The sequence below is a fragment of the Oncorhynchus clarkii genome, chromosome 27 (assembly GCF_045791955.1).
Source record: "Oncorhynchus clarkii lewisi isolate Uvic-CL-2024 chromosome 27, UVic_Ocla_1.0, whole genome shotgun sequence".
NCBI classification, from domain to species: Eukaryota; Metazoa; Chordata; class Actinopteri; order Salmoniformes; family Salmonidae; genus Oncorhynchus; species Oncorhynchus clarkii.
The window spans coordinates 36,592,745-36,736,923 of record NC_092173.1 but is presented as its reverse complement, the minus strand read 5'-3'; the positions used below and the strand labels follow the sequence as shown (position 1 = coordinate 36,736,923).

The 144,179-nt window shown below is 44.1% G+C and overlaps 2 protein-coding genes across 4 annotated transcripts; both read left to right on the top strand.

The window, feature by feature from the left end:
- The first annotated feature begins 65,830 nt into the window (after positions 1 to 65,830).
- Positions 65,831 to 113,148, top strand: LOC139385849 (protein FAM168A-like). Of its 3 annotated transcripts, XM_071131111.1 has the most exons (9): positions 65,831 to 65,971; positions 90,247 to 90,354; positions 91,433 to 91,524; positions 99,617 to 99,697; positions 111,369 to 111,559; positions 111,780 to 111,824; positions 111,920 to 112,100; positions 112,361 to 112,494; positions 112,590 to 113,148. In XM_071131111.1, the coding sequence occupies exons 2-8, from the start codon at positions 90,293 to 90,295 to the stop codon at positions 112,474 to 112,476; spliced, it is 768 nt and encodes a 255-aa protein (XP_070987212.1). In that variant the 5' UTR covers positions 65,831 to 65,971; positions 90,247 to 90,292; the 3' UTR covers positions 112,477 to 112,494; positions 112,590 to 113,148. The 3 variants fall into 3 exon arrangements, with proteins under 3 accessions (XP_070987212.1, XP_070987213.1, XP_070987214.1); XM_071131112.1 differs by lacking the exon at positions 111,780 to 111,824 and having other exon boundaries at positions 112,590 to 112,729; XM_071131113.1 differs by lacking the exon at positions 90,247 to 90,354 and having other exon boundaries at positions 65,849 to 65,971; positions 112,590 to 112,729.
- A 16,242-nt stretch (positions 113,149 to 129,390) lies between these two features.
- On the top strand, positions 129,391 to 143,087 carry LOC139385903 (P2Y purinoceptor 3-like). The gene is made up of 3 exons (XM_071131196.1): positions 129,391 to 129,628; positions 141,377 to 141,815; positions 142,006 to 143,087. The coding sequence occupies exons 2-3, from the start codon at positions 141,394 to 141,396 to the stop codon at positions 142,718 to 142,720; spliced, it is 1,137 nt and encodes a 378-aa protein (XP_070987297.1). The 5' UTR covers positions 129,391 to 129,628; positions 141,377 to 141,393; the 3' UTR covers positions 142,721 to 143,087.
- Positions 143,088 to 144,179: the final 1,092 nt, after the last annotated feature.

The following is a 144,179-nucleotide window of genomic DNA, read 5'->3' as shown; positions in this document are numbered from 1 at the left end:
AAACACACCAACCAGCTGGTCTGCGCATGCTCTGAGGACACGGCTAGGGATGCAATCTGGCCCAGCCAGGCGAGGGTTAACATGTTTAAATGTGAAATGTTATTCACGACAGCCACGGAGAAGGGGGGGAGGGGCGCGGGTCGCGGGTCGAGATGGTGGCACTGTGTTATCCTCAAAGTGTGCAAAGGCTTGTCTGGAAGCAAGACGTCGGTGTCCGTGACATGGCTGGATTTTCTTTTGTAGTTCGTGATTGTCTGTAGTCCCTGCCACGTACGTCTCGTGTCTGATCTGTTGAATTGCAACTTCACTTTGTCTCAAACATTTTGCTTGTTTGATTGCCTTGCGGAGGGAATAACTATACTGTTAGTATTCGGCCATATTCCCAGTCACCTTTCCATGGTTAAATGTGGTGTTTGGCACTTTCAGTTTTGTGCAAATTCCACCATCTTTCCATGGTTTCTGGTTAGGGTAGGTTTTAATAGTCACAGTGGGTACAACAGCTCCGCAACACTTCCTTATAAACTCACTCACCGAAACAGCATATACGTCGATATTATGCTCTGAGGCTACCCGGAACATGTCCCAGTCCGCGTGATCAAGACAGTCTTTTTTTTTTTTTTTTTTTTTACCAATTGTTGTACTATCTTGTCTCATCGCTACAACTCCTGTACGGGCTCGGGAGAGACGAAGGTTGAAAGTCATGCGTCCTCCGATACACAACCCAGCCAGCCGTACTGCTTCTTAACACAGCACGCATCAAACCCGGAAGCCAGCCGCACCAATGTGTCGGAGGCTACACCGTGCACCTGGCAACCTTGGTTAGCGCGCACTGCGCCCGGCCCGCCACAGGAGTTGCGATGAGACAAGGACATCCCTACCGACCAAGCCCTCCCTAACCCAGACGACGCTAGGCCAATTGTGCGTCGCCCCATGGACCTCCCGGTCGCGGCCGGTTACGACAGAGCCTGGGCGCGAACCCAGGGACTCTGATGGCACAGCTGGCGCTGCAGTACAGCGCCCTTACCACTGCGCCACCCGGGAGGCCTGATCAAGACAATCTTGATTTGTGGATTTCAATTGTTGAATCCAGCGTTGAATAGACCTTATCAAGTGTACTTCCTGTTTTAGTTTCTGCCTATAGGAAGGGAGGAGCAAAATGGAGTCATGGTCAGATTTGCCGAAAGGAGGGTGGGGGAGGGCCTTGTATGCATCGCGGAAGTTAGAGTAACAGTGGTCCAGTGTTTTTCCAGCACGAGTGCTACAGTCGATATGCAGATCGAATTTAGGTAGCGTTAGGTAGCATTCTCAAATTTGCTTTGTTAAAATATCCAGCTACAATAAAGGCAGCCTCAGGATATATGGTTTCCAGTTTCAATAAATTCCAGTGAATTTCCTTGAGGGCCGTCTTGGTATCAGCTTGAGGGGGTGGCTAAGACTATAACCGAAGATAATTCTCTTTGGAGATAATACAGTCGGAATTTGATTGTGAGGAATTCTAGGTCAGGTGAACAAAAGGACATGAGTTCCTGTATGTTGTTACAATTACACCATGAGTCATTAATCATGAAACTTACACCAAATCAAATCAAATTTGATTTGTCACATACACATGATTAGCAGATGTTAATGCGAGTGTAGCGAAATGCTACTTCTTCTTCCCGGAGTGATGTTTATTCCTGTAGGCGTGACGAATCCGGTTGGCTGTACCGACTCCAACAGCATATCCCTAGAGATCCATGTTTCCGAGAAACAGAGTATGTTACAATCCCTGATATCTCTCTGGAAAGCAACCCTTGCCCTGATTCCATCAACCTTGTTATCTAGGGACTGGACATTAGCGAGTAATATACTCGGAAGAGGTGGGTGGTGTTCGCGCCTCCGAAGTCTGACCAGAAGACCGCTCAGTCTCCCTCTTCTCCGGTGGCATTGTTTTGGGTTGGCCTCTGGAATCAGTTGAAATGCCCTGGGTGGTGCGGACAAGAATCCGTTTCGGGAAAGTTGTAGTGATGGTAAGTTGACGTCGCTATGATATGCAATAGTTTTTCCCAGCTGTATGTAATAACACCTAATATTTTCTGGGCTAGCGATGTAATAAATAATACATTAAAAAAAAGACTACTGCAAAGTTTTCAAAGGACTATTTGAACCCAGACTCCACAGAGGCAGAAGATATTTGTTACAAATCGTTTTGTATTCTCTCTTCCTCCTCCTGGAATTAAGACATTTTACACTGCAGAGAATGTAGAGGAGACAACGACCCTGGTGTTTGAGGGAGTGCACGAGCGTGCGTGTGTGTGTGTGTGTGTGTGTGTGCGTGCATGCATTCGTGGACTGTTCACACTTAAGAAAGCTTATCCTTGAACAGTGAAAAAGCTGTTAGTCATAAAGCAGGTTAATAAAACATTCCACCTTGCCATTGTCCTGCGTAGGTGTGGACAGTAGCTGTTCTTCTCTGTCCTCTCTATTGGGATTTGAAGAGAAATGTGTATTATGAATCATCAGAACCACACTTTTCCCGTACTTGCCGTACAGTGATATTACACTATGATTTACTGAGACACTCTGAAACTCTGAAGAAGTGTCCCAGTTCTCAGTGTTTGTGTTCCATTGTAGTCTCAGTGTTTGTGTTCCATTGTAGTCTCAGTGTTTGTGTTCCATTGTAGTCTCAGTGTTTGTGTTCCATTGTAGTCTCAGTGTTGGTGTTCCATTTGTAGTCTCAGTGTTTGTGTTCCATGTGTAGTCTCAGTGTTTGTGTTCCATGTGTAGTCTCAGTGTTTGTGTTCCATGTGTAGTCTCAGTGTTTGTGTTCCATTGTAGTCTCAGTGTTTGTGTTCCATTGTAGTCTCAGTGTTTGTGTTCCATTGTAGTCTCAGTGTTTGTGTTCCATGTGTAGTCTCAGTGTTTGTGTTCCATGTGTAGTCTCAGTGTTTGTGTTCCATGTGTAGTCTCAGTGGTTGTGTTCCATTGTAGTCTCAGTGTTTGTGTTCCATTGTAGTCTCAGTGTTTGTGTTCCATTGTAGTCTCAGTGTTTGTGTTCCATTGTAGTCTCAGTGTTTGTGTTCCATTGTAGTCTCAGTGTTTGTGTTCCATGTGTAGTCTCAGTGTTTGTGTTCCATGTGTAGTCTCAGTGTTTGTGTTCCATGTGTAGTCTCAGTGTTTGTGTTCCATGTGTAGTCTCAGTGTTTGTGTCCCATGTGTAGTCTCAGTGTTTGTGTTCCATGTGTAGTCTCAGTGTTTGTGTTCCATGTGTAGTCTCAGTGTTTGTGTTCCATGTGTAGTCTCAGTGTTTGTGTTCCATGTGTAGTCTCAGTGTTTGTGTCCCATGTGTAGTCTCAGTGTTTGTGTTCCATGTGTAGTCTCAGTGTTTGTGTTCCATGTGTAGTCTCAGTGTTTGTGTTCCATGTGTAGTCTCAGTGTTTGTATTCCTTAATGTTTTCTTTTTTTTCAGGGATTGTGTTGTTTTGGTTTTTGTGAGAGAGAAATTAGGCACTTTGCCCCCCCACAACAACGAAATCGGCAGTCAGCTAGTCATACCAGAGTGTTAGGTACACATACACATACACACACACACACACACACACACACACACACGTACACATTTACGTGCAGATAGCACAACACAACTTTTTCTTTCTTGCTCTCTCACTCCGCCTCCATTCCCCTCAGTCTTCAAGATACTCATTTTCCATTCTTCTCCTCAGAGGGTGACATCCTTGGAGAATACTTCTGAAGCAGGTTTCTTCCCCTCAGAGGGTGACATCATAGCAGAATACTTCTGAAATCAGGTGTCTTCCCCTCAGAGGGTGACATCATAGGAGAGTACTTCTGGAAGCAGGTGTAGTCCCCTCAGAGGGTGACATCATAGGAGAGTACTTCTGAAAGCGGGTATTTATTTTCCTCTCTTTGGTTGGATGCTTTTCCACTGAAATAAGCCAGATTCAATATCAATGGGTACTGTCACATACACACAATAATGTGATTATTGTGGATAGACAGATTAATATAATAGTTTGATTAATAACTTTTCAAGTTCATAACTGTGCCCTCTCCTCAAATAATAGCATGCTATTCTTTCACTGTAATAGATACTGTAAATTGGACAGTGCGGTTAGATTAACAATAATTTAAGCTTTCTGCCAATATCAGATATGTCTATGTCCTGGGAAATGTTCTTGTTACTTACAACCTCATGATAATCGCATTAGCCTACGTTAGCTCAACCGTCCCGTGGGGGACCCACCGATCCTGTAGAGGTTTTAGTTAACCAATTAGAGATACCAGATCTAATGTGTTATATTCTCCTACATTAATTTCCAATTTCCACAAACTTCAAAGTGTTTCCTTTCAAATGGTATCAAGAATATGCACATCCCTGCTTCAGGTCCTGAGCTACAGGCAGTTAGATTTGGGTCATTTTAGGAGAAAATTGAAAAAAAGGGGCAGATCACCAACTTTTTCCTGTTGACATGGACACATCTGAGATCAGGAGACCTGAAGTCACTCTGATAAATGCAGAACATCTCCTATCTATATAAACATCCAACCAAAGTGACCATGTTATTTTTGGGAAGCATATTTGATTCTGAGTTTGGGCATCTAAAGTTTATATGTGAAAACTACTTCTAAGACTTATACATTCAGTTGTTCCAAACTCACTTCACTTCACAAAGAGGGAGGCTCGCTTGGCTGGTGCTGGAACATGCTCAGATCACATACACTGCTGGAACGCCCATTAAGGTGTTTACATGTCCTAATCATTTGAAAGATTGTTTAGAAAACCAGGTGTTTTAATCAATGTATGCTTACTTAAATGTTTATTAAGATAATCAGAGTAAGGTGTCTACATGACTATTGCATAATCTGCCTACTGCCATAATCTGTTTAGTATCAAATTATTACTGTGAATGTAAACATACTCGCTGATGATGCAAGGACTGCACTGCCACAAACAATGACTCTGTGGAAGTACCAACAGAACCCATGGAAGAACATTGACTCTGTGGAAGTGTCAACAGAACCCATGGAAGAACATTGACTCTGTGGAAGTGTCAACAGAACCCATGGAAGAACATTGACTCTGTGGAAGTGTCAACAGAACCCATGGAAGAACATTGACTCTGTGGAAGTACCAACAGAACCCATGGAAGAACATTGACTCTGTGGAAGTGTCAACAGAACCCATGGAAGAACATTGACTCTATGGAAGTGTCAACAGAACCCATGGAAGAACATTGACTCTGTGGAAGTGTCAACAGAACCCATGGAAGAACATTGACTCTGTGGAAGTACCAACAGAACCCATGGAAGAACATTGACTCTGTGGAAGTGTCAACAGAACCCATGGAAGAATATTGACTCTGTGGAAGTACCAACAGAACCCATGGAAGAACATTGACTCTGTGGAAGTGTCAACAGAACCCATGGGAGAACATTGACTCTGTGGAAGTGTCAACAGAACCCATGGAAGAATATTGACTCTGTGGAAGTACCAACAGAACCCATGGAAGAACATTGACTCTGTGGAAGTGTCAACAGAACCCACGGAAGAACATTGACTCTGTGGAAGTGTCAACAGAACCCATGGAAGAGCATTGCAAATTAATAGACTAGATTAGAATAAAATACAATATACAGTGCCTTGCGAAAGTATTCGGCCCCCTTGAACTTTGCGACCTTTTGCCACATTTCAGGCTTCAAACATAAAGATATAAAACTGCATTTTTTTGTGAAGAATCAACAACAAATGGGACACAATCATGAAGTGGAACGACATTTATTGGATATTTCAAACTTTTTTAACAAATCAAAAACTGAAAAATTGGGCGTGCAAAATTATTCAGCCCCCTTAAGTTAATACTTTGTAGCGCCACCTTTTGCTGCGATTACAGCTGTAAGTCGCTTGGGGTATGTCTCTATCAGTTTTGCACATCGAGAGACTGAATTTTTTTCCCATTCCTCCTTGCAAAACAGCTCGAGCTCAGTGAGGTTGGATGGAGAGCATTTGTAAACAGCAGTTTTCAGTTCTTTCCACAGATTCTCGATTGGATTCAGGTCTGGACTTTGACTTGGCCATTCTAACACCTGGATATGTTTATTATTGAACCATTCCATTGTAGATTTTGCTTTATGTTTTGGATCATTGTCTTGTTGGAAGACAAATCTCCGTCCCAGTCTCAGGTCTTTTGCAGACTCCATCAGGTTTTCTTCCAGAATGGTCCTGTATTTGGCTCCATCCATCTTCCCATCAATTTTAACCATCTTCCCTGTCCCTGCTGAAGAAAAGCAGGCCCAAACCATGATGCTGCCACCACCATGTTTGACAGTGGGGATGGTTTGTTCAGGGTGATGAGCTGTGTTGCTTTTACGCCAAACATAACGTTTTGCATTGTTACCAAAAAGTTCAATTTTGGTTTAATCTGAACAGAGCACCTTCTTCCACATGTTTGGTGTGTCTCCCAGGTGGCTTGTGGCAAACTTTAAACGACACTTTTTATGGATATCTTTAGGAAATGGCTTTCTTCTTGCCACTCTTCCATAAAGGGCAGATGTGTGCAATATACGACTGATTGTTGTCCTATGGACAGAGTCTCCCACCTCAGCTGTAGATCTCTGCAGTTCATCCAGAGTGATCATGGGCCTCTTGGCTGCATCTCTGATCAGTCTTCTCCTTGTATGAGCTGAAAGTTTAGAGGGACGGCCAGGTCTTGGTAGATTTGCAGTGGTCTGATACTCCTTCCATTTCAATATTATCGCTTGCACAGTGCTCCTTGGGATGTTTAAAGCTTGGGAAATCTTTTTGTATCCAAATCCGGCTTTAAACTTCTTCACAACAGTATCTCGGACCTGCCTGGTGTGTTCCTTGTTCTTCATGATGCTCTCTGCGCTTTTAACGGACCTCTGAGACTATCACAGTGCAGGTGCATTTATACGGAGACTTGATTACACACAGGTGGATTGTATTTATCATCATTAGTCATTTAGATCAACATTGGATCATTCAGAGATCCTCACTGAACTTCTGGAGAGAATTTGCTGCACTGAAAGTAAAGGGGCTGAATAATTTTGCACGCCCAATCTTTCAGTTTTTGATTTTTTAAAACAGTTTGAAATATCCAATAAATGTTGTTCCACTTCATGATTGTGTCCCACTTGTTGTTGATTCTTCACAAAAAAATACAGTTTTATATCTTTATGTTTGAAGCCTGAAATGTGGCAAAAGGTCGCAAAGTTCAAGGGGGCCGAATACTTTCGCAAGGCACTGTAAGTAATTATCAAGGCCTTGATTCCTTTAAGGTGTTTTAGTACTGGGCCAGAGAAAAAGCCTGCACACCCAGTGTAGTGTCTGTGTGGGTCCAGTATTAAAGAACAGAGCTGTAATGTGTGACAGGAGGAGATAGTTAGGGAGGATCTCTCACCCACTAGGAGCCCTCAGTGACAGCATCAGCCTGAGACACTGTTTTTAGGGGCAAAGAAAGGCCACTTCTAATGACATTAGTGTCATTACGGTACCCCCGTAGTCTGTGCTTAGCTCTGCAAGCTCACGTCTCACCCCCCCCCCAATCGTGTGTGTATGCACGTGTGTGTGTTATCTCAGCTCACACTCCTCACCCCTGACCCCTGACCCTGGAACACTAGCTCACGCAGAGCACAGCCCCGCTACTGCTTATCTATCTCAGCATGGGACAATTTACTAGCTTTGCTACACACACATATACACACATACACACACACGGAAGCTTAGCCATGGACAGTGACACATTCCTGTTTACAGAGATACATAAACATGTTCACTAAAATACACACACAGACACACACAGAAATGTTTTCCATAATACACAGGAAATAGAAAATGGATGATGAAAGAGTATGTTAGTGATGATGATTTTGCCACCTTGGACAGAAAAGCGTGACTGTGTTTTGAGTACTGCTCTGATAAAACTCTCCACCGTCAGAAAATAACAAATTAATCTCAGAGTTCCCGCTGCTCTCCCAATAATTACACTGGACTAATTATATTTGCATTCTGTTGCCGGTAACCAAAGGAAAATAAGAACTAATGTTCTTGGTTTGACATCCACCGTACAGCCATGATAATTCTCCTTGGTTCTCAGGAGCAGGTAGAATGAGTGTCTTAGAGAGTTGGCACCAAACACTGCTTCAGATGAGAGCTAATGTTCCGCTCAGTTTATCACAGTAAACACACACACACACACACACACACACACACACACACACACACACACACACACACACACACACACACACACACACACACACACACACACACACACACACACAGAAAAAAATGCCAGGTCACCCATGATACAAGTCCGTATTAGACATCCATCCATGATGACGTGGAAACTGGCTACTAGAGGCACCAGTGAGCGAAGTTAGTAGGTTTGGGTTAGGGTTAAGGAGGGGGATGGCAGATTAGTGTAAGCATCTGCCTTTGATTCTAAAGGTTGTATGTTCGAATCCAGCAATAGAACGTTTTTTTGATATTTTTGTTTTAACCCTACCTTAACCTTTCAGAGTTAAAACCTAACCTTAACCTTTCAGAGTTAAAACCTAACCTTAACCTTTCAGAGTTAAAACCTGACCTTAACCTTTCAGAGTTAAAACCTGACTTTAACCTTTCAGAGTTAAAACCTAACCTTAACCCTTCAGAGTTAAAACCTAACCTTGACCTTTCAGAGTTAAAACCTGACCTTAACCTTTCAGAGTTAAAACCTGACCTTAACCTTTCAGAGTTAAAACCTGACCTTAACCCTTCAGAGTTAAACCCTAACCTTAACCCTTCAGAGTTAAAACCTAACCTTAACCCTTCAGAGTTAAAACCTAACCTTAAGATTTCAGAGTTAAAACCTAACCTTAACCCTTCAGAGTTAAAACCTAACCTTAACCCTTCAGAGTTAAAACCTGACCTTAACCCTTCAGAGTTAAAACCTAACCTTAACCCTTCAGAGTTAATGCACAAACACTTTGTTGGAACAACTTCAAATTTAACATTTGAGAAACATGGATGAACACTTAATTCTGATATGAGACTGTGAGAGCTGGTTGGACACCATCATGCAGACAAAGACACACACACACACACACTTGGAGTGGCAAGAATATCAGTGTGTTTGTCATATCTTCCCTTCAGTCAGTTCTGAAAAGGCTTCCCATTCTAATTACTTATCTCAACCTTGACCTTTCACTTTAGTTCCACTGATTCATTAAAATAGCAATTTCCCCCAACACAAAGACTGAGGTTTCACTGTGTGCTTTAGGTGTGTTTGTGAGAGAGTGGGTTTTCTTCAAATTAAATTCAATTGTATTTGTCACATGCTTCCTGAAAAACAACAGGTGTAGACTAACAGTGTAGACTAACAGTGTAGACTAACAGTTGTAGACTAACAGTTGTAGACTAACAGTGTAGACTAACAGTGTAGACTGACAGTGTAGACTGACAGTGTAGACTGACAGTGTAGACTAACAGTGTAGACCAACAGTGTAGACCGACAGTGTAGACTGACAGTGTAGACTAACCGTGTAGACTAACAGTGTAGACAAACAGTGTAGACTGACAGTGTAGACTAACCGTGTAGACTAACAGTGTAGACTAACCGTGTAGACTAACAGTGTAGACCAACAGTGTAGACCGACAGTGTAGACTGACAGTGTAGACTAACCGTGTAGACTAACAGTGTAGACTAACAGTGTAGACCAACAGTGTAGACTAACAGTGTAGACTAACAGTGTAGACTAACAGTGTAGACTAACCATGTAGACTAACAGTGTAGACTAACAGTGTAGACTAACCATGTAGACTAACAGTGTAGACTAACAGTGTAGACTAACAGTGTAGACTAACCGTGTAGACTAACAGTGTAGACCAACAGTGTAGACCGACAGTGTAGACCGACACTGTAGACTAACAGTGTAGACTAACAGTGTAGACTAACCGTGTAGACTAACAGTGTAGACCAACAGTGTAGACCGACAGTGTAGACTAACAGTGTAGACTAACAGTGTAGACTAACCGTGTAGACTAACAGTGTAGACCAACAGTGTAGACCGACAGTGTAGACTGACAGTGTAGACTAACCGTGTAGACTAACAGTGTAGACTAACAGTGTAGACTAACAGTGTAGACCAACAGTGTAGACTAACAGTGTAGACTAACAGTGTAGACTAACAGTGTAGACTAACAGTGTAGACTAACCGTGTAGACTAACAGTGTAGACCAACAGTGTAGACCGACAGTGTAGACCGACACTGTAGACTAACAGTGTAGACTAACAGTGTAGACTAACCGTGTAGACTAACAGTGTAGACCAACAGTGTAGACCGACAGTGTAGACTGACAGTGTAGACTAACCGTGTAGACTAACAGTGTAGACTAACAGTGTAGACTAACCGTGTAGACTAACAGTGTAGACTAACAGTGTAGACTAACCGTGTAGACTAACAGTGTAGACTAACAGTGTAGACTAACAGTGTAGACTAACCGTGAAATGCTTACTGTTCCAACAATGCATAACAATTTTTAAATAAAATAAATGCATAACAATAACGAATAACAACCCTTCATGCGATGCATACTGCAGAGAACACCAGAAGAAGAATTATCACTGAATTATCACAGTGAATTGTAATGTTTGTTTTTGTGTCAATTAATCCCATAAGGGATGGGTTGCTAACTGGCGATTTGACACAAAAATACAATGTCATTCATTGATCCATTGATTCATTCATAATGAGTAAAAATAAGATGTAATTCATTGATTCATTCATAATGAGTAAAATTAAGATGTAATTCATTGATTCATTCACAACGAGTAAAAACAACATGGCTTTATACAGGGAGTACCAATACCGAGTCGATGTGCAGGAGTGCGAGGTAATTGAGGTAGATATGTACATATTGTCACGGTCGTTATAATGAATGTCGGACCAAGGTGCAGCGTACGTAGAGAACCACATGTTTATTCAGAGGAAACTCACAAAAAAACTATAAACAACAAACGAAACATGCAGCAAATGGCGTGCTCACAGGCAACGAACCAAAAACAAGATCCCACAAAAACCCAGTGGGAAAAGGCTGCCTAAATATGATCCCCAATCAGAGACAACAATACCAGGCCGACATAGAAATACAAAAACTAGAGTACCCACCCTAGTCACACCCCAACCTAACCAAATTAGAGAATAAAATGCTCTCTATGTGTGTTGGGGTGTGTGTGTGTGTGTTGGGGTGTCAGTATAAGTATGTGTGAGTTTGTGGGTAGATTTCAGTATTTCAGTGCAAGAGAGTCAGTGCAGGTAGTCCGGGTGGCCATTTGATGAGCTGTTTAAAAGTCTTGTTTAGAAGTCTTATGGCTTGGGGGTAGAAGCTGTTCTGTTGGTTACAGACTTGGTGCAGTGGTACCGCTTGCCGTGCAGTAGCAAAGAGAACAGTCTACGGCTTGTGTGGCTGGAGTCTTCCTCTTACACCGCCTGGTATAGAGGTCCTGGATGGCAGGGAGCTCGGCCCCAGTGATGTACTGGGCCGTACTCATCACTATCTGTAGTGCCTTGCAGTCGGGCGCCTTGAAGTTGTCGTACTTAGCAGTGATGCACAGAGTCAAGATATCCCATGTGGCTCAGTTGGTAGAGTATGGAGCTTGCGATGCCAGGGTTGTGGGTTTGATTCCCATGGGGGACCAGCACAAAACATGTTTGTACTCTGACTACTGAGTCACTTTAGATAAAAGCATCTGCTAAAATATCTGCATCTGCTCTCGATGGTGCAGCTTGTCCTTGAGTTAAAATGAGATGGATTTAAACAGGAAGTGCCATCGACTAAAGGGATCCACCTCTGTAGTGATGTCAGAGACAAGCTGGCAGAGGGTCACTCCCAATGGTGTGTGTGTGTCACTCATATGCCAGTAGCACCATTAGGAGGAGAGTGGGTTTGTGTGCTCCGTTTCAGAACCCAGATGAAATGCCCCGATCAGACGCAAATTGTTTGTGGATATGTGTGCAACAAAAGTTCCTCATTCACCTTTTCCTGTTTACGGACACCATTTGATGCATTCGTTGGAAAAAATCCATTGTTTGCACCACAAAAAAATAAAGTAAAATCCTACTTGAGTAAAAGTCTAAAAGTATTTGGGTCTAAATATACTTAAGTATCAAAAGTAAAAGCAGAAATCATTTCAAATTTCTTATTTTTAGCAAACCAGACAGCACCATTTTAAAAAAAAATCAATTTACGGATAGTCAGGGTTACGCTCCAACACTCAGACATAATTTACAAACAAATGTTGTGTTTAGTGAGTCCTCCAGATCAGAGACAGTAGGGATGACCAGGGATGTCCTCTTGATAAGTGTGTGAATTAGACCATTTTCCTGTCCTGCTAAGCATTCAAAATGTACCGAGTACTTTTGGGTGTCAGGGAAAATGTAAGGAGTAAAAAGTCTAATACTTTCTTTATTAATGTAGTGAAGTAAAAGTAGTCAAAAATATAAATAGTAAAGTACAGATACCCCAAAAAAACGACTTAAGTTGTACTTTAAATTATTTTTACTAAAGTACTTTAGACCACTGTCAAATACATGTTGTCCGTGTCATGTCAAGAACACAGTGGAAAGAGGTGAGGTCAATGTGATGTGGGTGTAGGTAATGTATTCAGTATCGCATTCTGAAAGCCTGAAATCTGTAGATGTTGTTTGCTTCCTGAAAGAGTGCATCGTCTGATGCAGCCAGTAACCAGACACACTGGGACATGATCACATCCTAACAGCAGGCACTGATTACACACAACATGGGGAGGATGGACATAAAGACGGGAGACAAAAGAATCCCACCAAAATTCTAGTCCTTGTTTCCCCTCAACAGGAGTCCTGTGTCTGGTTATACTGCGAATACCTTTAAAAAAAATGATGAAATACAAAACAGGAACATCTTTATCGACAACAACAAAACAGTCCTATCTCCGCCAGCCTCACAGCACCACACACTGATCCTGCTCTTTGACAACTTCCTCTGGGTCTACACCGGCAACCCTTACCCACAACCCCCACTATCTCCCAACCCTGTTACCAAGACAACATAAGGTGAAAGTAGGTAATAGCTGTTCAACATATGCATTTTTCAAGGTGTGATTTAGACCAGAGAGAGGGAGAGATAGTCCAGTCTTTGATGGTGTGATTTAGACCGGAGAGAGAGGGAGAGATAGTCCAGTCTTTGATGGTGTGATTTCGACCGTAGAGAGAGGGAGAGATAGTCCAGTCTTTGATGGTGTGATTTAGACCAGAGAGAGAGAGATAGTCCAGTCTTTGATGGTGTGAATTAGACCGGAGAGGGAGAGAGAGAGAGAGTCCAGTCTTTGATGATGTGATTTAGACCAGAGAGAGAGAGATAGTCCAGTCTTTGATGGTGTGAATTAGACCAAAGAGAGAGAGAGAGAGATAGTCCAGTCTTTGATGATGTGATTTAGACCAGAGAGATAGAGAGAGAGAGAGAGAGATAGTCCAGTCTTTGATGGTGTGAATTAGACCAGAGAGAGAGAGAGAGAGAGAGAGAGTCCAGTCTTTGATGATGTGATTTAGACCAGAGAGAGAGAGATAGTCCAGTCTTTGATGGTGTGAATTAGACCAGAGAGAGAGAGAGAGAGAGAGAGTCCAGTCTTTGATGATGTGATTTAGACCAGAGAGAGAGAGATAGTCCAGTCTTTGATGGTGTGAATTAGACCAGAGAGAGAGAGAGAGAGAGAGAGTCCAGTCTTTGATGATGTGATTTAGACCAGAGAGAGAGAGATAGTCCAGTCTTTGATGGTGTGAATTAGACCAGAGAGAGAGAGAGAGAGAGAGAGAGAGAGATAGTCCAGTCTTTGATGGTGTGAATTAGACCAGAGAGATAGAGAGAGAGAGAGAGAGATAGTCCAGTCTTTGATGGTGTGAATTAGACCAGAGAGATAGAGAGAGAGAGAGAGAGATAGTCCAGTCTTTGATGGTGTGATTTAGACCAGAGAGATAGAGAGAGAGAGAGAGAGATAGTCCAGTCTTTGATGGTGTGATTTAGACCAGAGAGATAGAGAGAGATAGTCCAGTCTTTGATGGTGTGATTTAGACCAGAGAGATAGAGAGAGATAGTCCAGTCTTTGATGGTGAGCGTACCTGTCTGATGTTAATGGTGGAAAGTTTTGATCAGGATCAAACATTTGTAAAGATTGCCATGAAAAGGCAGCAGCAATGTGGTTGATGTGGATCCTGCAGCATGTGCCACATCCCCCTCATCATGCTTCGCTAGCTACATCTTAGTTGTGGCAACGTTTTTAGAAGGCCATTATACTTATGGTGCTCCCAGAAGTATACTGTAGTTAGCAGTCTGATCTCACTGTGAAGCGCTCTGTGGCAAAATGTCATTGTTAAAAGCCCCACTGACCCAGTTTGATATGAGTCAGCATGGCACTTCTAGACTCGGGCTGTATTTATATCCAAAACATGAACCCCTCTCGCCCCCCACCCCCACTCATCACTCCCTTTCAAATTCTGTCAGAACCACAGTGAATCTATTGCTCACCCAGCTGTCCCAGATGCACTGAGGACAGAGAACATTGTTTTGAAATGAAATGTAGTCTAGCAGTGGGATTGTTCAGGGAGCCATGGCAACAGCAGACCAACAGTAGACCACTCACAGAACAATGACAGTAGAGCTTTTACTGCATCCCACTGGTAAGTCAACTCCCTCAATTAGACAGTAATACATAGCTAATGCATCATCCGTAATCCACTGCTGTGTCAGCCTCTCTTTTGGGTCAAACTACTGTTTCATCACAGCTCTGCTGATTGGTGCGTACAGCTTCCTGTTCAATCCCCATAGGACAGATGCTCCACTACCTCATCAGCTGGTTAGTACTGCCTGTGTTTAGATGACAGGAGAACTGGCTTTTGGAACAGCTCCTGTGCTTAGAATAAAAGTTCAAGAGAGAATACAATGGCACTCTCTTTCCCCTCACTCTTTCTCTATCCTCCCTCTCTCTCCTCCTTCTCTCTTTCTCTCCACTCCCTCTCTCTTCCTCTCTCACCCCTCACTCTCTCTGTCTCTCCTTCTCTCTCCTCCCTCTCTCTTCCTCATCCCTCCCTCTCTCTGTCTCTCTTTATCACCCCTCCCTCTCTCTCTCTTTCTCTCCTTCTCTCCCTTCCCTCTCTCTTTCTCTCTTTATCTCCTCCTCTCTGTCTCTCTTTCTCTCTACTCCCTCTCTCTTCCTCTCTCACCCCTCCCTCTCTCTGTCTCTCTTTCTCACCCCTCCCCCTCCCTCTCTTTCTCTCCTTCTCTCTCCTCCCTCTCTCTTTCTCTCCTCTCTCCTCCCTCTCTCTCTCCTTCCCTCCCTTCACTGTCTCTTTCACTCCCTCTCTCCTCCCTCTCTCTTTCACTCCCCCTCCCCTCCCTCTCTCTTTCTCTCCCTCCCCTCCCTCTCTCTTTCTCCCCCTCCCTCTCTCTTTCTCTCCTTCTCTCTCCTCCCTCTCTCTTTCTCTCCTCTCTCCTCCCTCTCTCTCTCATTCCCTCCCTTCCCTCTCTCTTTCACTCCCTCTCTCCTCCCTCTCTCTTTCACTCCCAATCCCCTCCCTCTCTCTTTCTTTCCTTCTCTCCCCTCCCTCTCTCTTTCTCTCCTTCTCTCCCCTCCCTCTCTCTTTCTCTCTCCTCCCTCTCTTTCTCTCCTTCTCTCTCCTCCCTCTCTCTTTCTCTCTCCTCCCTCTCTCTTTCTCTCCTTCTCTCTCCTCCCTCTCTTTCTCTCCTCTCTCCTCCCTCTCTCTTTCTCTCCTTCTCTCTCCTCCCTCTCTCTTTCTCTCCTTCTCTCTCCTCCCTCTCTCTTTCTCTCCTTCTCTCTCCTCCCTCTCTCTCTCTCCTTCTCTCTCCTCGCTCTCTCTTTCTCTCCTTCTCTCTCCTCCCCCCTCCCTCTCTCTTTCTCTCCTTCTCTCCCCTCCCTCTCTCTTTCTCTCTCCTCCCTCTCTCTTTCTCTCTCCTCCCTCTCTCTTTCTCTCCTCTCTCCTGTGGGTCTAAAAGAAGAGATGTACCTGTGTTGTAACATTATGCTGCCTCACTCCCAAAGGAGTGTGGACTATTTCAGGCTCAAAACACAACAAACACACCACCACCACCCATGCTCAGGCCCACAGTGACACCCATGCTCAGGCCCACAGTGACACCCATGCTCAGGCCCACAGTGTGACAGTGACTCCTAGAGGCTGTGGTTGACAGTGTCCCTCCATTTACCGGAGAGATTATTTAACTCACTGAGATGTCTGTCACACTCAATCAAACTCATAGTCTCTCCCTACTGTCTCTAAATCACTTTATCACTCTCTCCCACCTCCTTTCTCTCTACCTCTACATCTGTCTCTACATCTCTCTTTATCTACCTCAGTCTCTCTACCTCTACATCTCTATTTTTATCTCTCTCTCAATTCAATTCAATTCAAGAGACTTTACTGGCATGGGAAACAATTGTTAACATTGCCTAAGCATGTGAGGTAGATAATCTCTCTCTCTTTATCTCTCTCTGTCTCTACATGTCTTCCCCTCACTCTCTCTCACACTTTTTTTTGTCTTGCTCCCCCCACTCATTATAATGGTCTTGTTTTGAGAGGTGAGAAGAAGGATGTCTTGATTTCTTACACGTTCCTAAGAGATGTTGTCTGACTGATTAACTCTGGTTCAGATAAAAAATTATAGGAATCTTCCATTTTTTTTGTGACACAACACACATATCTGTTAGTTATTCATTTGAATTAAATTGAGCCATAAAGGGTTCATCACTGCCTGATGACGCTCAGTCCTTCAATGATCTTCTGCATTGGGTTCCTGTGGAGCAGAGTAGGTGGGGTTCTATCCTGTTTATACTGGCTCCTTCAGCGAAAGCAGACCAGAGGCTGCTTAACTTCTGTAGTGAACGACTTAGCTCAGATTGAAGCCTACTTGACCTTTCTGTTCCTAATCTAAATCTGCATTGAGCTGAGCACTTCATTGCCAATACGAAAAACCTGTCAGAGAAAAACACATCTGAATGTGCGAATGGCTGATAAGACCTGTGAGTGTGGGCCATCAGCAGTGACTGAAATAATCATTCACAGCATTCAACTGACAAGAGAATCAAGCCTTCCTCCCCTCACTCTGTCAAACAGATAACAGACAATCAGCTGTCCTCCCCTCACTCTGTCAAACAGATAACAGACAATCAGCTGTCCTCCCCTCACTCTGTCAAACAGATAACAGACAATCAGCTGTCCTCCCCTCACTCCATAATACAGATAACAGACAGAAAATCAGTTGTCCTCCCCTCACTCTGTCAAACAGATAACAGACAATCAGCTGACCTCCCCTCACTCTGTCAAACAGATAACAGACAATCAGCCTTCCTCCCCTCACTCTGTCAAACAGATAACAGACAATCAGCTGTCCTCCCCTCACTCTGTCAAACAGATAACAGACAATCAGCTGTCCTCCCCTCACTCTGTCAAACAGATAACAGACAGACAATCAGCTGTCCTCCCCTCACTCTGTCAAACAGATAACAGACAATCAGCTGTCCTCCCCTCACTCTGTCAAACCGATAACAGAAAATCAGCTGTCATCCCCTCACTCTGTCAAACAGATAACAGACAGACAATCAGCTGTCCTCCCCTCACTCTGTCAAACAGATAACAGACAGACAATCAGCTGTCCTCCCCTCACTCTGTCAAACAGATAACAGACAATCAGCTGTCCTCCCCTCACTCTGTCAAACAGATAACAGACAGACAATCAGCTGTCCTCCCCTCACTCTGTCAAACAGATAACAGACAATCAGCTGTCCTCCCCTCACTCTGTCAAACAGATAACAGATAGACAATCAGCTGTCCTCCCCTCACTCTGTCAAACAGATAACAGACAATCAGCTGTCCTCCCCTAACTCTGTCAAACAGATAATAGACAATCAGCTGTCCTCCCCTCACTCTGTCAAACAGATAATAGACAATCAGCTGTCCTCCCCTAACTCTGTCAAACAGATAACAGACAATCAGCTGTCTTCCCCTAACTCTGTCAAACAGATAACAGACAATCAGCTGTCCTCCCCTAACTCCGTCAAACAGATAACAGACAATCAGCTGTCCTCCCCTCACTCTGTCAAACAGATAATAGACATACAATCAGCTGTCCTCCACTAACTCTGTCAAACAGATAACAGACAATCAGCTGTCCTCCCCTAACTCTGTCAAACAGATAATAGACAATCAGCTGTCCTCCCCTCACTCTGTCAAACAGATAATAGACAATCAGCTGTCCTCCCCTCACTCTGTCAAACAGATAATAGACATACAATCAGCTGTCCTCCCCTAACTCTGTCAAACAGATAAAAGACAATCAGCTGTCTTCCCCTCACTCTGTCAAACAGATAACAGACAGACAATCAGCTGTCCTCCCCTCACTCTGTCAAACAGATAATAGACAATCAGCTGTCCTCCCCTCACTCTGTCAAACAGATAATAGACAGACAATCAGCTGTCCTCCCCTCACTCTGTCAAACAGATAACAGACAATCAGCTGTCCTCCTCTCACTCTGTCAAACAGATAACAGACAATCAGCTGTCCTCCCCTAACTCTGTCAAACAGATAATAGACAGACAATCAGCTGTCCTCCCCTCACTCTGTCAAACAGATAATATACAATCAGCTGTCCTCCCCTAACTCTGTCAAACAGATAACAGACAATCAGCTGTCCTCCCCTAACTCTGTCAAACAGATAATAGACAATCAGCTGTCCTCCCCTCACTCTGTCAAACAGATAATAGACAATCAGCTGTCCTCCCCTAACTCTGTCAAACAGATAACAGACAATCAGCTGTCCTCCCCTTACTCTGTCAAACAGATAACAGACAATCAGCTGTCCTCCCCTAACTCTGTCAAACAGATAACAGACAATCAGCTGTCCTCCCCTAACTCTGTCAAACAGATAACAGACAATCAGCTGTCCTCCCTTAACTCTGTCAAACAGATAATAGACAATCAGCTGTCCTCCCCTAACTCTGTCAAACAGATAACAGACAATCAGCTGTCCTCCCCTAACTCTGTCAAACAGATAATAGACAATCAGCTGTCCTCCCCTCACTCTGTCAAACAGATAATAGACAATCAGCTGTCCTCCCCTAACTCTGTCAAACAGATAACAGACAATCAGCTGTCCTCCCCTAACTCTGTCAAACAGATAACAGACAATCAGCTGTCCTCCCCTAACTCCGCCAAACAGATAACAGACAATCAGCTGTCCTCCCCTCACTCTGTCAAACAGATAGACATACAATCAGCTGTCCTCCCCTAACTCTGTCAAACAGATAACAGACAATCAGCTGTCCTCCCCTCACTCTGTCAAACAGATAACAGATAGACAATCAGCTGTCCTCCCCTCACTCTGTAAAACAGATAATAGACATACAATCTGCTGTCCTCCCCTCACTCTGTCAAACAGATAACAGATAGACAATCAGCTGTCCTCCCCTAACTCTGTCAAACAGATAATAGACAATCAGCTGTCCTCCCCTCACTCTGTCAAACAGATAATAGACAATCAGCTGTCCTCCCCTAACTCTGTCAAACAGATAACAGACAATCAGCTGTCCTCCCCTCACTCTGTCAAACAGATAATAGACAGACAATCAGCTGTCCTCCCCTCACTCTGTCAAACAGATAACAGACAATCAGCTTTCCTCCCCTCACTCTGTCAAACAGATAACAGACAATCAGCTGTCCTCCCCTAACTCTGTCAAACAGATAATAGACATACAATCTGCTGTCCTCCCCTCACTCTGTCAAACAGATAATAGACAATCAGCTGTCCTCCCCTAACTCTGTCAAACAGATAATAGACAATCAGCTGTCCTCCCCTCACTCTGTCAAACAGATAATAGACAATCAGCTGTCCTCCCCTAACTCTGTCAAACAGATAACAGACAATCAGCTGTCCTCCCCTAACTCTGTCAAACAGATAACAGACAATCAGCTGTCCTCCCCTAACTCTGTCAAACAGATAACAGACAATCAGCTGTCCTCCCCTAACTCTGTCAAACAGATAACAGACAATCAGCTGTCCTCCCTTAACTCTGTCAAACAGATAATAGACAATCAGCTGTCCTCCCCTAACTCCGTCAAACAGATAACAGACAATCAGCTGTCCTCCCCTAACTCCGCCAAACAGATAACAGACAATCAGCTGTCCTCCCCTCACTCTGTCAAACAGATAATAGACATACAATCAGCTGTCCTCCCCTAACTCTGTCAAACAGATAACAGACAATCAGCTGTCCTCCCCTCACTCTGTCAAACAGATAACAGATAGACAATCAGCTGTCCTCCCCTCACTCTGTAAAACAGATAATAGACATACAATCTGCTGTCCTCCCCTAACTCTGTCAAACAGATAACAGACAATCAGCTGTCCTCCCCTCACTCTGTCAAACAGATAATAGACAGACAATCAGCTGTCCTCCCCTCACTCTGTCAAACAGATAACAGACAATCAGCTGTCCTCCCCTCACTCTGTCAAACAGATAACAGACAATCAGCTGTCCTCCCCTAACTCTGTCAAACAGATAATAGACATACAATCTGCTGTCCTCCCCTCACTCTGTCAAACAGATAATAGACAATCAGCTGTCCTCCCCTAACTCTGTCAAACAGATAATAGACAATCAGCTGTCCTCCCCTCACTCTGTCAAACAGATAATAGACAATCAGCTGTCCTCCCCTAACTCTGTCAAACAGATAACAGACAATCAGCTGTCCTCCCCTAACTCTGTCAAACAGATAACAGACAATCAGCTGTCCTCCCCTAACTCTGTCAAACAGATAACAGACAATCAGCTGTCCTCCCCTAACTCTGTCAAACAGATAACAGACAATCAGCTGTCCTCCCTTAACTCTGTCAAACAGATAATAGACAATCAGCTGTCCTCCCCTAACTCCGTCAAACAGATAACAGACAATCAGCTGTCCTCCCCTAACTCCGCCAAACAGATAACAGACAATCAGCTGTCCTCCCCTCACTCTGTCAAACAGATAATAGACATACAATCAGCTGTCCTCCCCTAACTCTGTCAAACAGATAACAGACAATCAGCTGTCCTCCCCTCACTCTGTCAAACAGATAACAGATAGACAATCAGCTGTCCTCCCCTCACTCTGTAAAACAGATAATAGACATACAATCTGCTGTCCTCCCCTCACTCTGTCAAACAGATAACAGATAGACAATCAGCTGTCCTCCCCTAACTCTGTCAAACAGATAACAGACAATCAGCTGTCCTCCCCTCACTCTGTCAAACAGATAACAGACAATCAGCTGTCCTCCCCTAACTCTGTCAAACAGATAATAGACATACAATCTGCTGTCCTCCCCTCACTCTGTCAAACAGATAATAGACAATCAGCTGTCCTCCCCTAACTCTGTCAAACAGATAATAGACAATCAGCTGTCCTCCCCTCACTCTGTCAAACAGATAATAGACAATCAGCTGTCCTCCCCTAACTCTGTCAAACAGATAACAGACAATCAGCTGTCCTCCCCTAACTCTGTCAAACAGATAACAGACAATCAGCTGTCCTCCCCTAACTCTGTCAAACAGATAACAGACAATCAGCTGTCCTCCCCTAACTCTGTCAAACAGATAACAGACAATCAGCTGTCCTCCCTTAACTCTGTCAAACAGATAATAGACAATCAGCTGTCCTCCCCTAACTCCGTCAAACAGATAACAGACAATCAGCTGTCCTCCCCTAACTCCGCCAAACAGATAACAGACAATCAGCTGTCCTCCCCTCACTCTGTCAAACAGATAATAGACATACAATCAGCTGTCCTCCCCTAACTCTGTCAAACAGATAACAGACAATCAGCTGTCCTCCCCTCACTCTGTCAAACAGATAACAGATAGACAATCAGCTGTCCTCCCCTCACTCTGTAAAACAGATAATAGACATACAATCTGCTGTCCTCCCCTAACTCTGTCAAACAGATAACAGACAATCAGCTGTCCTCCCCTCACTCTGTCAAACAGATAATAGACAGACAATCAGCTGTCCTCCCCTCACTCTGTCAAACAGATAACAGACAATCAGCTGTCCTCCCCTCACTCTGTCAAACAGATAACAGACAATCAGCTGTCCTCCCCTAACTCTGTCAAACAGATAATAGACATACAATCTGCTGTCCTCCCCTCACTCTGTCAAACAGATAATAGACAATCAGCTGTCCTCCCCTAACTCTGTCAAACAGATAATAGACAATCAGCTGTCCTCCCCTCACTCTGTCAAACAGATAATAGACAATCAGCTGTCCTCCCCTAACTCTGTCAAACAGATAACAGACAATCAGCTGTCCTCCCCTAACTCTGTCAAACAGATAACAGACAATCAGCTGTCCTCCCCTAACTCTGTCAAACAGATAACAGACAATCAGCTGTCCTCCCCTAACTCTGTCAAACAGATAACAGACAATCAGCTGTCCTCCCTTAACTCTGTCAAACAGATAATAGACAATCAGCTGTCCTCCCCTAACTCCGTCAAACAGATAACAGACAATCAGCTGTCCTCCCCTAACTCCGCCAAACAGATAACAGACAATCAGCTGTCCTCCCCTCACTCTGTCAAACAGATAATAGACATACAATCAGCTGTCCTCCCCTAACTCTGTCAAACAGATAACAGACAATCAGCTGTCCTCCCCTCACTCTGTCAAACAGATAACAGATAGACAATCAGCTGTCCTCCCCTCACTCTGTAAAACAGATAATAGACATACAATCTGCTGTCCTCCCCTCACTCTGTCAAACAGATAACAGATAGACAATCAGCTGTCCTCCCCTAACTCTGTCAAACAGATAACAGACAATCAGCTGTCCTCCCCTCACTCTGTCAAACAGATAACAGACAGACAATCAGCTGTCCTCCCCTCACTCTGTCAAACAGATAACAGACAATCAGCTGTCCTCCCCTCACTCTGTCAAACAGATAAGACAATCTGCTGTCCTCCCCTCACTCTGTCAAACAGATAACAGATAGACAATCAGCTGTCCTCCCCTCACTCCATAATACAGATAACAGACAATCAGCTGTCCTCCCCTCACTCTGCCAAACAGATAACAGACAATCAGCTGTCCTCCCCTCACTCTGTCAAACAGATAACAGACAGACAATCAGCTGTCCTCCCCTCACTCAAGGCGCTTGCAACACGAAGGGTCATGGGTTTATTTCCCACTAAGGCCATCCTATACGTAAAATGTATGCATGCACGACTACGTTGCTTCAGATGAAAGTGTCTGCTAAATGGTATATATTGTACAAACAGCCCACCCCGCTCTCTCTCTCCATAGGTCCCCCACCACATCGCTTCTCAAAGAAGATATAGAGCCCCACAGTGGAGGTGTCATAACACTCATAAAGCCTAGCGTTTATTTTTCCCATAGGGTATTTGATAAACACTTCAGATAAGGGCGGTGTTTCGTGTAGGCTTACCCTGACATGATGTTTTGATAACGAGGTGACTTTTATCAATATATATAGCTCTATTTACACTCAGATTCGAAAAGGATAATTAGCATCAATGTCGACATCATGCAAGACTACAAATCCCTGCAAGCTCCTGCACTTTATCTCTAGCTGAAACTTTTGCTAACAGGTAATGTGTCAATAAAAACTTTGCACAAGAACGTTTTGCCAAATTAATGGTTCCTTCTATTAAAATAAGTCGTCCAGGTCCTGAGGCTGCAAAGCATCCCCAAACCATCACACTACCACCACCATGCTTGACCGTTGGTGTGAGGTTCTTACTGTGGAATGCAGTGTTTGGATTTTGCCTGACATAATGGGACCCATGTCATCCAAAAAGTGATACTCAGCTGTACATAGAACATTCTTCCAAGAGTCTTGATGATCATCCAGCTTCCAGGTGCTTTTTGGCAGACTTGACTCAATGTTTTGGAACCATGAATTCTGCTCTGTATCAGAGAATTCTACAGGAGGATGTCAGGCCATCTGTCTGTGAGCTGAATCTGAAGTGCAGATGGGTCATGCAGCAAGACAATGATCCAAAACACACAATCAAGTCAACATACAATTGAGATGTTGTAGCAGGACTTGAAACAAGCAGTTCATGCTTGAAAACCCACAAAGGTGGTTGAGTTAAATCAGTTCTACATGGAAGAGTGGGCCAAAATATCTCCTCAGTAACGTGAGAGACTGGTCAACAGCTACAGGAAGCGTTTGTTTGCAGTCATTGCAGCTAAAGGTGGCACAACCAGTTACTTTTTCACACAGGAGCATTGGGTGTTGCGTAACTTTATGAAATAAATGAAATAAGTATTTGTAAGGGTTTTCGTTAGAAGAGGAGTAGTATGAAGGATCGGAGGACCAAAACGCAGCGTGGTAAGTGTCCATAAGGTTTTTTAATAAAGACAATAGAACACTCGAACAAAACAACAAACGATGACGTGAATATACAAAACCGAAAACAGTACCGTGTGGACCAAACACTCACACGGAAAGCAAACACCCACAACCCAAAAGTGAAACCCAGGCTACCTAAGTATGATTCTCAATTGACAGCTGCCTCTGATTGAGAACCATACTAGGCCGAACTCAAAAACCAACATACAAAAACAAACATAGACTGCCTACCCAACTCACGCCCTGACCATACTAAAACAAAGATATAATAACAGAACTAAGGTCAGAACGTGACAGTACCCCCTCCCAAAGGTGCAGGCTCCGGCCGCAAAACCTGAACCTATAGGGGAGGGTCTGGGTGGGTGTCTGTCCGCGGTGGCGGCTCTGGCGCGGGACGTGGACCCCACTTCACCATAGTCCTGGTCTGCCTCTTAGCCCGCCTCCGTGGTCTCCTCAGAGCGGCGACCCTCGCCACCGACCTCAGACCGGGGACCCTAGCAATGGGCCCCGAATGGACGGGAGACTCCGGCAGCGCCGGACGGACGGGAGACTCGGCTCTGGCAGCTCTTGGCTGACTGGCGGCTCTGGCAGCTCAGGACAGACTGGCGGCTTTGGCAGCTCAGGACAGACTGGCGGCTCTGGCAGCTCAGGACAGACTGGCGGCTCTGGCAGCTCAGGACAGACGGGAGACTCTGGCAGCTCAGGACAGACTGGCGGCTCTGGCAGCTCAGGACAGACTGGCGGCTCTGGCAGCTCAGGACAGACTGGCGGCTCTGGCAGCTCAGGACAGACGGGAGACTCTGGCAGCTCAGGACAGACAGGAGACTCTGGCAGCGCTGGGCAGGAGGAAGGCTCTGGCAGCTCAGGACAGACGGGAGACTCTGGCAGCTCAGGACAGACGGGAGACTCTGGCAGCGCTGGGCAGGAGGAAGGCTCTGGCAGCGCTGGACAGGAGCACCTGTAGGGAGAAGACGGAGAGACAGCCTGGTGCGGGGGAATGCCACCGGAGGGCTGGTGCGTGGAGGTGGCACCGGATAGACCGGACCGTGAAGGCGCACTGGAGCTCTTGAGCACCGAGCCTGCCCAACCTTACCTGGTTGAATGCTCCCCGTAGCCAGGCCAGTGCGGCGAGGTGGAATAGCACTGGGCTGAACCCGGGGACACCATGCGTAAGGCTGGTGCCATGTACACCGGCCTGATGAGACACACTGGAGACCAGACGCGCTGAGCCGGCTTCATGGCACCTGGCTCGGGCCTTTATGGTAGAGTGGCCAAATGGAAGCCCCTAAAGAACTGTGAGTAATATCCATAAGAAACAAGATTCTCTGGTCTGATGAAAGCAAGATTGAACTCTTTGGTTTGAATGCCAAGCATCACGTCTGGTGGAAACCTGGCACTATCCCTATGGTGAAGCATGGTGGAGGTAGCATCATGATAAAGAGATGTTTTTCAGTGGCAGAGACAGGGAGACTAGTCAGGCTCGAGGGAAAGATGAATAGAGCAAAGTACAGAGAGATCGTTGATGAAAACCTGCTCCAGAGCGCTCAGGACCTCAGGACTAGGTTGAAGGTTCACCTTCCAACAGGACAATTACCCTAAGCACACAGCCAAGACAACGCAGGAGTGGCTTTGGGACAAGTCTCTGAATGTCCTTGAGTGGCCCAGCCAGAGCCCGGACTTGAACCCAATCGAACATCTCTGGAGAGACTTGAAAATAGTAGTCCATGATTGTCTGTAGACTATGCCATATACGTCTCTCTCGTGTCTGAGCCGTTGAACTGTGACTCCACTTACGTTTTGCCTGTTTGATTGACTTACAGAGGGAATAACTACACTGTTTGTATTTGGTCATTATTCCTAGTCACATATCCGTGGTTAAATGCGGTGGTTCGCGCTGCCATCTATCCACAGTTTATGGTTTGGGTAGGTTTTAATAGTCACAGTGGGTACAACATCCCCCATACACTTCCTGATGAGCTCAGTCACAGTATCCGTGTATTCGTTGATTTTCTTCTCAGAGGCTACCTAGTCCGCGTGATCAAAACAATCTTGAAGCATGGTTTCCGATTGGTCAAACCAGCGTTGAATAGACCATAGTACAGATACTTCCTGTTTGAGTTTCTGCTTTTAGAAAGGAAGGAGCAAAATGGAGTCGTGATCCAATTTCCCGAAGGGAGGGTGGGGGAGGGCCTTGTAGGCATTGAGTAGCAGTGGTCCAATGTTTTTCCAGAGCGAGTACTACAGTCAATGTATTGGCAGAAATTTGGTAGCGTTTTCCTCAAATTTGTTTTGTTAAAATCCCCAGCTACAATTAATACGGACTTAGGATATGTGGTTTCCAGTTTGCATAAATTCTAGTGCAGTTCTTTAAGGGCCGTCGTGGTTTCGGCTTGAGAGGGAATATACACAGCTGTGACTATAACCAAAGATAATTCTCATGGGAGCTAGTACGGTCGGCATTTGATTGTGAGGTATTCTAGGTCAGGTGAACAAAAGGACTTGAGTTTCTGAGTGTAATCACAATCACACCATGAGTAGTTAATAATCATGAAACATACATCCCCGCCTTTCTTCTTCTTGGAGAGCTCTTCATTCCTATCTGCGCTGAGAACCCAGCTGGCTGTATAGACGGGGACAGTATATCGTATATCCCGAGAGAGCCATGTTTGCGTGAAACATAGTATGTTACAGTCCCTGATGTCTCTCCGGAAGGAGATCCTCGCCCTGAGCTCATCTACTTAATTATCCAGAGACTGAACATTAGTGAGTAATATACTCCGAAGCGGAGGATGGTGTGCACGCCTCCTGACTCAGACTATAAGTCCACTCTGAATATCTCTTCTCTGCCTGCGGTGTTTTGGAGCAGCCTCTGGATAGGGTACAACAGTTACACTAAGCTCATGAGGCATTTACACTGTACAGGTTAATATTCTTCCAGAATCAATGGGTACATATCATTCATTTAGTCAAAAAATGGATGTAGCAACTGCAGATTGCCCCTATAACTGAGACCTAGAACATTCTACCTCTACTTGACTCTGCTGTTATACTGTATGTTTCACAACAGAGTGAGCGTCACACTGACTCACATAAATACACACACCTCCAACAAGATAACCGATCTTCGCTATGGGCATCACTCACATAAATACACACACCTCCAACAAGATAACCGATCTTCACTATGGGCATCACTCACATAAATACACACACCTCCAACAAGATAACCGATCTTCACTATGGGCATCACTCACATAAATACACACACCTCCAACAAGATAACCGATCTTCACTATGGGCATCACTCACATAAATACACACACCTCCATCAAGATACTTGTAACTGATTTTCACTATGGGCATCACTCACTTAAATACACACACCTCCAACAAGATAACCAATCTTCACTATGGGCATCACTCACATAAATACACACACCTCCAACAAGATAACTGATCTTCACTATGGCCTTGCTAGAAACAGTGCAAGTGTCAATCTAATTGTATCCACCTTAACTCTAACTGTGATCTGAACCCAGCAACACCGTGACTACACAAGCACACACATATGTATATTATATGTGAGGGAGAGGAGTTGTGTTTAGGAGGGAGACAGATTTGCCTAAAGTAGTCAATGTACATATGGAGAACAGTGGGGGTTCAGATTTATCTTGTGGGTTTGGGGTATGTAGCTGAGTTTGTATTACAAGGCCTTGCTTCAGACATAGTGCCTCCTCAAAATGTGGCATGCTCCTGCAGTGTTGGGGAGAAGTAAACTACATGTAGTTCAACTAGTCATTTAAGTATATTTTGTAGTAGCTTGGTGGTAGTTGAACTGAATTCAAATCTCGGTAGTGTTTTCAGTGCACAGCAAATTTGAAAGTCTTAATTTAACAACAGGCGTGTTAATTTAACACTTTTTGTAGTGTTAATATTGAAACACTCTCCGAGTGTTAAGATATAACACTTCGGGTGTTGTTCAAATGACCCATGGGAGTGTTTTTCTAACACTCATCCAGTGTTTATATAATGCCACTCAGTGTTAATTTAACATTTTTGGTAGTGTTCATATTGAAATACTTAGTGTTAAAATATAACACGTCAGATGTTGTTTAAATGACCCATGGGAGTGTTTATTTCAACACCCTCAGTATTAAGCAGCAACACCTTTCAGTGTTGAGGATCAACTCTAGAGAAGGCCTGTAGCTGAATTAACACCAGGAAGTGCTAAATATTCACACTAGGAAATAAACATTTTTGTCTGGTTCTTTCCCACTCAAAAAACAAGCCTGCAAGTTGTAGTTGAGTTAAACTGGAGCATTAAAGGATTTGTTACAAGAGTAGTGACTCTGCTTTGTTTAATATATTTAGGCCACAAAAAGAGGGTGCATCAGAATGAAATCAGTGCATCACAAAGACATCAGAATGAAATCAGTGCATCACAAGGACATCAGAATGAAATCAGTGCATCACAAGGACATCAGAATGAAATCAGTGCATCACAAGGACATCAGAATGAAATCAGTGCATCACAGATTCATCAGAATGAAATCAGTGCCTCACAGGCGTATCAGAATGAAATCAGTGCATCACAGGCGTATCAGAATGAAATCAGTGCATCACAGGCGTATCAGAATGAAATCAGTGCATCACAAGGACATCAGAATGAAATCAGTGCATCACAGATGCATCAGAATGAAATCAGTGCCTCACAGGCGTATCAGAATGAAATCAGTGCATCACAGGCACATCAGAATGAAATCAGTGCATCACAAGGACATCAGAATGAAATCAGTGCATCACAGGCGTATCAGAATGAAATCAGTGCATCACAGGCGTATCAGAATGAAATCAGTGCATCACAGGCGTATCAGAATGAAATCAGTGCATCACAAGGACATCAGAATGAAATCAGTGCATCACAAGGACATCAGAATGAAATCAGTGCATCACAGATGCATCAGAATGAAATCAGTGCCTCACAGGCGTATCAGAATGAAATCAGTGCATCACAGGCGTATCAGAATGAAATCAGTGCATCACAGGCGTATCAGAATGAAATCAGTGCATCACAAGGACATCAGAATGAAATCAGTGCATCACAGATGCATCAGAATGAAATCAGTGCCTCACAGGCGTATCAGAATGAAATCAGTGCATCACAGGCACATCAGAATGAAATCAGTGCATCACAAGGACATCAGAATGAAATCAGTGCATCACAGGCGTATCAGAATGAAATCAGTGCATCACAGGCGTATCAGAATGAAATCAGTGCATCACAGGCGTATCAGAATGAAATCAGTGCATCACAGGCGTATCAGAATGAAATCAGTGCCTCACAGGCACCTCAGTACATGTACTATTTGAGAACAAGAGTATTTGCTATAACAAGAGAGTTGCTATTTAACACAAGTGGAAGTCCTCGTAAGATTAGGTATGCAATTTTCCAATAATCTGACTGTTACTTAATCATGTCAAACAAAGGAACAACATAAAAGAATTAGAACATTTCAGATCACCAACTTTGACAGCAACTTTGTCATCAACACCATCAAACACAGTGAATGCATGGTAATGTTCACTCAAATTATCTGTATGCAACTTGTCCAGCAATAGGTATACAATATTGTCAACCACAATGATCTTAGTTATTTAACAAAAGACTAACAGTCCCTCTCTGTACTCCGGGCCATCCATCTTATCCCAGCTGGTAGAGTTAATGGCTTTCTGTATAGTGACCTGAAGTGACACTGCCAACTCCTCACCACCAGTAAAATGACTCAGGGAAAATGCTTTCATCGGTCCAACAGTGATGTCTCCCAGTGATGGCCTACAGCAAATGGGTGTTTTTTGGCAAGGGACTTGAGGGTGTTCTTAAAGAGTTTGTGCTGGCCTCAAACCTCATGCAATAAAGGACTGATTTGTTTTATGCATGCTGGGTAATATGTCATAAAATTATGTTTGGGTATTACGTTTTTATGTGGGTACAACTGTTTGAAAAGTGTGTGATGTTCAATTATCAGATACACAGTCGTGCTCTGGCTAAGAAAAAGGGGGGGGGGGGGTGACTATGTTGATTATTTGCAGTAAGATGAGCAGCAAATTCCAGTTCTCATTTCCTGGTGGAACAACATCACCCAAAATCAAGGGAATGTTTCTCACAGGACACAGAGCTTGAAGGGAATGAAGCGTTAACCTATTTCCACCCTTCTTTAGGATGACTTTAGTGGGTCAAACGAGTAGATTCTAAAGAGAAGCACACGTTTCAGGAAAAAACTATTCGGAGACATATTCAAACAACAATTTTAACTTAACCCCTTCAAGAATGTTGTGCATTATGTCCACAGAAAAATGACTACAAACATGGAAGTGCTGCAAACTATTTAGTTTAGAATTTTTCTTACACAGATGGGAGATGTGAGTCTGATTGCAACTGATTCAAATGCATTTCAAATTGATCTTTACCACGCAAGACAATCTTAGGGTCATCTTCACTGTAGACCGTCTGAGCATTAGACGTTTCTATCAAACAGAACCGGCAAAAGTAATGACCACTGATGGACTCTGAGAAACCAAGGACTGCATGCATCCCCAAATTGTCTCCAGTTATTTGGCAGATAGTGCCATAAATTCTATCAGTGGAAAAGGGCAAATTTACACCATCACTCTCCAGGTTTTTTTACATCATAAACCAAGGGCTCTAGAATGGCATCAAAGCCTCATTAACCAAGGGCTCTAGAATGGCATCAAAGCCTCATTAACCAAGGGCTCTAGAATGGCATCAAAGCCTCATTAACCAAGGGCTCTAGAATGGCATCAAGCCTCGATAAACAAGGGCTCTAGAATGGCATCAAAGCCTCATTAACCAAGGGCTCTAGAATGGCATCAAAGCCATATTAACCAAGGGCTCTAGAATGGCATCAAAGCCTCATTAACCAAGGGCTCTAGAATGGCATCAAAGCCATATTAACCAAGGGCTCTAGAATGGCATCAAAGCCATATTAACCAAGGGCTCTAGAATGGCATCAAAGTCATATTTCTTTAGATGTTGATAATGAAATAATGACACTAAATGAATATTCATCACAGCAGAGAGTTAAACTTGGGTGGCAGATTCCTGAGGACAAAATAAATGGTGCATATCTTGTGAATACCTCGCTTGGATTCAAGCGGGTTGGCAGTTTCAAAGTCATCATAGTACAATTGGATCTGTAAAGTATTTCTATGATTTGAGAACAAGGGACGAGTCTTAAAGTAACTTCCATCACAAAAGGTCTTCATAAGTGTCTTCCACAGATGTATCCCTGGGTGCATTTTCCAAAAACGTACAGATTTCAGAATTGCGACACGTGAACGTCAATGTTTCCAGTATAGGAATATATACAAAAGTGTCTTTCACTGGGACTTGATCATACATGCCTGTTTGTTTATTTCGCTGGCTATCATATCTCACTCCCAACACTACTTCTACTGGCTCCACAACATCCCATTTTTGGTTGAAGTACTTTGTTTTCTTGGTTTCTGTGTTAAAACTGGCAAATGGGTTTTCAAAGTTCTCAAAACTATCCTTTACAGCAGATAAAGAGGGTTTCTCCATAGGCATAACTGGCAGAACATCTTGTTTAGGAGTGTAGCCCGTAGTAAGCTCTTCTAAATCACACACTACTGTTGACACAACACTACTCGCAACACCACTAGCTTGCAACTTAGCAATTATGGAGGCAGACATATTTATGCAAGACTCTTCTCAAAACAATCACTTTGAGGGTTATCAAGTGGGACACCAACGTCACCACCCATTTATGGAGGTTCTGACTGGACTGGAGAATCAGCAACATGACCGGGCCCTTCTAAGCTTAATGCATCAACTACTTGACCAACATCCTTATGAATAATATTCAACTGTTTTCTGAAACCTGAGTATGTTGGAAACTGCCATCTACAACCATCTTGAGCACAGACTAATCTAATCTTGGTGGAGGGATAGAAGCTAGGCTCTATTCTCAAATGAGATATCGATGACTGGCTGTTTCTGTGCACAGTAACATACATGTATCTAGTTAAGAAGTTTTGTCCTCAACTCTATCACGCTAGGGGCGTCTCTTGTTTTGCCTACATCAATGTTGTAGAAGGTTGTCTGCACAAATGTGTAGAAGTTGACAAGAGCATCATCATACCTCAGGTTAAAGAAAAAAGTGGGCTTTGAACAGTTCATCAAACGCACACAGATCACTAGTTGCCTGACAGGGAACAAGCCTCTTGTCCACCACGATGTAGTAGTTGTCAATCTTTCTCTGTCTTCTACCGACGGCAAGGAGGTACGTCTGTCGACCATGGCTCCTAGCAAGATGGTCTTCAATGCTGCAGCATGACTGCAACACACAAAGGATTTTTTTTAAGTCACTCTTTTTAAGTCACTTACCTTATGAAAGTGCACTAGTCTGCCCACAGCATTGCTGGCACTGATCTTGATCCTCTTCCCTCCTGCTGGTTGTGGGATGAGATGAAGCAGCAGCAGCAGGGAGTAGATATCATTGTCCCAGTCTGAGGGCAAGAAAAGGCAAACACCCCAAATCACATAAAACAATATTGCTGAGTTAGAAACATTGCACTACCCACGAGATAATCAACTTTCGCTGTCATTCTCTGGCAGTTTTTCTGCAGACTTCAGGAGGCAATGCATATCGGTGGTTGTGGTCAGGGATTTGCCAGTTTCATGACTTTAGGCTTCAAGACAGTGTCCCACTTTTCAAGGAGCTTAGAGGATGTTTCATTGTCGAACATCAGCAAAAGGTCCTGATTCACCTACAACAAAGTCCACTGGGGTGAAATACTCTCTTGAAGGGTCGACGTGAGGTCTTCCTTGATACCGTCTTCAGGCAATAATTCCGATATTCTTTGCCCGTGTCAGGATCATAAAAGTGTTCCGGGCCGCCCCCAGGTGGTGAGGGTAGGTAACAACACATCCGCCACGCTGATCCTCAACACGGGGGCCCCTCAGGGGTGCGTGCTCAGTCCTTTCCTGTATTCCCTGTTCACTCGTGACCGCATGGCCAGGCACAACTCCAACCCCATCATTAAGTTTGCCGATGACACAACAGTGGTAGGCCTGATCACAACGAGACAGCCTATAGGGAGGTCAGAGACCTGGCCGCGTGGAGCCAGGACAAAAAAGATCTCCCTCAACGTGATCAAAAGAAAGGAGATGATTGTGGACTATAGGAAAAGGAGGACCGAGCATGCCCCCATTCTTATCGACAGGGCTGCAGTGGAGCAGGTTGAGAGCTTCAAGTTCCTTGGTGTTCACATCCCCAACAAACTAACATGGTCCATGCACACCAAGACAGTCATGAAGATGGCATAACAAAACCTATTCCCCCTCAGGAGACTGAAAATATTTGGCATGGGTCAGATCCTCAAAATGTTCTACAGCTGCACCATTGAAAGAGTCATGACTGTTTGCATCACTGCCTGGTATGGTAACTGCTCGGCCTCCGACAAAATATCAGAGGGTAGTGCATACGGCCCAGTACATCACTGGGGCCAAGCTCCCTGCCATCCAGGACGTTTATACCACGCAGTGTCAGAGGAAGGCCCTAAAAATTGTGTAAGACTCCAGCCACTGTAGTCATAGACTGTTCTCTCTGCTACCGCCAGGCAAGCGGTACTGGAGCGCCAAGTCTAAACAGCTTCTACCCCCAAGCCATAAGACTCCTGAATGTCTAATCAAATGGCTACCCAGACTATTTTTATTGCCCCGTCCATCCGTCCGTCTTTTACGCTGCTGCTACTCTGTTACTATTTATGCATAGACACTTTAATAACTAGACGTACATGTACATACTACCTCAATTACCTCGACTAACCGGTGCCCCCGCATATTGACTCTGCACCGGTACCCCCTGTATATTGCCTCACTATTGTTATTTTACTGCTGCTCTTTAATTATTTGTTACTTTCATTTCTTATTCTTACTTTGTTGGTTAAGGGCTTGTAAGTAAGCATTTCACTGTAAGGTCTACACCTGTTGTATTTGGCGCAATGTGCAAATATAATTTTATTTGATTTAGATATGGGAAAAGGTGACCAACATGCTGGTCAAATGGTAATTATTTTTAGACTTCATTCTATGACTGTTTGATGCCCCTTTCAGTCCACAGAACAAATGTCAAAATATTAAAGCAAGCATGATCTGCCAGTATTTACATAGTCTTTGTGGGGAAATGATCTCTCAACGAAGAAAAGAGGGTCACAATTCCAAAAGCATAACATTCTCTCTGTCGAGTGGGAAGCTTCCCGCTCAAAAACAGGAACAGAAAATATGCGTTGGTACTTAATGAATATGATGTCAGTTCGGTTGTCATCTGAGACATTATGACTGATGACAGGACGACATAAACTGTATCTGGGAAAGTCTACACATTCTAGTTATCAGGATCACATGAAATTGTTGTGCTATTTAAAAGTTTAAATATGACACTATTTGTGAAAAGATTAAATGCAATTTTAGCTTCCAAATGAGAGATTTGGGTTTTCATAAAGTTAGAGCTCTGCTCAATCAGTGGCCCGCCCCTGTGAAGAGACATGGGTTATAAACTATGAAACTTCCCTTCTCTCCCTCCACTATATAAAGCCTTGACAAAAATGTAACTTCCTGTTCCGGGTACATTAGGATGACGATCCGATGTCAGAAGGGTTCAGATAATAACTACAGAACGAAGCCAACCCCAGCATGAGCTTTGATTGCGAATGGTATGAACTTTGAACTCTTATTCGCTACAGAAGTAATACCTCCTAGCCGTTTCAGTTAGCAGCGTCCACTGTAAACATGGGCTAGGAAAGGACGGACAGAGTGTCTTATCTACCACACAATGACGACACGTCCCGTTCACCACCAGAGGCACTCTTCAAAGGACACAGGACTCTGTTGGGCAACATGGCCTTCCATCTACCACCAACCTATTGAAACGCAGCTCAGAGTAAATATTTATTGCATTTTCCTTTTCCAACTGGGCGGTAATTTAGAATGCATAAGATACTGTATTTACGATAGCACAGCTTCGCCTTTGTTCCTCAGTCTTCCCGCTCCTTCACTCAAACCCAGTCCCTTTTCATTTGTGTAACAAGCTGTCATATCTGTTCCGCCCGCTAGGGACGTTTTCCTTTATGACATAATTTGTAATCAAGGTATGATTCATTCTGTGTATATGTAATTCTGTGTGATTAGTTAGGTATTTAGTAAATAAATAATTCACTTCTCTGGGATAGGTGGGACGTAATCATCCCACCTGGCCAATAGCCAGGGAAAATGCAGAGCTCCAAATTCAAATAAAATACTAAAAATCCAACTTTCATTAAATCACACATGTAAGATACCATATTAAAGCTACACTCGTTGTGAATCCAGCCAACATGTCAGATTTCAAAAAGGCTTTTCGGCGAAAGCATAAGATGCTATTATCTGATGATAGCACAACAGTAAACAAAGAGAGAGTAGCATATTTCAACCCTGCAGGCGCAACACCAAACGCAGAAATAAAATATAAAACATGCCTTACCTTTGACAAGCTTCTTTTGTTGGCACTCCAATATGTCCCATAAACATCACAAATGGTCCTTTTGTTCGATTAATTCAGTCCATATATATCCAAAATGTCCATTTATTTGGCGCGTTTGATCCTGAAAAACACTGGTTCCAACTTGACCAACGTCACTACAAACTTTCTCAAAAGTTACCTCTAAACTTTGCCAAAACATTTCAAACTACTTTTGTCATACAACTTTAGGTATTTTAAAACATAAATAATCGATAAATTGAAGACGGGATGATCTGTGTTCAATACAAAAAGAAAACAAACTGACGCTACTTTTCTAGTCACGCGCCTCTAACTAACAGTCCACTTCAAGTGACTCTCATTCAAGATGGCCGTACTTCTTCATTACACAAAGGAAAAACCTCAACTAATTTCTAAAGACTGGTGACATCCAGTGGAAGCGGTAGGAACTACAAACAAGTCCCTTGGAAATCTGGTTTCCCAATGAAACCCATTGAAAAGACAGTGAACTCAAAGAAAATCTGAATGGGGTTTTGCCTGCTACATAAGTTCTGTTATACTCACAGACATGATTCAAACAGTTTTAGAAACTTCAGAGTGTTTTCCATCCAAATCTACTAATAATATGCATATCTGAGTAGCAGGCAGTTGAATTTGGGTACGCTATTTATACAAAAGTGAAAATGCTGCCCCTTATCCCGAAGAAGTTAAACCCAATTTTGTATTGCTGATTCACCTTGTTAGCCAGGGTTCGTGAAGATAACCAAGAATTTACAACTTTCAGATGAGACTGAAATACAGTGATGAATAATATTGACTGCTATTGATTTAAAATATTACTAGGTCTTTAACCTCTCTGATCTCCCCATCCCGGATCCGGTATCAGGAATACAGACTCAAGCTCATTACCATAACGCAACGTTAACTATTCATGAAAATCGCAAATGAAATGAAATAAATATGCCATCTCTCAAGCTTAGCCTTTTGTAAACAACACTGTCATCTCAGATTTTCAAAATATGCTTATCAACCATAGGAAAACAATAATTTGTGTAAAAGTAGCTAGCTAGCGTAGCATTTAGCGTTAGCATTAGCGTTAGCATCCAGCACGCAACATTTCAACAAAAACATAAAAGCCTTCAAATAAAATAATTTACCTTTGAAGAACTTCTGATGTTTTCAATGAGGATACTCTCAGTTAGATAGCAGATGCTCAGTTTTTCCAAAAAGATTCTTTGTGTATTAGAAATAGCTCCGTTTTATACATCACATTTGGCTACCAAAAAAACCTGAAAATTCAGTCCTCAAAACGCAAACTTTTTTCCAAATTAACTCCATAATATCGACTGAAAACATGGCAAACGTTGTTTAGAATCAATCATCAAGGTGTTTTTCACATATCTCTTCATTGATATATCGTTCTTGGAAGCATGGTTTCTCCCCTCAATCAAATGGAAAAGTACAAGCAGCTGGCAATTGCGCACCGAATTCCACGCAGGACACCAGGCGGACACTTGGCAAATGTAGTCTCTTATGGTCAATCTTCCAATGACATGCCTACAAATACGTCACAATGCTGCTAACACCTTGGGGGAACGACAGAAAGTGTAGGCTCATTCCTTGCGCAATCACAGCCATATAAGGAGACAATGGAAAACAGAGCTTCAGAAATTCTGCTCATTTCCTGGTTGACGCATCATCTTGGTTTCGCCTGTAGAATGAGTTCTGGGGCACTTACAGACAATATCTTTGCAGATTCTGAAACTTCAGAGTGTTTTCTTTCAAAAACTGTCAAGAATATGCATAGTCGAGCATCTTTTCGTAACAAAATATCGCGCTTAAAACGGGAACGTTTTTTATCCAAAAATGAAATAGCTCCCCTAGAGATCAAAGAGGTTAAGAGTTTATTCGGAAGAAAACTGCTCTATAAATATTATTTCGTGGTGCCCCGACTTTCTAGTTAATTACATTTATAGAACAGCATGTCATATCACTTAATCCGGCATAGCCAAAGACACGACATATTGGTGCCCCCTGTGAGGAATCTAAAATAGGATGACGCTTTCATATTGATTCAGCCTGTATAAAATTGAAATGCAGATTACATAATATACCAAGTTTATTTTATACATTATGGGAGTTGGAGACAGGAATTATTGGTGTGTGTAAGAAGATTCCCCGCCTCCGTGTTGTGTTCTGACGTAGTCACCATAAGCGAATAGATGTCTGTATGAGGGCTGATTATTAAGCTAATTATAGAAATCTGAGAAATAGAAAGAAAGTTTGATTTATTTCAGCTTTTATTTCTTTCATCACATTCCCAGTGGGTCAGAAGTTCACATACACTCAATTAGTATTTGGTAGCATTGCTTTTAAATTGTTTAACTTGGGTCAAACGTTTCAGGTAGCCTTCCACAAGCTTCCCACAATAAGTTGGATGAATTTTGGCCCATTCCTCCTGACAGAGCTGGTGTAACTGAGTCAGGTTTGTAGGCCTCCTTGCTCGCACACACTTTTTCAGTTCTGCCCACAAAGTTTTCTATAGGATTGAGGTCAGGGCTTTGTGATGGCAACTCCAATTGCCTTGACTTTGTTGTCCTTAAGCCATTTTGCCACAACTATGGAAGTAAGCTTGAGGTCATTGCACATTTGGAAGACCCATTTGCGACCAAGCTTTTAACTTCCTGACTGAGGTCTTAAGATGTTGCTTCAATGCCAATATCCAAAATAATTTGCCTTCCACATGATGCTGCCACCCCCGTGCTTCACGGTTGGGATGTTGTTCTTCGGCTTGCAAGCCTTCCACTTTTTCTTCCAAACAGAACGATGGTCATTATGGCCAAACAGTTATATTTTTGTTTCATCAGACCAGAGGACATCTCTCCAAAAAGTACAATCTTTGTCCCCATGTGCAGTTGCAAACCGTAGTCTGGCTTTTTTATGGCGGTTTTGGAGCAGTGGCTTCTTCCTTGCTGAGCAGCCTTTCAGGTTATGTCAATATAGGACTTGTTTTATTGTGGATATAGATACTGTTGTACCTGTTTCCTCCACCATCTTCACAAAGTCCTTTGCTGCTGTTCTGGGATTGATTTGCACTTTTCGCACCAAAGTACGAAAAGTACTTGTGGAGGTCTACAATTTTATTTCTGAGGCCTTGGCTGATTTCTTTTGATTTTCCCATGATGTCAAGCAAAGAGGCACTGAGTTTGAAGGTAGGCCTTGAAATACATCCACAGGTACACCTCCAATTGACTCAAATGATGTCAATTAGCCTATCAGAAGCTTCTAAAGCCATTACATAATTTTCTGGAATTTTCCAAGCTGTTTAAAGGCACAGTCCATTTAGTGTATGTATGGAATTGTGATACAGTGAATTATAAGTGAGATAATCTGTCTGTAAACAATTGTTGGAACAATTACTTGTTTCATGCACAAAGTAGATGTCCTAACTGACTTGCCAAAAATATAGTTTGTTCACAAGACATTTGTTTAGTGGTTGAAAAACAAGTTTTATTGACTCCAACCTTAGTGTATGTAAACCTCCGACTGCAACTGTATCTAACCATTTTTGGTCAGACAAACATTCTTATTTATATGCGTTTTGAAGAATAAATTAGTAGATATTAGCCATGTTACCTTCACGTCCTGGCTAGCTACATGCTGCACCAAATGAGGCTCAAATTTATCACACTAGGTCACACCCCAATTTACACCATGTACGAGCTGAAGTGCTAATGTTAGTTGGCCTCGTGAACTCAACACACACGTGTTTGAAAACCCCTGATGGTAAAACCTAACTCAGATCCTTTTGGATTTCAATTCATTTTCTCAAATCTCATTGGTTGCTAATTTTAGCAAACTAGTGAAGTTGAGACAAAGTTCCCACTAACATTTAGCTAGATAGTTAATTAATCGAGTGCTAACGTTAACTACCCAAGTTAGCTAGCTAACAACTTTCTAAATCTAAACTTCGAGAGATGTAGCTATATCTACAAACAAAGATCTCGACCATTCACTTAGCTGATATAACAAGTTTGGCCACCAGCTAACTTATTAAAAAATATATTAAAACATGAACATATTACTTACCTTTCACTGCTGTGCAATTCCAGCTGCCCTTGCACCGTCTGCAATTAGATAAAAAGGAAGTTTCAAGTTAAAAACGGAAGCTCAATCAACACTGCTCAGTGCCACCGCCCAGTCTCTGTACAGAACTCTCACCTGGGAGTTATATTAGCACAGATGGTGTAAAAAACAACACCTCTTAACACTAAAAATGTAACACCAAGAAAATGAACACTTGTTTTAACATAGGCTAAAATAATAGGCTAAAATACACATTCTGTTAAAATCTGACTCCAGAGTGATCTGTTCTTGCTATTAACTTCTGACTCCAGAGTGATCTGTTCTTGCAATTTGTAGTCTATGACATTTCAGATTTATATACAATAATTTATCAAAGTAACTTTAGTTAAATTAACTAGATTTTTCTTAAGTGTCACTTTAGTGTAGATTAACTTCTTCCAGTGAGAAGTAATTGATAGCTTGGTAAACTATATTTTCAGAGTAGCTTCCCCAACACTGTGCTCCTGGCTCTCTCCACTCCCCAGTAGGCAATATAATAATATATTATAAACTGCGTGGTTCGAGATCTGAATCCTGATTGGTTGAAAGCCATGGTATATCAGATTGTATACCATGGGTATAACAAAACAATGATTTGTTCTTGTTCTAATTACATTGGTAACCAGTTTATAATAGCAATAAGGCACCGCTGGGATTTGTGGTAAATGGCCAATATACTAAGGGCGTATTATACAGGCAATCCGCGTTGATTCATGGGTAAGAACAGCCCTTAGCTTTAGTATATTGGTCATGTAACACAACCCCGTGGGCCTTATTGCTTAAATACTGTATACACTGAGTATACCAAAAAATAGGAACACCTTCCTAATATGTTCAATGTTCAACATGCCCCGCCCTCGGGGGCGGGGCATGGACTCTACAAGGTGTCGAAGGCATTCCACAGGGATGCTGGCACATGTTGACTCCAATGCTTCCCACAGTTGTGTCGTGTTGTCTCCCACACAATCCATTGTCTCAAGGCTTGAAAATCCTTCTTTAACATGTCTCCTCCCCTTCATCTACACCGATTGAAGTGTTATCAATAAGGGATCATAGCTTTCACCTGGATAGTCTATGTCATGGAAAGAGCAGGTGTTCTTAATATTTTGTATACTCGGTGTAAGCCATTTAGCAGACGCTTTTATTTTTAAATTTTACCCCTTTTTCTCCCCAATTTCGTGGTTTCCAATTATTAGTAGTTACTATCTTGTCTCATCGCTACAACTCCCGTACGGGCTCGGGAGAGACGAAGGTCGAAAGCCATGCGTCCTCCGAAACACAACCCAACGAAGCCGCACTGCTTCTTAAAAAAGCACGCATCCAACCCGGAAGCCAGCCGCACCAATGTGTCAGAGGAAACACCGTGCACCTGGCGACCTGGTTAGCGTGCACTGCGCCCAGCTCGCCACAGGAGTCGCTAGTGTGAGATGAGACAAGTATTTCCCTACCGGCCAAACCCTCCCTAACCCGGACGACGCTAGGCCAATTGTGCGTCCACGGACATCCCGATCACGGCCGGCTGCAACAGAGCAAACCCAGAGTCTCTGATGGCACAGCTAGCACTGCGATGCAGTGCCCTAGACCACTGCACCACCCGGGAGGCCCTCAGACGCTTTTATCCAAAGCAGGTAGCCCTGGGAATCAATCTCACAGCCCTGGAGATGCAAGCGCCATGCTCTACCAAATAAGCCATGCAGGACTACTCCCTGTAGACTCGACTCCTCTCCTCTACCCTACTCTCCTCTCCTCTACCCTACTCTCATCTCCTCTACCCCTCTCTACTTTTCTCTACTCTACTCTCCACTCTCCTTCTCTCCTGTCCTCTCCCCAGATCCAGTGAAATCTCACTGCTGTCTAGCATTGCCAATCAACAAGGTTGCTCCCCGTGCAATCTTCAAATCATATGAATCTCCCACATATTCCCATGGATTGTCATGGATTTCCTACACATTCCCATTCCTCTTTTCCCATGGTTGAATCAATCAACTGTAAATCCCTGTGTAGTGTCGGGCAGGATTGGTATGGGATTTGGGATTTGGGATTTAACAATGTAACGTAATGCCGACAGACACTCTAATGAGCCCAGTGCCTTAAGAGAGGAGTGTCTGACAGCTTCTGGTTACAATGTAATTCCTCTATTCACACACACACTCACAAATGCGTACACACACACACTCACACACACACACTTGCACCGACACGCACACACACATAAACACACTCACGACACTAAGGAAGTTATGTTTGTGTCCACACACTTATACTGAACATACACATCATCTCTCTCTCTCTCTCTCTCTCTCTCTCTCTCTCTCTCTCTCTCTCTCTCTCTCTCTCTCTCTCTCTCTCTCTCTCTCTCTCTCTCTCTCTCTCTCTCTCTCTCTCTCTCTCTCTCTCTCTCTCTCTCTCTCTCTCTCTCTCTCTCTCTCTCTCTCTCTCTCTCTCTCTCTCTCTCTCTCTCTCTCTCACACACACACACACACACACACGGTTTCTCCTCTCTAGCCTCCCACTGAAACACCCATAGGGTTTCTCTCTCTCACCAACAAACACTTTTTTGTTCTCCTATTCAGAACTCACTAATCCTGATCTCACACAAACCCTCATCCATGCACACTCGCAGACACACACATATACACACGTGTGCACACACATACACACACACACACACACACACATACACACAGGCACTCAGACACAATCATTTGTTTGTTCTCATATTGATAATGAATGAATGTTGACAAGCTTTCCAGTCTGAGTCTCACACCCTGACCTTAGTATTCTTTGTTTTCCTTGTTATTTTGGTTAGGTCAGGGTGTGACATGGGTGATGTATGTGTTTTTGTCTTGTCTAGGGATTTTGTATGTTTATGGGGCTGGTCCCCTTTCTAGGTATATTGTATGTCTATGGTTGCCTAGATTGGTTCTCAATTAGAGGCAGCTGTCTATCGTTGTCTCTGATTGGGAACCATATTTAGGCAGCCATATTCTGTGGGTATTTTGTGGGTGATTGTTTCCCTGTCTGTTTCACCACATGGTACTGTTTTGGGTAGTCATGTTTCGTTTATTGTTTTGTAGTGGGGTTTTTTCATTAAAAACAACTATGGACACTTACCACGCTGCATTTTGGTCCGATCCCTGCTACACCTCCTCTTCAGACGAAGAGGAGGAAAACCTTGACACTGAGCTAGGAAAGTGGGGGAGATGACATAAAACACATAGTCAGGAATATATTCATGTTCATTTCCTGACGTACACACAGTTGATGTAATAATGTTACCTAAACAGAACATAACTCCACTCCCCCCTGTGACTGAAGATGAAGAACATCATTTTATCATCCACAGGAAGAGAAAATGTGTCTTCTGCTTTATCCCAAACCCCACCTACACACTGAGGCTGTAGAGGTTAGAACACAGGATCAGCCAAGGCACAGCACTACTGGAGCAGGATCAGCCACGGCACAGCACCCCTGGAGCAGGATCAGCCATGGCACAGCACCCCTGGAGCAGGATCAGCCATGGCACAGCCCCACTGGAGCAGGATCAGCCATGGCACAGAGCCCCTGGAGCAGGATCAGCCAAGGCACAGAGCCCCTGGAGCAGGATCAGCCATGGCACAGCCCCACTGGAGCAGGATCAGCTGTGGCACAGCGCCCCTGGTGCAGGATCAGCCATGGCACAGAGCCCCACTGGAGCAGGATCAGCCGTGGCACAGAGCCCCTGGAGCAGGATCAGCCATGGCACAGCGCCCCTGGTGCAGTTTAGGGGGTAAGTGTCTTGCTCAAAAGCACAAAGACAGGAGACGACGTGTAGGATTCAATACCTCTGGTTGCTTACTCACATCATGCCAGACCTCTTGGCTACCTGCCTAGATTATGACTGGATGTGTATATACAGCATATATGTGCATGTGATTCAGGACAAGCATCCAACATCCAAGCCCAAAGTAGACTGATGTGTTTGTAGAACAGCTGACAGAATAGAGATATCAATCATACGCTGGAAATAATAAGATGTCTCGTTATAGATGGATACATCTGCTTGTTTCTCTGTCATATGCAAGGAGCTAGATAGATCTCCGGGTTTGGAATGCCTGTGGAGTAGAGGAAGGAAAGTACAGGTCATGTGTGTGTGTTGCCTGTGAGTGCATGTGCCCTCATATTGCTGATTGTACAATTGTTAGCAACTGTGGCCTGTGTGGCCCAGGGGTTAGTGCTGCCGACCCCAGCACACTACTACCTAGTCCAGCTGCCCTTCTGACTCACAACGTCTTTCACCTTACCTTTCACCACTACACTACTCCTTGCTGGGGTCGATGACGCTGTGGATGGTATTGTCCTTGGTCTTGCAGTGGATGGTCTTGTCCTTGGTCTTGCTGTGGATGGTCTTGTCCTTGGTCTGCAGAGGATGGTCTTGTCCTTGGTCTTGCAGTGGATGGTCTTGTCCTTGTTCTGCAGTGGATGGTCTTGTCCTTGGTCTGCAGTGGATGGTCTTGTCCTTGGTCTGCAGTGGATGGTCTTGTCCTTGGTCTTGCAGTGGATGGTCTTGTCCTTGGTCTGCAGTGGATGGTCTTGTCCTTGGTCTGCAGTGGATGGTCTTGTCCTTGGTCTTGCAGTGGATGGTCTTGTCCTTGGTCTGCAGTGGATGGTCTTGTCCTTGGTCTTGCAGTGGATGGTCTTGTCCTTGGTCTTGCAGTGGATGGTCTTGTCCTTGGTCTTGCAGTGGATGGTATTGTCCTTGTTCTGCAGTGGATGGTCTTGTCCTTGGTCTTGCAGTGGATGGTCTTGTCCTTGGTCTTGCAGTGGATGGTCTTGTCCTTGGTCTTGCAGTGGATGGTCTTGTCCTTGGTCTGCAGTGGATGGTCTTGTCCTTGGTCTTGCAGTGGATGGTCTTGTCCTTGGTCTGCAGTGGATGGTCTTGTCCTTGGTCTTGCAGTGGATGGTCTTGTCCTTGGTCTGCAGTGGATGGTCTTGTCCTTGGTCTGCAGTGGATGGTCTTGTCCTTGGTCTTGCAGTGGATGGTCTTGTCCTTGGTCTTGCAGTGGATGGTCTTGTCCTTGGTCTTGCAGTGGATGGTATTGTCCTTGTTCTGCAGTGGATGGTCTTGTCCTTGGTCTGCAGTGGATGGTCTTGTCCTTGGTCTTGCAGTGGATGGTCTTGTCCTTGTTCTGCAGTGGATGGTCTTGTCCTTGGTCTTGCAGTGGATGGTCTTGTCCTTGGTCTTGCAGGAAGTGCAGATGAGGATTCAGACCAATTTTGTTTGTCAACAACTATTTCCTTCTGAAACCTTAAATGGCACACAAACCAGAGATTGATATTAATTGGGCACAAGGTCCAAGTGAAATTTGACTTCCACTTTTAACACCTCCGAAGACACACACACCTTGGAGAGGTGCGGGGGGCTGCCACACTGTGCGCCCAGGGAGTTGTTGTTGTGGGGGGTTAAGTGCCTTGCTCAAGGGCACAACAGCAGGCAATGGCATCTAGGATTTGAAACCAGCAACTCTCCTGTTGCCAGCTCACTTCCCGCTAGATTTTTCCAGTCAGACCTAGAATTCGAACTTGTCAACCCTCCAGTTGCTAGCTTGCCTCTCTAAACGCTAGGCTATATATTTGTGTCTTCATCTAAGTTGATAGCATGGTGGCTGTTGAGACTGGTTTGTGGAACTGAGAGCACAGCAGGGAGGTCTCCCAATTAACCTGCACACACACACATATACATACACACACACACACACACACACGCACACACACACACACACACACACACACACACACACACACACACACACACATACAGTCAGTCACCTGCAGGTTCAAACAGAAACCTGAGAATCTTGGATAGTTAGGAGAGATGAAAGACCGAGAAAGGAAAGAGTAAAGAGAGAGTGCTGCTGTCTCTGTCTGTTTATAGGAGGAGACGTGGAGATGAGAACCCTCCTGCAGGTTTCAAGAGAGAGGAAAGTTTGCTCTTTAAAGACTAAAAACACAGCTCCTTCTGTTTTAGCCCCTGATGCTGTGCCTACCCCCATCTTCCCTGACATATGGTGTGTCACTTTCTCTCACTCCCTCTCTCTTCCTCCCTCTTTCCTTCTCCCTCTCACACATATGCACCTGCATCTTCATCAATGCAGCAAACACAGAAATAGAAAATCAGGTTTTTGCCTGCTGAAAAGATGCCAAGAACCAATTGTGTCTGCGTGTGCATGCTATAAAGACTAAAGTGTATGCCAGCAACCAGCCTTCTTCATACTGTATGTAAATACACAATTGGAAAGAGAAGCGAAAATAGTGTTAAAAAATGTTAATATTGTGTTTGGGAATCCATTTAGAAAATGTCCTTCTGACATTTGTAAAGAAATTTGGGGTTTATTTCTTTATTTTTTTTTTCTTCCCTTTTAAATCCTCACTCCATTTTCTTGGCTTGTGAATACAGAGGCCCATGAAGAGAGACGTCTTGGGGAAAATCTGTTCATTTTTCAATGTTTCTTTCCCTGGTTTAAAAGGGAGCTGAAAGTAAAAGTGAAAGTATGTGTGGAGGAACACACGGCATCTGCCCCAGTGACATGTGTGGAGGAACACACGGCATCTGCCCCGGTGACATGTGTGGAGGAACACACGGCATCTGCCCCGGTGACATGTGTGGAGGAACACACGGCATCTGCCCCGGTGACATGTGTGGAGGAACACACGGCATCTGCCCCGGTGACATGTGTGGAGGAACACACGGCATCTGCCCCGGTGACATGTGTGGAGGAACACACGGCATCTGCCCCGGTGACATGTGTGGAGGAACACACGGCATCTGCCCCGGTGACATGTGTGGAGGAACACACGGCATCTGCCCCGGTGACATGTGTGGAGGAACACACGGCATCTGCCCCGGTGACATGTGTGGAGGAACACACGGCATCTGCCCCGGTGACATGTGTGGAGGAACACACGGCATCTGCCCCGGTGACATGTGTGGAGGAACACACGGCATCTGCCCCGGTGACATGTGTGGAGGAACACACGGCATCTGCCCCGGTGACATGTGTGGAGGAACACACGGCATCTGCCCCGGTGACATGTGTGGAGGAACACACGGCATCTGCCCCGGTGACATGTGTGGAGGAACACACGGCATCTGCCCCGGTGACATGTGTGGAGGAACACACGGCATCTGCCCCGGTGACATGTGTGGAGGAACACACGGCATCTGCCCCGGTGACATGTGTGGAGGAACACACGGCATCTGCCCCGGTGACATGTGTGGAGGAACACACGGCATCTGCCCCGGTGACATGTGTGGAGGAACACACGGCATCTGCCCCGGTGACATGTGTGGAGGAACACACGGCATCTGCCCCGGTGACATGTGTGGAGGAACACACGGCATCTGCCCCGGTGACATGTGTGGAGGAACACACGGCATCTGCCCCGGTGACATGTGTGGAGGAACACACGGCATCTGCCCCGGTGACATGTGTGGAGGAACACACGGCATCTGCCCCGGTGACATGTGTGGAGGAACACACGGCATCTGCCCCGGTGACATGTGTGGAGGAACACACGGCATCTGCCCCGGTGACATGTGTGGAGGAACACACGGCATCTGCCCCGGTGACATGTGTGGAGGAACACACGGCATCTGCCCCGGTGACATGTGTGGAGGAACACACGGCATCTGCCCCGGTGACATGTGTGGAGGAACACACGGCATCTGCCCCGGTGACATGTGTGGAGGAACACACGGCATCTGCCCCGGTGACATGTGTGGAGGAACACACGGCATCTGCCCCGGTGACATGTGTGGAGGAACACACGGCATCTGCCCCGGTGACATGTGTGGAGGAACACACGGCATCTGCCCCGGTGACATGTGTGGAGGAACACACGGCATCTGCCCCGGTGACATGTGTGGAGGAACACACGGCATCTGCCCCGGTGACATGTGTGGAGGAACACACGGCATCTGCCCCGGTGACATGTGTGGAGGAACACACGGCATCTGCCCCGGTGACATGTGTGGAGGAACACACGGCATCTGCCCCGGTGACATGTGTGGAGGAACACACGGCATCTGCTCCAGTGACATGTGTGGAGGAACACACGGCATCTGCCCCAGTGACATGTGTGGAGGAACACACGGCATCTGCCCCAGTGACATGTGAATATGGGGCACAGTATTGGCACCCAGAATTACTCCAGAATTAATTAACACACACACACACACACTGTCGTCACAGTTGTTTGGCCTGATACTGATGCCTACTTGCCAAGTCACATCCCATCAGTCTGTTCCCTCTTGTCACTTTTCCTTTTCTAGGAACAACAAATGATTCAGTGTTCCCCACCTCCCAAACACTCTCAAGGTGGTGGATCATTAAAATGTCACTTTCTCGCTCTAAACTTTACTTGACCAGTGTCTCGTCGAGACAGAAGTCTGTTTTGTGGCATAGTTGGCACCTGTTGTTCAGTAGGCTGTATGTCACAACTACAGACTGTGTCCTGACTAGAAACATATTCAAGTTGTTAACTTGGTGGGTCACAACATAACTCTAAATCCTTTAGGTGGATCATGACAGAACTCTAAATCCTTTAGGTGGATCATGACAGAACTCTAAATCCTTTAGGTGGATCATGACAGAACTCTAAATCCTTTAGGTGGATCATGACAGAACTCTAAATCCTTTAGGTGGGTCACAACATAACTCTAAATCCTTTAGGTGGGTCACAACAGAACTCTAAATCCTTTAGGTGGGTCACAACAGAACTCTAAATCCTTTAGGTGGGTCACAACAGAACTCTAAATCCTTTAGGTGGGTCACAACAGAACTCTAAATCCTTTAGGTGGGTCACAACAGAACTCTAAATCCTTTAGGTGGCTCACAACAGAACTCTAAATCCTTTAGGTGGCTCATAACAGAACTCTAAATCCTTTAGGTGGCTCACTACAGAACTCTAAATCCTTTAGGTGGCTCACAACAGAACTCTAAATCCTTTAGGTGGGTCACAGTGCAGAACATTTAGGAATCGACTCAGTTAAACAACACATTGCTGAAATGCATGTAGTGTTTGGTAGCCTAGTGGGGCCTTAATAAGTTACAAACATGAAGTTCCAGAGGGTTAGACTCAGTCTTTTAAAAATATCTTTAGCCCTCATTATAAACTGTTCAGGGTAACACATGTCAGTAGTCTCACCACCCTGAGCACAAGACACTATTTTAATTGCTGTCTGACCCCATGTCTTTCTGATCTAAGAGCATTGTGTGTGTGTGTGTGTGTGTGTGTGTGTGGTGCCTGCGTGTCAGTAGCCGGTGTAATGCAGTCATTAACAAAGTAAACGAACGGACTTCATTAAACAGATGATTAGACCTAGCTCACGTTGTTTCAGATTTGTAGCTTTTCCAAAAAGGAGGAGGGAGGATAGGAGGGACAAAGGGAAGAAGAGAGGGAGCAGAGAAAGAGTGCGATGGAGCCAAAGAGGAAGGGAGGAAGCAAAGAAAGTGAATGAGGGAGATTATTCACTGGTCTATTCCCTTACACTACTGTACGTATGACTATACTTATGAACAGTTATGAACACTAAACCATTGTAAAGAGTTCTCAACATAGAGGTGTTCTCTGACTCTTGAATCCTGTCTCTGATATATAAAAAGAGGTGAGGAAAAAAGAGATGACAAATATGAGTGTTACCCAGCTCCTGCTGTCTCCTGTTGTCTCCTGTTGTCTCCTGCTGTGTCTGTCTCCTGCTGTGTCTGTCTCCTGCTGTGTCTGTCTCCTGCTGTGTTTGTCTCCTGCTGTGTCTCCTGCTGTGTCTCCTGCTGTGTCTCCTGCTGCGTCTCCTGCTGTGTCTGTCTCCTGCTGTGTCTGTCTCCTGCTGTGTCTGTCTCCTGCTGCGTCTCCTGCTGCGTCTCCTGCTGCGTCTGTCTCCTACTGCGTCTCCTACTGCGTCTCCTGCTGTGTCTCCTGCAGTGTCTCCTGCTGTGTCTGTCTCCTGCTGTGTCTGTCTCCTGCTGTGTCTGTCTCCTGCTGTGTCTGTCTCCTGCTGTGTCTGTCTCCTGCTGTGTCTGTCTCCTGCTGCGTCTCCTGCTGCGTCTCCTGCAGTGTCTCATGCTGTGTCTGCTGTGGTGTCTGCTGCAGTGTTTCCTGCTGTGTTTCCTGCTGTGTCTCCTGCTGTGTCTCCTGCTGTGTCTCCTGCGGTGTCTCCTGCTATATATACTGTGGTGTCTCCTGCTGTGGAGTTTGGTGAGGAAGGTGTGTAGGTTCATTTGTGTGTGTGTGTGTGTGTATTGGGAGATGAACGGTAGTGTCTGAAGTTCTCTGTCTCTCTCAGAACCCAGTGGAGTCCACAGTTGTCTCTATCAGTCTCTCTCAGAACACAGTGGAGTCCATAGTTCTCTCTCTCAGAACCCAGTGGAGGAGTCCATAGTTCTCTCTATCAGTCTCTCTCAGAACCCAGTGGAGGAGTCCATAGTTCTCTCTCTTAGTCTCTCTCAGAACCCAGTGGAGGAGTCCCTAGTTCTCTCTCTTAGTCTCTCTCAGAACCCAGTGGAGGAGTCCATAGTTCTCTCTCTTATTCTCTCTCAGAACCCAGTGGAGGAGTCCCTAGTTCTCTCTCTTAGTCTCTCTCAGAACCCAGTGGAGGAGTCCATAGTTCTCTCTCTTAGTCTCTCTCAGAACCCAGTGGAGGAGTCCATAGTTCTCTCTATCAGTCTCTCTCAGAACCCAGTGGAGGAGTCCCTAGTTCTCTCTCTTAGTCTCTCTCAGAACCCAGTGGAGGAGTCCCTAGTTCTCTCTCTTAGTACTCCGTAAAGGCTATACCTGGTCATGATATAAGTCGTGTTGTCCACCACTGCAGGTCTTCATCATGCTTGAACAAAGAAAATATGTATTTTTACTGGCACACTATCTTGTTTTATCTGTTTATATGGCTCTTTCTGAGAGCACCATCTCCTCACTTCTGAACACATCATTACAGTTTAAATGGCTCTTTCTGAGAGCACCATCTCCTCACTTCTGAACACATCATTACAGTTTAAATGGCTCTTTCTGAGAGCACCATCTCCTCACTTCTGAACACATCATTACTGTTTATATGGCTCTTTCTGAGAGCACCATCTCCTCACTTCTGAACACATCATTACTGTTTATATGGCTCTTTCTGAGAGCACCATCTCCTCACTTCTGAACAAATCATTAAGGTTTATATGGCTCTTTCTGAGAGCACCATCTCCTCACTTCTGAACACATCATTACAGTTTAAATGGCTCTTTCTGAGAGCACCATCTCCTCACTTCTGAACACATCATTACAGTTTAAATGGCTCTTTCTGAGAGCACCATCTCCTCACTTCTGAACACATCATTACAGTTTAAATGGCTCTTTCTGAGAGCACCATCTCCTCACTTCTGAACACATTATTACTGTTTAAATGGCTCTTTCTGAGAGCACCATCTCCTCACTTCTGAACACATTATTACTGTTTAAATGGCTCTTTCTGAGAGCACCATCTCCTCACTTCTGAACACATCATTACAGTGCAGGGAGACAGAGACTAACAGTACAGCTTCATTCACTGCTCTTATGTTTTCCATTTAGATAGCTCTCATTTCTCGACTGACCCCTTTGATGCCCCGCCTGCGCTCAGAGGAGAGAGACCAACACACAGAGGATAGAAAGAGAAATGGGTGAAAGGGAGAAAGAGAGAGCAGAACCTGTTCATTTCTTTTGATTGTCAGATCGGTGAGTGTCTCGTTCTGTTATATAAGAGAGAGTTTATGGTGTCTGTGTCAAATTTTTCAAGTCAGGTCGCAACCTTAAAATCTTCCATACACAATGCTAACCAACCCCCCACACACACCAATCAGTTTGGCCTTTCACTTGTTTCTGAACCGCCCTGCTTCAATCAGAAATGTGAGGGTCGAAGTGTGAATGGGGTGTTTCCGTCTGTGTGCGCGCGAGTGTGTGTGTGCATGTGTGTGTATTCTCTCAGGAAGGGGGCATTCCTTCTGGCTTTCATCTTTAATGATGCAACGGGTTAGCTGACTGGAGTTGTTTGATCCAGCAACATCCTCCTCTTTAACAGGAGAAGACCAGGAGAACGGTTGCCTGTTCAAATCCCAGTTGTATTTTAACACTTCTGATAAAGTCTACGGGTTTGTGTTTGGGAGCACAGAACACTAATGACGCATCTCTATCACGTTTCAGGTAAGACCCAGATGCAGACAACGTCGAATTAACAACAGTTTATTATTTCAACAGGGGCAGGCAAAAGACAGGTCAAGGGTAGGCAGAGGTCAGTAATCCAGATAGGTGGGGCAAAGGTACAGGACGGCAGGCAGACTCAGGGCAGGCAGAAAAGGACAAAAACAGGAAAACTGGAAAACAGAAGCAATCGAGAGAAAGAAACAGAGGGGGAAATGCTGGTAGGCTTGACGAAACAAAACAATCTGGCAACAGACAAACAGAACACAGGTATAAATACACAGGGGATGATGGGCAAGATGGGCAACACCCGGGGGGGGGGGGGGACAGACAATCACAAAGACAGGTGAAACAGATCAGAGTGTGACCATCTCAGTAGGATATGGTGACTTCCTCTCATTGAGAGTCCTTGAAACTTCTCTTTTCATTACTAATGTGAAATCATTCAACAGGTGACTGGAGCAAATACCTGGTAGGCATCCATGTTGCTTTCACCTATCCTATGTTTTCATGTGAGTGGAGAGTAAGGAAAGGAAGTGAGGTGAGGAAACCACTGTAGACCATTAAGATCTGTCCAATTCTAAAGCAGGCGACTTTTGCTGATGCAAGCAGTAATGAGTCCTTGATGTTTCCGGGAACTACCTGAGGCACGTACAGTGTGGCTGTTGCCTCTACTTACCAATACGTTTAACCTCAGTCTCAACCCAGCCATACGTCAAACGGCAAACACACGCATAGTTCTGAAGAGAGCTGCCATCTGTACTTGTACTTCACCTTGACAGCTGTCTCATGTTTGTCTTGTTCTTCCAAAGTACATCTCTATCCTCCCTTTATTATCTCTCTTTTTCTCTCCCCCTCTCTATCCCCCCATCCTCCTCTGTCTTTGGTTTCACTCTCTCGCTCTCCCTATCTCTGCCTCTCCTTGTCCTTTATTTTCTCTATCCTCTCCCCCCACTCTCTTCTCATCCTTAGGTTTCCCCCTTTGTCTTTCCCCCTCTACTTTTCCATTAGTAGCTTGGTGTGTATGTCTGGTTAAGAGCACTGCGGTGTGTGTGTGTGTGTTTGTGTGTGTGTGTGTCAGACCGCTGGAGGACTTTTAGAAGTCAGAGAGAGACTGTGGTGGTCCCGAGGGTTGGCAGACATCAGATTCCCCTTTCTGTGAGCCACGACGCTCACAGAAAACAAAGGCAGGGATGGGTTTTTTCTCTTTCTGCCTCTATCTCATTCTCCCCCACACTGTCATTACCAGTCTCTACAGAACAGTACAAACATGAAGAGTGATCAAAGTGCCTGGGGTGTCAGTCAGCCAGAAGAGAGGGACAAGAAGAGGGACGTGAGTGGAAGACACGATGAGCTGGTCACCATAGAAACATACATTCCATTACCCTCAGTCACATTTACCATGCCATGATGAGCTGGTCACCATAGAAACACACATTCCATTTGGCTCAGTCACATTTACCAAGCCATGATGAGCTGGTCACCATAGAAACACACATTCCATTTGGCCCAGTCACATTTACTATGCCATGATGAGCTGGTCACCATAAAAACACACATTCCATTTGCCTCAGTCACATTTACTATGCCATGATGAGCTGGTCACCATAGAAACACACATTCCATTTGGCTCAGTCACATTTACTATGCCATGATGAGCTGGTCACCATAGAAACACACATTCCATTTGCCTCAGTCACATTTACCAAGCCATGATGAGCAGAAACAACACTGACTTTTCAGATGGGAGCCAAGCAAGATCACAGCACAAAGACAGAACACACACTCATCTGTGCTCCTTGGCTAGACGAAGATACGTCTGTGCTCATTGGCTAGACGAAGATACGTCTGTGCTCCTTGGCTAGACGAAGATACGTCTGTGCTCCTTGGCTAGACGAAGATACGTCTGTGCTCCTTGACAAGACGAAGATACGTCTGTGCTCCTTGGCTAGACGAAGATACGTCTGTGCTCATTGGCTAGACGAAGATACCTCTGTGCTCATTGGCTAGACGAAGATACCTCTGTGCTCCTTGTGCACAGAGTGGAGTAGCAGTTCACTACTGGATTGCAGCACAGTGCAACAGGTGCAGAGGTTGTGGGATTCCTCAGAGTGTCTGCTAGATAAATCTGCCCTTGTCTAAAGACAGACTGGTTTAGGAAAGGAGACAAAGTCTAAGGACGCTTCTCCCCTTGCCTCGCCTCCTTCATCTGCATGGTCATGAAAGAACTGGACAGCAGAGAAGAATCCCTGATCTCTCTTTTTCAACTATCCCCTATAAAGTATATTCACCTGATCGTCAACAGTTCTCTGGAGTCCTGACTCAAATTTTTATTTAACTAGGCAAGTCAGTCAAGAACAAATTCTTATTTACAATGAAGGCCTACCCCGGCCAAACCCTAACCCAATTGTGCACTGCCCTATGGGACTCCCAATCATGGCCGGTTGTGATACAGCCTGGAATCAAACCAGAGTCTGTAGTGATGCCTCTAGCACTGAGATGCAGTGCCTTAGACCGCTGCGCCACTCGGGAGCTACTTTAAATTATGAGAGAGAACACCTGTTCTTTGTCAAGACTAACTCTCCCACCCACATGGGCATGCTCAGCTGTGAGTGTGTCAGTGTTACTGATGCCATGCAAACCTCCGGGCTTCACTGAGAGGGTGGTCCCCAGGGAGATGTGTCTGTCCGTCTGAGGTGCTGTGGAGTCACATCGCCCTCTAGAGGAGACTCTGCATCAAAGCAGCAACAGACCTGCTCCTGTATCAGACTATACATTCATCACTCGAGAACAGCAGACTCTTGGTGCACCTCAATAGTCTAAACAGGCTTGTATTTCTTCACACACACAAACACACACAAACAACACACACACATACACACACTATTGTTTAGCACTCAGATTCCCTGTTCGAAAATGTATTTCTGAAATGAATGCTGAAATCCACCAGAGGGAGGAAGTGACACACGCAATAATTCTTCTCATGTCATGTCGTGGTGCAGAATATAAATACATTCAACTGCTGTGTAACAACGGCTGCCTTTACACAGGCAGCCTAATTCAGATATTTTGCCAATTATTTGCATATCTGATATAAATCTGATCTAATTCCTAATGTGTAAACAGCAAAAAAAAACACATGGGGAATCTGATGTTGTATTAACTTCCTGTTTAATACCACTTCCATACGGCTGTGTTTACACAGACTGCCCAATTCTTATATTTTTTTCAGTAATTGGTATTTTGACCAATCAGCTCTGAAAAAGATCTGATGTGAAAAAAATATTATGTGATTGGTAAAAGGCCAAGTAGAGGAAAAAAGATCAGAATTAGGCTGCCTGTGTAAACACAGCCTTTGTGGCTCTGAATCCTGATACAAACCCAATCTTCATTATGCAACCTGGATGCTCAGATCGCATTTATTTGCTCTGAAGTGTTGTTGCACATGACCTGACATTACCATGACAACCACAACAAGGAACGATAACCAGGTTTCCATCCAATCATTTCATGTGAAAGAATGACCTGCTCATGGAAAAACATGTATTCTTGTAATGACCTCAGTAATCCATAAACGCAGGAATTAAAGAAGGTCCAGAACGGGTTGTAGAATTCTCTAATTAAACAGACTATTTGTTAACCACAGGCTACTGTTTGGTCGTAGCCTACACCAAAAGAAACCTGCTCTTTTTAATGTAAAGTCAACAGCAAAAACAACATGCATGTCAAGTTGGTCAGGACACAAGAGCAAATGGGGTAGACTGCATGGTCCCCAAAATGGTTGCCCTCACACAAATAATACGCTGTGTTCAAGACAACCAAAGCTATGATGTTGTGGGTAAATGGTGACTGATCTACAAATAATAACGAGTAGTTATTTATGGCGCATGATGATTTGTAGATTCTCAATGAAGTGTCTGAGCCGCGAGCTGAGGACCAATGAAATCAGATTCCCTCCTTCTTGCAAAGATTGCATCCTCCTCCACTTTACTTGAGGAGCTGACAACTGATTAAATGTTTTATGAATCAAATTTATTTTTTTTGCAAGTATTTTATGTTAATTCCTATCACGTTACGTTACTTTTGGTAATGTCAAATGCATTTAAAACTTCACACACACTAAAACTTTTGACTTATTAAATATTTCTAAAGGAGTGGGGGAAAGGTAACCACACTGAAAGTCTATTTCAACCAATAGTCTGTTGAATTCAGTACCGTTTAAGATGGAGGATCACTTTTTTTTCATGAGCATGGCCTTATTTCTACATTTGTAATTTGAAAAAAAAAATCCCCTTTTTCTCCCCAATTTCATGGTATCTAATTGGTAGTTACAGTCTTGTCCCATCGCTGCAACTCCCGTACGGTCTCGGGAGAGGCGAAGGTCGAGAGCAGTGCGTCCTCCGAAACACAACCCAGTCAAGCCGCACTGCTTCTTGACACAATGCTCGCTTAACCTGGAAGCCAACCGCACCAATGTGTCGGAGGAAACACCGTACACCTGACAACCGTGTCAGCGTGCATTGCGCCCGGTCCGCCACAGGAGTCGCTAGTGCACAATGGGACAAGAACTTCCCTGCCGGCCAAATCCTACCCTAACTCAGACGACGCTGGGCCAATTGTGCGCCGCCCCATGGCTCTCCTGGTCACTCTAGTGACACTACGATGCTGTGCCTTAGACCGCTGAGCCACTAGGGAGGCCTGCATGGCCTTATTGCTATTACAGCATATTGGATGACTCATTCGTATTCCATTCACCCAGTTCAATGTAACATTGATAGGTTTTCCCTATGCCCCATCATGAGGTTGCTACAACCTAGCCATGAATTAAAGTTTACAACGTAAGTGCAAACAGGTCGAGAGACAAATTTGAGGTGACAGACAGTGACACATGGACAAACAGTGACATTCAATACCGCCTTGCACAATTTTGCCTGTGTCTAGCTGATCTAGGGTGTAATCATTAGTCCAACAGTTGCCAACGAGAGTTTCTATTGGACAAATTCATTTGTTTTTTCCCGTTTTGTTTCCGTTTGCTTTAATTTAAGAAACGTTTTTCAACAGAATCGGTGAAACGAATACACCCCTGATCACGCATAAATACAGTTCACTTTCATAGCAGCCAAGTTGTATTCCTTCTCGCATCTCTCCTCCTCTCACCTCTTCCATTCACTTGTTGACTTCAATACACCACACATCAGCTGTATGTGACCAGGCAAAAAAAAACTTTCCAAGCCAAACCGCTAAACACATCCTACATCATTGTCACCAAATTAGTCATAGTCAGCGTAGCTAATAGAACTAACACGTTAGTAAACCCGCTATAATAATGCAGTAAGGTTATAGTGTACAGTCAGTAAGCAGTTACACCGGCGCGTCCCAGTGGCAATAAATTAGTAATACCAGAAGCATACCTTGACTTGGAAGAGTTCCAGTCTTCTGTTGGTAAGTCATAGCCAGCTAGCTAACATAGCATCCCTCTGTTTGAGTGGGGTGTTTCAGTAGGCTAAACTAGCTCACTGCATTTGCTAGCTAATTAAGTGAAACTGAAAGTGGAGAAAAATGACACTCTCTATTTCTCTCTTGCTTCTCCATCATTTTGGAAGAAATTAATTTGTTCAAAACTGTTCAACTATTGTCTTTCTCTCTCTTTGAGTCAACTACTCACCACATGTTATGCACTGCAGTGCTAGCTAGCTGTAGCTTATGCTTTCAGTACTAGATTAATTATCAGATCCTTTGATTGGGTGGACAACATATCAGTTCATGCTGCAAGAGCTCTGATAGGCTGGAGGACATCCTCCGGAAGTTGTCATAATTACTGTGTAAGTCTATGGAAGGGGTTGAGAACCATGAGCCTCCTAGGTTTTGTATTGAAGTCAATGTACCCAGAGGAGGACAGAAGCTAACTGTCCTCCGGCTATACCACGGTGCTACACTACAGATTGCTGTTGAGACTACCGTAGACCTTGTTTGCGAAACAGTGTGTTTTAATCAATTATTTGGTGACGTGATTATATTTAGTATAGTTTTATCTAAAAAGGATAACTTTTTAAATGTTTTACTATTTTAATTTGTATGAAATTCACTGAGGAGGATGGTCCTCCCCGTCCTCGTCCGACTGGTTGAATTTGCAAAATAACTTTTCTTTAGTTTATATTTTGGCACAAATTCAAATGTGGCACTTGCCCATGGATTGTTTTAGCATCAATGCTAGCCATGTGCGACATGCACACAGTTACAGGCCTGCTGGAGCAATATCCACCGTAACAGTATGGATGAAACCTAAGCTGGAATGGGAAGCTTACTGAAGCTGGCTAGCTTTAGAAAACCCTGAGGAGATCTAGCTTACTTAGTAATATAGTCTACCACAGTATGAGACATAATACCCATAAAACCTAGCGGTCAAAAACGGAAATGGTTCAAATCGTTTTTACACCATTCATTTTATCCATTGTAGATTTTAGAAACACTTAAAATAAGGGCTGTGTTTCAGGCAGGCTAACCCTGATGTGACATTTTGATAACCATGTAAATCTCTCTAGGACAAGGTGAATTTTATCAATATTTTCACCTGTATTTACCCCCCCCCCCCCCCACACCCAAATGAACAGCTAATTAGGTGCTAATGTGGCTATCATGCAAAGCTGCAAATGCCTGTCTCAAGATTCACGTCACTCACCAGGGCCAAGACTGCAGAATTGAGGCAAACTTAAGGCTCTCTGGATTAACTATCTAATGTTAGCTAAATTTTGTCAATAATAAATTGGCTAAAGTTGTTTAAATTGACAATTGTGTGAACTGTCTTGGGCAAGTTTTTAAATTGAAAATGCCTGTTATCTAGCTAGCTAGCTCATGGTTAGCTAGTTAACAGCATTTGCCTGGCTAGATGGCTACATTAGCCATCTATTTGTCTAGACATTTAAAGTCATGAGAAAAAAACTAGTTTAACTTTCTTTGCCTTTTACACACTAACAGTTCTTGATAATGTCTGTTTGTGTCTGTGGTTGAGGGGTGGGTAGCCTACTTCAAGTACTAGCTACTTGACTTGTAGCTACCCTAGATAGCTGTATTACTTCAGTCTGTTTTTTTGAGAGGTTTCAGAGATGAACTGATTATCATCCTTGAGTCAACAGTGTGCTTACTTTACTGTGGGACAACATGGATATGTTTGCTGTTACCCTCTTGACAGCAGATCCATAGTATTTAATTTGTATTTATTTATTTAACCTTTATTTAATTTAACTAGGAAAGTCCGTTAAGAACAAATTCTCATTTACAATGACGGCCTACACCAGCCAAACCCGGACGACGCTGGGCCAATTGTGTGCCGCCTATGGGACTCCCAATCACGGCCGGTTGTGATACAGCCTGGAATCGAACCAGGGTGTCTGTAGTGATGCCTCAAGCACTGAGATGCAGTGCCTTAGTCCGCTATAGCTAGTAGGAAATGTTATGTAACCTTATTTAGTCCTACCTACTACAGTGGGTTTTAAATTCAAAGGTATTGGTTTGTTTTTGAGGTAGAATTACTGTCGTGTTATTGATGCCAAATTACAACATTTATTTGCACCTTCTTTATTCCAGAACCAATGGGTGCGCCCGAGTCTTATCACCTTTCAACAAGGTCAGCTGTTTCAACCTGGAACACTATTCTCCTCCTTTGGTCTGGTTCAGTCATTGCAGGAAATCCTGAAGAGCAGAAGTGTATGAAGGGTTTTGTCCCAGCCCAGCTCTAACACCTGACTTAAATAAACAACATACCAAATCACAGCGATTGACTATTATCTGTAATCCGGTATGAGCTGGAACTAAAGCTTATACACACTCCTGCCATTCAGATCTGGAGAAATCCACCTGTTTATGTCATTGCTCCACTCTCAAGTTAAAGTTGAACTTGTTGACTGATGACATGGCAGCAGCTGCCAAGAAGGGAGCAGCTGCGAACCAGAAGACTGCAGCCAAGGCAGCACTGGTCCACCCACACCTGCCCTGTCTGTCGGGTGAGCAGTATTGGTTGATACTGTATATGTTTTTAGGTTCCTCTCCATGTGTAGGCTATTGTACTGGCCTGTGTGGCACAGTCTTTCAACTGTGTAGTAGTTTGTTGCATCGTATTGCATACTTAATAATTTGTGTTAACTTTGAATTCAATCACAGATTGTCAACTTCCTCCATTTTGTACTTGACCTTTATAGATGAAATCCCAAAGACATTCAAGCAGCACTCTGACAGCAAGTATCCCAAGTATCCAATGGTCCCAGTACTGGTTGATGTGCAGGCCTAAGTGACCACCCTCACTCAAATAGACCTACAGCTGGGGTAAGATTCTTCCATCATTCACATACAGTAGACAAAAGCTGTGTTCAAATACTCATACTGACCACACTAACTGTACTATTTGTGATGTGAACTGAGTATATACTATGCTTATTGGTCATAGTATGGATATAGTTAGTATGCCAAAGGTTCCTGGATGTCGTACTAAATTAGCCAAAATACAAAGTATATATGCAGTGGACACTATTTCCGTGCTTTTAGGGCCCATAATGCAATTCTTCAGAAAACGTTTTCAGATTTGAAGAACATGGCGAAAAATATGCAGTCAAAGTCTGACGAGACAGGATCCAAATTCATTGCTTTAACTAATTATGACAAATGTTTAAAAAATGTGGAGCAATGTAATAAAGTAATGACTTTTTCAAATAAGTTTTCAATTTGTTAGCTACACTATCCTTAAGAACTGCATAGCATATACCACCCACCACTGAGACCTGTATGCTCTAGTCGGCTGGCCCTCGCTACATATTCGTCGCCAGACCCAGGTCATCTATAAGTCTATGCTAGGTAAAGCTCCGCCTTATCTCAGTTCACTGGTCACGATAACAACACCCACCCGTAGCACACGTTCCAGCAGGTATCACTCACTGATCATCCCCAAAGCCAACACCTCATTTGGCCGCTGCCAGTGACTGGAACGAATTGGAAAAATCGCTGAAGTTTGAGACTTTTATTTCCCTCACCAACTTTAAACATCAACTATCTGAGCAGCTAACCGATCGCTGCAGCTGTACGTAGTCCATCTGTAAATAGCCCACCCAATCTACCTCATCCCCATACTGTTTTTATTGTATTTACTTTTCTGCTCTTTTGCACACCAGTATCTTCTACTTGCACATCATCATCTGCTAATTTATCTGCTCAGTGTTAATCTGCTAAATTGTAACTATTCGCTCCTATGGCCTATTTATTGCCTACCTCCTCATGCCTTTTGCACACACTGTATATAGACTTTATTTTTTCTACTGTGTCATTGATTTGTTTATTGTGTTATTGGCTTGTTTTTATTGTTTACTCCATGTGTAACTCTGTGTTGTTGTATGCGTCGAACTGCTTTGCTTTATCTTGGCCAGGTCGCAATTGTAAATGAGAACTTGTTCTCAACTTGCCTACCTGGTTAAATAAAGGTGTTCTCAACTTGCCTACCTGGTTAAATAAAGGTGAAATAAAAAAATAAAAAAATAAAATAGTCACTTTAACTCTACCTACATGTACAGTGCCTTGCGAAAGTATTCGGCCCCCTTGAACTTTGCGACCTTTTGCCACATTTCAGGCTTCAAACATAAAGATATAAAACTGCATTTTTTTGTGAAGAATCAACAACAAGTGGGACACAATCATGAAGTGGAACGACATTTATTGGATTCTTCAAACTTTTTTAACAAATCAAAAACTGAAAAATTGGGCGTGCAAAATTATTCAGCCCCCTTAAGTTAATACTTTGTAGCGCCACCTTTTGCTGCGATTACAGCTGTAAGTCGCTTGGGGTATGTCTCTATCAGTTTTGCACATCGAGAGACTGACATTTTTCCCATTCCTCCTTGCAAAACAGCTCGAGCTCAGTGAGGTTGGATGGAGAGCATTTGTGAACAGCAGTTTTCAGTTCTTTCCACAGATTCTCGATTGGATTCAGGTCTGGACTTTGACTTGGCCATTCTAACACCTGGATATGTTAATTTTTGAACCATTCCATTGTAGATTTTGCTTTATGTTTTGGATCATTGTCTTGTTGGAAGACAAATCTCCGTCCCAGTCTCAGGTCTTTTCCAGACTCCATCAGGTTTTCTTCCAGAATGGTCCTGTATTTGGCTCCATCCATCTTCCCATCAATTTTAACCATCTTCCCTGTCCCTGCTGAAGAAAAGCAGGCCCAAACCATGATGCTGCCACCACCATGTTTGACAGTGGGGATGGTATGTTCAGGGTGATGAGCTGTGTTGCTTTTACGCCAAACATAACGTTTTGCATTGTTGCCAAAAAGTTCAATTTTGGTTTCATCTGACCAGAGCACCTTCTTCCACATGTTTGGTGTGTCTCCCAGGTGGCTTGTGGCAAACTTTAAACAACACTTTTTATGGATATCTTTAAGAAATGGCTTTCTTCTTCCACTCTTCCATAAAGGCCAGATTTGTGCAATATACGACTGATTGTTGTCCTATGGACAGAGTCTCCCACCTCAGCTGTAGATCTCTGCAGTTCATCCAGAGTGATCATGGGCCTCTTGGCTGCATCTCTGATCAGTCTTCTCCTTGTATGAGCTGAAAGTTTAGAGGGACGGCCAGGTCTTGGTAGATTTGCAGTGGTCTGATACTCCTTCCATTTCAATATTATCGCTTGCACAGTGCTCCTTGGGATGTTCAAAGCTTGGGAAATCTTTTTGTATCCAAATCCGGCTTTAAACTTCTTCACAACAGTATCTCGGACCTGCCTGGTGTGTTCCTTGTTCTTCATGATGCTCTCTGCGCTTTTAACGGACCTCTGAGACTATCACAGTGCAGGTGCATTTATACGGAGACTTGATTACACACAGGTGGATTGTATTTATCATCATTAGTCATTTAGGTCAACATTGGATCATTCAGAGATCCTCACTGAACTTCTGGAGAGAGTTTGCTGCACTGAAAGTAAAGGGGCTGAATAATTTTGCACGCCCAATTTTTCAGTTTTTGATTTGTTAAAAAAGTTTGAAATATCAAATAAATGTCGTTCCACTTCATGATTGTGTCCCACTTGTTGTTGATTCTTCACAAAAAAATGCAGTTTTATATCTTTATGTTTGAAGCCTGAAATGTGGCAAAAGGTCTCAAAGTTCAAGGGGGCCGAATACTTTCGCAAGGCACTGTATAGTCTCCACATTGACTCTGAACCGGTACCCCTTGTATATAGCCTCCACATTGACTCTGTACCGTAACACCCTGTATATAGCCTCCACATTGACTCTGTACCGTAATACCCTGTACATAGTCTCCACATTGACTCTGTACCATTACACCCTGTATATAGTCTCCACATTGACTCTGTACCGTAACACCCTGTATATAGCCTCCACATTGACTCTGTACTGGTAGACCCTGCATATAGCCTCCACATTGACTCTGTACTGGTAGACCCTGTATATAGCCTCCACATTGACTCTGTACTGGTACCCCCTGTATATAGCCTCCACATTGACTCTGTACCGGTACCCCCTGTATATAGTCTCCACATTGACTCTGTACCGGTACCGCCTGTATATAGTCTCCACATTGACTCTGTACCGGTACCGCCTGTATATAGTCTCCACATTAACTCTGTACCGGTACCCCGTGTATTTAGTCTCCACATTGACTCTGTACCGGTACCCCCTGTATATGGTCTCCACATTGACTCTGTACCGTACCACCCTGTATATAGCCTCCACATTGACTCTGTACCGTAACACCCTGTATATAGCCTCCACATTGACTCTGTACCGTAACACCCTGTATATAGCCTCCACATTGACTCTGTACCGTAACACCCTGTATATAGCCTCCACATTGACTCTGTACCGTAACACCCTGTATATAGCCTCCACATTGACTCTGTACCGTAACACCCTGTATATAGCCTCCACATTGACTCTGTACCGTAACACCCTGTATATAGCCTCCACATTGACTCTGTACCGTAACACCCTGTATATAGCCTCCACATTGACTCTGTACCGTAACACCCTGTATATAGCCTCCACATTGACTCTGTACCGTAACACCCTGTATATAGCCTCCACATTGACTCTGTACCGTAACACCCTGTATATAGCCTCCACATTGACTCTGTACCGTAACACACTGTATATAGCCTCCACATTGACTCTGTACCGTAACACCCTGTATATAGTCTCGCTACTGTTATTTTACTGCTGCTCTTTCATTATTTGTTACTTTAATTTTTTTACTTAACCAACAATGCAGTTAAGAAAAGTAAGTGTTAAGGGCTTGGTAAGTAAACATTTCACGGTAAGGTCTACCTACACCTGTTGTATTGGGTGCATATGACAAATACAATTTTACTTGGTATGTTAGCTAGTTACCTAACGTTAGTTGGCTACTAACACATCAAACTTGCCAGGCAGTATATTAAGTGTCTGCTATCTAACTACCCAAGGAAGAAGAAGAACAAAGCAAGAACCGTGGTCAGGAAAAGAAGAACATCAAGACGAAGCAGCTGCTTTATAGGTGGGATGCACTGTTGAGCACTACATCCCGAGGAGTTCGTGCTGATTGGACAGAGATTGTGACAGCCGGTTAAATGGCGTCCCTTGAGAAGGCAAGAACAAGATGTATGTCAGGAGAAGTGCAGTATATTAGGAATACAGAGGAGGAATGGGGGGAAAAGAGAGGCAGAGGAGGTCTAAGAGAGAGAGGGAGGAAGAGAGTGAGCTTTAGTCAGTTAGAAATGGTGGGGAAAAGGGAGATGGTTTGCTGAAGAAGAATGGTAGAAAGTGTAAGCAGAGTGAGCTGAAGACCGGAGGAGAAATGGAAGTGAATGATGTCGAAGTATGGAGGTGGTAGGTGTGGTGAAGTTCTCTGGAGCCCAAGGCTTGCACCAGGGGTCAAGATAAAGATGAGTCTATGACAGTAGGAGTGAAGTTTTTGGACCCTTGCCTTTTGACTGACCTATTTGTGGTTTCTGGGTGGATGAAAACAGAGTTGGGTGCTGTGGAATTAGTGAGGGTAACCAGAAGTGGTCTTGTGATAATTGTTTGGATATATAAGTTAGCCCATATGAGCTTTTGTGCCGAATACATTATGTTGTGACAAGTGTCAAGTTTATGGGCATGTTGCAGCAATGTGTTGGAGGGAGGATCCTAGGTGTGGGAAGTGTGCAGAAGGGCATGAGACAAAGGAATGTGTAGCATTGGGGAAAGTAGTGGTATGTGTTCATTGTAGGGGTGCCCATGGGCCTGGGAATCAGAAATGTTGTGTGCGAGAGAGGCAGGTTGAACTTGTCTTCAAAATTAGTTACTTCCAAACTAATATAGTTATACTCACTTTAAAGCTGAAGTTGTAGTTCTAGAGGCGGTGTAATTTTGCGAGCCTGAAAAGCCCATCAACGTTCAATGTTTGCCTGCTGCTGGCCCCTCGCTCCCCCCAGTCCCCCATCCCTCCCTCTCTCGGCATCCCCATCCCCCATTCCGCGGTGTTCCCAACGCCGCTGCAAGCTCGAAATCGCTGTAGTGAGAAGCTAGAGCACCGACACCGTTTACATTGCCAGTGCCAGCGAGTTTGAAGATACCTGAACAAAATAAGGAATTTAGAGAGCAACATTTGTCAATCAGACATTGGTAAGGATCACCCGCTAAATATTGTTGTTGTGTCATCTATACTCTTTCCCCATTTTCCCGTCAATTGTCCGACACGGATATGGCATGGTACTCGGAAAATACAATGATGATGGAGGATAGCTAGCATTAGCGAGCTAGCTAGCCTAGTTGGTGGACAAAAATAACATTTCAGTGATAGACTTGATAGCTTGGTGTGACGAAATGTAATGCATTTCCTCCATCGCTTGAGATAAAATAGCTAGTCAATCTAGTTATCGATTGACAGATTGTACGAGAAGGGACAGTGTGACTGATGCAACTATGTTAGTAAACGTGATGGGATACATTATGATGGCGTTGGAATTGTCTAGTGCCTTGCTAGTTTTCAATAACTAGTCACGCATTTTTCATTCCACGCAGCGCAGTAAAGAGCAGAGTGGTTTTTCAAAATGGTGTCTAAAGCTTATGTGCCCATTTTTGTCAAACCATCTCTGTTCTGTTTAATAATGTTGGAATGTAACTCGCTTAAACCATTGCTGTGGATGTTTTTTTTTTTAGCTAAATCACTTTCCCAAAACGCTTTGTCAAAAATTAAATGTAATTTTTGTTTGCCGTTCTCAAACCAGCAATAACTGAGGTGGCCATTGCGTTGTTCTCATTTAACCTGGTGTTGTTGAGATTTAACAAGGCAATCAGCAATTTCAGATGCGTGTTAAAAGAGAATCGTGAACAGCCCGAATCCTTTCTGGATTATTGTATTGATGTGAGCCTAATCTGCGAATTTCGGATTATCCGGTTTATAATAGGGATTTATCGCTGGTTTTGTGACTACTGGCTGGCGTTATAACCCGTGTGGGAATTTGTGCAATCAATCACGACAGTCATAATAATTAGGACATGTAAATGTTGTCTATATATGGTTTAATAACTATGCCGTGTTATAACGTTATTACTTATCACTGAAAATCATTCATGGCCAAGCAGTATTGACAACACAGGCGTCTAGCTATCGCAAAGTAAGTGGGACAATTAATGTCATTGTGCCTTTTATTCATAACTGCATACCTCGACACAAAGTAAAGACCCTGTATTAATAACAGCCATTAAAATATTCGCTACAGAGAAAGGAAGGGGACTCAAACTACAATGATTTAACCTGATAAAGCCTGAAACCACGTGTAGGCCTACCTTTGTGTGCTTGAGTTATAAACTGTTGTATGCTTGAATGGTAAGCAGCTCAAACAATGCGGCCATAAAACTGTCACAGGGAGGCAGAAGGATAAGGGCCTACAGGACTGCAGACGGGAATAGACTGCACTGATGTCTGATCGTTCTGTTCTTGTGAATAGGACCAGTGGATCAGTACAGGCCGTTTGCTCTCAATTCAGGAGGAATCGTCCCATCAGAGGCAGCATTATTCCTTAGTCCTCTTTGTGTATTGAATGAATGCTCAGCTGTCAAGGACTGAAAGATGTGTATTTGAAGAGCTTTCTGACTTCAGAACATTATTGTTGATGTCTTGTTTTGATCTCTAGGGTTGTGTGTTTTGATATTAGAGTGGCAGGTCGATTTTGAAATAGGCTAAATCGTCAATATCTGTAGAAATGATTTGACAGAAGTTTTAACAGAATGTTCATTCCAGTTTATCTCAATTATGTCCTTTGATTAATCTTTAGGTGAAACGATGCTGTCATTGGGTGTCAGTGTCCTCAGCATCATTTGTTGTAGTGCAAGATTAGTGTGCTTCTTGACTCGTTGTTTGTGTGTGTGTGTGTGTTAAACATCTCTCGCTGTGTGTGTGTGTGCCAGGATCAAACAATCCTGTGTGTCTTTCTGTTCTCGTGGCGCCAGAGTGGAAGCTGGGTCACGAGTGCATTTCTCTGTGGTCTCACTCTCAACTATCTGTGTGTGTGGCCCTAGTTCTGATCCAGGATCATTTGTTTCCTGTGTTATTCCTTTTACACCTGGAAATAAACCCACTGCTAGTCCAGTCAGGTGTCACAACGTGTACTGGCCCACCTCTCTGCCTTGTTATCTCTTGCCCTACCTGACAGTGCTGCTTCTGCTTCTTCTTGGTGACAATCACTCATCGGCCTGTGTAGTATCTACCAAATCAAAGTTTTAATGGAAAATGCCTCTATGTCCTCTTACCTTGAGAGTAGAGGTCGACGATTTAATCGTAATGGCCGATTAATTAGGGTCGATTTCAAGTTTTCATAACAATTTTTTCATATATATATTTTATACCTTTATTTAACTAGGCAAGTCAGTTAAGACCACATTCTTATTTTCAATGACAGCCTAGGAACGGTGGGTTAACTGCCTTGTTCAGGGGCAGATTTTCACCATGTCAGCTCAGGGGATCTAATCTTGCAACCTTACAGTTAACAAGTCCAACGCTCTAACCACATGCACTCCACGAGGAGCCTGCCTGTTACGCGAATGCAGTAGAAGCCAAGGTAAGTTGCTAGCTAGCATTAAACTTAAAAAACAATCAATCATAATCACTAGTTATAACTACTAATCCAGGTTAGCAGGCAATATTAACCAGGTGAAATTGTGTCATTTCTCATGCGTTCATTGTATGCAGAGTCAGGGTATATGCAACAGTTTGGGCTGCCTGGCTCATTGCGAACTAATTTGCCAGAATTTTGCGTAATTATTACGTAACATTGAAGGTTGTGCAATGTAACAATAATATTTAGACTTAGGGATGCCACACGTTAGATAAAATACCGAACGGTTCTGTATTTCACTGAAATAATAAACGTTTTGTTTTCGAAATGATAGTTTCCGGATTCGACCATATTAATGACCAAAGGCTCGTATTTCTGTGTGTTATTATGTTATAATTAAGTCTGATTTGATAGAGCAGTCTGACTGAGCAGCAGCAGGCTCGTAATCATTCATTCAAACAGCACTTTCGTGCGTTTTGCCAGCAGCTCTTCATAAGCACAGCTCTGTTTATGACTTCAAGCCTATCAGCCTAATGGCTGGTGTAACCAATGTGAAATGGCTAGCTAGTTAGCTGCGTGTGCGCTAATACTGTTTCAAACGTCACTCGCTCTGAGACTTGGAGTAGTTATTCCCCTTGCTCTGCAAGGGCCACGGCTTTTGTGGAGCGATGGGTAACTCTGCTTCGAGGGTGGCTGTTGTCGATGTGTTCCTGGTTCGAGCCCAGGTAGGGGCGAGGAGGGGGACGGAAGCTATACTGTTACACTGGCAATACTAAAGTGCCTATAAGAACATCCAATAGTCAAAGGTATATGAAATACGAATGGTATAGAGAGAAATAGTCCTATAAATACTATATTAACTACAACCTAAAACCTCTTACCTTGGAATATTGAAGTCTCATGTTAAAAGGAACCACCAACATTCATATGTTCTCATGTTCTTAGCAAGGAACTTAAACGTTAGCTTTCTTACATGGCACATATTGCACTTTTATTTTCTTCTTCAACACTTTGTTTTTGCATTATTTAAACCAAATTGAACATGTTTCATTATTTATTTGAGGCTAAATTGATTTTATTGATGTATTATATTAAGTTAAAATAAGTGTTCATTCAGTATTGTTGTAATTGTCATTATTACAAATAAATAAATAAAAATCGGCCGATTAATCGGTATCGGCTTTTTTGGTCCTCCAATAATCGGTATTGGTATCGGCGTTCAAAAAATCATAATCGGTCGACCTCTACTCGTGAGAGGTCAGTTCTGGCCTAGACCATATTCTCTGTAGTATCCCCAAAAGGTGAGCTTGTCCAACCAGACGGACAGAAGTGCTGAAGTCCAAGGCCAGGTCTGTGAGTCAGTCATGCTGTCCAGCCATGCTGTGACCAGTTGGCTTGTCATCTGTTTAGTCTGCTCTCTGAGACACTACTACAGAGCGGTGTGTGTCTAGGGACTCCCTCTATTTTCTCTGGTAACACCAACTACATCCTGGTACATCCCTTAGGAAAATGTGGCGCTGGACAACATGATGAGAATATTTTTAATTTACCAGCCATTTGAGAAATGTACCAGACACGTATTCATTAGTGCATCCACCCACAGTGATCACAATGACAGAATTCACATGTAGATTATGGTAATTAATCTGAACAAAAACATGCAACTCCTGTAATGAAGCAGCCAATGAAACGGCATTTTCAAACATTTGCCTAAATGTAATTGGCAGGGAAAAGGGAAAAACAGCATTCTAAACAGCACGGTAGATGTTAGAGAAAGATGGTGGATCTAAAGATACAACAACTAGGATGGGTTGCTCATTTGGTAGGGCTGACCCCATGTAGTTGACGGGTCGATTGACTGAGCAATAGGCTGTTGGTCGAGCAGTTGCAACAATACATTTTTTTATACAAAATCAATGGCACATGTCTTGATTGACGCCTGTCTCAGTGGACTAGTCCATTGTGGAGACCACGGGGGTGATTCACCAGTAGTAGATTTACTGTTAATTCCCATAATTTCTCATCTACAATGTTTGTTTGGTTACTGTAATTTCTGTTGATGCATTCAATATATTATTATTCATCTTTTACAGTTCTCATTGTCAGAGTGGATATGTTGTTTGCAGAGTGCACAACCTAGATACAATGCTATTTTATAGCAAATAAATTGACAACAGACTTACAGCACGCTCATAGGGAACAAGCACAGCACTGATGATTGGCTGAGAGAAGTTGATAATACAAATATTGTGGGGGCTGTCTTGTTAGACTTCAGTGTGGCTTTTGACATTATCGATCATAGTCTGCTGCTGGAATAACTTGTGTTATGGCTTTACACCACCTGCTATACCGTGGATAAAGAGCTACCTGTCTAACAGAACACAGAGGGGCCTTCCTAGTGGCACAGTGGTCCAAGGCAGTGCTAGAAGCTTCTCTACCTATCCGGGTTTGATCCCAGGCTCTGTCGCAGCCGGCGGAGACCGGGAGACCCAAGAGGCGGCGCACAATTGGCCCAGCATCGTCCGGGTTAGGGGAGGGTTTGGCCCAGCATCGTCCGGGTTAGGGGAGGGTTTGGCCCAGCATCGTCCGGGTTAGGGGAGGGTTTGGCCCAGCATCGTCCGGGTTAGGGGAGGGTTTGGCCCAGCATCGTCCGGGTTAGGGGAGGGTTTGGCCCAGCATCGTCCGGGTTAGGGGAGGGTTTGGCCCAGCATCGTCCGTGTTAGGGGAGGGTTTGGCCCAGCATCGTCCGGGTTAGGGGAGGGTTTGGCCCAGCATCGTCCGGTTTAGGGGAGGGTTTGGCCAGCCGGGATGTCCTTGTCCCATCGCGCTCTAGTGATTCCTTGTGGTTGGCCGGGCACGTGCACGATGACTTCGGTCACCAGTTGTACGGTGTTGCAGGTTCAAATCCCCGAGCTAACAAGGTACAAATCTGTCCTTCTGCCCCCATTGTTCCTAGGCCGTCATTGAAAATAAGATTTTTTTCTTAACTGACTTGCCTAGTTAAATAAAGGTTAAAGAATGATTTTTTTTAAAGCGAGCACTGTGACAAGAAGCACTGTGACAAGAAGCAGAGTGTCTTGTGTTTTGGAGGACGCACGGCTCGAGACCTTTGCCTCTCCCGAGTCCGTACGGGAGTTGCAGCGATGAGACGAGACTATAACTACCAGTTGTGGAGATAAAGGGGTAAAAAATTAGACCGAACACAGAGGGTGTTGTTTATTGGAAGCCTCTGCAACATAATCCCGGTGGAATCAGGAATTCCCCAGGGTGGCTGTCTAGGCTGAGTAAAGACGGGATGTCTATTAGAGGCTGACCGTTTATGATTTTTCAACGCCGATACCGATTATTGGAGGACCAAAAAAATCCGATACCGATTAAATGTTTTATTTGAAATAATGACAATGACAACAATACTGAATGAACACTTATTTTAACTTAATATAATACATCAATAAAAATCAATTTAGCCTTAAATAAATAAAGAAACATGTTCAATTTGGTTTAAATAATGGAAAAAAAAAGTGTTGGAGAAGAAAGTAAAAGTGCAATATGTGCCATGTAAAAAAGCTAACGTTTAAGTTCCTTGCTCAGAACATGAGAACATATGAAAGCTGGTAGTTCCTTTTAACATGAGACTTCAATATTCCAAGGTAAGAGGTTTTAGGTTGTAGTTAATATAGTATTTATAGGACTATTTCTCTATACCATTTGTATTCCATATACCTTTGGCTATTGGATGTTCTTATAGGCACTTTAGTATTGCCAGTGTAACAGTATAGCTTCCGTCCCTCACCTCGCCCCTACCTGGGCTCGAAACAGGAACACATCGACAACAGCCACCCTCGAAGCATCGTTACCCATCGCTTCACAAAATTCGTGGCCCTTGCAGCGCAAGGGGAATAACTACTCCACGTGTCAGAGCGAGTGACGTTTGAAACGTTATTAGCGCGCACCCAGCTAACTAGCTAGCCATTTTACATTGGTTACACCAGCCTAATCTCGGGAGTTGAGAAGCTTGAAGTCATAAGCAGCTCTATGCGTGGAGCATTGCAAAGAGCTGCTGGCAAAACGCACGAAAGCGCTGTTTGAATGAATGCTTACGAGCCTGCTGGTGCCTACCATCGCTCAGTCAGACTGCTCTGTCAAATATCAAATCATAGACTTAATTCTAACATAATAACACACAGAAATACGAGCCTTTGGTCATTAATATGGTCAAATCCGGAAACTATCATCTCGAAAACAAAACGTTTATTATTTCAGTGAAATACAGAACCGTTCGGTATTTTATCTAACGGGTGGCATCCCTAAGTCTAAATATTCTTGTTACATTGCACAACCTTCAATGTTATGTCATAATTACGTAAAATTCGGACAAATTAGTTCGCAACGAGCCAGGCGGCCCAAACTGTTGCATATACCCCGACTCTGCGTGAAATTAACGCAAGAGAAGTGACACAATTTCACCTGGTTAATATTGCCTGCTAACCTGGATTTCTTTTAGCTAAATATGCAGGTTTAAAAATATATACTTCTGTGTATTGATTTTAAGAAAGGCATTGGTGTTTATGGTTAGGTACAGTCATGCAACGATTGTGCTTTTTTCGCAAATGCGCTTTTGTTAAATCACCCCCCCGTTTGGCGAAGTTGGCTGTCTTTGTTAGGAAGAAACAGTCTTCACACAGTTCACAACGAGCCAGGCGGCCCAAACTGCTGCATATACCCTGACTCTGTTGCAAGAGAAGTGACACAATTTACCTAGTTAAAATAAATTCACGTTAGCAGGCAATATTAACTAAATATGCAGGTTTAAAAAATATATACTTGTGTATTGATTTTAGGAAAGGCATTGATGTTTATGGTTAGGTCCACGTTGGAGCAACGACAGTCCTTTTTCGCGAATGCGCACCGCATCGATTATGTGCAACGCAGGACACGCTAGCTAAACTAGTAATATCATCAACCATGTGTAGTTAACTAGTGATTATGGTTGATTGATGATCGTTTTTTTATAAGATAAGTTTAATGCTAGCTAGCAACTTACCTTGGCTTACTGCATTGATGTACAGAGAAGGGTATGTGAGGAAGTCTTTCATAGGCAACACGCGTGGCAAAAGGCCTCGCTGATTATTGAGTTGCAGCTGTCGGTGAAAAACATTTTTAAATATTTGTGAAGATAATGTGTCTTGAGTATAATTTCAAATGTTGACCCAAGAAGAAGGGTAGGGGCGTGTGGCGAAGTTAGCCTATAGGCGGGTCTTGTTCCAGAATGCATGAGCTCAGCTCTCCAGAATCCACTCCGCTGTCTCCCACCAATTCTTGTGCATTTGTTGTTTCATGTGAATTGTTAGCCCTTTTTATTGTTTTTGATCAATTCCCCATTACATATGTCACCAGTAGTAAATGTACTGTTAATCCCTGTCATTTGGTTACATTTCTGTTAATGTATTTGTATTATTAATTAGGCCTACAGTCATTGTAGCCTACAGTCCTTGTAGCCTACAGTCCTTGTAGCCTACAGTCCTTGTAGCCTACAGTCATTGTAGCCTACAGTCCTTGTAGCCTACAGTCCTTGTAGCCTACAGTCCTTGTAGCCTACAGTCATTGTAGCCTACAGTCATTGTAGCCTACAGTCATTGTAGCCTACAGTCATTGTAGCGTTCTCGGAGTGGAAACGTTGTTTGCAGAGTTCACAACCTGCTACACTTGTGACAACGTGAGTTTTGGTTTATTTCATACCACGAGTTGTCCATTTTCTCATTGTCTTTTGTTTGTAGAGCTCCATATGAGCATGGGTCTGGTTTCTCTGCCTGGTTAATGATGAATAATGAGTGCATGCCCCTGAGCACGCGTAGCCTACCTGGCCTACTGCTCACAAATGTAGGAAAGTGCCCATTTTGGGATGTTTGATTTCTGATTGGCTTAGTCACCACATCCACCACTAATAAGCTGAGCTTCTCACTCATTATTTCTTCACCTCACAAAGTCTGCTTTTTTTAACATCCATTACGAATTGCCTCCTAATAGGTCCTCACCGTAGGTCTATTTCTGAGTACCATGCGCTCATTTATGCTATTTAGCCCGCCAATGGGCGGCAGGTAGCCTAGTGGTTAGAGCGTTGGACTTGTAACCGAAAGGTTGCGAGATCGAATCCCTGAGCTGACAAGGTAAAAATCTGTCGTTCTGCCCCTGATCAAGGCAGTTAACCCACCGTTTCTAGGCTGTCATTGAAAATAGGAAATAAGAACTTGTTCTTAACTGACTTGCCTACTAAAATAGAAAATGATTAGGGTGTATCAATGCGTCCATATGACAGAGGCTCGTGCCTTAGTTGATTGTTAGGTTTTATATTTTTATCATTTAATTAAGATTTTTAGGATTAACCACGTGACACTGATTTTGAGGATCGAAAAACCTGAAATAAAATTGTTCCACAAAAACGCACATATGAAAATCATAACTGACACGCAGACTGGTCTTTATGAAATAATTGCCTACACCTTTCGATGGTCGGATTTTCAATCAATGAAGTATGTTTTGAAAATGCATACGGCCTCCAGCTCATATTATGAAGTGGTGGGTGAAACGCTGATGGCCGACCTAATGTTGTTTTTCCTCCCGGACCGGATACAATTTATCAAATGGTCATTTTTATTTAACGGCCGGCAATTACCGCCTAACGGAATCCCTGAATCAGGACACCCCCAACGGAATCCCTGAATCAGGACACCCCCAACGGAATCCCTGAATCAGGACACCCCCAACGGAATCCCTGAATCAGGACACCCCCAACGGAATCCCTGAATCAGGACACCCCCAACGGAATCCCTGAATCAGGACACCCCCAACGGAATCCCTGAATCAGGACACCCCCAACGGAATCGCTGAATCAGGACACCCCCAAAGGAATCCCTGAATCAGGACACCCCCAACGGAATCGCTGAATCAGGACACCCCCAACGGAATCCCTGAATCAGGACACCCCCAAAGGAATCCCTGAATCAGGACACCCCCAACGGAATCGCTGAATCAGGACACCCCCAACGGAATCCCTGAATCAGGACACCCCCGTAAGCTTAAAGAATTTGAATATTGATATTAGTCTAGTCCTTGTTTTTAAAGAACCAAGAGTTCATATTTGATTCACACGCTTCTGCCTCACCCTCATTCATGTTCCCTGGGGGAGCCATGTTGGCTCCCAGTATTTTTTTAGCAGGCCCACAGGCCCAGCCCTGGGCTGGTCTAAGTGGAAGCCATCTAGGGGCCTGTTTGATTTATAATTGATTAGTGCAGCTCCATGTCATCTTCTTTAGCTGTTCTTCCCAGAATATGACAGCTTCAGGCTCCCTGCTTTTCCAAACAGGAATAAATTAGCTCACCTCTTGAATCAAACCAAATCCAAGTTTATTGGTTGTGTACACACATTTGCAGATGTTATCACAGGTGCAGCAGCGAAAGGCTTGTTTCTAGCTGTACCCTAGCAATACAAAACAATATGCACATCATCCAAAAAGGAAGTAAAAAGAAGGAAATTAAGAAATATCGGACACGGGCAGAGTCCAGAATATATATAATACACAAACCTTAACCCCGAAGTGTGTTTTTTTTCTTCTTCCAGTGGTATCTGTTAGCATGTAGCTATGCACATTACCAGGCTAGGAACAGCTGCTCTCTCTGTTATTGTTGTTCCCCGAGGGCCACCGCACAGCTGAGTCTGGGATCAGGTGTGTTACACTTAATCGTGACCCCCTCGTATGTCCAATCATGTGGTTCTGTGACATGGTAGTTCTGACACAAAGAAAGGTGTCGATCACTCAGGATGCCTGTAGGAATTTAAAGATCTCTCCATCTGTTTTTCTGTGTTTGTTCAGTGTGATTGTCCTGTGAAGAATAGTCTTTACAAATGGAGGTAGTGGTCTGCTGAATGGAAAGCTTAGGGGAAGAATGGGCTTTTCACAATCAAGGGACCAAAAACACTCAACATCAACCATTTTAAAACTAAGGGCTGTTCGGTGAAGACACTCACATTTCCCTTGCCCCAGACACACACACACACTCCAGAGTCGCACCCAGCCTAAAATATGCTTGTGTGACCATCGTTGAATAACATGACCAACGATAGTCACACAAGCATATTTCAGGCTGGATGTGACTCTGGAATCCAGTTTAGCCTCAGAGGTCCATGGATTCACCGTTCTGAGCCCCTTTCATAGGTCTTCCTGCTGCTGGTGCTGTGTACTCTGACACACACACACACACACACACACACACACACACACATAGTCATACTCTGACACACACACACACACACACACACACACACACACACACATAGTCATACTCTGACACACACACACACACACATAGTCATACTCTGACACACACACACACACACACATAGTCATACTCTGACACACACACACACACACACACACACACATAGTCATACTCTGACACACACACACATAGTCATACTCTGACACACACACACACATAGTCATACTCTAACACACACACACACACACATAGTCATACTCTGACACACACACTTCACTCGTCTTTCTTTCTGTTCAGACAGCTGGGAGGTACCATGGGGGCCTAGGATGGGACCCCCACAGCTAGTTTAGTGTGTGTGTGTGTGTGAAGGGATGATTATTGTGTGTTCTGTTCATGTGTACTGAATGAGTGAGAGGAGAGGTGGAGGTAGGTTTCTGTGGAGAAGTGAGAGGAGAGGAGAGGTAGAGGTAGGTTTCTGTGGAGAAGTGAGAGGAGAGGTGGAGGTAGGTTTCTGTGGAGAAGTGAGAGGAGAGGTGGAGGTAAGTTTCTGTGGAGAAGTGAGAGGAGAGGTGGAGGTAGGTTTCTGTGGAGAAGTGAGAGGAGAGGTGGAGGTAGGTTTCTGTGGAGAAGTGAGAGGAGAGATGGAGGTAGGTTTCTGAGGAGAAGTGAGAGGAGAGGTGGAGGTAGGTTTCTGTGGAGAAGTGAGAGGAGAGGAGAGGTAGAGGTAGGTTTCTGTGGAGAAGTGAGAGGAGAGGTGGAGGTAGGTTTCTGTGGAGAAGTGAGAGGAGAGGTGGAGGTAGGTTTCTGTGGATAAGTGAGAGGAGAGGTGGAGGTAGGTTTCTGTGGAGAAGTGAGAGGAGAGGTGGAGGTAGGTTTCTGAGGAGAAGTGAGAGGAGAGGTGGAGGTAGGTTTCTGTGGAGAAGTGAGAGGAGAGGAGAGGTAGAGGTAGGTTTCTGTGGAGAAGTGAGAGGAGAGGTGGAGGTAGGTTTCTGTGGATAAGTGAGAGGAGAGGTGGAGGTAGGTTTCTGAGGAGAAGTGAGAGGAGAGGTAGAGGTAGGTTTCTGAGGAGAAGTGAGAGGAGAGGTGGAGGTAGGTTTCTGAGGAGAGGTGGAGGTAGGTTTCTGAGGAGAAGTGAGAGGAGAGGTGGTGGGAGGGAGAGGATGACTAAGTAAGAGGATGGTAGACAGAAAGAGAGGAGGAGAAAGGAGGTGGTGGTGGGAGGGAGAGGATGACTAAGTAAGAGGATGGTAGACAGAAAGAGAGGAGGAGAAACGAGGTGATGGAGGGAGGGAGAGAATGACTAAGTAAGAGGATGGTAGACAGAAAGAGAGGAGGAGAAAGGAGGTGGTGGGAGGGAGAGGATGACTAAGTAAGAGGATGGTAGACAGAAAGAGAGGAGGTGATGGAGGGAGGGAGGGAGGGAGAGGATGACTAAGTAAGAGGATGGTAGACAGAAAGAGAGGAGGAGAAAGGAGGTGATGGAGGGAGGGAGAGGATGACTAAGTAAGAGGATGGTAGACAGAAAGAGAGGAGGAGAAAGGAGGTGATGGAGGGAGGGAGAGGATGACTAAGTAAGAGGATGGTAGACAGAAAGAGAGGAGGAGAAACGAGGTGATGGAGGGAGGGAGAGGATGACTAAGTAAGAGGATGGTAGACAGAGAGGAGGAGAAAGGAGGTGATGGAGGGAGGGAGGGAGAGGATGACTAAGTAAGAGGATGGTAGACAGAAAGAGAGGAGGAGAAAGGAGGTGGTGGTGGGAGGGAGAGGATGACTAAGTAAGAGGACGGTAGACAGAAAGAGAGGAGGAGAAACGAGGTGGTGGAGGGAGGGAGAGGATGACTAAGTAAGAGGATGGTAGACAGAAAGAGAGGAGGAGAAACGAGGTGATGTTGATAAGGAGGAGGTGATGGTAGAATTATGGGTAGACGTTTCACTCCATTTTACAATATGTTTTCCCCTGTTTCCTGACTACTGAATCTCTGGCCAATTAATGAACAATAAACTATCAATTAGTCTAACTACCAGAGAGAAAAGAAAAAACACCCTATTTAATGTTGGATTTGAGTGGCACCAGTAATGGTAGAGACTATCTGTGTGTATGTGTGTGGAGGTGTATTAGTGGTATCACAGTGGCTGGTTCCCACTGTCTTATTGAATTAGAAACACTGCAATTAGATTGTACTGACGACCTCCTCTATCAAGTGTGAGCCAGCCGTCACCATGGATACGGGGGGGGGCAAACGGAAAGGAGAGAAACCGAAAGGGAGTATGGAAGGGATAAACAGAGGGCGGAATATATCTGATTGATTGAGGTTGAGTGGGTTCCAATCAGTGACTCAGCCACGCCATCTCTCTTCTTCACTTCCACTCTCACTCCTTCAATTCCAATAAATGACACTTAGCATGGAACCTGGGTTCTAGAGAACCAGACGGTGTGCAGGTTCAAGCCCAACATTAAAATGCACGAGTCAACTAATTGTGTGTGTGTGTGTGTGTGTGTGTGTGTGTGTGTGTGTGTGTTGGCGGCTGCCTCTGAACCTGTCCTTTGGCCAGCGGTAGCTAGTTAACCCGCGGGACTACACAGTGGAACACACAGGGTTCCCACCGAGTGACACAGACTCTTCTGGCCTGCTATGCTGCTACAGTGTTCCTCTCAGCAGTCAGCAGATGAATAATTTACACCTGGCCTTGTTTTTTATCTCTCCCTCTCTCAATTTAAGGGGCTATATTGGCATGGGAAACACATGTTTACATTAAATAGATAATAAACAAAAGTGAAATAAACAATACAAATTTAACCGTAAACATTTTTTTAATAAAAATTTGATAATTTGACCTGGCCTGTGTCTCATAATGTGCCGGCATTCCGTACAGAACCAGGCTGGTAATGTCTAGCCATCTCTTAAATTACCATGTTCTCACATTGATTTGGATAGATTTACTGTAACCGCAAAGAAAATGTTTGTTTTTTAAAATTTTATTGCAGATTTCAAAGTGCCATGTATTATTTTCTGAGAAGTCCCCTAGAGGGCACAATTTAAAAAAAAAAAAAAAACGTAACTTTTTAAAATGTATTTCACCGTTATTTAGCCAGGTAGGCTAGTTGATAACAAGTTCTCATTTACAACTGCGACCTGGCCAAGATAAAGCAAAGCAGTGTGACACAAACAACAACACAGAGTTACACATGGAATAAACAAACAGTCAATAATACAATAGAAAAAGTCTATATACAGTGTGTGCAAATGGGGTGAGATAAGGGAGGTAAGGCAATAAATAGGCCATGGTGGCAAAGTAATTACAAATATAGCAATTAAACACTGGAGTGATAGATGTGCAGAAGATGAGTGTGCAAGTAGAGATACTGGGGTGCAAAGGAGCAAGATAAATAACGGTATGGAGATGAGGTAGATGGATGGGCTATTTACAGATGAGCTATGTACAGGTGCAGTGATCTGTGAGCTGCTCTGACAGCTGGTGCTTAAACTAGTGAGGGAGATATGAGTCTCCAGCTTCAGTGATTTTTGCAGTTCGTTCCAGTCATTGGCAGCAGAGAACTGGAAGGAAAGGTGGCCGAAGGAGGAATTGGAGGAATTGCTGGAGCACGTGCTATGGGTTGGTGCTGCTATGGTGACCAGTGAACTGAGATAAGGCGGGGCTTTACCTAGCAGAGACTTGTTGATGACCGGGAGCCAGTGGGTTTGGCGACGAATATGAAGCGAGGGCCAGCCAACGAGAGCATACAGGTCGCAGTGGTGGGTAGTATATGGGGCTTTGGTGACAAAACGGATGTAGATTGTTGGAGGCTATTTTGTAAATTACATTGCTGAAGTCAAGGATCGGTAGGATGGGCAGTTTTACGAGGGTATGTTTTAGAGGTCGACCGATTTATGATTTTTCAATGCCGATACTGATTATTGGAGGACCAAAAAAAGCCGATACCGATTTAATCGACCGATTTTAAAAATAATAATAATAATAAAATAAACAAAAAATTGTAATAATGACAATTACAACAATACTGAATGAACACTTTTTTTGAACTTAATACATCAATAAAAATCAATTTAGCCTCAAATAAATAATGAAACATGTTCAATTAGGTTTAAATAATGCAAAAACAAAGTGTTGGAGAAATAAAAGTGCAATATGTGCCATGTAAAAAAAGCTAACGTTTAAGTTCCTTGCTCAGAACATGAGAACATATGAAAGCTTGTGGTTCCTTTTAACATGAGACTTCAATATTCCCAGGTAAGAAGTTTTAGGTTGTAGTTATTATAGGAATTATAGGATACCCGGGCCAGGGCGTTTAGAAAGTCCTGCTCGCTGAAGTGTTTTAGGGAGCGTTTGACAGTGATGAGGGGTGGTCGTTTGACCGCCAACCCATTACGGACACAGGCAATGAGGCAATGATTGCTGAGATCTTGGTTGAAGACCAAGAGGGCAGGTTGGTTAGGATGATATCTATGATGGTGCCCATGTTTACAGATTTTGGGTTGTACCTGGTAGGTTCATTGATCATTTGTGTGAGATTGGAGGCATTAAGCTTGATACCAAAATAATACCACAAAAAGAAGAAAACAATTAGGAGAAGGACTATGATTTATCCCCGGTATTTAAGTTTCTGTTTTCGAAAAGACACTTAATAGAAAAAAACAACAGAATTGGATGTTCTAAGTCCACAACAATGCTTAAACCACATCAAGGGACCATTGTTTGAGAAAATCTGAGACAGTTACCTTTTAATTCTGATGCACACCAGCCAGACAGTTGTGTTTGGCTAGCTGTGTTTCTGCAGCTCACTTGTGATGGAGGTTTCAAAACAAATGGCCACTGGATTGATGCAAATAATCATGGCTCTGCCAGGTAGGCATAGGCTGCTTTGTAGTTACCTTTTCATTGCATTTCATCTATCTGAAAACAGTAATTCCATCATTAGCATCACTAACGTCTACACAAAGTAGTAGATAGTAGTTGAAAAAGGCCCCATTTAGTCTATTGTTTGGTCAATAGGCTGTTGGTCGAGAATTGCCACATACAGTGCCTTGCGAAAGTATTCGGCCCCCTTGAACTTTGCGACCTTTTGCCACATTTCAGACTTCAAACATAAAGATATAAAACTGTATTTTTTTGTAAAGAATCAACAACAAGTGGGACACAATCATGAAGTGGAACGACATTTATTGGATATTTCAAACTTTTTTAACAAATCAAAAACTGAAAAATTGGGCGTGCAAAATTATTCAAGGGGGGCGAATACTTTCGCAAAGCACTGTATATTAAAAAAAAACGTGGCACACGAGACACCGGTCTGATTCATGCCTGTCTCCGTGGACTAATCCATTGTGGAGACCGCGAGGATGGTTCACCAGCAGTAGATTTACTGTTAATTGACATCCTTTTTAATGTACAATGTTTATTTGGTTTCAGTCATTTCTGTTAATGCATTCAATATTATTATTCCAGTCTTCCCGTTTTCATTGTCTGAGTGGACACTTTGTTTGCAGAGTGCACAACCTAAGCTACACTACTGTTATTGTTATATAAAATATTTTTTACCCTTTTTTCTCCCCAATTTCAATCTTGTCTCATAGCTGCAACTCACCAACGGGCTCAGGAGGCGAAGGTCAATTCATGCGTCCTCCGAAACATGTCCCGCCAAACCGCGCTTTTTAACACCTGGCCGCTTAACCCGAAAGCCAGCTGCACCAATGTGTCGGAGGAAACGCCATTCAACTGACAACCGAGGTCAGCCTGCAGGCGCTCAGCCTGCCACAAGGAGTCACTAGAGCGCGATGAGCCAAGTAAAGCCCCCCCCCCCCCCCCCCGGCCAAACCCTCCCCTAACCCGAATGACGCTGGGCCAATTGTGTGCCCTCCTATGGGACTCCCGGTCACGGTCAGTTGTGACACAGCCTGGGTTCAAACCCGGGTCTGTAATGACGCCTCAAGAAATGCAATAGACCGCTGTGTCACTCGGGAGGCAGTTTTGGTTTATTTCGGCAAGCAAACAAAGTCTGTTTTTACAACCATTGAGAATGACAATAGTTCCTCAACGTAGCCTATTTGAAAAATCTTTCCAGCTCTCTCCCTTTCCATAACCAGTCATCATGAAATGGGAAAAAATGTCATGCTCTGATCCAGTGGAAACGTCATAAAATAGGCCTACCGGATTTCTTCTTATCCCTTGCGCAAATAGTCTACAGCACTGTCTGTCTGTCCGAAGCTCACTGGTGCAAGAAACTCTGAGTGCCCAGAATATGTTCTGCAAGTTTGCTAGTACAATTGAGCTGGACCAAGTTTATAGTTGTAACATTGTTTCAAGTTCCTTGCGGACAGGCCATGCTTACCCAATGTGATTTATAGGATATTTATTATTTCTGGATTTTTTTTCTACCTGCAGGCTCCTACGTTTTTATTTTGTTGGTTTATGTAGGCAATTATTTGTATTTCTTTTTTATTTGTTACATTTATTGACTTGCCAAGATAAAAAAATATATGTATGTTTTTATTATAAATTAAATTAAGCTGTTCCATGAAAATGTGCATATGAAAATCCTAACTGGAACACAGATCAGTGGAGATGGTAGGATAACTTGGCACTCCAAATGGAAAAGGTTGCCGACCACTGGTGTAGCCTATTACCGGCAACTTTAGGAGCTTAATGGCAAACTCTGCAAAGACTAGCAGCAGCGGGAGGATGGTAGGGAGCAGGCTTTGTTTCTTCTGGTTAGGTTATATTGATCTCTAGCTCCCTCTTTAGTTGTTTATGTGTCTTCATTTGTAATATCAGAGCTTAAAGCATCAGACAATCTCAGTAGCCTACATATAGTTGATTTTATTAAAACATTGGGTGTGTCTATATATGGAAAAATACACATAAAAATGATTCTGCCAATCGATTGGTCGAAAGAAGAGACGACGTTGTCGACCAAGATTATTATTTTTTGTCGGGAACAGCCCTACATTATTTTCATATATGTCTGAATATTGTGGGCATAGCCTGACTAAATTGGCAACATGCTCCCGACACAAGCAGCAGGGTAGCCTAGTGGTTAGATCATTGGACTAGCATTGGACTAACATTGTACTAGGAACCGAAAGGTTGCAAGTTCAAATCCCCGAGCTGACAAGGTACACAATCTGTCGTTTTGCCCCTGAACAGGCAATTAACCCACTGTTCCCAGGCCGTCATTGAAAATAAGAATTTGTTCTTAACCGACTTGCCTAGTTAAATAAAGGTAAACAACAAGCACACTAATGAAGTCTGTCTACGTGGTAGCTAGTCAGTCTCACCATTTTGAGATGTTGAAGAGTTATTCAGGGTTTCTGTATCATGTTTTTAAAATGAGAAAGCGACCAAAAACCCGGGTTCGCTTTTTGTAGTGTAACGCTTTGAATGGGAAACCAAGTTGAAGCCAGCATTTTGATGTCATCTTGGTCATGATAACGGTTTTACAGCAACAGAGTAACAGAAACAGTGGGGTACAAAGGAACGCGCTTACATCTCTCATAAAAACGGAGCAGAAATGAAATCACAGATAATTGTAGTGGAGCAGTAGAACTTAAAAAAAGTGGATACCATAACCTCAGTGACTTGTCAAGGACCAAAGAGCCGAGAGGAAATGTCACATTTTCAAGGTAAGCTATTCCATGATGACTGAATTGAGGATCACAAGTTTTTAACCAGGACGTTGAACTTTTTAAATACCTGGTTTACATACTCATTCTTGCCTTAGAATTTACTGGTAGATATCATAACTTGGAAACTCTTTCTTACTGCTTTCCTACACCTACCGCTGTCGGTCTTCACTCCACACAACAACCAGCTGTTTGAGAGCGGTGCATTCTCTCTGCCAGACATTATCTAGGCTATATGTGTCCAGCGAGCGTGATAAATAACAAACGAACAGCTTCGGCAATCCATCTGTTTAAAAAAAAACATTTATATAACCTAGATGTAAAATAGCATTATTACAATATTTTTGGGGCCAAAGCTGACAGTGCTGATCGACTGGCCCGGAGGGTTTCCAGAACCTTCACTGTATCCCGAGCCTTGACACACAGACCCACACATAGACACACACACACCTCTTCAGAAAGTTGATTTATTTTTGGCAGTTGCACATTACCGTTTGAATAAATCACGATGATTTAAAAAAAGCTAATTGTGAAGCAAAATCTAATGTGAGCAGGTAAAACATAGAACCTGAGAGTAATAGGCTGCTGGTATCAATGACACGTGGAAGTCTTTATAAAACAATAGGCTGCTGGTATCAAAGGCACGTGGAAGTCTTTATAAAACAATAGGCTGCTGGTATCAATGGCACGTGGAAGTCTTTATAAAACAATAGGCTGCTGGTATCAATGGCACGTGGAAGTCTTTATAAAACAATAGGCTGCTGGTATCAATGACACGTGGAAGTCTTTATAAATCAATAGGCTGCTGGTATCAATGGCACGTGGAAGTCTTTATAAAACAATAGGCTGCTGGTATCAATGGCACGTGGAAGTCTTTATAAAACAATAGGCTGCTGGTATCAATGGCACGTGGAAGTCTTTATAAAACAATAGGCTGCTGGTATCAATGGCACGTGGAAGTCTTTATAAAACAATAGGCTGCTGGTATCAAAGGCACGTGGAAGTCTTTATAAAACAATAGGCTGCTGGTATCAATGGCACGTGGAAGTCTTTATAAAACAATAGGCTGCTGGTATCAATGGCACGTGGAAGTCTTTATAAAACAATAGGCTGCTGGTATCAATGGCACGTGGAAGTCTTTATAAAACAATAGGCTGCTGGTATCAATGGCACGTGGAAGTCTTTATAAAACAATAGGCTGCTGGTATCAATGGCACGTGGAAGTCTTTATAAAACAATAGGCTGCTGGTATCAATGGCACGTGGAAGTCTTTATAAAACAATAGGCTGCTGGTATCAATGGCACGTGGAAGTCTTTATAAAACAATAGGCTGCTTGTATCAATGACACGTGGAAGTCTTTATAAAACAATAGGCTGCTGGTATCAATAGCACGTGGAAGTCTTTATAAAACAATAGGCTGCTGGTATCAAAGGCACGTGGAAGTCTTTATAAAACAATAGGCTGCTGGTATCAAAGGCACGTGGAAGTCTTTATAAAACAATAGGCTGCTGGTATCAAAGGCACGTGGAAGTCTTTATAAAACAATAGGCTGCTGGTATCAAAGGCACGTGGAAGTCTTTATAAAACAATAGGCTGCTTGTATCAATGACACGTGGAAGTCTTTATAAAACAATAGGCTGCTGGTATCAATGGCACGTGGAAGTCTTTATAAAGCAATAGGCTGCTGGTATCAATGACACGTGGAAGTCTTTATAAAACAATAGGCTGCTGGTATCAATGACATAAAACAATAGGCTGCTGGTATCAATGGCACGTGGAAGTCTTTATAAAACAATAGGCTGCTGGTATCAATGGCACGTGGAAGTCTTTATAAAACAATAGGCTGCTGGTATCAATGGCACGTGGAAGTCTTTATAAAACAATAGGCTGCTGGTATCAATGGCACGTGGAAGTCTTTATAAAACAATAGGCTGCTGGTATCAAAGGCACGTGGAAGTCTTTATAAAACAATAGGCTGCTGGTATCAATGGCACGTGGAAGTCTTTATAAAACAATAGGCTGCTGGTATCAATGGCACGTGGAAGTCTTTATAAAACAATAGGCTGCTGGTATCAATGACACGTGGAAGTCTTTATAAATCAATAGGCTGCTGGTATCAATGGCATGTGGAAGTCTTTATAAAACAATAGGCTGCTGGTATCAATGGCACGTGGAAGTCTTTATAAAACAATAGGCTGCTGGTATCAATGGCACGTGGAAGTCTTTATAAAATAATAGGCTGCTGGTATCAAAGGCACGTGGAAGTCTTTATAAAACAATAGGCTGCTGGTATCAAAGGCACGTGGAAGTCTTTATAAAACAATAGGCTGCTGGTATCAATGGCACGTGGAAGTCTTTATAAAACAATAGGCTGCTTGTATCAATGACACGTGGAAGTCTTTATAAAACAATAGGCTGCTGGTATCAATGGCACGTGGAAGTCTTTATAAAGCAATAGGCTGCTGGTATCAATGACACGTGGAAGTCTTTATAAAACAATAGGCTGCTGGTATCAATGACATAAAACAATAGGCTGCTGGTATCAATGGCACGTGGAAGTCTTTATAAAACAATAGGCTGCTGGTATCAAAGGCACGTGGAAGTCTTTATAAAACAATAGGCTGCTGGTATCAATAGCACGTGGAAGTCTTTATAAAACAATAGGCTGCTGGTATCAATGGCACGTGGAAGTCTTTATAAAACAATAGGCTGCTGGTATCAATGGCACGTGGAAGTCTTTATAAATCAATAGGCTGCTGGTATCAATGGCATAAAACAATTGCCTCCACAGATATGGTTTGATTTTGACGAGGCTATTTTGAAGCCAGGTTAAACATGCCTCATGTATTAAAACGTTAAGTTGCTGTATGTTTTCAAAATGTATACGGCCTCCAGCTCATTGCAAAGTGGTGTGTGACTCGCTGATGAAGCCTGCCTGTTGTTGACTATGCATTTTAATGGCGAATGGGAAGCATGCTTCAATTACAAGTTAATAATTAAAAATAATAGGTATTTTTAATCGTGGCCCAAAAACTATTTTTAACACACCATTGCATTTGTCATTGTTGCCCAATGATTGGGCTTAAAACCGCTGTCTGACGTGATAAATAATATACTTAAAGAATAATACATGCGGCCAGCAGCCATTTTAGGTGTGAATGGCAGGATTTTTCACATGTTACATTTTTTTAGCTTTATTTAACCAGGCAAGTCGGTTAAGAACAAATTCTTATTTTCAATGACTGCCTAGGAACAGTGGGTTAACTGCCTGTTCAGGGGCAGAACGACAGATTTGTCAACTCGGGGGTTTGAACTTGCAACCTTCCGGTTACTAGTCCAACGCTCTAACCACTAGGCTACCCTGCCACCTGGTAGGGTTAAGTGTGATTTGTAATTGTCTGTTTATGGGAAGTATCAGGCTTAAATTTAATGTGCTCTTTAAAAAATAATATTTATTTTTTCTATTTGAACATGTTCATATTGCAACACCATAGGCCTATTTATTGAAAACGCAACACATTTTCAGTAAAGAAAGTAGAAATATAGACCCACTAACAATAGAGCTAGTGAATGGTAGAGTGGTGACATGGAGGGAGGGAGGGAGAGAGGGATATGGGGGAGGGAGTGACATGGAGGGAGGGAGGGATGTAAGAGCACTCGGGACACCTTCATTTTCTATCAGCAGAACAAGGTGATCCTGTCAAGGATTAATCAGACACAGAGTGGAACAACACACACACCGCAGAATAGCACACAACAGACACACAATAACTCAACACTAAATAACATTTACGCAGTCTACACAATGCAGTAAAATACAGATGGGCACACACACAGCACCACACTGACTGACAGGCGCACACACACACACACACACACACACTTGACTCGCAACACATTTGCTTTGATTAGCTCATCTGTGTATTGATCCATTGCTTGGTGGATGATTTGGCAAACCCCTATATTCTCTCTCCTTCTGTCTCTCTCTCTGTGTTTTTGTGCCTTCTCACCGGCTGGTGGTGTGTTTGCTTTGCTGCCTCCTGTGCATTGCATGGACATATGTATACACACACACACACACGTATACAAAACATTAAGAACTTCCTAATATTGAGCTGCAAACAGCCTCAATTCGTCGGGACATGGACTCTACAAGGTGTTGAAAGCGTTCCACAGGGATGCTGGTCCATGTTGACTCTACAAGGTGTTGAAAGCGTTCCACAGGGATGCTGGCCCATGTTGACTCTACAAGGTGTTGAAAGCGTTCCACAGGGATGCTGGCCCATGTTGACTCTACAAGGTGTTGAAAGCGTTCCACAGGGATGCTGGTCCATGTTGACTCTACAAGGTGTTGAAAGCGTTCCACAGGGATGCTGGCCCATGTTGACTCTACAAGGTGTTGAAAGCGTTCCACAGGGATGCTGGCCCATGTTGACTCTACAAGGTGTTGAAAGCGTTCCACAGGGATGCTGGTCCATGTTGACTCTACAAGGTGAAGAAAGTGTTCCACAGCGATGCTGGTCCATGTTGACTCTACAAGGTGTTGAAAGCGTTCCACAGGGATGCTGGTCCATGTTGACTCTACAAGGTGTTGAAAGCGTTCCACAGGGATGTTGGTCCATGTTGACTCTACAAGGTGTTGAAAGCGTTCCACAGGGATGCTGGTCCATGTTGACTCTACAAGGTGTTGAAAACGTTCCACAGGGATGCTGGTCCATGTTGACTCTACAAGGTGTTGAAAGCGTTCCACAGGGATGCTGGCCCATGTTGACTCTACAAGGTGTCGAATGTGTTCCACAGGGATGCTGGCCCATGTTGACTCTACAAGGTGTCGAATGTGTTCCACAGGGATGCTGGCCCATGTTGACTCTACAAGGTGTCGAATGTGTTCCACAGGGATGCTGGCCCATGTTGACTCCAATGCTTCCCACAGTTGGGTCAAGTTGGCTGGACGTCCTTTGGGTGGTGGACCATTCTTGATACACACAGGAAAGTGTTGTCCGTGAAAATCCCAGCAGCGTTGCAGGTCTTGACTCACTCAAACCGGTGCACCTGGCACCTAATACCAGACCCCTTTCAAAGTTCTTTAAATCTTTTGTCTTGCCCATTCATCCTCTGAATGGTACACACACACAATCCATGTCTTGATTGTCTCAAGGCTTAAAAATCCTTCTTTAACCTGTCTCCTCCCCTTCATCTACACTGATTGAAGTTGTTTTAACAAGTGACATCAATAAGGGATCATAGATTTCACCTGTATTCACCTGGTCAGTGACTTGGAAGAGCAGGTGTTCCTAATGTTTTGTACACTCAAGTGTACATACACACGCATCAATTAAGACAACCATTCCTACCACATACAAGCATGAACATGCATCTCTATCTCTCTCTCTCTGTTTCTCTCTCCTGTCTCTGTTTCTCTCTCTCTGTATCTCTCTCTCTCTCTCTGTATCTCTCTCTCTCTCTGTATCTCTCTCTCTGTATCTCTCTCTCTCTCTGTTTCTGTTTCTCTCTCTGTTTCTGTTTCTCTCTCTGTCTCTGTTTCTCTCTCTCTGTATCTCTCTCTCTCTGTATCTCTCGCTCTCTCTATCTCTCTCTCTCTCTGTATCTCTCGCTCTCTCTGTATCTCTCTCTCTGTATCTCTCTCTCTCTCTCTGTATCTCTCTCTGTTTCTCTCTGTCTCTGTTTCTCTCTCTCTGTATCTCTCTTTATCTCTCGCTCTCTCTGTATCTCTCTCTCTCTGTTTCTCTCTCTGTATCTCTCTCTCTCTCTCTCTCTCTCTCACACACACACACATCAGTACAACCATTCAGCATAAGATCCCTCAACGTAAACAAACACGTACCTCTACCATGACTGTGATTGATGTGTTTACTTTGCTGTGTTCATTATAATCATGTTCTGTCGCTGTTTTAATTTCAGATTTGCATATCCACTCCCACCTCTTCCTCATTTGCATACAGCGAGAATGGCGAGCGGGCACCCCACTGACAAATACAGTTTCATGTACCAACCAGACACGCACAAGAGGTACGACACACACACCAGACATGTACGAGAGGTAAAACACACACACACACCAGACATGTACGAGAGGTAAAACACACACACACACCAGACATGTACGAGAGGTAAAACACACACACACACCAGACATGTACGAGAGGTAAAATACACACACACACCAGACATGTACGAGAGGTAAAACACACACACACCAGACATGTACGAGAGGTAAAACACACACACACCAGACATGTACGAGAGGTAAAACACACACACCAGACATGTACGAGAGGTAAAACACACACGCACCCCAGACATGTACGAGAAGTAAAACACACACACACACCAGACATGTACGAGAGGTAAAACACACACACACCAGACATGTACGATAGGTAAAACACACACACACACACACACCAGACATGTACGAGAGGTAAAACACACACACACACACACACATACCATTCATGTACGATAGGTAAAACACACACACACACACCAGACATGTACGAGAGGTAAAACACACACACACACACCAGACATGTACAAGAGGTAAAACACACACACACACACACACACACACATACCAGACATGTACGAGAGGTAAAACACACACACACACACACACCAGACATGTACGAGAGGTAAAACACACACACACACACCAGACATGTACTAGAGATAAAACACACACACCAGACATGTACGAGAGGTAAAACACACACACCAGACATGTACGAGAGGTAAAACACACACACACACCCCAGACATGTACTAGAGGTAAAACACACACATCAGACATGTTTGAGAGGTAAAACAAACACATGCACCCCACTCATACTTTCTATGCACCAAGCAAACACACACGAGGTATGGACACCTGCCAACCAGACACACACACACACCAGTAAGACCTACCTAGTAGAAAGAGGTAAGTACACACATTATGACGAGGCGTTATAAACTGTATGATTCACGCTGTTCTTCTCCTCTCTATCAATGTAGATTGTGTGAGAAAGAGACTGTGCTTGTCCTGTTGTCTTTTCCTTCTATACACTAATATGTCCTCCTCCCCTTCCCTGTCCCCCCCTCCCCCCAGTAAGAACAGATTATCCAGCAGCATGAATCCCATCTACAGTCCTGTTCAGCCTGGAGCTCCGTACGGTAACCCCAAGAACATGGCCTACACAGGTGAGACACACACATACATTACCTTGCTCCCATACACCAATCAGCACCCTCTAATCAAACCGACGTGATTGTGCTAGCTGACGGTGGGCAGAAATGACAGGAGGAGACAGATCTGTCTGGTCTAAGATGTGCCATGCTGGATCCTTACTAGGAATGTGGCAAATGCACAAATTTGCTTAACGTTTAAACTGCCATTTATTATGGTCTTTCTGTTAAAACGATAAGAATAATGGTCCTGTTGCGTATGTATGACCACTAGAGGGTTAGGGTTAGGGCTAACCCTTAGGCTAACCCTAACCCAAGGACGTTCTATCTACCCTGGCCGTATACCCTTGAAAGTGCGTAGGCTACGACTTGTTTGTTTGTCTATACGGTAGCTTTTTAAATGCCGACACAAAACCTCTGAAGATTGTTTTGTGCCACTGAACGGTTATTTTACTTGTCTGTAAAGGAATGCCAGTTCCTGTACTCTGACCACTGTCTCCTAAAGAAAGTTCTTTAAAGTTTGTTAAATACCGTGATTTACCAAGACATGTAGCAGAACGAAAACACATCTTCTGGTAGGGTGCGAATCCTAATATTCAGTATTTTTGGAACAGAGGAGACTGATTTGTTGCCGTACTCCCATGAACGCATACCTGGCATCTTTCATAGAGAGCTAGCAAGGGACGGAGAGAGAGGAGGGGCACGGTATAGGCAGGCAGGCAGGCCACCAGGCAGATGGAGGCAGAACCCAGCACTAGGCCTATCTTTTCGGCAATCAAAAGCTTTACCTCACAATGTAATGTTGTATTTTGCCATTTATTGGCTTGTAATGTCTCGCAGCTTCAGTAAAGCAAAACCTATCATTACTGAATAGGCAAGGGTATTCTATAGGCAACCGACTGAACACACACTGGCATCGTTAACGTTTAAACGTTCACACTCCTAATCCCTACGCCGACAGCAGGCGTTCAGGAAGTGACCCGTTCTGATCTATCAGTCTCCTCTACAACCGTCTCCTCTACAACTGTCTCCTCTACAACTGTCTCCTCTACATCCGTCTCCTCTACAACTGTCTCCTCTACAACTGTCTCCTCTACAACAGTCTCCTCTACAACCGTCTCCTCTACAACCGTCTCCTCTACAACAGTCTCCTCTACATCCGTCTCCTCTACATCAGTCTCCTCTCCAACCGTCTCCTCTCCAACCGTCTCCTCTACAACCGTCTCCTCTACAACCGTCTCCTCTACAACCGTCTCCTCTATATCCGTCTCCTCTATATCCGTCTTCTCTACAACAGTCTTCTCTACATCAGTCTCCTCTACATCAGTCTCCTCTACATCAGTCTCCTCTACATCCGTCTCCTCTACAACAGTCTCCTCTACAACAGTCTCCTCTACAACAGTCTCCTCTACAACCGTCTCCTCTACAACCGTCTCCTCTACAACAGTCTCCTCTACATCCGTCTCCTCTACATCAGTCTCCTCTACATCAGTCTCCTCTCCAACCGTCTCCTCTCCAACCGTCTCCTCTACAACAGTCTCCTCTACATCCGTCTCCTCTATATCCGTCTCCTCTATATCCGTCTTCTCTACAACAGTCTTCTCTACATCAGTCTCCTCTACATCAGTCTCCTCTACATCAGTCTCCTCTACATCAGTCTCCTCTACATCCGTCTCCTCTACAACAGTCTCCTCTACATCCGTCTCCTCTACATCCGTCTCCTCTACAACAGTCTCCTCTACAACAGTCTCCTCTACAATCGTCTCCTCTACAATCATAGTATGACAGCCATTCACTATAACAGGGATGTTATGACTAGAGGTCGACCGAATATGATTTTTCAACGCCGATACCGATTATTGGAGGACCAAAAAATGAAGATACCGATTAATTGGGCGATTTAAAAAATAATAATAATTTTTACATTTTATTTGTAATAATGACAATTACAACAATACTGAATGAACACTTATTTTAACTTAATATAATACACCAATAAAATCAATTTAGCCTCAAATAAATAATAAAACATGTTCAATTTGGTTTAAATAATGCAAAAACAAAGTGTTTATATATGTGTGTGTGTTATATATACAGTGAGGGGAAAAAGTATTTGATCCCCAGCTGATGTTGGTCCCCTGCTGATGTACGTTTGCCCACTGACAAAGAAATGATCAGACTATAATTTTAATGGTGGTTTATTTGAACAGTGAGAGACAGAATAACAACAACAACAAAAATTCCAGAAAAACGCATGTCAACAATGTTATAAATTGATTTGCATTTTAATGAGGGAAATAAGTATTTGACCCCCTCTCAATCACATTGGCTCCCAAGTGCCTTACATACAGGTAACGAGCTGAGATGAGGAGCACACTCTGAAAGGGAGTGCTCCTAATCTCAGTTTGTTATATGTATAAAAGACACCTGTCCACAGAAGCAATCAATCAATCAGATTCCAAACTCTCCACCATGGCCAAGACCAAAGAGCTCTCCAAGGATGTCAGGGACAAGATTGTAGACCTACACAAGGCTGGAATGGGCTACAAGACCATCGCCAAGCAGCTTGGTGAGAAGGTGACAACAGTTGGTGCGATTATTCGCAAATCGAAGAAACACAAAAGAACTGTCAATCTCCCTCGGCCTGGGGCTCCATGCAAGATCTCACCTTGTGGAGTTGCAATGATCATGAGAACGGTGCGGAATCAGCCCAGAACTACACGGGAGGATCTTGTCAATGATCTCAAGGCAGAAAACAATTGGTAACACACTACGCCGTAAAGGACTGAAATCCTGCAGCGCCCGCAAGGTCCCCCTGCTCAAGAAAGCACATATGCATGCCCGTCTGAAGTTTGCCAATGAACATCTGAATGATTCAGAGGACAACTGGGTGAAAGTGTTGTGGTCAGATGAGACCAAAATGGAGCTCTTTGGCATCAACTCAACTCGCCGTGTTTGGAGGAAGAGGAATGCTGCCTATGACCCCAAGAACACCATCCCCACCGTCAAACATGGAGGTGGAAACATTATGCTTTGGGGGTGTTTTTCTGCTAAGGGGACAGGACAACTTCACCGCATCAAAGGGACAATGGACGGGGCCATGTACCGTCAGATCTTGGGTGAGAACCTCCTTCCCTCAGCCAGGGCATTGAAAATGGGTCATGGATGGGTATTCCAGCATGACAATGACCCAAAACACACGGCCAAGGCAACAAAGTAGTGGCTCAAGAAGAAGCACATTAAAGTCCTGGAGTGGCCAAAACAGTCTCCAGACCTTAATCCCATAGAAAATCTGTGGAGGGAGCTGAAGGTTCGAGTTGCCAAACGTCAGCCTCGAAACCTTAATGACTTGGAGAAGATCTGCAAAGAGGAGTGGGACAAAATTCCTCCTGTGATGTGTGCAAACCTGGTGGCAAGCTACAAGAAATGTCTGACCTCTGATTGCCAACAAGGGTTTTGCCACCAAGTACTAAGTCATGTTTTGCAGAGGGGGTCAAATACTTATTTCCCTCATTAAAATGCAAATCAATTTATAACATTTTTGACATGCGTTTTCCTGGATTTTTTTGTTGTAATTCTGTCTCTCACTGTTCAAATAAACCTACCATTAAAATTATAGACTGATCATTTCTTTGTCAGTGGGCAAACGTACAAAATCAGCAGGGGATCAAATACTTTTTTCCCTCACTGTGTATATATATATATATACACATACAGACAGACAGACAGACAGACAGTACCCGTCAAAAGTTTGGACACACCTACTCATTCCAGGGTTTTTCTTTATTTTTACTATTTTCTTCATTGTAGAATAATAGTGAAGACATCAAAACTATGAAATAACACATATCATGTAGTAACCCAAAATGTTCTAAACAAATCAAAATATATTTTATATTCTTCAAAGTAGTAATCCGGAAAATTTCATGAACTTTAAAAGTTTCTTCAAGTGCAGTCGCAAAAACCATCAAGTGCTATGATTAAACTGGCTCTCATGAGGACCGCCACAGGAAAGGAAGACCCAGAGTTCTCTCTGCTGCAGAGGATCAGTTCATTAGTTACCAGCCTCAGAAATTGCAGCCCAAATAAATGCTTCAGAGTTCAAGTAACAGACACATCTCAACATCAACTGTTCAGAGGAGACTGCATGAATCAAATTTGATTTGTCACATGCGCCGAATACAACAGGTGGAACCAGGAAGAAGGCTGGAACCAGGAAGAAACCTAGAGAGGAACCAGGCTATGAGGGGTTGCCAGTCCTCTTCTAGCTGTGCCGGGTGGAGATTATAGCAGAACTTGGCCAAGATATTCAAATGTTCATAGATGACCAGCAGGGTCAAATAATAATAATCATAGTAGTCGTTGAGGGTGCAACAGGTCAGCACCTCACGAGTAAATGTCAGTTTGCTTTTCATAGCCGATCATTGAGAGTATCTCTACCGCTCCTGCTGTCTCTAGAGAGTTGAAAACAGCAGGTCTGGGACAGGTAGCACCTCCTGTGAACAGGTCAGGTTTCCATGGCCACAGGCAGAACAATTGAAACTGGAGTAGCAGCACGACCAGGTGGACTGGGGACAGCAAGGAGTCATCAGGCCAGGTAGACCTGAGGCATGGTACTAGGGCTCAGGTCCCCCGAGCGAGAAAGAAAGAGAGAGAGAAAGATAGAGAGCATACTTAAATTCACACAGGACACCGGATAAGACAGAAGAAATACTCCAGATATAACAAACTGACCCTAGCCCCCCGACACATATAAACTATTGCAGCATAAATACTGGAGGCTGAGACAGTTGTGTCATTGGCAAACTAAATGATGGTTTGGAGTCATGCCTGGCCGTGCAGTCATGAGTGAACAGGGAGTACAGGAGGGGACTGAGCATGCACCCCTGAGGGGCCCCCGTGTTGAGGATCAGCGTGGCGGATGTGTTGTTATCTACCCTTACCACCTGGGGGGCAGCCCGTCAGGAAGTCCAGGATCCAGTTGCAGAGGGAGATGTTTAGTCCCAGGGTCCTTAGACTTCATGGTCGAATTGCTGCATCAGATGACCTGGCCTCCACAATCACCTGACCTCAACCCTATTCAGATGGTTCGGGATGAGTTGGACTGCATTTTTTTTGGTTACTACATGATTCCATATGTGTTATTTCATAGTTTTGATGTCTTCACTATAATTCTACAATGTCGGAAATAGTCAAAGTTAAGAAAAACCCTTGTGTGTCCAAACTTTTGACCTTGTTTTTGAAAGAAAAGCAAAAAATGTGTCTATTAATATAACAACAAATTGATAAGAAATACAGTGTAGACATTGTCAATGTTGTAAATGACTATTGTAGCTGGAAACGGCTGATTTTGAGTGGAATATCTACATAGGCGTACATAGGCCCATTATCAGCAACCATCACTCCTGTGTTCCAATGGCACATTGTGTTGGCTAATCCAAGATTATCATTTTAAAAGGCTATTTGATCATTAGAAAACCCTTTTGCAATTATGTTAGCACAGCTGAAAAGTGTTGTGCTTATTAAAGAAGCAATAAAACTGGCCTTTAGACTAGTTGAGTATCTGGAGCATCAGCATTTGTGGGTTTGATTACAGGCTCAAAATGGCCAGAAACAAAGATCTTTCTTCTGAAACTCATCAGTCTATTCTTGTTCTGAGAGATTAAGGCTATTCCATGCGAGAAATTGCCAAGAAACTGAATATCTTGTATAATGCTGTGTACTACTCCATTCACAGAACAGCGCAAACTGGCTCTAACCAGAATAGAATGAGTTTGAGAAACAGACGCCTCACAAGTCCTCAACTGGCAGCTTAATTAAAATAGTAGCCGCAAAACACCAGTCTCAACGTCAACAGTGAAGAGGCGACACCGGGATGCTGGCCTTCTTGGCAGAGTTCCTCTGTCCAGTCTCAACGTCAACAGTGAAGAGGCGACACCGGGATGCTGGCCTTCTTGGCAGAGTTCCTCTGTCCAGTCTCAACGTCAACAGTGAAGAGGCGACACCGGGATGCTGGCCTTCTTGGCAGAGTTCCTCTGTCCAGTCTCAACGTCAACAGTGAAGAGGCGACACCGGGATGCTGGCCTTCTTGGCAGAGTTCCTCTGTCCAGTCTCAACGTCAACAGTGAAGAGGCGACACCGGGATGCTGGCCTTCTTGGCAGAGTTCCTCTGTCCAGTGTCTGTGTTATTTTGCCCATCTTAATCTTTTATTTTTATTGGCCAGTCTTAGATATGGCTTTTTCTTTGCAACTCTGCCTAGAAGGCCAGCATCCCAGAGTCGCCTCTTCACTGTTGACGTTGAGACTGGTGTTTTGCATAAAGATTACGATTTCCCTTCACTGGAACTAAGAGGTGGCTGAAATAACCAAATCCACTCATTTGAAGGGGTGTCCACCTACCTTTGTATATAGTGTACATACTATATATCCTCTTTCTCTCTTCCTGTTCTTCTGTGTCTACTTCCTTCATTTACACTCTTTTATTCAGCGTTCCCTCTCCTTCCTCCTCTCATTTCTCACCCTCCTCCGACACAGTGTCTCGTTAGTGGTTAGAGTGGGGGGTTGTAATGTCTGCTAATTGGTGAAACAATTAGCTGTCTCCGGTTAGGTGTTTCACACAACCAGACAACTGGGACCAGACAGTGTGTTAACCATATGTGTTTGTGTGTGTAATGAAGAGTTAGAACCGACACTATTCAACCTGCTGTAGACTGCTGAACACAACATCAGGACACTATCTGCATGCGTTTATGCACTTTGCAGTGTGTTCTTTGTGACACAGACTAATCTGGAGGCGTGGTGAACGCACACCTGCGAAGTAGAACACTCGAGAAGTTAAAGGAGAGCCGCACACTCTAGGAGCTCAGATGCATTAGTTGACTAACCTAGTATCCAACGTTTCGACAGACACGCTGTCTTCATCAGGGTATAATACCCAGATGAAGACAGTTGGATATTAGGTTATTCAATTATTGCGTCTGAGCTTCTAGTGTGTGTGTGTGTGTGTGTGTGTGTGTGTGTGTGTGTGTGTGTGTGTGTGTGTGTGTGTGTGTGTGTGTGTGTGTGTCTGTGTGTGTGTGTGTGTCTGTGTGTGTGTGTGTGTGTGTGTGTGTGTCTGTGTGTGTCTGTGTGTGTCTGTGTGTGTGTGTGAGACACACACACACACACAGTCACACACACAGACACACACACACACACACAGACACACACACACACACACACACACACACAGAGACCGACCCAGGTGTTAACTCAGCATGAGAGCTCTCCCCCTCCTGCTGTGTTTTAGAGCCATATGCATACATACATTAAGACCGAGACAGGCCTTATATACACACACACCCCTCCCTACAGGTCATAGCTGTGTGTCCAAGGTTAAGGGGTTTCTTTGTATGCATCTATTCCTATGTCAACGTTTACAATTGTACATTCACCCCAGAGTGTGTTGAATGCCAGTGTCTGTGTGTTGCGTTCATCCGAGTGTGTGTTATTGAGACAGACATTGTGTAATGATCACCATCTGTGCACATCCTGCTCAGTAACTAGCCACTCTCTACCTACTGTTGTCTCTCTCGCTCTCTCAAGGCGTCAGCATACATAGGTTGGGTTTGCTCCTAGCAGAACTCGGCTAGGCGAAGTGAACATCTGTGCTCTCATACTCCCTTAAAATATGTTCCCCTGAAAAACAAGAAGAAAATTGTACTAATACTGTGTGTCCCTCCTTGAGACACCGTACCAACAACATAACCAGGTGCACATCCTCAAAATAGTCAGATTCAATCTAAGATAAATCAATAAATATGTAATTAATTGTTGACGGTTTTTGCTGGGGAGGTCTTAATCGCAAAATTTTACATCTAAGATTGGTGCCGTATTTTTCAAGTGAAAAAATGTGTTTTCTCTCGTTGAATGACAACAAACACTTAATTGAAGAATCCCTACTGGTGACCAATCATCAGACGAAAGGGCGTGGACTTCCGGAAAAATCAGCCGGGAAAAAACTTGCCGGAGACCAAAACAAACAAAAATTGTCAAACTATATGCACAAACTGTTTCAGATGGGAAGCATGCAGGCACCTTAAGACTCTCTCTTGTCCTGTGTCTGTAGGCTACCCAGGAGGTTACCCTACTGCTGCTCCCACCTACACACCTAACCTCTACCAAACGGGTAGTCCAGGCTACCCACCAGGTAAGAACACACACACCCAACCTCTACCAAACGGGTAGTCCAGGGTACCCACCGGGTAAGAACACACCCAACCTTTACCAAACAGGTAGTCCAGGGTACCCACCGGGTACACACACCGAACCTCTTGGAGGTAGTTACTACTGTAGCTGTCAGCTAGTACTAGGAGGTAGTTACTACTGTAGCTATCAGCTAGCTCTAGGAGGTAGTTACTACTGTAGCTATCAGCTAGATCTAGGAGGTAGTTACTATTGTAGCTGTCAGCTAGATCTAGGAGGTAGTTACTACTGTAGCTGTCATCTAGCTCTAGGAGGTAGAGGAGTTACTACTGTAGCTGTCAGCTAGATCTAGGAGGTAGTTACTACTGTAGCTGTCAGCTAGATCTAGGAGGTAGTTACTACTGTAGCTGTCAGCTAGATCTAGGAGGTAGTTACTACTGTAGCTGTCAGCTAGATCTAGGAGGTAGTTACTACTGTAGCTGTCAGCTAGATCTAGGAGGTAGTTACTACTGTAGCTGTCAGCTAGATCTAGGAGGTAGTTACTACTGTAGCTGTCAGCTAGATCTAGGAGGTAGTTACTACTGTAGCTGTCAGCTAGATCTAGGAGGTAGTTACTACTGTAGCTGTCAGCTAGATCTAGGAGGTAGTTACTACTGTAGCTGTCAGCTAGATCTAGGAGGTAGTTACTACTGTAGCCATCAGCTAGCTCTAGGAGGTAGTTACTACTGTAGCTGTCAGCTAGATCTAGGAGGTAGTTACTACTGTAGCTGTCAGCTAACTCTTATTACTACTAAATTGTTTTATTACTACTGTAGCTGTCAGCTAGCTCTACGAGGTAGTTACTACTGTAGCTATTTAAAAAAATATATATATATATATTTGACCTTTTATTTAACTAGGCAAGTTAAGAACAGTTAAGAACAAATTCTTATTTTCAATGACGGCCTAGAAACAGTGGGTTAACTGCCTGTTCAGGGGCAGAACGACAGATTTGAACCTTGAACATGAAACCTTTCAGTTACTAGTCCGACGCTCTAACCACTAGGCTACTCTGCCGCCCCTATCAGCTAGCTCTAGGAGGTAGTTACTACTGTAGCTGTCAGCTAGCTCTAGGAGGTAGTTACTACTGTAGCTGTCAGCTAGCTCTAGGAGGTAGTTACTACTGTAGCTGTCAGCTAGCTCTAGGAGGTAGTTACTACTGTAGCTGTCAGCTAGCTCTAGGAGGTAGTTACTACTGTAGCTATCAGCTAGCTCTAGGAGGTAGTTACTACTGTAGCTGTCAGCTAGCTCTAGGAGGTAGAGGAGTTACTACTGTAGCTATCAGCTAGCTCTAGGAGGTAGAGGAGTTACTACTGTAGCTATCAGCTAGCTCTAGGAGGTAGTTACTACTGTAGCTGTCAGCTAGCTCTAGGAGGTAGAGGAGTTACTACTGTAGCTATCAGCTAGCTCTGGGAGGTAGAGGAGTTACTACTGTAGCTATCAGCTAGCTCTAGGAGGTAGTTACTACTGTAGCTGTCAGCTAGCTCTAGGAGGTAGAGGAGTTACTACTGTAGCTATCAGCTAGCTCTAGGAGGTAGTTACTACTGTAGCTGTCAGCTAGCTCTAGGAGGTAGAGGAGTTACTACTGTAGCTATCAGCTAGCTCTGGGAGGTAAAGGAGTTACTACTGTAGCTATCAGCTAGCTCTAGGAGGTAGTTACTACTGTAGCTGTCAGCTAGCTCTAGGAGGTAGTTACTACTGTAGCTGTCAGCTAGCTCTAGGAGGTAGAGGAGTTACTACTGTAGCTATCAGCTAGCTCTAGGAGGTAGTTACTACTGTAGCTGTCAGCTAGCTCTAGGAGGTAGAGGAGTTACTACTGTAGCTGTCAATCAGATCAGTCTAAATGTACATTGAGAGTTAGATTAGTAGTAGGAATTTAGAAATGTGGTTGTCTATCAGCAGTTTATCTCTTGTTATGTCAGTCACTCAATTAGCCCACGTCAGCTAACATTTTTTAGATTGTTAAGTCAGCTATCTAAACTGGTCGAATTACCGGCCGGGGGGGGCCCCCATTCATTTTGTTAGCACTCAGATATCATATTAAGAACTCCGAACAATTCTCTCTGTGGCCCCTGGTGATGAGTTCAGATTTTTTTGTGGCTCCCACCCACTTCAAAGTTGCCCATCCCTGGTCTAGAAGGTGGAGGGTAAAGGCATTGCTGGCCAGTATATATTCTGAAGGTCTGAGTGATAGTGACTGACAGCTTCCCTGATGGGAGGGTTTGTCCCCCTGTCTGTGCTCTTGTCTGTGTCCACAGCAGACGGGCTAGCAGTGGTCCCCATGCTCCACACACACTGTGCTAGTGGAACAGCAGACGGGCTAGCAGACACACACACTGTGCTAGTGGAACAGCAGACGGGCTAGCAGACACACACACTGTGCTAGTGGAACAGCAGACGGGCTAGCAGACACACACACTGTGCTAGTGGAACAGCAGACCCACTAGACTAGGACATCAATGTGTATTTTTTTATTTAACCAGGCAAGTCAGTTAAGAACAAATTCTTATTTTTAATGACGGCCTGGGAACAATGGGTTAACAATGGGTTAACTGCCTGTTCAGGGGCAGAACGACAGATTTGTACCTTGTCGGCTCGGGGGTTTGAACTTACAACCTTCCGGTTACTAGTCCAACGCTCTAACCACTAGGCTACCCTGTAGAGTTCAGGTGATTGTGTCCAAGGTTTGGCGAAGGATGTTCCATTGTTTGGTAGAAATCTAAAGCTACCCTGGAGAAGACAGCTTGCTGTTGAAACGTTGGCGAATAAATGATTGCATCCGGAGCTACAAGTGGCTTTTCATTTTCTTTTCCCGTAATCTGTAGCTAACAACCTTGTCTCATCTCCACCTTCCGGCCCTAGTGATTCTCTGGTGGGTTACTTGAGGACTACATGTTTTCTTCTGCAGCACTAGACTTCAACGTTCTGAATAGCCTACCCCCCTCAAGTCATATTTAGAGGGCAACATCTTGATTAATATATTGTCCACATAATATTAATTCACCCATGGCCTTTTGACTGGACACAATAACACAGACTGATATCGGCTGCACGCTGATGCTTGTGTAATTGCCATTCAGAGCTGGCTGATGGTGATGCACGGTAGAGCTCCTCAGCATCTCTCGCTCTCTTTGTTCCTGTGTCCTTGGCTTTGTGTTCTATAATCCTCTGAGCAGCGCAGCATGATCTTCAGCTGCCCCCTGGTGGTTTTAACAGTTTACTACACAAAGTACTACACAAGTCAGCTGCCCCCTGGTGGTTCTAACAGATTACTACACAAAGTACTACTCGTGTACTACAAAAAAACGTATAGAGCAGGGGTCCCCAACAGGTCAATCGGGAACCACCAGTAGCTCGCATCCCACATATGAGTAGCTCACCAAACAATTCTGAAAGTACATGCAATTTGTTATGTTTTCCCCTGCAATCTGTCAATCAAATCTCACAAGTATCAGACCATGCAAGCTTCCAGCTTTTATCTAATCAATGCAACATTGACTTTATCCCACCCCCGGTGAGCCGCTATTTGCTTTTTAAAAAAAACTTAACCCAAAATCTGCCAATTAATTTCCATAACTATTTCCCCTGTCTGTCTGTGATGCACACGTTTGTCTATCAGTCTGTATGTAGCCAGTTGATGTAGGTTGACAGAAATACTTTCCCCAAAATCTTCTCAATTAAATGTTAACTGCAAAGTAGGCTTACCTGGCAGAATTTTATAATAAGTACACTGAACAAAAATGTAAACGCAACATGCAACAATTACAAAGATTTTACTGAGTTACAGTTCATATAAGGAAATCAGTCAATTGAAATAAATTCATTAGGCCCTAATCTATGGATTTCACATGACTGGGAATACAGATATGCATCTGTTGGTCACAGATACCTTATACAAAGATAGGGATTGTGGCCTGAGGAATGTTGTCCCACTCCTCTTCAATGGCTGTGCGAAGTTGCTTGATATTGACGGGAACTGGAACATACTGTCGTACACATCAATTCGGAGCATCCCAAACATGCTCAATGGGTGACATGTCTGGTGACTATGCAGGCCATGGAAAAACTGGGACATTTTCAGTTTCCTGGAATTGTGTACAGATACTTTGCGACATGGGGCCGTGCATCATGCTGAAACATGAGGTGATGGCGGCGGATGAATGGCACAACAATGGGTCTCGGGATCTCGTCACAGTATCTCTGTATTCAAATTGCCATCAATAAAATGCAATTGTGTTCGTTGTCTATAGCTTATGCCTGCTCATACCATAATTCCCCACGCCACCATGGGGCACTCTGTTCACAACGTTGACATCAGCAAACCGCTCGCCCACACAACGCCATTCACGTGGTCTGCGGTTTGAGGCCAGTTGGGGATACTGCCAAATTCTCTAAAACAACATTGGCAGCGGCTTATGGTAGAGAAATTAACCTTCAATTGTCTGGCAACAGCTCTCGTGGGCATTCCTGCAGTCAGCATGCCAATTGCACGCTCCCTCAACTTGAGACATCTGTGGCATTGTGTTGTGACAAAACTGCACATTTTAGTGGCCTTTAATTGTCCCCAGCACAAGGTGCTCCTGTGTAATGTTCATGCTGTTTAATCAGCTTCTTGATATGCCACACCTGTCAGGTGGATGGATTATCTTGGCCAAGAGGAAATGCTCACTAACAGGGATGTAAACAAATTTGTGCACAAAAATTTGAGAGACAAACCTTTTGTGCGTATGGAAAATTTCTGGAATATTTTATTTCAGCTCATGAAACATGGGACCAACACTTTACATGTTGCGTTTATATTTTTGTTCAGTGTTTATCATTTATCTGTTATTTATTATTTGTAAACTTTGCCATGAAATGAGCAGCAGCAGTACTGAACCATTGCTAGACCGGTACATTCCTCACTCGTTAGATGAGCAATTAAAGGGGAATTGCACTCAAATCTAAACGTGTTTGTTTTATTTAAACATTGACATGGACTCCAATTGCATATTTTCTCTATAAACAATTGTAATTTTGAGAGTGAAATATAAAATTGATCTAAGACCAGGAAATGTACAACTGAGAAAATAACATCATTTGGGAATATATAAAACTCTGATTTTATAGGACCCCCTTAGAGTTGTTTATTAACCTTTATTTGAACAGGTATATTGACAGAAAACACTGCACTACTTTCTCTTGTACGCTAAGGACCCAGAAGAGAAGAGAATAATGTGCCTATTTGAAAGCTCGAATGAGCTCTCAACATATTTCCTTATTTTAAAGTAGCTCTCATGCTAGAAAAGGTCGGAGACCCCTGGTATAGAGTGGTCAGCTATCCCCTGGTGGTTCTAGCAGAGTACTACACGAAGAGACCATTTTCCAGCACACGACCCACTGACGTCATGCACAGATGCGTGTGACTCATGGTGGCAGTAAGAAGCCATCGCCTTCTGCGCCCATTCAACAACAACAGCCTAAATTTATGCTCTATTACTTCAAAACAAAATAACTTTCTTGGGTTTTCGTACACTTACAATTATGTTTTGTTTTTGCTTGAAGATTATATTTGCTTGAAGATTATATTTGGTTGTGATCTTTTCAAAATAACTATTTTGGATGCAGCGGTTGTTAGCTAGAATGCTAACGTTCATTGATATAGGCTGTATGAAAGCTAGCCAAAGAGCAATATTACTTGTTGAAGTTGTTTTTTAAGTATAATGCAGTTGATTTGTGATGATGACACAAACATTATATTAAGCAGGACATTCATACGAGCCTTAAAATCCAATGATAATCCAAAAGTAGTGAGAAAGGCACTCAAAAGCAACTTGTAAATAGAGGCTTTTGTTGCTGCCTTCCAACTTGTAAATAGAGGCTTTTGTTGCTGCCTTCCAAGTTGTGAATAGAGGCTTTTGTTGCTGCCTTCCAAGTTGTGAATAGAGGCTTTTGTTGCTGCCTTCCATGTTGTGAATAGAGGCTTTTGTTGCTGCCTTCCAAGTTGTGAATAGAGGCTTTTGTTGCTGCCTTCCAACTTGTAAATAGAGGCTTTTGTTGCTGCCTTCCAAGTTGTGAATAGAGGCTTTTGTTGCTGCCTTCCAAGTTGTGAATAGAGGCTTTTGTTGCTGCCTTCCAAGTTGTGAATAGAGGCTTTTGTTGCTGCCTTCCAAGTTGTGAATAGAGGCTTTTGTTGCTGCCTTCCAAGTTGTGAATAGAGGCTTTTGTTGCTGCCTTCCAAGTTGTGCGCATCGGCCTCGTGCGGCACTGTTTGCAAACACAGAAAGAGGTCTATAGAGCAGTCCTAGGATAACCATAGGCACATCTCAATAACCCACTATATATAGACTAAAAGTTGAATGTATGTAGCATAAAGCAATATAAGTAGCTAATAAGATATTGTGTAATGCATGTGGTGGATCTAAATCATGTCAGTGGCTTCATTTCCTGTCCCTGTTCTAATCTGAAAACACTGGACAGAGGGAAGCAATATTTTACATGCCTGCCTAATGCCTATACTCTGGTGTAAAAATACAATAAAGTACTACTTTAAGTAGTTTTTTGGAGTATCTGTACTTTACTTTACTATTTATATTTTTGCTTCACTACATTTACTTTTACTTCACTACATTCCTAAAGAAAATAAAGTACTTTTTACTCCATACATTTTCCCTGACACCCAAAAGTACTTGTTACATTTTGACAGGAAAATGGTCCAATTCACACACTTATCAAGAGAACATCCCTGATCATCCCCATGCCTCTGATCTGGCAGACTCACTTAACACAAATGCTTTGTTTGTAAATTATGTCTGAGTGTTGGAATGTGCCCCCTGACTATCCGTCAATTTAAAAAAAGAAGAATATTGTGCCGTCTGCTTTGCTTAATATAAATAATTTTAAATGGTTTATACGTTTATTTTTACTTTTGATACTTAAGTATATTTAAAACAAAAACGTTTTGACTTTTACTCAAATAGTATTTTACTGGGTGACTTTTACTAGGAGGAGACTAATGATGAGGCTCCCACCACTAGGAGACTAGTGATGAGGCTCTACTACTAGGAGACTGTAGTGATGAGACTCTACCACTAGGAGACTAGTGATGAGGCTCTACAACTAGGAGACTGTAGTGATGAGGCTCTACCACTAGGAGACTGTAGTGATGAGGCTCTACCACTAGGAGACTGTAGTGATGAGGCTCTACCACTAGGAGGAGACATTGAGTAGTCATACTCTAACTGGATTTCAAATCAAATTTTTTTATTTGTCACATACACATGGTTAGCAGATGTTAATGCGAGTGTAGCGAAATGCTTGTGCTTCTAGTTCCGACAATGCAGTAATAACAAGTAATCTAACTAACAATTCCAAAACTACTGTCTTGTACACAGTGTAAGGGGATAAAGAATATGTACATAAGGATATATGAATGAGTGATGGTACAGAGCAGCATAGGCAAGATACAGTAGATGGTATCGGGTACAGTATGTACAAATGAGATGAGTATGTAAACAAAGTGGCATAGTATAGTATAAAGTGGCTAGTGATACATGTATTACATAAGGATACCGTCGATGATATAGAGTACAGTATATACGTATGCGTATGAGATGAATAATGTAGGGTAAGTAACATTTATATAAGGTAGCATTGTTTAAAGTGGCTAGTGATATATTTACATCATTTCCCATCAATTCCCATTATTAAAGTGGCTGGAGTTGAGTCAGTGTCAGTGTGTTGGCAGCAGCCACTCAGTGTTAGTGGTGGCTGTTTAACAGTCTGATGGCCTTGAGATAGAAGCTGTTTTTCAGTCTCTCGGTCCCAGCTTTGATGCACCTGTACTGACCTCGCCTTCTGGATGGTAGCGGGGTGAACAGGCAGTGGCTCGGGTGGTTGATGTCCTTGATGATCTTTATGGCCTTCCTGTGACATCGGGTGGTGTAGGTGTCCTGGAGGGCAGGTAGTTTGCCCCCGGTGATGCGTTGTGCAGACCTCACTACCCTCTGGAGAGCCTTACGGTTGAGGGCGGTGCAGTTGCCATACCAGGCGGTGATACAGCCCGCCAGGATGCTCTCGATTGTGCATCTGTAGAAGTTTGTGAGTGCTTTTGGTGACAAGCCGAATTTCTTCAGCCTCCTGAGGTTGAAGAGGCGCTGCTGCGCCTTCTTCACGATGCTGTCTGTGTGAGTGGACCAATTCAGTTTGTCTGTGATGTGTATGCCGAGGAACTTAAAACTTGCTACCCTCTCCACTACTGTTCCATCGATGTGGATAGGGGGGTGTTCCCTCTGCTGTTTCCTGAAGTCCACAATCATCTCCTTAGTTTTGTTGACGTTGAGTGTGAGGTTGTTTTCCTGACACCACACTCCGAGGGCCCTCACCTCCTCCCTGTAGGCCGTCTCATCGTTGTTGGTAATCAAGCCTACCACTGTTGTGTCGTCCGCAAACTTGATGATTGAGTTGGAGGCGTGCGTGGCCACGCAGTCGTGGGTGAACAGGGAGTACAGGAGAGGGCTCAGAACGCAACCTTGTGGGGCCCCAGTGTTGAGGATCAGCGGGGAGGAGATGTTGTTGCCTACCCTCACCACCTGGGGGCGGCCCGTCAGGAAGTCCAGTACCCAGTTGCACAGGGCGGGGTCGAGACCCAGGGTCTCGAGCTTGATGACGAGCTTGGAGGGTACTATGGTGTTGAATGCCGAGCTGTAGTCGATGAACAGCATTCTCACATAGGTATTCCTCTTGTCCAGATGGGTTAGGGCAGTGTGCAGTGTGGTTGAGATTGCATCGTCTGTGGACCTATTTGGGCGGTAAGCAAATTGGAGTGGGTCTAGGGTGTCAGGTAGGGTGGAGGTGATATGGTCCTTGACTAGTCTCTCAAAGCACTTCATGATGACGGATGTGAGTGCTACGGGGCGGTAGTCATTTAGCTCAGTTACCTTAGCTTTCTTGGGAACAGGAACAATGGTGGCCCTCTTGAAGCATGTGGGAACAGCAGACTGGTATAGGGATTGATTGAATATGTCCGTAAACACACCGGCCAGCTGGTCTGCGCATGCTCTGAGGGCGCGGCTGGGGATGCCATCTGGGCCTGCAGCCTTGCGAGGGTTAACACGTTTAAATGTCTTACTCACCTCGGCTGCAGTGAAGGAGAGACCGCATGTTTTCGTTGCAGGCCGTGTCAGTGGCACTGTATTGTCCTCAAAGCGGGCAAAAAAGTTATTTAGTCTGCCTGGGAGCAAGACATCCTGGTCCGTGACTGGGCTGGGTTTCTTCCTGTAGTCCGTGATTGACTGTAGACCCTGCCACATGCCTCTTGTGTCTGAGCCGTTGAATTGAGATTCTACTTTGTCTCTGTACTGGCGCTTAGCTTGTTTGATAGCCTTGCGGAGGGAATAGCTGCACTGTTTGTATTCGGTCATGTTACCAGACACCTTGCCCTGGTTAAAAGCAGTGGTTCGCGCTTTCAGTTTCACACGAATGCTGCCATCAATCCACGGTTTCTGGTTAGGGAATGTTTTAATCGTTGCTATGGGAACGACATCTTCAACGCACGTTCTAATGAACTCGCACACCGAATCAGCGTATTCGTCAATGTTGTTATCTGACGCAATACGAAACATCTCCCAGTCCACGTGATGGAAGCAGTCTTGGAGTGTGGAGTCAGCTTGGTCGGACCAGCGTTGGACAGACCTCAGCGTGGGAGCCTCTTGTTTTAGTTTCTGTCTGTAGGCAGGGATCAACAAAATGGAGTCGTGGTCAGCTTTTCCGAAAGGGGGGCGGGGCAGGGCCTTATATGCGTCGCGGAAGTTAGAGTAACAATGGTCCAAGGTCTTTCCTCCCCTGGTTGCGCAATCGATATGCTGATAAAATTTGGGGAGTCTTGTTTTCAGATTAGCCTTGTTAAAATCCCCAGCTACAATGAATGCAGCCTCCGGATAAATTGTTTCCAGTTTGCAGAGAGTTAAATAAAGTTCGTTCAGAGCCATCGATGTGTCTGCTTGGGGGGGGATATATACGGCTGTGATTATAATCGAAGAGAATTCTCTTGGTAGATAATGCGGTCTACATTTGATTGTGAGGAATTCTAAATCAGGTGAACAGAAGGATTTGAGTTCCTGTATGTTTCTTTCATCGCACCATGTCACGTTAGTCATAAGGCATACGCCCCCGCCCCTCTTTTTACCAGAAAGATGTTTTTTCCTGTCTGCGCGATGCGTGGAGAAACCTGTTGGCTGCACCGCTTCGGATTGCGTCTCTCCAGTAAGCCACGTTTCCGTGAAGCAAAGAACGTTACAGTCTCTGATGTCCCTCTGGAATGCTACCCTTGCTCGGATTTCATCAACCTTGTTGTCAAGAGACTGGACATTGGCAAGAAGAATGCTAGGGAGGGGTGCGCGCTGTGCCCGTCTCCGGAGTCTGACCAGAAGACCGCCTCGTTTCCCTCTCTTTCGGAGTCGTTTTTTTGGGTCGCTGCATAGGATCCACTCCGTTGTCCTGTTTGTAAGGCAGAACACAGGATCCGCGTCGCGAAAAACATATTCTTGGTCGTACTGATGGTGAGTTGATGCTGATCTTATATTCAGTAGTTCTTCTCGACTGTATGTAATGAAACCTAAGATGACCTGGGGTACTAATGTAAGAAATAGCACGTAAAAAAACAAAAAACTGCATAGTTTCCTAGGAACGCGAAGCGAGGCGGCCATCTCTGTCGGCGCCGGAAGGGAATTTCATTCTATTGCCGTGTTAATTTTTGCACAATTTTTTTAATTTTCTCTAGTTGTAGTCATTTTGACTAAATTATTAAGTCTTATTCACATGTTTTGTCATTTGAGTAATGATTTAGTCTAGTTATTGTCAAAATGACAAAAACAGTGGGCCAAAATGCCCTTTCATTTTAGTCACATCAGATTTGTATTGCCTCATTAAACTATAGTAAACATAAATCACTGACTTCCATGTGCACAAGCATGCATAGCCTTGTCCTAGCAACATATTTGAAGAAGGTCTATTATCAGAATTTCTAACGTTATTCCTTATTCAACATGTCAGAGGCATGTTTGTTCTACATACCATATGTCTATCTGAACGTTCCACAACGTTGCATCCTGCTGAATGCAGGTTGTTAGCTGTAGCTAGCTAATGAGGTAACATGACTGAACAAGGCGTATCCTGAACATATGGTTAATGGTCTGGTCTGCAAGTAGCCCGGCGTTAGAGCGGACCACAATATGCTTCATGAATGGACGCTAGGAAGAAAAACAAAACATAGGTGGGTCATTATGGGTCATTTCTGAAAAGCTCTCAATCTCTCCAAAACCTCTTGTCCAGTCCATTTACTAGTCTGATTTTGGTCACAGAGATGATTTTGTCACGTTTTAGTCAACTGAAATCATTTGAATTTAGTCTGTTTTCTTTCTGGGTCTATTTAGTCAGTTAAAGTCTCGTCAATTGCCACTGAAAAATAGGTGTTTCACAAATATTTGAGTCACTATTGTTGTTGATGAAATGAACACTGCTGAGGTACTACATCAGGACTGAGAGGAAGGATATGTTACTCTTATACATGTCTTGGCCGCTGGATCTATGTTTCATCTCTCTCTTTCTGTGTGTGTGTGTGTGTGTGTGTGTGTGCGTGTGTGTGTGTGTGTGTGTAGGATACACTACAGCGGGTACTCCGTATAAAGTGCCCCCCACCCAGACGAACGGAGCCCCTCCGCCATACTCCCCCTCCCCCAACCCCTACCAAACAGCCATGTACCCCATCAGAAGTGCCTACCCCCAGCAGAACATGCAGAGCATGCAGAACCTGCAGAGCATGCAGAACCTGCAGAACTTATATGCACAGGTAAGCACACATACCCTTCACACAAACACACACACACACACACACACACCCTACTCCTACCTTCAGCAGCTTCTATACAAACACACACACACACCTATATACAATCCTAACCTCAGCGTACACACACATCCTACTCCCTCAACATCTACTACCCTCAGTAGGACCTTTATGTACTGATAAGCACACACACACCCTAACCTCTCTCTCTGTCTCCCTGTAGGCAGCAGCGTATTATGGCCAGCCAGTGTATGCGGCCCAGCCCTATGTAAATCAACACACTACTCACATGCACACACACATCAACACACACAGACACACACTAACACAGACACACTCTAACCTCTGTCTCTGTGTCTGTAGGCGTATTACACCCAGCCTGTGTATGCTGCTCAGCCTCAGCCACATGTAATCCACCACACCACAGTGGTTCAGCCAAACAGCCTGCCCTCAGCCCTCTACCCCGCCCCGGTCCAAGCCCCTAGAAACAACGGAATGGCTGCCATGGGGATGGTTGCCGGGACCACCATGGCTATGAGTGCAGGTAGGACGGATGACTGAGGAAGCTGATGTGGCTACATCATGTTGACATTACGTGAACATTAAATATATTTTCATATTAAACACCTTTTTAAAATTATTCTATTTCATTTCCTATGCAAAAATGGATTATTCTTATGCTAAAATGATTGTGTTTTTGGTGTAAGTTGTATTAGTTTGGCCTGCGTCATATAGGTCCTAATGTTACGGTCCAAACAATAGTGACACAATGACATGTTACCCTGATGATGTGTCGTCCTGTAGGAACCCTGTTGACCACGCCTCAGCACGCTCAGCTGGGTGCTCACCAACACGTCACCATGCCACAGTACCGGTCCCAGGGCACACCTGGTTACAGCTATGTCCCTCCCCACTGGTAGACCCCGCCCCCGAGAGAGGTAAGTCATCTCAGAATTCCAAATGTCCACATTCCGTTCTCAATCAATCCAATGTCTTTAAACTCCTTCTCTGTGTCCCGTCTCTGTGGTTTCAGATCTGGAGTCCAACGTATGCAACTACTCCAGTCTTACACGGGCTTCTTATGGTCACCATGGCAACCTCACATCTGTCTGCAACAACAAAACTAAAGAGCAACGGACACTTGCTGCATTCTGTAGTGTTTTATAAAAGCTGATTTGTTTTATTTTTTTTTACACACCGATTATTTTCTTCTTCGTTGATTTGCCAATATGTCAATTTATTACGTCGTTTTCTTTCTTTTGTTTTCTTTATTTCATTTTGTAATTTTAAATTTTATCTTACATCATTTCAATTTTTCCATTGTCATTGGAACTCCAGAGTGATTGACCAATCATGGGTGTCTGTTGCTCTGCTTGTGGTCCGTGTTCTGTTGGTGTGTTCCAGATCCAATGGTGGGAATGTACTGGACACTTCCACCACCACCTTCATCATCACGCCATCATCATCGATTTATGCTGCCAAATTTTCTAACGATTAGATGTCAGCACAGGGTTTTGATTTCATTCATTTCTGTTTGTTTTAACCCTTTAATTTTCCAACAACGTCTTGGAACAGTTATACCTCTTCTCTTTGTTCACAATCTCTGTTCCACTTCTCCTTCTGATCTTCAGTTCATCTTCCACTTCTGATAACAAGGGTTGTCTTCCAGCTGCTAGCTGTTTCTTAGATAGATCTGTAACGTCTAGATCCGCTGTCTGACTAGATCTGTAACGACTACATCCACTGTCTGACTAGATCCGCTATCTGACTAGATCCGCTATCTGACTAGATCTGTAACGACTACATCCGCTGTCTGACTAGATCCGCTATCTGACTAGATCCGCTATCTGACTAGATCTGTAACGACTAGATCCACTGTCTGACGAGATCCGCTATCTGACTAGATCTGTAACGACTAGATCCACTGTCTGACGAGATCCGCTATCTGACTAGATCTGTAACGACTAGATCCACTGTCTGACTAGATCTGTAACGACTAGATCTGCTGTGTGGCTGTGAAGACGTGGTATGCAGCATCACACGGTCACAGTACTTACCAGTTACTGAATTGATCTCAATATAGAGGCCATTTGTCATTTAGCTTAAACTGATAAATTATAAAATGTTAATATATTTATATAGCTGTGTGTACAGGATGTGTTCATGCACACAGTCAACCACATACATACATGCATACATACATACATACATACATACATACATACACACACACACACACACACATACACACACACACACACACACACACACATACATACATACACACACACATACACACACATACGCACACACATACGCACGCATGCACGCACACACACACACACACACACACACACACACACACACACACACACATACATACATACATACATACATAAATACACACAGTCATACTTAAAGCAGGATCACTTAATGTCAATCAAATAATCGTACATGGATTCAAACGTGTTTCAACACACTTAAACACACACACACACACACACACATATACATACACACACACACACACATATACATACACACACACACACACATATACATACACACACACACATATACATACACACACACACACACACATATACATACACACACACACACATATACATACACACACACACACACACATATACATACACACACACACATATATACATACACACACACACACACACATATACATACGCTCTCTCCCACACACACACACACACATATACATACGCTCTCTCTCCCACACACACACACACATATACATACGCTCTCTCCCACACACACACACACACACACACATATACATACGCTCTCTCTCCCACACACACACACACACAGTACATTAGACCACCACTCGGACTGATTGCTTATTATGGAACATGTTTAGGAGTTAAAGGGATATGGAAGCACTTGGCAGGGTGACGTGGCAGAGGAGGGTCAGGAGCGGAGTGGAGGGTCAGGAGGGGAGTGGAGGGTCAGGAGGGGAGTGGAGGGTCAGGAGGGGAGTGGAGGGTCAGGAGGGGGAGTGGTGGGTCAGGAGGGGAGTGGAGGGTCAGGAGGGGGAGTGGTGGGTCAGGAGGGGGAGTGGTGGGTCAGGAGGGGGAGTGGTGGGTCAGGAGGGGAGTGGAGTGTCAGGAGGGGGAGTGGTGGGTCAGGAGGGGGAGTGGAGGGTCAGGAGGGGGAGTGGAGGGTCAGGAGGGGAGTGGTGGGTCAGGAGGGGGAGTGGAGGCTCAGGAGGGGGAGTGGAGGCTCAGGAGGGGGAGTGGTGGCTCAGGAGGGGGAGTGGACGGTCAGGAGGGGAGTGGAGGGTCAGGAGGGGGAGTGGAGGGTCAGGAGGGGGAGTGGTGGGTCAGGAGGGGAGTGGAGTGTCAGGAGGGGGAGTGGTGGGTCAGGAGGGGGAGTGGAGGGTCAGGAGGGGGAGTGGAGGGTCAGGAGGGGAGTGGTGGGTCAGGAGGGGGAGTGGTGGGTCCGGAGGGGGAGTGGTGAGTCAGGAGGGGGAGTGGTGGGTCAGGAGGGGAGTGGAGGGTCAGGAGGGGGAGTGGAGGGTCAGGAGGGGGGGGAGTGGTGGGTCAGGAGGGGGGGGGAGTGGTGGGTCAGGAGGGGAGTGGTGGGTCAGGAGGGGGGGTGGTGGGTCAGAAGAGGAGTGGAGGGTCAGGAGGGGGAGTGGAGGGTCAGGAGGGGAGTGGTGGGTCAGGAGGGGAGTGGAGGCTCAGGAGGGGGAGTGTAGGCTCAGGAGGGGGAGTGGAGGCTCAGGAGGGAGAGTGGTGGGTCAGGAGGGAGAGTGGAGGGTCAGGGGGAAGAGTGGAGGCTCAGGAGGGGGAGTGGAGGCTCAGGAGGGGGAGTGGAGGCTCAGGAGGGGGAGTGGAGGCTCAGGAGGGGGAGTGGAGGCTCAGGAGGGGGAGTGGTGGCTCAGGAGGGGGAGTGGAGGGTCAGGAGGGGGAGTGGACGGTCAGGAGGGGGAGTGGAGGGTCAGGGGGAAGAGTGGAGGCTCAGGAGGGGGAGTGGTGGCTCAGGAGGGGGAGTGGTGGCTCAGGAGGGGGAGTGGTGGCTCAGGAGGGGGAGTGGAGGGTCAGGGGGAAGAGTGGAGGCTCAGGAGGGGGAGTGGTGGGTCAGGAGAGGGAGTGGTGGGTCAGGAGGGGAGTGGTGGGTCAGGGGGGGAGAGCTGCAGGGAACAGTGTATACCATGTTTCAGGGTTTTAATAGATACGTATGAATCACAGTTAGGATCTGTGGGGCACGGGTCATTACAAAGCATTTACAGTGTATCAAAGTAGATCAAGTCGTTAATTGCAATAATAAGATAAAATGCCTCGTTATACGGTTACCGCACAGTAATTATTTTATAGTCATTTAGAATTAAATCATTTAAAAATTATTATTCCTGGTAATCCTTAAATCTGGATTATGTGTATCCAGACTCAATCCATTTTAATCACTGTTACTGTATTCTGAGGTGTCAGCAGTACATATCAGAGTTCACTGTTACTGTATTCTGAGGTGTCAGCAGTACATATCAGAGTTCACTGTTACTGTATTCTGAGGTGTCAGCAGTACATATCAGAGTTCACTGTTACTGTATTCTGTGGTGTCAGCAGTACATATCAGAGTTCACTGTTACTGTATTCTGAGGTGTCAGCAGTACATATCAGAGTTCACTGTTACTGTATTCTGAGGTGTCAGCAGTACATATCAGAGTTCACTGTTACTGTATTCTGAGGTGTCAGCAGTACATATCAGAGTTTACTGTTACTGTATTCTGAGGTGTCAGCAGTACATATCAGAGTTCACTGTTACTCTATTCTGAGGTGTCAGCAGTACATATCAGAGTTCACTGTTACTGTATTCTGAGGTGTCAGCAGTACATATCAGAGTTCACTGTTACTGTATTCTGAGGTGTCAGCAGTACATATCAGAGTTCACTGTTACTGTATTCTGAGGTGTCAGCAGTACATATCAGAGTTCACTGTTACTCTATTCTGAGGTGTCAGCAGTACATATCAGAGTTCACTGTTACTGTATTCTGAGGTGTCAGCAGTACATATCAGAGTTCACTGTTACTGTATTCTGAGGTGTCAGCAGTACATATCAGAGTTCACTGTTACTGTATTCTGTGGTGTCAGCAGTACATATCAGAGTTCACTGTTACTGTATTCTGAGGTGTCAGCAGTACATATCAGAGTTCACTGTTACTGTATTCTGTGGTGTCAGCAGTACATATCAGAGTTCACTGTTACTGTATTCTGAGGTGTCAGCAGTACATATCAGAGTTCACTGTTACTGTATTCTGTGGTGTCAGCAGTACATATCAGAGTTCACTGTTACTGTATTCTGAGGTGTCAGCAGTACATATCAGTTCACTGTTACTGTATTCTGAGGTGTCAGCAGTACATATCAGAGTTCACTGTTACTGTATTCTGAGGTGTCAGCAGTACATATCAGAGTTCACTGTTACTGTATTCTGAGGTGTCAGCAGTACATATCAGAGTTCACTGTTACTGTATTCTGAGGTGTCAGCAGTACATATCAGTTCACTGTTACTGTATTCTGAGGTGTCAGCAGTACATATCAGTTATTGTAATAATCTCACGAGGAAGCGTTGCACAATAAAAATAACCTGACAACAATAATTTCTACTAGGTACCAGGTAGCTAGGCTTTGTAGTGAAACAGAAAGAAAACAAACCAATAGATATCAAGCGTTCAGTAAGGGTTCCTTAGTCCTGATAATGTTTGTACTAGTTAGTATAAATATCAACATAAGAAAATGGCTTATTGTTCCTGAGCATTTATTTAATCATCCACTGTTTCATTGTTTCACATTGAGGTTAAGAAAAAGATGGCGTGTTTTTCCTTCCGTGGGGATGGTTCATATTCAGGTGTAGTGTAGCATGGAACGTCATGCATCACAATGCAGTCTATTTATACGCTGAGTAGTCGTGTGTTACTGTGCTTGAATTAACATGAAGATATCCACCACCTTTAGAATCTAAAACCAGAGGGTAGGGAGGAAGGAAGGAGGGCGAATAGAGAGTAATGTCTGATTTCTGTCTATCACTCTGGTGGTGTATTTTAGTAACTTGTTTATTCCAAACATGATCTGTCTGAAAATGACCTCCACATCCTGCCATCGGGGTTGGAACTGGTCTGATTCTATATCTCTCTTCCTCAATTTTACTCTCTCTGTGGCTCTGTGTTCCAGCTCTCTCTCTCGCTCTCTCTGTAGCTCTGTGTTCCATCTCTCTCTCTCTCTCTCTCTCTCTCTCTCTCTGTTGCTCTGTGTTCCAGCTTTCTCTTTCTCCTCTCTCTCTCCTCTCTCTCTCCCTGTTGCTCTGTGTTCCAGCTCTCTCTCTCTCTCCCTCTCTCTCTCTCTCTCTCTGTGGCTCTGTGTTCCAGCTCTCTCTCTCTCCCTCTCTCTCTCTCTCTCTCTGTGGCTCTGTGTTCCAGCTCTCTCTCTCTCTCTCTCTCTCTCTGTGTGGCTGTGTTCCATCTCTCTCTCACTCTGTGTGGCTCTGTGTTCCAGCTCTCTCTCTGTCTGGCTCTTTGTTCCATCTCACTCTCTCTCTCTCTCTCTCTCTCTGTGTGGCTGTGTTCCATCTCTCTCTCTCTCTCTGTGTCTCTGTGTTCCAGCTGTCTCTTCTCTCTCTCTGTGTCTCTGTGTTCCAGCAGTCTCTTCTCTCTGTGTCTCTGTGTTCCAGCTGTCTCTTCTCTCTCTCTCTGTGTCTCTGTGTTCCAGCTGTCTCCTCTCTCTCTCTGTGTCTCTGTGTTCCAGCTGTCTCTTCTCTCTCTCTGTGTCTCTGTTCCAGCTGTCTCCCCCCTCTCTCTGTGTCTCTATGTTCCAGCTGTCTCCTCTCTCTATCTCTCTGTTTGTCTCTGTGTTCCAGCTGTCTCTTCTCTCTCTCTCTGTCGCTGTGTTCCAGCTGTCTCCTCTATCTCTCTCTGTATCTCTGTGTTCCAGCTGTCTCCTCTCTCTCTCTCTCTGTGTCTCTGTGTTCCAGCTGTCTCTTCTCTCTCTCTGTGTCTCTGTGTTCCAGCAGTCTCTTCTCTCTCTCTGTGTCTCTGTGTTCCAGCAGTCTCTTCTCTCTGTGTCTCTGTGTTCCAGCTGTCTCTTCTCTCTCTCTGTGTCTCTATGTTCCAGCTGTCTCTTCTCTCTCTCTGTGTCTCTGTGTTCCAGCTGTCTCTTCTCTCTCTCTGTGTCTCTGTGTTCCAGCTGTCTCTTCTCTCTCTCTGTGTCTCTGTGTTCCAGCTGTCTCTTCTCTCTCTCTGTGTCTCTGTGTTCCAGCTGTCCCCTCTCTCTCTCTCTGTCTCTGTGTTCCAGCTGTCTCCTCTCTCTCTGTGTCTCTGTGTTCCAGCTGTCTCTTCTCTCTCTCTCTGTGTCTCTGTGTTCCAGCTGTCTCTTCTCTCTCTCTGTGTATCTGTGTTCCAGCTGTCTCTTCTCTCTCTCTGTGTCGCTGTGTTCCAGCTGTCTCCTCTCTCTATCTCTCTCTGTGTCTCTGTGTTCCAGCAGTCTCTTCTCTCTGTGTCTCTGTGTTCCAGCTGTCTCTTCTCTCTCTCTGTGTCTCTGTTCCAGCTGTCTCCCCCCTCTCTCTGTGTCTCTATGTTCCAGCTGTCTCCTCTCTCTCTCTCTCTGTGTCTCTGTGTTCCAGCTGTCTCTTCTCTCTCTCTGTGTCTCTGTGTTCCAGCAGTCTCTTCTCTCTCTCTGTGTCTCTGTGTTCCAGCAGTCTCTTCTCTCTGTGTCTCTGTGTTCCAGCTGTCTCTTCTCTCTCTCTGTGTCTCTATGTTCCAGCTGTCTCTTCTCTCTCTCTGTGTCTCTGTGTTCCAGCTGTCTCTTCTCTCTCTCTGTGTCTCTGTGTTCCAGCTGTCTCTTCTCTCTCTCTGTGTCTCTGTGTTCCAGCTGTCTCTTCTCTCTCTCTGTGTCTCTGTGTTCCAGCTGTCCCCTCTCTCTCTCTCTGTCTCTGTGTTCCAGCTGTCTCCTCTCTCTCTGTGTCTCTGTGTTCCAGCTGTCTCTTCTCTCTCTCTCTGTGTCTCTGTGTTCTAGCTGTGTCTTCTCTCTCTCTGTGTCTCTATGTTCCAGCTGTCTCCTCTCTCTCTCTGTGTCTCTGTGTTCCAGCTGTCTCTTCTCTCTCTCTGTGTCTCTGTGTTCCAGCTGTCTCCTCTCTCTCTCTCTCTCTCTCTCTCTCTCTGTGTCTCTGTGTTCCAGCTGTCTCTTCTCTCTCTCTGTGTCTCTATGTTCCAGCTGTCTCTTCTCTCTCTCTGTGTCTCTGTGTTCCAGCTGTCTCTTTTCTCTCTCTGTGTCTCTGTGTTCCAGCTGTTTCTTCACACCATCCCTCCCCCTTCTTCTTTCCCTCTCTCATCCCCTTTAAGCGTTGGTACCTCTTCATAGCAGAGATAAAGTGATGACACAGGTCATGAGAAGTGAAGTATAATGGCAGACTGGAACCATGTAGATGACAGTAAGCAGGACTGTCTCATGTAATACAATCTAATCCTATCTGAGGTTGTGCTCTGGATGTGGGGTCACTAACCAACCAGAGTCTGGTGCCCAGTCTGACATCACCCTCTACCTCCACACGTCATGTTGATCTGAGACGTTTGGATGTGTTGAAGCGAGATGGTTGTTCAACTCTGCTGAACCTTCTAGAAGGCTACTGTAGGTGCTTAAACCCATCTGATGCTTTAAGAGCAACTACAAAGGGGATAATTTTGGAACAGGGAAAGGAGTTCCCTCCAGTATTCTACACCTCAGCCTAAAATAGGAAACAGAATATGTTGGACTTCCTGAGCCGTGTAAAGTTGAGCGCTTTTTACCATAAGTGTTATTTAAGGTTTGACTGCAATTTGGTGTTTATTATTCATACATAGAGCACAAGTCTGAGGGTCCGGTGTCCCACACACACTCTGAGGGGGCTTGTTTCTGACTTTCTCGCTCACACTTGTTTGCATGCCTGTGTTTTGGATGGGAGTGATGTCATGAACAGGGTGCGTGTCAGTTCCATTTCAACGTTGTCATTTCAGGAAGGGAACTGAATATCAACTCATTCTGAGTGGAGATGGAACTGACCCCAGCCCTGATTAACACTTAACTGCAGAGCTCAAAGGAGGATATATTTGAAGGTATTTTTACTCGTACGCTATCAACTTATGAGTCCTTCACCTTTTGTATCATTCCATCTCTGAATAAGTTTTTTAAAAATGTGAAAGAAGATAAAAGATAATTTGTTGTTGATGTTTTTGTGTATTTTGCTCTTCATTTCTTCACAACTATGTCAAATCAAAATGGTGTTTGTATGTTTAAATACTCACTCAAACATCCACCTCTCTTTTTCCTACTCTTTCTTTTACCTCTGTGGTCATGTCTTAGCAGTTTTCATGTCTTAGCAGTTTTCATGTCTTAGCAGTTTCCTCAAATTAAAACACTACTATTGGAGGAATAGTGTACTTATTTTTGTGGTTTTTCCTCAATGTTCTGCAGCTTTTTATTTCACTTGTTGAAGATTTCTAAAATAATAATTTGAACACTAAATGTGATGCAAAAAGTGGAAATTCCTCGTCTTCCAAAATACTTTTATCCCTGGAGCGAGTTTAGGAACAACCCCCTTGAAGTTTTGTACCCAGTTTGCACAAACAATGGTAACATTACCATACCGTTGTGGCAAACCATGGCACAACGTTTTCTCAACGTTGCGTGAACTGAATTGTATGTTAGCTTATTGGTCCAGTGTTCCGGACCCATGTCAGGCTTGTGATATGAAGTGTAAATCTGTTTTTCATTTCTTTTTTTTAATGTTTTTGATCATTTTTTTATTTTTTATTTTTTGAAGATCAGATAGTGATCTTCGTACCATAACTAAGCCAAGTTTGTTATTGTATAATATGTACTGTAAGATGTAGAACATTGAATAACTATTAAAATATTCCTATAAAAGGAATTCTGTCTTTGTGAAGTTTTTCTTTCCATGAAATATAGTAGAAGTGGGTGTGTACTAGAAGCAGGGGTATGACTAACACAGCCAGTAGTGATGGGTGGACAGAGGCGTGGCTGGGTACGGTGTGGTTACATTACAACTGCTTTAAGTATTAGTAGTGGTAGGTGGGTACATTTGCAGCCTCTGACTATAGTGATGGGTTAAGCCTACAGATTTCATTAAGGCCCAATTGCACACATGGTAGAGATCTTGCTGCTGATCCTACAGACCGTGTGTGTGTGTGTGTGTGTGGGCGTAACCTATTGAGAAAGAGACGTCGGTCTTTCACCTCTAGCAGTACACACCACTCCCTATGCAAACACACACTGATGGCACAAGCAGGGAGCCCAGCCAACAGAGAGTTGCGGTAGTCCAGATGGGATACGACAAGCGCCAAGATTAGGACAAGCGCCAAGATTAGGACAAGATCAGGCCCTGCTGAACCCCAGGGATCTGTGTCAGTGCTGTCATCATCCCCAGACTGATGGAGGAGTGAAGATGGGAGCCCAGACTGATGGAGGAGTGAAGCTGAGAGCCCAGACTGATGGAGGAGTGAAGATGGGAGCCCAGACTGATGGAGGAGTGAAGCTGAGAGCCCAGACTGATGGAGGAGTGAAGATGGGAGCCCAGACTGATGGAGGAGTGAAGATGGGAGCCCAGACTGATGGAGGAGTGAAGATGGGAGCCCAGACTGATATGGTGAATTTGAGAGTCCAGACTGATGGAGGAGTGAAGCTGAGAGCCCAGACTGATGGAGGAGTGAAGCTAGGAGCCCAGACTGATATGGTGAAATTGAGAGTCCAGACTGATGAAGGAGTGAAGCTGAGAGCCCAGACTGATGGAGGAGTGAAGCTGAGAGCCCAGACTGATGGAGGAGTGAAGATGGAAGCCCAGACTGATGGAGGAGTGAAGATGGGAGCCCAGACTGATGGAGGAGTGAAGATGGGAGCCCAGACTGATATGGTGAAATTGAGAGTCCAGACTGATGGAGGAGTGAAGCTGAGAGCCCAGACTGATGGAGGAGTGAAGCTGAGAGTCCAGACTAATGGAGGAGTGAAGCTGAGAGCCCAGACTGATGGAGGAGTGAAGCTGAGAGCCCAGACTGATGGAGGAGTGAAGCTGAGAGCCCAGACTGATGGAGGAGTGAAGCTGGGAGCCCAGACTGATATGGTGAAATTGAGAGTCCAGACTGATGAAGGAGTGAAGCTGAGAGTCCAGACTGATGGAGGAGTGAAGCTGAGAGCCCAGACTGATGGAGGAGTGAAGTGTGCGCCCAGACTGATGGAGGAGTGAAGATGGGAGCCCAGACTGATGGAGGAGTGAAGATGGGAGCCCAGACTGATATGATGAAATTGAGAGTCCAGACTGATATGGTGAAATTGAGAGTCCAGACTGATGGAGGAGTGAAGCTGAGAGTCCAGACTAATGGAGGAGTGAAGCTGAGAGCCCAGACTGATGGAGGAGTGAAGCTGAGAGCCCAGACTGATGGAGGAGTGAAGCTGAGAGTCCAGACTGATGGAGGAGTGAAGCTGAGAGCCCAGACTAATGGAGGAGTGAAGCTGAGAGCCCAGACTGATGGAGGAGTGAAGCTGAGAGCCCAGACTGATGGAGGAGTGAAGCTGAGAGCCCAGACTAATGGAGGAGTGAAGCTGAGAGCCCAGACTGATGGAGGAGTGAAGCTGAGAGCCCAGACTAATGGAGGAGTGAAGCTGAGAGCCCAGACTAATGGAGGAGTGAAGCTGAGAGCCCAGACTAATGGAGGAGTGAAGCTGAGAGCCCAGACTAATGGAGGAGTGAAGCTGAGAGCCCAGACTAATGGAGGAGTGAAGCTGAGAGCCCAGACTGATGGAGGAGTGAAGCTGAGAGCCCAGACTGATGGAGGAGTGAAGCTGAGAGTCCAGACTGATGGAGGAGTGAAGCTGAGAGCCCAGACTAATGGAGGAGTGAAGCTGAGAGCCCAGACTGATGGAGGAGTGAAGCTGGGAGCCCAGACTAATGGAGGAGTGAAGCTGAGAGCCCAGACTGATGGAGGAGTGAAGCTGAGAGCCCAGACTAATGGAGGAGTGAAGCTGAGAGCCCAGACTAATGGAGGAGTGAAGCTGAGAGCCCAGACTAATGGAGGAGTGAAGTAGATAGCTAGTAGATCATAATGACCATAGTATCCAGACCTAGCTAGTAGATAATAAGGACCATAGTATCCAGACCTAGCTAGTAGATAATAAGGACCATAGTATCCAGACCTAGCTAGTAGATCATAAGGACCATAGTATCCAGACCTAGCTAGTAGATCATAAGGACCATAGTATCCAGACCTAGCTAGTAGATAATAAGGACCATAGTATCCAGACCTAGCTAGTAGATCATAAGGACCATAGTATCCAGACCTAGCTAGTAGATAATAAGGACCATAGTATCCAGACCTAGCTAGTAGATAATAATCACTATAGAGTTTCCAGACCTAGCTAGTAGATAATAATCACTATAGAGTTTCCAGACCTAGCTAGTAGATCCTAAGGACCATAGTTTTCAGACCTAGCTAGTAGATAATAATCACCATTGAGTTTCCAGACCTAGCTAGTAGATCATAATGACCATCAGATCCAGACCTAGCTGGTAGATCCTAATGACCATAGAGATTCTGTAGGTTATTATTCATGTCTAATGGTGATGACCACAAACTATATCTATGGTAATAAAGATTGCTCTGTCTCCATCCTCCCCTAATGTCTGGGGCAGTACAGCTGGCAACCCTCGTGTAAATAGTTATCACTCACTGCACTGGTGGGGGTGGGATCCTCCATGAACCTGTAGTGTTGTTATTTTATGCTAATGTTCTTTCTGTCGCTAGTCCTCAATAACGTACATGGGTAGTTAAAGGTTTAAAAAAACAGAAGGATGTCACATTGTGTGTGATAGCATAGATACATACCTGCCAGGTACTTTCACCCTGTCATCATAACACCATTCAGAGTCAGTGTTCCCCTGCATCCCTGACAAAACACATCGCTACACACACCACTACACATACCACTACACACACCACTACACATACCACTACACACACCACTACACATACCACTACACATACCACTACACACACCCCTACACATACCTGTTTGACTAGCTGTCTCATATACCTGTTTGACTAGCTGTCTCATTAATGATCACACACTGGTAAATAGCTGACATGCAGTAGTTATGAAGCTCCAGGCCTGAGGGTGATAGAAGCTCCAGGCCTGAGGGTGATAGAAGTCAGTTGGAACATGGCTACTGTGGAAAAACTGGTCTAAATCCCAGCACTCACACCCTGTTCGAGAGAAATGGTTACGGTAATACCTGCATGTACAGTACTAACCAGGTATACATTATGTAATACCGGTTCTGAAGGATCCCATGGCACTTCACAACAACACCCATTCCACCATGATAAATTGTCATGACAATGAGCTGTTGTAATGTCATGGATAAGGGCTAGTTAAGTCTTGGTCAGGTAATGTGTTAAAGGTTATGGTCTCTGTAATGTAACTTTTTACATTTACATTTTAGCCACTTGGCAGACGCTCTTATCCAAAGTGACATACAGTTAGTACATTCATTTTAGTACATTCAATTTTTTTATTCAAATGTAGGAACTGGGTTCTACAGTCTGAACTCTCATTTTGAACCCCCCTCATCTACATGTGTGAAGGTTAGTGTCTTTTCTGTAGGGAAGCTAATTATTCATAATTGATGACAGTCCTGGGAGTGTGTAAACTTTATTTTTTTTATTACCATATAATTGTTGTATGTTCTCTCTAGTTATGTACTTGAAAATGTATCAACTGACCAATTTGGCACATTTGGGCAGACTTGATACAAATTTTGAACAGTAATGGAATGGTTCATTGGATCAGTCTAAAACTTTGCACATACACTTCTGCCATCTAGTGGCCAAAATCTAAATTGCGCCTAGACTCCTTAGCGATATATTGGCCTTTCTCTTGCATTTCAAAGATGATGGAACAAAGAAAATCATAGAAAACTCATGTTTTTTTTCTTTGTATTATCTTTTACCTGATCTAATGTGTTATATTCTCCTACATTCATTTACAACTTCCACAAACTTCAAAGTGTTTCCTTTCTAATAGTATCAAGAATATGCACATCCTAGCTTCACGTCCTGAGCTACAGGCAGTTAGATTTGGGTGTAATTTTAGGCAAAAATTGAAAAAAAAGATCTGATCCTTAAGATAGTCATAGTAAGGACATTTTTCTACTTGAAGGACAAGTTTTATTTTTATTCTTATGATTTATTTATTTGTGGGGGGTGGGGGGGGGGTGTGCGAGGGGGGTCTTGTAGGATTATTTAAGATACTCAATTCCTACACTGTAACACAAAGCAGGCAGCAGGTCCTTGGAACTTCTTGTTTTCATTCTGACTAATTATTGCTCAAGCACACACACACACACTTGATGCAAGGCAGCTCTTGCATAAAATAAATCCATCTCAGAGAGTTGATTTTTAACCATCAAGGTGTTTCTCCATAACTCATGGCATGCCAGACTTCACATGATGCCATTGTTTTTATTTTTTACTTGGCAAGTCAGTTAATTAAGAACAAATTCTTATTTTCAATGACGGCCAAGGAACAGTGGGTTAACTGCCTGTTCAGGGGCAGAATGACAGATTTGTACCTTGTCAGCTCAGGGATTTGAACTTGCAACCTTTTGGGTACTAGTCCAACACTCTAACCACTAGGCTACCCTGCCACCCCATTTTTGGTGCAAAACATTAAATACAAAATATGCTGTATATATTACATTAAATACAAAATATGCTGTATATATTTATGTATTCATTTGTTTGTTTATTTATTTATTATTCCTTCATTAACTTATCAGATATGAAAAGTTCATTTTGTTCAAACATGACGTAATTTGACGCAGAATGGTGTTAATTGAGGACATAGGTTAAGCTAGATTTCAGTTGAGGACATATTGTTTTCAAGACCACCAGATCCTGAACAGCAGGCAGGCTGCAGAATTGACTGATTCAATAAACAGGCAAAACTAGTTGAGACAGAGCCTGGGGCTTGTTTCATTATTTAGATGGGTTTTTTCCCCTCTGGAGAGAACAGGATGAAGAATATCCATCATCGTAGACCAGCATATCCTGTACTGTAAATGTACTGCATTGTACTGGCAGCAGAAAGGCTGCAGTGCAATCTACAGCATTAATGTTGTAAAATACATGTATGATATTTTACTGTGTCACAGGTGAGGCCCAAAAAGCGGCCCTCCCCCTCTTTACGCGCGAACCCTCTTGTCTCTAATTCGGCGAGAACAATGGCGCGTGTATGTAAAACATACCCGTTCACCGGGAGAATTTGATACAAGCAGAGGACAACTGTGTGAAGCTAGCCACAATAATGATTAGACACAATAAGTGGAATTTGCTGTTGGCCTTTAAAATAAAAGTTATGCATTGAAATTGATCCTAACAGATACAAATAGTGGAATAAATTCATATTTGGACTAGATTTAGCTTAACAAGGTCGGAATGTTTTTATATCACTTACAAAAAAAATACAATAATGAATTATTCGACAATAAACAGTAATTGCATTTTCTCCCCAGTCCCTAAACGTCGTGAAAGAAGATGACAGAAAACACTTTGAAGCAGGAAGCACCAGGTCAATAAAAAAGTGAGTCAGATGAAGCAGATGCTAAACTACAGGACTGTTTTGCTAGCACAGACTGGAATATGTTCCGGGATTCTTCCATGGCATTGAGGAGTAAGGCACATCAGTCACTGGCTTCATCATCCCCACAGTGACTGTGCGTACATACAGCTGAAGTCGGAAGTTTACATACACCTTAGCCAAATACATGTAAACTCAGTTTTTCACAATTCCTGACATATAATCCTAGTAAAAATAGCATGTCTTAGGTCAGTTAGAATCACCACTTTATTTTAAGAATGTGAAATGGCATGTAAACAGAATGATTTATTTGAGCTTTTATTTCTTTCATCACATTTCCAGTGGGTCAGAAGTTTACATACACTCAATTAGCATTTGGTAGCATTGCCTTTAAATTGTTTAACTTGAGTCAAACTTTTCAGGTAGCCTTCCACCAGCTTCCCACAATAAATTGGGTGAATCTTGGCCCATTCCTCCTGACAGAGCTGGTGTAGCTGAGTCAGGTTTGTGGGCCTCCTTGCTCGCACACGCTTTTTCAGTTCTGCCCACAAATTTTCTATAGGCTAGAGGGCAGGGCTTTGTGATGGCCACTCCAATACCTTGACTTTGTTGTCCTTAAGCCATTTTGCCACAACCTTGGAAGTATGCTTGGGGTCATTGTCCATTTGGAAGACAAATTTGTGACCAAGCTTTACCTTCCTGACTGATGTCTTGAGATGTTGCTTCAATATATCCACATCATTTTCCTTTCTCATGATGCCATCTATTTTGTGAAGTGCACCAGTCTCTCCTGCAGCAAAGCACTCCCACAACATGATGCTGTCACCCCCATGCTTCACGGTTGGGATGGTGTTCTTCGGCTTGCAAGCATCCCCCTTTTTCTTCCAAACATAACGATGGTCATTATGGCCAAACCGTTCTATTTTTGCTTCATCAGACCACAGGAAATTTCTCAAAAAATACGATCTTTGTCCCCATGTGCAGTCGCAAACCGTAGTCTGGCTTTTTTATGGCGGTTTTGGAGCAGTGGCTTCTTCCTTGCTGAGCAGCCTTTCAGGTTATGTCGATATAGGACTCGTTTGACGGTGGATATAGATACTTTTGTACCGGTTTCCACCAGCATCTTCACAAGGTCCTTTGCTGTTGTTCTGGGATTGATTTGCACTTTTTGCACCAAAGTACATTAATCTCTAGGAGACAGAAAGCGTCTCCTTCCTGAGCGGTATGACGGTATTTATGCTTGTGTACTATCGTTTGTACAGATGAACGTGGTACCTTCAGGCGTCTGGAAATTGCTCCCAAGGATGAACCAGACTTGTGGAGTTCTACATTTTTTTTTCTGAGGTCTTGTCTGATTTCTTTTGATTTTCCAATGATGTCAAGCAAAGAGGCACTGAGTTTGAAGGTAGGCCTTGAAATACAATTTGATGTCAACTAGATTGAAGCATTCATTCCATCGATCTATTACATTATTTTGTTGAGCAAGGGTTTATTTAGTCTGCTACGTCAACATATAATGACAGAAGAGAAGCTGCAGGTATCTAATTATAGATAAATTGACTAACAAGTAGCCTACCAAAATGTCAGAAATGATAAGCAGAAACATAACTAATTCCTGCAGTCTTTGACTGTAGCCTATAGCACATGTTAATATGCAGGTTAGGGCTGGGTGCCGGCCTCAGATTTTCACTTTATCACAATCGATTAGCAATTGCGGGCAGATGCTGGTGAACAAACAGCTGACCTGCGCTCCTCTAGTGTGCACCCATGGAATGGGGTATCAGTCTCTACCCAGTGACACTAACAGAACACAACTATAGAGTTTATACACATATTAGCGTCAAAGCTCTTATTGCAGGAGTCTGAAACCACTTTGTAATGACCACATTAAGCTCACCAGTCAACCTAATTAGCACGTGGAGTAATGATTGCTTTTGATTTAAAAAAAATATATATGAAAAAAAACAACGCTTTATCTGCCTTTCCAATAAAAACTCGTTTGAAAATTAAAACATATATTTTATGGAAAATAAATGTTATATATTTCTGGAAAATGCACCATGCTGCCCTGTTGACAACATGACCAAGCAGCGCAGATTAGGCTGTTCGATTTGAGGTGGGCGCTCCTCCCTTTTGCCAGTTCACGTCACCGGCCATAAACCGCTGCCCCGCGGCTCAGCATAATCGAATCCGCCCAATATCTTTGATATCATGCGCTCTGGTGCTCCAAAAAACATATCCAAATCAGTTGGACTTTATGAAGGATCTCCATTGATTGGTTTACTGATTTTTCTCACTAAAGTACTCATTTGTTTGGGCTACTTACTAGGCGACTGCCTGGTAAAACACGAGGCAGGTTTGGATCTCCCACTTGTTTACAGGAGCAGAGAAAGTCAGTATTTTGTCGCAGCCACAGAGGTAAAAAAAAACAGTGTTATAATTGTACTTTATATGCAGACGACTCGAAACAACCTCATTGGCACAGTGTATAGTCATTATACCATAGTAGTCTGGAACATGTTTCCATGGAATATATAATCATTTTGGCAATGGCCCTCCGAATTAAATGCGCAGGGTGCATAGTATTAGTTAAATACCTTAAAGGGGAATTCTACGATGGGTAGGTAGTAGATTATTATTATTTTTTTACTTTTAAATTAAAGATATATACCCATTGATTCTTGAAGAATATAATTTATAGCTGCCTTGTCAGCTTAGGTCAACTGTCATACCTGTGTCCGATGTTTCTGTTTGATTCCTCCTTTAAACCACAGCTATTTTAACCTGTCTAAACCTGTCAACAACATGAAGTAGCCTATCATTCCTAACCTTCAGTGTATCATGATGAATGGTGGGGAATTTGTACTCCTATTGTTGTAATTCTGATAACCAGTAAATACTGTTTTGGTGGTGCACTTTAGAGCAGCACATTGATGAAGCCAACCCAAGAGCTGATCTTTTCTCTGAGATTCAATACTATTTCATTAGGAACCGTAAGGACTATGTCCTGCATATGGAGTATAGAACCCACTCAAGATAAACACAGTTTTAACAGTCAGTTTTACAGTTCTCCATACCTCTAGCTCAGTGGAGGCTGCTGAGTGGAGGACGGCTCGAATGGCGCGAATGCAATGGCATCAAACACATGTATTTGATACCAATCCACTAATTCCCTCCAGCCATTACCGGGAGCCTGTCCTCCCCAGCACCCTAGCTCTAACTTCTGTCTGAGACATGTTTAGGCAACTCAGTGTTTCCCTTTTCCCCTATATGCATTTAGAAGTGACATTTGTCGTGGATCCCTGCTAACTCTGCCACCGCTGCTGAAATAAATCCTAGGAGAAACACTTAATTATGAATAAAACACATGGCTGATGAATGATATACAGTTGCTGCTGTTGTTATTACAGTGTTCTCTATAACATCACTTCACACCTCACTGCAGCAAAATAGTGTACCTGTGTGTGTTAGCGTGTACCTGTGTGTGTTAGCGTGTACCTGTGTGTGTTAGTGTGTACCTGTGTGTGTTAGCGTGTACCTATGTGTGTTAGCGTGTACCTGTGTGTGTTAGCGTGTACCTGTGTGTGTTAGCGTGTACCTGTGTGTGTTAGCGTGTACCTGTGTGTGTTAGCGTGTACCTGTGTGTGTTAGCGTATACCTGTGTGTGTTAGCGTGTACCTGTGTGTGTTAGCGTGTACCTGTGTGTGTTAGCGTGTACCTGTGTGTGTTAGCGTATACCTGTGTGTGTTAGCGTGTACCTGTGTGTGTTAGCGTGTACCTGTGTGTGTTAGCGTGTACCTGTGTGTGTTAGCGTGTACCTGTGTGTGTTAGCGTATACCTGTGTGTGTTAGCGTGTACCTGTGTGTGTTAGCGTGTACTTGTGTGTGTTAGCGTGTACCTGTGTGTGTTAGCGTGTACTTGTGTGTGTTCGCGTGTACCTGTGTGTGTTAGCGTGTACCTGTGTGTGTATCTTTTGTGATGGAAAGCACAACATGTGTATAGTGACCACAGCAGTAAAGGTCCTTTTGGGTCGGACCACAGCAATGTTTCTAGTAAAGGTCCTGTTGGGTCGGACCACACCAGACATTAGTCAGGGTCCTGTGGGTGCTTTCTCTGGGTCCACTGGCACAGATATAGTTGACATAGAGGATGGAGGGAGATTGAGAAGCAGTGTGTATTCTATGTTAACTGTCTCCTCTCCTGGTCTGATAGGGTTAAAGTTAAGTCAGGGATGGACAGACTATACAGGTTGGTGCCATTGCTACAGATGGTGGATCTGGAGAGTTCGTCACCTACAGATGGTGGATCTGGAGAGTTTGTCACCTACAGATTAAATGCTTTGAGACCTGGTGATGAATATAAATACAATTAATTAACATGGCCTCTTAGTGTCCAGGGTGAACTGTCCTGCATGTCTCTGTAGTTTACCGACAGCCATTTCAACAGCTGTGAACTGTCCTGCATGTCTCTGTAGTTTACCGACAGCCCTTTCAACAGCTGTGAACTGTCCTGCTTGTCTCTGTAGTTTACCGACAGCCATTTCAACAACTGTGAACTGTCCTGCTTGTCTCTGTAGTTTACCGACAGCCCTTTCAACAGCTGTGAACTGTCCTTCATGTCTCTGTAGTTTACCGACAGCCATGTCAACAGCTGTGAACTGTCCTGCTTGTCTCTGTAGTTTACCGACAGCCCTTTCAACAGCTGTGAACTGTCCTGCTTGTCTCTGTAGTTTACCGACAGCCATGTCAACAGCTGTGAACTGTCCTGCTTGTCTCTGTAGTTTACCGACAGCCCTTTCAACAGCTGTGAACTGTCCTGCTTGTCTCTGTAGTTTACCGACAGCCCTTTCAACAGCTGTGAACTGTCCTGCTTGTCTCTGTAGTTTACCGACAGCCATGTCAACAGCTGTGAACTGTCCTGCTTGTCTCTGTAGTTTACCGACAGCACTTTCAACAGCTGTGAACTGTCCTGCTTGTCTCTGTAGTTTACCGACAGCCATTTCAACAGCTGTGAACTGTCCTGCTTGTCTCTGTAGTTTACCGACAGCCATGTCAACAGCTGTGAACTGTCCTGCTTGTCTCTGTAGTTTACCGACAGCCATGTCAACAGCTGTGAACTGTCCTGCTTGTCTCTGTAGTTTACCGACAGCCATGTCAACAGCTGTGAACTGTCCTGCTTGTCTCTGTAGTTTACCGACAGCCATGTCAACAGCTGTGAACTGTCCTGCTTGTCTCTGTAGTTTACCGACAGCCATGTCAACAGCTGTGAACTGTCCTGCTTGTCTCTGTAGTTTACCGACAGCCATGTCAACAGCTGTGAACTGTCCTGCTTGTCTCTGTAGTTTACCGACAGCCATTTCAACAGCTGTGAACTGTCCTGCTTGTCTCTGTAGTTTACCGACAGCCATGTCAACAGCTGTGAACTGTCCTGCTTGTCTCTGTAGTTTACCGACAGCCATGTCAACAGCTGTGAACTGTCCTGCTTGTCTCTGTAGTTTACCGACAGCCATTTCAACAGCTGTGAACTGTCCTGCTTGTCTCTGTAGTTTACCGACAGCCATGTCAACAGCTGTGAACTGTCCTGCTTGTCTCTGTAGTTTACCGACAGCCATTTCAACAGCTGTGAACTGTCCTGCTTTTCTCTGTAGTTTACCGACAGCCATTTCAACAGCTGTGAACTGTCCTGCTTGTCTCTGTAGTTTACCGACAGCCATTTCAACAGCTGTGAACTGTCCTGCTTTTCTCTGTAGTTTACCGACAGCCATGTCAACAACTGCACATTTTCTTCCTCCTCGCCTTGCAAAACCATTACAACTTCTTTCTCGGTGACAGAGGTATCTATACAAACCCTTTAACAAAGCACTAGAGTGGGTCTTTTTTAAGTGCCAAAATGCCACTGTAGGATCTTCTTTTGGGTGTAACTGAAAATCCGTAGCTGTAAGACTGAAGGTTTCGGAGACAAAAATAAGTTGTTTGAAGAATTGATATTGAGCTACATGCTGAATAAGCTGGTCTACTCGTCATAACATCAGATAGTCATTATAGCTTGATGTTGCACTTAGCAGAGCAGACCTGTGTCCCAGGACACTCAGGCAAAGTACTGCCTCCGTCTGCATCAAATCTGCATTTAGCCTCTTTCCAGTTACTCCACGTTCTCCTAACTGTTCCCTAACTGTGTCACCCTAGGGGGAGAAGCCAGCTCTGAAGACTGATCTGTAATGGTGTATAATGTTTGTTGTTGTGATATTGACCCACTGTAGCATACAGAAGTCTGGAAGCGACATGTTATCTTGAAGCGATGGTGTCCCCGCTGGGTTAGGTGAGGGTCAGATTTGGGTTAAAAATAAACCCTGGCATCTTCCACTTTTCCCATATGTCACATGTATATTTTAGAGTTATACCTTGACTGTCTTGAGATTGATTGATGGGGTCTGTTTCTAATGCTGCAATGTCTGTCTCCAGAGTGATTTGATGATTTCAATTAATTGAATTGAGATATGGCCTTGGCTTTAAATGTCAAGTGTGTGCGTGTGTGCGTGTGTGCGTGCGTGCGTGTGTGCGTGCGTGTGTGCGTGTGTGCATGTGTGCGTGTGTGCGTGTGTGTGTCATTCAATTCAACAGGCTCTGCTTTCTCTCCTACAATCTAATGACCGTGGTTGAGGGGAGGTAATGAAACTTGACTGGAAGGAAGGGATGTGTGTGTGTATAATCACTGTGCATGAGAAAGTTCAACATGATATCATTAGCCTGCTCTATCTGATGTGTCTGGTTCAGGTCATGTGATCATGTGGTTTATAAATAGGTGTGTTACACTGCCTGTGCGATAGCATGTAATCTTGGCATGCACACACACACACACACACATGTGATGTGAAGAACTCTCCCTCATTGCCCAGCTGTGTGTGTGTGTGTGTCAGCTACTACTGTATGTGAGTTTGCACCTGTCTCTGATTGCTGAGAATTCCAGCCAGGTCAACTGGGGTACAAGTCAGTATTCGATGTCCATCCATGTCTGAGGATGTCGGTAGATGATGTGAAAACCGGCCACTAGGGGCAACAATGTGTGCTGTTACCTTCAAGTAGGTTTGGGTTTTGCTAGGGCGTAAGCCTTGGATTCCAAAGGTTGCAACTTTGAATCCAGCAATAGAAAGTGTTTTTAAAAAAAAATAATTAAATGTAAGCTTGTCCCAAACATTGCTCCTTACTTTACCCTTTCAGAGTTAATGACTAACCTTAAGAATTTGAGGTTAACACCTGAACTTTGCCCTTACCTTAAAAATGTGGTGCTAAGGCTTAACCTTGATTGATTAGGATCCCCATTAGCTTGGCGACAGCTTGTCTTACAGGGGTCTGACACATAACGAGAAATACATTACAGGCAAAATACTTTACATTAACATGTACAGTGTGTGTGCATCTATCAGCTCCACGTACATGTCAGTCCATACACACAACAAGTAGGTCACATGTCAGTACAGACACACAACCAGTAGGTCACATGTCAGTACAGACACACAACCAGTAGGTCACATGTCAGTTCATACACACAACAAGTAGGTCACATGGGGGAAAGGCGTTGTGCCGTGAGGTGTTGCTTTATTTGTCTTTTGAAACCAGGTTTTCTGTTCACTTGCACTATATCATATGGAAACGAGCTCCAGGCACGGCTCTGTATAATGCTGTAGGTTTTCTTGAATTTGCTCTGGACCTGGGGACTGTGAAAAGACCGCTGGTGGCACGTCTGGTGGGGTACATGAGAGCTGGACGGAGAAGTCACTGAAACGCACACACATTAGCTGGAAAATTATGGAGCTTTTTATTACAAATGCTCACACTAGGGATGTTTCCATTAAAATTAGAGGCTTTGTGCAAACACTTCACCTAAAGGCCATGGCAGCCCTTTAGGGTGCTGGTGATGACACACACATTCACAGAGTGTGAGGGAGAGAGAATGGTGAGGAGAGAAAGAGAGGGGGGAGAAGGTAGATGGGGGAAGAGAGAGATGGGGGAGAGAGAGATGGAGGAAGAGAAAGGGGGGGGGGTGGAGGTTAATCAGCTGCCAGGAAACGAGTACTTCAGCCATCTTACACACACAAACACACAGTGATATGGCATATTGACACTCCCTTTCCTTCCCCTTCACTTAGTCATTCCTGGTATGAAGTGTTGTGAAACCATGCGTCACTGTTCAGACAATAGAGCGCTAGTATGTGTTGGAGATGGAAGTCAGCTTTGGAAGTCAGCTCTAGCGATCTAATACTCTCCGACGTGTGGTTTGGACGGCGAGACGTGACGGATAATTATGATCATGATGTTGATGATGAAGGGGCTAGGATAAGAGATTGATGAAGGGGCTAGGATAAGAGATTGATGAAGGGGCTAAGATAAGAGATTGATGATTAAGGGGCTAGGATAAGAGATTGATGAAGGGGCTAAGATAAGAGATTGATGAAGGGGCTAGGATAAGAGATTGATGAAGGGGCTAGGATAAGAGATTGATGAAGGGGCTAGGATAAGAGATTGATGATGAAGGGGTTAGGATAAGATTGATGATTATGAAGGGGCTAGGATAAGAGTGATGATGAAGGGGCTAGGATAAGAGATTGATGATGAAGGGGCTAGGATAAGAGATTGATGAAGGGGCTAGGATAAGAGATTGATGAAGGGGCTAGGATAAGAGATTGATGAAGGGGCTAAGATAAGAGATTGATGATTATGAAGGGGCTAGGATAAGAGTGATGATGAAGGAGCTAGGATAAGAAACTGATGTTGATGATGAAGGGGATAGGATAAGAGATTGATGAAGGGGCTAGGATAAGAGATTGATGATTATGAAGGGGCTAGGATAAGAGATTGATGATTATGAAGGGGCTAGGATAAGAGATTGATGATTAAGGGGCTAGGATAAGAGATTGATGATGAAGGGGCTAGGATAAGAGATTGATGAAGGGGCTAGGATAAGAGACTGATGTTGATGATGAAGAGGATAAGAGACTGATGTTGATGATGAAGGGGATAGGATAAGAGACTGATGATGATGAAGGGGCTAGGATAAGAGACTGGTGATGATGATGAAGAGGATAAGAGACTGATGTTGATGATGAAGGGGCTAGGATAAGAGACTGATGATGATGAAGGGGCTAGGATAAGAGATTGATGATGAAGGGCCTAGGATAAGAAACTGATGTTGATGATGAAGAGGATAAGAGACTGATGTTGATGATGAAGGGGCTAGGATAAGAGACTGTTGATGAAGGGGCTAGGATAAGATATTGATGTTGATGATGAAGGGGCTAGGATAAGAGACTGATGTTGATGATGAAGGGGCTAGGATAAGAGACTGATGTTGATGATGAAGGGGCTAGGATAAGAGACTGATGTTGATGATGAAGGGGCTAAGATAATAGACTGATGTTGATGATGAAGGGGCTAGGATAAGAGACTGATGTTGATGATGAAGGGGATAGGATAAGAGACTGATGATGATGAAGGGGCTAGGATAAGAGATTGATGATGAAGGGCCTAGGATAAGAAACTGATGTTGATGATGAAGAGGATAAGAGACTGATGTTGATGATGAAGGGGCTAGGATAAGAGACTGTTGATGAAGGGGCTAGGATAAGATATTGATGTTGATGATGAAGGGGCTAGGATAAGAGACTGATGTTGATGATGAAGGGGCTAGGATAAGAGACTGATGTTGATGATGAAGGGGATAGGATAAGAGACTGATGTTGATGATGAAGAGGCTAGGATAAGAGACTGTTGATGAAGGGGCTAGGATAAGAGATTGATGTTGATGATGAAGAGGCTAGGATAAGAGACTGTTGATGAAGGGGCTAGGATAAGAGATTGATGTTGATGATGAAGGGGCTAGGATAAGAGACTGATGTTGATTATGAAGGGGCTAGGATAAGAGACTGATGTTGATGATGAAGGGGCTAAGATAAGAGACTGATGTTGATGATGAAGGGGATAGGATAAGAGACTGATGTTGATGATGAAGGGGCTAGGATAAGAGACTGATGTTGATGATGAAGAGGATAAGAGACTGATGTTGATGATGAAGGGGCTAGGATAAGAGACTGATGTTGATGATGAAGGGGCTAGGATAAGAGATTGATATTGATGATGAAGGGGCTAGGATAAGAGATTGATGATGATGATGATGAAGGGGCTAGGATAAGAGACTGGTGATGATGATGATGAAGAGGATAAGATACTGATGTTGATGATGAAGGGGATAGGATAAGAGACTGATGTTGATGATGAAGAGGCTAGGATAAGAGATTGTTGATGAAGGGGCTAGGATAAGAGATTGATGTTGATGATGAAGGGGCTAGGATAAGAGACTGTTGATGAAGGGGCTAGGATAAGAGACTGATGTTGATGATGAAGAGGATAAGAGACTGATGTTGATGATGAAGGGGCTAGGATAAGAGACTGTTGATGAAGGGCCTAGGATAAGAAACTGATGTTGATGATGAAGAGGATAAGAGACTGATGTTGATGATGAAGGGGCTAGGATAAGAGACTGTTGATGAAGGGGCTAGGATAAGAGATTGATGTTGATGATGAAGGGGATAGGATAAGAGATTGTTGATGAAGGGGCTAGGATAAGAGATTGATGTTGATGATGAAGGGGCTAGGATAAGAGACTGTTGATGAAGGGGCTAGGATAAGAGACTGATGTTGATGATGAAGAGGATAAGAGACTGATGTTGATGATGAAGGGACTAGGATAAGAGACTGATGTTGATGATGAAGGGGCTAGGATAAGAGACTGATGTTGATGATGAAGAGGATAAGAGACTGATGTTGATGATGAAGGGGCTAGGATAAGAGACTGATGTTGATGATTAAGGGGCTAGGATAAGAGATTGATGATGAAGGAGCTAGGATAAGAAACTGATGATGATGATGAAGAGGATAAGAGATTGATGATGATGATACAACAGCTTGAACCACAGACGTCCAACCGCTGAGTGGGTAGTAGGGGGCTGACAGAGAAACAGGCATTCCCACTGCTAAAATACTGTACTTTTGGCTGCGTTTGGTCCTCAGGATTGGACCAGTACACTAATATATACATACAATTTAGCAGACTCTTTATCCAAAGCGACTCACAGACATGCATGCATTTTGTACGCATGGATGGTCCCGTAGCACACAGACAGAATTTAGAGATAGTTACTATGAAAACACCATATTCTCCTACCTCACCTGGTGGAGAGTACTGGTAGACTGAGATGAAGAGGACAGTCGTTAGAAGAGGGTCTGAAATAGTGCTGAGTGGGGTTGTAGTGCTGAGTGGGGTTGTAGTGCTGAGTGGGGTTGTAGTGCTGAGTGGGGTTGTAGTGCTGAGTGGGGTTGTAGTGCTGAGTGGGGTTGTAGTGCTGAGTGGGGTTGTAGTGCTGAGTGGGGTTGTAGTGCTGAGTGGGGTTGTAGTGCTGAGTGGGGTTGTAGTGCTGAGTGGGGTTGTAGTGCTGCGGGGTTGTAGTGCTGAGTGGGGTTGTAGTGCTGAGTGGGGTTGTAGTGCTGCGGGGTTGTAGTGCTGAGTGGGGTTGTAGTGCTGAGTGGGGTTGTAGTGCTGAGTGGGGTTGTAGTGCTGAGTGGGGTTGTAGTGCTGAGTGGGGTTGTAGTGCTGAGCGGGGTTGTAGTGCTGAGCGGGGTTGTAGTGCTGAGCGGGGTTGTAGTGCTGAGTGGGGTTGTAGTGCTGAGTGGGGTTGTAGTGCTGAGTGGGGTTGTAGTGCTGAGTGGGGTTGTAGTGCTGAGTGGGGTTGTAGTGCTGAGTGGGGTTGTAGTGCTGAGTGGGGTTGTAGTGCTGAGTGGGGTTGTAGTGCTGAGTGGGGTTGTAGTGCTGAGTGGGGTTGTAGTGCTGAGTGGGGTTGTAGTGCTGCGGGGTTGTAGTGCTGAGTGGGGTTGTAGTGCTGAGTGGGGTTGTAGTGCTGAGTGGGGTTGTAGTGCTGAGCGGGGTTGTAGTGCTGAGCGGGGTTGTAGTGCTGAGCGGGGTTGTAGTGCTGAGCGGGGTTGTAGTGCTGAGCGGGGTTGTAGTGCTGAGCGGGGTTGTAGTGCTGAGCGGGGTTGTAGTGCTGAGTGGGGTTGTAGTGCTGAGCTATTAGTGTTTTTTGAGGTCTGTTCAGTTAAAAAAATATTCAAACATTTACTAATATTCAAACATTTACTAAATGTACTGATTAAGACTCACATTCCTTTCAATCTTACCCCGATTTTAGCAGAGATGCAGAGAAGCATATTATTAAATCAATTTTTATTTGTCACGTGCCGAGATCTTACATTAAAAATGCTTACTTACAAGCCCTTAACCAACAATGCATAGCAAGAAAAGCCTAAATATATATACTCATTTTTTTATTATTGAAAAAAAAAATAACACAATAAAATAACAATAACGAGGCTACATACAGGGGGTACCGAGTCAATGTGTGGGGGTACGGGTTAGTTGAGGTAATTGAGGTCATGTGTACATGTAGGTAAAGGGGTAAAGTGACTCTGCATAGATAATAAGCAGCGAGTAACAACAGCATAAGAAAGGGGGTCAATGTAAATAGTCCGGGTCGACATTTCATTAACTGTTCATCACTCTTAGAAGGGGGTAGAAGGGGCTAGAAGCTGTTAAGAAGCCTTTTGGACCTAGACTTGGCACTGCTTTCCGTGCGGTAGCAGAGAGAACAGTCTATGACTGGGTGGGTGGCTGGAGTCTATGACAATTTTTAGGGCCTTCCTCTGACACCACCTGGTATCAAAGTCTTGGAAGGCAGGAAGCTTGGCACCAGTGCTATACTGGGCCGTACGCACTACCCTCTGTAGCACCTTGCGGTCGAGTGCCGAGCAGTTGCCATACTAGGTGGTGATGAAACTGGTCAGGATGCTCTCGATGGTGCAGCTGTAGACATTTTTGAGGATCTGAGGACCAATGCCAAAACTTTTCAGTCTCTTGAGGGGGAATAGGCATTGTTGTTCCCTCTTCAAGACTGTCTTGGTGCGTTGGACCATGATAGTTTGTTGGTGATGTGGACACCAAGGAACTTGAAGCTCTCAACCCGCTCCACTACAACCCCCTCAATGTGAATGGGGGGGTGTTTAGCCCTCCTTTTCCTGTAGTCCACAATCAGCTCCTTTGTCTTGCTCACGTTGAGGTAGAGGTTGTTGTCTGGCACCACACTGCCAGGTCACTGACCTCCTTCCTATAGGCTGTCTCATCATTGTCGGTGATCAGGCCTAACACCGTTGTGTTGTCGGCAAACTTAATGATGGTGTTGTAGTCGTGTTTGGCCACGCAGTCGTGTGTGAACAGGGAATACAGGAGGGGAATAAGCACACACCCCTGAGGGACACCTGTGTTGAGGATCAGCGTGGCAGATGTGTTGCTGCCTACCCTCACCACCTGGAGGCGGCCCGTCAGGAAGTCCAGGATCCAGTTGCAGAGGGAGGTGTTTAGTCCCTGGGTCCTTAGCTTAGTGATGAGCTTTGAGGTAACTATGGTGTTAAACCCTGAGCTGTAGTCAATGAACAGCATTCTCACATATTATGTTTCTTTAACAAAATAACCACCAGTCAGGAGGATACAGACTGCTCAAGAGGTATGCTTAAATAAAATGTATTACATAGAATTAGCTAAGCATAATGATTATGGCTCTAGATTGCAGGAAAGAGGTGTTTCAGGTGTTTGAAAATGCGAAATTCTCCTACTTACGGACAGGGAGCCTAGCCACCCACCCCCAGCCATTCTCACGTACTTTGTGCCCTCTCAGATTTCCAGGGTGTATAATGCCCCTGGGTCTGTGTGTAGCAAGTGTAAAAATGTATCCATCTCTGTCCGACCCAGAAAGAACAGGTGCAATGGATTATGGTCATTGTAGTTATTTACCACATTTCTGCACTGAACAAGAATGAAAACTACAACTCCCTTTAGCCCAGCGTCCCACATAGTTCTTGACTTGATTTCTCTCTTGAATTATTTGATTTCTCTCTAGAGCGTTGGTCTCACACAAAAACTAAAAAATACATGGAATTCAAGTAATTGAACCGATGTCAGTCAATTAGTTGTTTAATAACCAAAAAAGTACAACATTTCGATTAATCACTCAGCACTACATGGTTATCAACTTTGATGTGATTCATCCTGGCCTCTCTTCTGTTTCAGAATGTGAAGCTGTTGCCATGTCGATATCCTCTCTAGAAGTGTTCTCTACGGAACCTTTCCTCATTGGAATGTTCACAGCAGAAGGTTCCTCCTCTGGACATTACACAGAACCCCATTTGGAGGAATACCTCATCGCCATGGGCGATAACAATGTCACATGGCCAGTCTGCACCTATAAGGAGGATTTTAAACGCTTCCTACTTCCTGCCGTCTACAGTGTGGTCTTCCTGATTGGTCTGCCTCTGAATGGGGCGGTCATCTTGAAGATCTGGAGGTCACGACCCAACCTGACCCGGAGCAACGTCTACATGCTCAATCTGGCCACGGCTGACTTCCTGTATGTGATGTCACTACCTCTGCTCATCTACAACTACGCCAGTCATGACTACTGGCCCTTTGGAGAGCTGGCCTGCAAACTGGTCCGCTTTCAGTTCTACAGGTAGCATAGCTACTCATTAACCAACATATCCATATCATAGTTCTATAGATGACTTAAAATACTCAAACTCATATACTTACAGTCCTACAGGGAATAATCAGTCATATACTGAATGTTACCTTTCTGTGGACAGATATTTGAGTGGATTGTAGAGAGAAAACATCATTAATGTTATTTATTGTTCCCACAGTAACCTGCATGGCAGTATCCTGTTCCTGACCTGTATCAGCCTCCAGCGCTACGTGGGCATCTGCCACCCTATGGCCGGCTGGCACAAGCAGGGGGGTCGCAGGCTGGCACGGGTGGTCTGTGGGGGTGTGTGGCTGGTGGTCGCCCTCCTCTGTGCCCCCACGTTCCACTATGCCTCCACAGGAACACAACGCAACCGCACCGTCTGTTACGACCTGAGTCGACCGGAGCATTCGGCTGACTACTACCCCTATGGGATGGCTCTGACCTGCCTGGGCTTCCTGTTGCCTTTTATGGGCGTGGTGGCATGCTACTGTCGCATGGGTCGCCTCCTCTGCCGCCCGCCATCCTATCAGGGCGCTACCATGGCAGCCTCAATGGAGAAACGGGACAAGGCGGTGAAGATGATAGTCATCGTGGTGACGGTGTTCGCTGTGAGCTTCCTGCCATTCCACCTTACTAAAACCATGTACCTGTTGGTACGAACCTTACCAGGTGCTCCGTGTGCGACACGGAACCTGTTCTCAGTGATCTACAAGTGCACCAGGCCGTTCGCCAGCATGAACAGTGTTCTAGATCCTATACTGTTCTACTTCACACAGCCACGGTTCCGCAGGAGCACCAGAATACTGATCACCAAGATCACCACTCTCAGAGACAGGGAACCAAGGTGTGAGGAAGTGAAAACCCCTAGATTATTTAGATCCCATGTTTAATCAAGGGTTAACTCGCTTTGAGACAAAGGAACCAAGGAGTATGTAAAACAACCATAGTCCACAGTTGTGTTACACCTAGATACATGGGTTCTGGGTAGCTAGAACCGATCCAGAACCCTCATTGACTTCTGCTCTGCCAGCATGGCAACAAGTCAGTGTGTTTGCTAGTGTGTCTGCTTGTGACTGTATACTAAAATGCATGAAGTAGTCAGCCATAACACTGCTTTTGGTTGCCATAGTATTATGTAATGTATCCTGTATGTCCATGCACACTGCTAGTTGTTTTCTATATGAGCCACTAGGTGGCGTGTATTACCTACATATCCCATGGGCTTATTTATTTTTTATTTAACCTTTATTTAACCAGGTAGGCAAGTTGAGAACACCTTTATTTAACCAGGTAGGCAAGTTGAGAACACCTTTATTTAACCAGGTAGGCAAGTTGAGAACACCTTTATTTAACCGGTTAGGCTAGTTGAGAACACCTTTATTTAACCAGGTAGGCAAGTTGAGAACACCTTTATTTAACCAGGTAGGCTAGTTGAGAACAAGTTCTCATTTACAATAGTGACCTGACCAGGATAAAGCAAAGCAGTTTGACACACGACAACACAGAGTTACACACGGAGTTAAACAAACATACGTTAGAAATAAAAGTCTATATACAATGTGAGCAAATGAGGTGAGATAAGGGAGGAAAAGGTAGTACGTTATAGGTGGGCTATGTACAGGTGCAGTAATCTGTGAGCTGCTCTGACAGCTGGTGCTTAAAGCTAGTGAGGGAGATAAGTGTTTCCAGTTTCAGAGATTTTTGTTCGTTCCAGTCATTGGCAGCAGAGAACTGTAAGGAGAGGCGGCCAAAGGAAGAATTGGTTTTGGGGGTGACCAGAGAGATATACCTGCTGGAGCGTGTGCTACAGTTGGGTGATGTTATGGTGACCAGCGAGCTGAGATAAGGGGGGACTTTACCTAGCAGGGTCTTGTAGATGACCTGGAGCCAGTGGGTTTGGCGACGAGTATGAAGCGAGGGCCAGCCAACGAGAGCGTACAGGTCGCAGTGGTGGGTAGTATATGGGGCTTTGGTGACAAAACGGATTGCACTGTGATAGACTGCATCCAATTTATTGAGTAGGGTATTGGAGGCTATTTTGTAAATGACATCGCCAAAGTTGAGGATCGGTAGGATGGTCAGTTTTACAAGGGTATGTTTGGCAGCATGAGTGAAGGATGCTTTGTTGCAACATAGGAAGCCAATTCTAGATTTAACTTTGGATTGGAGATGTTTGATGTGAGTCTGGAATGAGAGTTTACAGTCTAACCAGACACCTAGGTATTTGTAGTTGTCCACATATTCTAAGTCAGAACCGTCCAGAGTAGTGATGTTGGACGGGCGGGCAGGTGCAGGCAGCGATCGGTTGAAGAGCATGCATTTAGTTTTACTTGTATTTAAGAGCAATTG

Coding starts and splice junctions, on each gene's coding strand:
- LOC139385903 (XM_071131196.1), top strand. CDS start 141,394: ATGTCGATATCCTCTCTAGAAGTGTTCTCTACGGAACCTTTCCTCATT. Junction 141,816..142,005: donor GTCCGCTTTCAGTTCTACAG/GTAGCATAGCTA, acceptor TTGTTCCCACAG/TAACCTGCATGGCAGTATCC.
- LOC139385849 (XM_071131111.1), top strand. CDS start 90,293: ATGGCGAGCGGGCACCCCACTGACAAATACAGTTTCATGTACCAACCA. Junction 90,355..91,432: donor CAACCAGACACGCACAAGAG/GTACGACACACA, acceptor CCCTCCCCCCAG/TAAGAACAGATTATCCAGCA. Junction 111,825..111,919: donor TGTATGCGGCCCAGCCCTAT/GTAAATCAACAC, acceptor CTGTGTCTGTAG/GCGTATTACACCCAGCCTGT.